Raw genomic sequence first — 144,179 nt, 5'->3', positions numbered from 1 at the left:
ATCCGCCTGCCAATGCAGGGGACATGGGTTCAATCCCTGGTCCGGGAAGATCCCACGTGCCACGAAGCAACGAAGCCCGTGCGCCACAACTACTGAGCCTGTGCTCTAGAGCCCACGAGCCACAGCTACTGAGCCCACGTGCCACAACTACTGAAGCCGACATGCCTAGAGCCCGTGCTCTGCAACGAGAAGCCACCGCAATGAGAAGCCCGAGCACTGCAAGGAAGGGTAGAGCCCGTGAGCCACAACTAGAGAAAACCCATGCACAGCAATGAAGACCCAACGCAGCCAAAAATAAATAAATTTATATAAAAAAAATTTCTGCTCTTCCTTAGACGCTTATGAGAATGAAAAGACAAGCCACAGACTCTGAAAAAATATTTGCAAATCAAATATCTGATAAAGGACTTGTATCCAGAATATAGAAAGAACTCTCAAAACTCAATTCAATAACTCATTTTTTTTTTAAAGGGCAGAATATTTAACTAGACACTTTACCAAAAGAAGATATATTGATGGAAAATAAGCACAAGAAGAGACGCTCAACATCATTCATTATTTGGAAAATGCAAATTAAAACTATGAGAGACCACTACACATCTATTAGAATGGAACAATTAAAAAGACAGACTGGGGCTTCCCTGGTGGCGCAGTGGTTGAGAGTCTGCCTGCTAATGCAGGGGACACGGGTTCGAGCCCTGGTCTGGGAAGATCCCACATGCCGCGGAGCAGCTGGGCCCGTGAGCCACAATTGCTGAGCCTGCGCGTCTGGAGCCTGTGCCCCGCGACGGGAGGGGCCGCGATAGAGAAAGGCCCGCGCACCGCGATGAAGAGCGGTCCCCGCACCGCGATGAAGAGTGGCCCCCGCTTGCCGCAACTGGAGAAAGCCCTCGCACGAACCGAAGACCCAACACAGCCAAAAATAAATAAATAAATAAATAAATAAATAAAATCAAGTAAAACTTAAAAAAAAAAAAAAAAAAAGACAGACTGGCCACACACACACACACACAGAGGTTTTTTTTGGTAACTGTGAGATGATGATGAATGTGTTAACTAATCTTATTGTAGTAATCATTTCACAATATTCACATATATCAAATCATCATGTCGTACACCTTAAACTTACACAATATTATATACCAATTACATATATCTCAATAAAGCTGTAAAAAAATTAAAAAGTTAAAAAGTTAAACAACAAAAAAAGACTGGCCATACCAAGTGCTGACAAGGATGTGGAGGAAGTGGAACTCTCACCCACCGCTGGTGGGAGTGTAAATGAGTACAATTACTTTGGAAAATAATTTGGCCGTTTCTTTAAAAATTAAGCATACACACGTCACGTGGTCCAGCCATTCCATTCCTAGCCGTTTTCTCTACCCAAGAGAAACAAAAACCTCTGTCCACATAAAAACCCATATGTGAATGTTCATAACAGCTTGGTATGTAATAGCCAAAAACCGGAGACAACCCCAAAAATGTCCACTAACAAGTGAATAGATTAAAAAAAACTGCAATATCCATGCAGTAGAACAGTGCTAGTAATAAAGAAGAATGGGCTGTTGATACAAGTTATGAGGCTGGAGAATTCTCAGAATAATTACTATGAGTGAAAGGAGCCAAACAAGAAAGAGTACAAACTGCATGATTCCATTTATATAAAATTCTAGAAAATGCAACAAATCGATAGTGACAGAAAGCAGATCTTTGTTGCCTGGGGGACAGGGCTGGGAGGTCAGGATAAATGTAGGATGTAAGGAAGCTTTTGATAGTGATGGTCATGTTTACTCTCTTGACCGTGGTGATGGTTTCGTGACTATACATTTACCTCTAAACTTGTCAAATTACGCCTTTAAATGTATACTGTTTATTATCTGTCAGTTGTACCCCCAAGAGAACTGTTTAAGAAAAACTAAGGGAGCTTCCCTGGTGGCGCAGTGGTTGAGAATCTGCCTGCCAATGCAGGGGACACGGGTTCGAGCCCTGGTCTGGGAAGACCCCACATGCCGCGGAGCAACTAGGCCCGTGAGCCACAATTACTGAGCCTGCGCGTCTGGAGCCTGTGCTCCGCAACAAAAGAGGCCGCGATAATGAGAGGCCCGCGCACCACGATGAAGAGTGGCCCCCACTTGCCACAACTAGAGAAAGCCCTTGCACAGAAACGAAGACCCAACACAGCCATAAATAAATAAATAAATAAATAAAAATTAAACTTAAGAAAAACTAAGAAACACCAGGAGCTAAAAGATGGCAGCAATGCCTTTGTGGGGTCAAAGAGCTATGCCGGTTGATGAGCTTTAGAGAGCTTGCCTGCAGTGTCCTCTGCATTTGTAAGCAGATGGCTCATCTTTGCTGGGTTCTGACTAAAGCTGAATTTCACTTTCACATTGTCCAGGAGAGTTGCCCCAGTGCTCTGGCTGTGCCCCACATCTCCCCAGGGGTCATGTGGGACACTGGCTAGCCAACTGACTCCGTCACCAACATAACTCAGATTCTCAGAAGTTGGGGGAAATGCGAACATAGTCTCAGGAAAATTAAACTTTAGGAAAGCCTTCAGAGCTGTGGGATCACAGCAGGCCAGCCAGCCACAACTGTGGATGGACGCCTCTGATGGAGTAATGGGTAGACTGGCCCGACTGGAGGTAAGTTATTAGGAGTGTTGCCTTAAACACACACACATACACACACACACACACAGATCATGGGATTACTATCTCCTGGAGAGTCCATGGTTGGTCTTTGGGGTCCCAAACCCCCAAATTATATGCAAGTTTTGGAAGTATGTGCATTCATGTATTTTTCAGAGGAGAGGGTTCGTAGCTTTCATCAGACCTTCAAAGAGCTCCGTGACTGTAACAAGATAAAGGCGCGCCAACGTGGATAAAGCCAGACCCATCTCTCCTTTCTCCTCCCTCTTGTCTAGCTCTCGGGACGAAAATCTACAACCTATGGGACACGCGTTCGAGTCTAACCGGGAAATGACATCTGTGCGACCTAAAGTTCTTCCCGAACACACCCAGCCATCCTCAACTTCGTTCTTCCCCGTTTGCCTGGGAGCGCGTACTCCGGGGCGCCCCCGCCCCCGCCCCCGCGCACTCTCTCGGTTTCCTAATGCTGAAGAATTTGGAGCTGTTGCCAGGTCCCCCAGGTGTGCAACCTGCCCGACACGTTTTCACTTCTCCGGGACGCACGCAGTCCGTACCCCGTCCTACCACCACCCACCCATATAACCTGCTTTGGTCGGAGGGTAGAGACCAGTCGTTTTCCCCGGACCGCCCCGCCCCCCGGGGGGACTGCCGGCGGATGAACGCGCGCACAGCTTTCCTCGCGGAGCTGATGCGTTTCTCGAAATCGCTGTAAAACTCCCAACTCCAAGCCCGCATTGCAAACCCCGGCTTCTTCCCTTTGCCTCGGAAATTGGGGAAAACGTAAAATGAAAAGCCCGGCCACTCGCTCCCTGCCTTGAGAGGCCAGGCAAGCCGGGGCGCGGGGCCCTGAGCCGACGGCCCCCGCGTCCCTCCACGTGTCCCCGGCGCGCTGGCGCACAGCTTTGTGCTGGGGGCCGCCCCCAGCCCGGCTTCCCGCTCCCCGCGCTCTCCCTACCCGGCGTCGCCGGCGGCCCGAGCAGCAGCAGCAGCAGCAGCGCGGGGAGGGCGCCGACCCCGCAGCCCCGGAGCCGCCCGGACATGGCCCGACCTCGGCCGCGCCCCCGCCGGCCTCCTCCCGGGCTCGCCCCCGCCGCGACGCCCCGCCGCTCGCGCGCTCAGATGCCCACTGCCCGGGAGCAGGCGGCGGGCGCAGCTCCGAGACCGGCCGCCCCGCGAGCCGCATTCGCTTTCGGTTTTGCTTTAGCCCCCGAGGGCTGGAGAGGTGAGAAGCGGTGACAGACCCGTGACTCAGCATCCCCACCCCCTCCCCTGGAAAAAGTCCCTATGACCCCCGCGCCACCGCCCGGTCCCCGCAGCGCCACCGGCAGCGCGGGACGGGGACCCGGACTGTGCCCTGAGGAGGCCCGGGGTCCTCCCCGGCTTTGCCCTCCTCGCCCCTGGTGACCCCAGCAGTCCGTTCCGTCTTGTGTCCCCGCGACGAGTGGGAGAAACTGTCGGGAAGCAGACTAGTTCCCGTAAACACGGCCGGTGGGCGTCACACCTGGTTTCGGCTCCACTCGGTCACCTCTCCTCGCTTGTCTCCGCCTGTTGCTCCGACTTCGAAGGTCCTGGAGCAGGAGCTGGCGAACGAGTGGCCGCGCGCCCCGCTGGTCCGGGCCGGTGACGCTGAGTGACAGCGGGGATATCGCCGCGGCGCGGCTGGCCCGGTCACCTGCCCGGTGCGCCCAGGCCCAGACCGGGAGCGAAGCCCAGGCCGCCTGCCCAAACCTTGCCTGGCTCCCGGCACCGCCACTTTTCTTACTCCTGCTGCATCTTTCTTCCCCAAGAACATTTAAACTCTCTGAAGCGGGCGTGGGAGGGAGGACCGACAGTTATTCACCTCTGTGCCTTAGACGATTCGGCTAGCCTACCATCCTGCTGCTTTGCAGGTGGCTTTTTTCTTTCTTTGCATCTCCAGTTAAGCCTGGCATTATTGAGAAGCGGGTGTGCAGTGAGAAAGCTCGGGACGCACAATCAGAAATCCCCAGTTCTGGGAGTGAAATTAGGCAGGATGGGTCGTCTCTGGGCTCGGGTCTCCATCTGTTCCCCCAGTGGTAACATCCTGAATAACTCCAGTACAACAGCACAAGCAGGGAATGTCATTGATGCAACCCCCAGACCTTACTCAGATTTAGTCCGTTTTCCATGCACTCAATGGAGCTTGTGTATTCAGTTCTGGGCACTACACATCACATATGTAGATGTCTGTGACCACCACTGTCAAGACGGGGAACAGTTATCAAAAGCATTCCTCCCACTACTACTGTTTTAGTCACAGCCACCTTCTACTCTCACCTTCTCCCTAAGCCCTAGCAACCACTGATCTTTTCTCCATCTCTATAATCTTGTCATTTGAATAATGTTATGTAAATGGAATCATACAGTTTGTAACCTGTAGAGGTCAGCTTTGTTCACTCAGTATAATTCCCTCGAGATCCATTCAAGTTGCTGTGTGTCAGTAGTTTGTTCCTTCTTATGAGCAGTACTGATGGTTTCTTCTTTTATTTATTTATTTATTTTTGGCTGTGTTGGGTCTTCATTTCTGTGCGAGGGCTTTCTCTCCTTGTGGCAAGTGGGGGCCACTCTTCATCGCGGTGCGCGGGCCTCTCACCATCGCGGCCTCTCTTGTTGCGGAGCACAGGCTCCAGATGCGCAGGCTCAGCAATTGTGGCTCACGGGCCTAGTTGCTCCGCGGCATGTGGGATCTTCCCAGACCAGGGCTCGAACCCGTGTCCCCTGCATTGGCAGGCAGATTCTCAACCACTGCGCCACCAGGGAAGCCCGGTTTCTTCTTTTAAAAACATGTGAATCTCTGCCATCCACACCCAAACAGCCCTGTGCTTTTGTATGTGTATTATTTTCCTAGGGCTGCCTTAACAAAGTACCAAGAACTAGGTGGCTTAATGACAGCAGGAATTGGTCCTCTGATCTTCTGGAGGCCAGGAGTCCAAGATGCAGGTGTCTGCAGGGCCATGCTCTCTTGGATGGCACCAGGGGAAGATCCTTCCTTGCTTCTCCTAGCTTCCGGTGTTTGTCGGCAATCCTTGGTGTTCCTGGGTGTGTAGGGCGTCACTGCAGTTACGTGGCTGGCTTCTCCCTGTGTGTCTTCACCTCGTCTTCCCTCTGTGCGTGTCTGTGTCCAAATTTCTCCTTTTTATACGGACACCAGTCGTATTGGATTAGGACCCACCCTAATCCTAATGACCTCATTTTCACTTGGTGATCTCTTAGAGACCCTATTTCCAATAAGGTGACATTCTGAGTTAGTGGGGGTTAGGACTTCAACATATCTTTTTGGGGTGACACACTTCCACCTATAACAATACGGTATCTTTATTTCTGAGAACAAAGTCCAAGACCTGTTTTCTCAGGCCAAAGGAACTGACCTGCCTGCAGAACAGTTGGATCCCTGAGGTACAGTGTCCACACCTCAAGGGTCACTCATGTGGGAGCTTGTTTGGGGCCTTCAAATAAGAGGGCCTCTTACAGGGCTGGGGGGCTTGGTCAGCAGCCACCACTCAGAGCAGAGCTGGAGTTGAGGACGGGGCTGTGGGGTCAGTAGAGATGATACCTGGGAGCTGGGTCTTCAGCCATCGGCTGTCCTCTGGAGGGGGGCAGGCAGTGAACCCTCAGGATAGGAGGGTAACATGTCACACTGGGCCACCAAGAAGGGGAGGCTATGGATCTAGGCTAATGGATTATTCCCCAACCCCTTCTCCTCTTCCTCCTTCTTGCTTTAGAATCTTAACTTTCTAAAGTAAGATATAATTCCTATAACAGTAAATTCACCACTTTATATAGAGTATAATTCAGTGGTTTTTATTCATGACATTGTATGACTATCACCACTATCGAATTCCAGAATAATTCCATCACCCCCAAAAGAAACCCAGGGCCTGTTAGGAGTTTCTCCCAATTTCACCTCTTCTTAGTCCCTGGTAACCTCAAATCTACTTTCTTTCCCCATGGATTTGCCTATTCTCAATATTTCACATGAATGGAATCATACAATATGTCCTTCTGTGTCTGGTTTCTTTCACTCTGTAATTTTTTCAAGGTTCATCCATGTTGTAGGGTGTATCAGTACTTTATTCCTTTTTATGACTGGATAATATTCCATTAAATAGATATTTCACATTTTGTTTATTCACTCACCAGTTCATGGATATTTGAGCTGTTTCCAACTTTTAGCTGTTAGGAATAATACTGCTATGAACATTGAAATACAAGCTTTTGTGTGAACATATGTTTTCAGTTCTCTCGGGTGTATGCCTAGGAGTGGGATTGTTGGGTCACATGGTAATTCTCAGATTCTTGAAGGACAACATGAAGACTCGGGGAGCCTTTTAGGAACCAGGCACAGCTGGTTCCCAGACTGGGGGTGATCATTCCACTGCTCACCAAAGGATAGTGTCCTTGGTTTTGGGAGATGCTGACTTAGGAGCTAAGGCAATATAAGTCTGTAGGCATCAGCACGTGGGCATCTAGCTGCTGCCGCCAACCTGGGGGCACCGAGGCAGTAAAATGAGGCAGCGGGACCCAGAGAAAACTAGTCCACTCACAGGAGGAGTTGTGCTGAAGAGCAGAAAGACAAATGTTGGCTGTAAGAGGGAGGAATTGCTTCTCAATCCTCAAAGTATACAAAATACCAGGTTTTCTTATTTTTGTAAATCTTCCTATCTGGCTCCAAGCTTCCACTTGCCAAGATCAACACAAATCCGATATCACTCTCCCCCCATCCTCCAAAGGCAAATGGCTGTCTTCCCTTCCCATGGATTTTGCCAGGAAAAATAGGGAGAGGCCTGCCACCTCTGTCTTCTTGGTTATTTCTGGGTGGTCGTTGTCCAGACCCACCCTCCGGCCTCTGGTCTCAGCAGACCTACCTGACCCCCTTTTTTGTACAGCCTCACAGACAATCTAGGCAGATTCTTTCAATTAGCCAAGGTCTTTGTCCAGAAAAGCCCTATTTGGGTCCACCTCCCTGTTACTCTGCAATCAAATAAACAAACACCAAACAAATACATAATCTGTAAACTGCATCCCTGGGATGGGAGAGCCCCGCACTGTAGAACACAAAATCTTGTCTGCTCTTGGGGAAAATCACCCCTTACTTTCTTCCCTGTGATAAGTAGAATCTCCAAGAGACCAATCCATTTCTTGATCACTCAGTTATATTCATTTGCAGCCTCATAGCCATAATTTAATCACTTTTGTAGTTGAAAAGTTAAGCGATGAAATGGATTTTGAATCTTAAAGATTTAAACATGTCAGAGTAGAGTGTGTTTAACAACTATTTAAAGTTTATTTTTTAACTCAAAGTTGTTTTGGAACTTTTTTTTTTTTAATTTTGGAACTTTTTTAAATTGAGGTAACATGACTTATAAGTTTCATTTGTAAAACATTATATTTCTACTTCTGTCTACCCTACAGCGTGCTCACCACCAAACATTTAGTTTCCCTCTGTCACCATATAGCTGATCCCCTTTACCCATTTTACCCTCCCCCCATCCCTTCCCCTGTGGTAGCCACTATTCTGTTCTCTGTATCTATGTGTTTGTTTTTGTTTGATTTGGCTTGGAACTTTTACTTTTTAATTGACTTTGAAACCACATTCTCTCCAGTTCTGCATATATGGGAATAACAGGACCCACACCACAGGGTGGTTGTGAAAATCAGACGAGTTAATAAAAGCATTTTGAACAGTGCCCCACATATAACAAATGCTCAATAAGTGTTACATATATGATACGCAATGTGTAATATATAATATATTGTCCTTTGTAAATTACTTCAGATGATTGTAGAGAAAGTTATCAGCTAAAAATGTTAAGTACAAGCTAGGGGTGGAGAAAGGGTTGGGAGAAATGTTATTTCTGATGCTAAGCCAAACCAGCTACCAAGGCGGGGACCAGACGTGTGGAGAAGCCGAGCTGGTGTAATGGATTAAGAATATGCAGGTTATGACCTGCTGAACGAGGCGGCACCAGTCACCCACAGGGGGTCGGCAGGCAGCTTTCTCAGCATCCCAGCTCCCGCTTTGGGGAAGCGAAACCCACGGGGGTCGTTTTGATTGAAGGTGAAGTTTCAATACACCCACACAAAGGAAGTAGAGTCATCGACTGATTATTACTTACAGATCCCAGAAGCGAGGGGGCACAGTGACCCTGGGGAAAAAATCAGTCCTCCGTCCCAGGTGGCGGCAAGCAGGAGATGGATAGCAGGGTAGCGAGCACCTGTTAACTTTCAAGGTGCTTGGGCGGAGGTCACTAACTTTTCACAGGCTTCACTGTAAAGCGTTATTTTAAAGGGTGCCCTAGGAAAAGCAAAGCGGGAACTTATGGCGGCATCCTCAATTCAAGTCTTTATCTAAATGTCCAGACTCTGGGTGTGAGTAAGGTTATCATAGTGTAAAATACCTCAGCAGCAACTCAGAAGACAAAGTTGTTTTTCTCACTAGTTTTTTTTTTTTTTTTTTTCTCATCACACCAAAGCACCAAGAAGATAGACAGGGAGGCCCCATGAACAGATGGTGAGGATAGAAACTCCACCCTGGGTGGAAGTTCCAACAGCTGGGACCAATATTCCCACTTGTGCTGTCACTTCCTACAGCAAGACAACAGCCAACTAAGATGATAAACTTGTAAAGCAAACCTCCCCGAGCTGAATCAGCTTTGTGTTCCACTTTCAATTACACCATGAGAATCCCCTACTGACCCCTGTTCACCCAAGAGCCCAATTTGGCCTGTCACCCTGGGGGCTCTTCCTTAAATCTGCCCCTCCTCTCCTGCCCCCAGCCCGGCCTCTTCTTCCTCCCTTATCTCATCTCCGGTGAGGAGGGCTTGAAGAAGAGGAACAGCTTTCATGAGCCTCCTGCTTTCTCCTTTGTTCTTTAGTTCATCTATAAATAACTCAGGATAAATCCAAGGAAGAAAGTGACAGAACCTTAGGGTTTTAAAAATGCAAACCCATGATTTATCCTGGAATCGGGTTGGTGGGCGTGAGAGGAAGTGAGCTGAAAGCTCTTGCAGACTACGGGAGTAGTGTGTGTCCAGGGCCACTAGAGTTTTAATTTTTGAAGAAACGTTGAAAATATAGGTCCTTGTGTGATATCTCCTGGTTTGCAAATAGTGACTATTGCTTTAGAAAAAAAACCCATGCAAGCCCAAGAAAGCCCGTTCGTAGGCTTTGTACCATCTAATGTGTAGTAATCTTTTTAGGCTGACAACTACTCAAAGTGTTTCGATTCCTCCACTATGCTAGAAATCAGAAATATTAATTTATTGGAATGAGTTTGGTTCACGAATTTTAAAATCTTAGATCTATGACCAATCACAGTAGGTGACTCATGACCTCTTGGAACATTTTGCAAAAGTTTTTTTGAGCATGTTCTTTTCTGCAGAAAAGACCCATAACTTTCATCAGTGTTTGTTTCAAAAGGGTCCTTGACCTAAAATATTAAGAATAAAATATCTACAAGTTATAATATTTTATAGACATTGTAATTTTTTTTTTATAATTCTTTATTTTATTTATTTATTTTTGGCTGTGTTGGGTCTTCGTTTCTGTGCGAGGGCTTTCTCCAGTTGCGACAAGCGGGGGCCGCTCTTCATCGCGGTGCGTGGGCCTCTCACTATCGCGGCCTCTCTTGTTGCGGAGCACAGGCTCCAGACGCGCAGGCTCAGTAGTTGAGGCTCACGGGCCTAGTTGCTCCGCGGCATGTGGGATCTTCCCAGATCAGGGCTCGAACCCGTGTCCCCTGCATTGGCAGACAGATTCTCAACCACTGCGCCACCAGGGAAGCCCCTGTAATTTTTTTAATGTAAGAACTTATAGCTTCTGAGTTGAAAGATAAGGTATTTATGAACCTAAAACTCTTACTGATTTCTTTGGGGTTAGAGTTATTGTTAGTGTCATTTCTTTCTCTCTCTTAATTTTTTTTTTGCAAAATGATTTCTCCAGATATGTTATAAAAAAATGTGTTAAGAAACATCTTAATAGTTGCGAAGATTAGAAATAACCCAAATGTCCATCAACAGGAAAGTGATTAGATAAACTATGTAACACGCATACAAGAGAATATAATACAGTTGTAAAAAAGTTAGTTCTCTTTCTACGAATGTAGAAAGATCTCCAAGATACATTGTTTAGAAGACAAATAACCAAACAATATGCAAAGCAATGTATAGTATGCTGCCTTTTATGTCAGAAGGGAGAAAAATAAGAATATATTTATATTTGCTTGTATTAGCACACATATTTGATAACACCCTGGAAAAGCACACAAGAAAGCAATAAATGTGCATTCCTATGGAGGTGGTAACTGAATAAATGGGACATGGGGATTAAGGGGGGATGCTTCAATGTATACATTTAGTTTTACCCTTTTTTCCATATTTTTGAAACATTTATTCTTTTTAAAATATGTATTATTAATTAATTTATTAATTAATTTATTGGCTGCGTCGGGTCTTAGTTGCAGCACATGGGATCTTCTTTGGGGCATGTGGAATCTGTCATTGTGGCGCACGGGCTCCTCTCTAGTTGTGCGCAGGCTGCAGAGCGCGTGGGCTCTGTATTTTGTGGCATGCGGGCTCTCTTGTTGAGGTGTGCGAGCTCGGTAGTTGTGGCGCACACGCTTAGTTGCCCCGCGACATGTGGGATCTTAGTTCCCCGACCAGGGGTGGAACCCGCGTCCCCTGCATTGGAAGGCGGATTCTTGACCACTGGACCACCAGGGAGGACCCATATTATTTATTCTAAAAATTAAATTTAAAAAGTCTCATGACAACCTTAAACACCTTGTTTTCAAACAGGAATTTTTAGCTCATGGGTAATTTTAAGAAATTGAAACAAGGCAAGCCAACAGCTTTGATATGGTTTTGCAGGTATACTTTCAAGTGAAAGTTTACTTTGGCCATTTTATTAGGGATACTTCTAGTGTAAAGTTTTGTATACTTCTAGTATAAAGTAGCCATTTTAAATAAGAATCCTGAAGTAAACAGTCTTCTAAAATGAGAATGTTTCCAAAATAACTAACCAATAAGAGATTTAAAATCTGGCATTCTGGTAGACCAGAGAGGCTCAATTAGGCAAGATTATTCATCCCTAAAAGATAGGTCATCTCTTCCAGACCATCTCTTTACACACTATTCCAAAACCAATAGACTTTTTTTTTTTTGTTTGCTGATGTAGTTGCAAAAAAAAAAAAAAAACCAACAAAAAACTGAAAACAGAGATGTGCTTTATATCTTGTCACTTGATTTAAATGGCCTTAAAAGGAAGGGATGTGTCATTCTTCACCCTTCCTCTTTCTTGCTGGCTGAAATGCAGACATAATGACTGGAGCTCCAGCAGTCATATTGAGCCATGAGGACTCTCAAAAATAGGAGCCACGAGCCACCCATAGAGTAGAGCTAAGATGGAAAGAACCTGGGTCCCTGACACCAGGAGGACCAAAGCAGCTTGGACTGTCTCCCGTTGAATTTGTTGAACCTGAAAGAGAAATAGACATCTACCTTGTTTGTCATTGCTACTTTTGGTTTTTTTCTAACAACTAAACTTATCCTAACAATACATCTAAAAAGAGAAACTATGTTCCAGATAGGCTTGGGTTTTTTCCCTTATAGATTTTCTTTTTATTAGCCCTGGTATTTTCATTTCCCTGATGCAAGTAAAAACATTTAGTATATTCTTTATTTTCATCAATTTTGAGATACTATTAAGCCTATTTTGACATCTTCATTACCCTTTTGTGATTTAAAATAAATTTTATTTAATTTCATTTATAAAAAACATAAAATTATGTTGTATTTTTAAAGAAAAAAGAGTCTGTTATTATTATACATTAACTTAATAATCCCATTTATAATATAACTAAAAGAACATTGATAAGGTTATAAGATGTGTAAGATTATTCTAATTATTCTATTATCATCTGAGCCTTCAACAAGTTGTAGTAGTAACATCAAAGATCACTGATCACAGATCACCGTAACAAATATAATAATAAGGAAAAGATTGAAATATTGTGAGAATTACCAAAATGTGACACAGAGACGTGAAGTGAGCAAATTGTTGGAAAATGGCACCAATAGACTTGCTCGATGCAGGGTTGCCACAAACCTTCAATTTGTAAAAAACACAGTATCTGCAAAATGCAATAAAATGAAGTGCAATCAATTGAGGTCTGCCTGTAGAGCTGATAGAAGAACATGCATGCTCATTTCTGGGTATAAATATTGTTTACCTCAGTCTCTACTATTCTTGTTCACACAAAATTTAACATTTAATCCAAATGACAAGAAATCCCCCCAAAACAAAATGAAATGAGATAAAATAGTCAACAGAGCCAGATACAGAGATGGTGCAGATGTTGAAACTATCAGAAACTTTAAAATAACTATAATTAATATATTAAGAGTGTATAGTGGAAAAAGTGGACAGCATGCATGATGGGGAATTTGACCAGATAGATGAAAACTCTAAAAAAGAGTTAAATAAAATTGCTGGAAATGAACACCATTTCTTTATGGACTAAATTGTGACCTTCCCTCCTTCCCCCCAAATTCATATGTTGTAGCCCTAACCCCCAATGTGGCTGCATTTGGAGATAAGGCCTGCCCTAGCAGACTAATAAGACCATGATATCAGACATGAAGAATTCCTTCAACAGGCTTATTAGCAGAGGGAAGAATCAGTTAACTTGAGGAAAGGACAATAGAAATTATCCACACTAAAACATGAGGAGTGAAAAGGGAGGACAAAAAAATACCAGCATCCAAGAACTTTGGGATGATATGAAATTATCTAACATATGTGTTACTGAGTCCTAGAAGGATGAGAGGAAGATAGAAGAGATAAAAGCTGAGATTTTCCCAAAGTGCATGAAAAACAACAAATTCCAGATTCAGGAATCTCAAAGCACCCTGGTCAAGATAAATACAAATAAAAACACAATTAGCACATCATTATCAGACTGCTGAAAATCAGTGATAAGTTGGAAAATCTTAAAGACAGCCAGAATGAAATAATGAAATAATCCATAAGGAAGATATTACATTCTGAAGACTTCACATCAGGCACTGTGCAAACCAGAAGATGATAGAGTGACATCATTAAAAAACTGAAAGAAGGGAATTCCCTGGCAGTACAGTTGTTAGGACACCGTGCTTCCACTGCAGGGGGCATGGGTTCAGTCCCTGGTGGGGGAACTAAGATCCCGCAAGACACGTGTCATGGCCAAAAAAAAAAAAAAAAAAAAAACTTGAAAGAAGAAAAAGTCAACCTAGAACTCTAGACTCAGTGAAAATATCTCACACAAATGAAAGAAAAATAGTGTTTTGCTTTTTTTTTTTTCGGCAAATAGATGCCAAGAGAATGTATCACCCATAGACCTTCACTACAGGAAATGTTAAAGTAAATTATTCAGGCAGAAAGAATATGAGACTAGAAAGAAGTCTGTATCTACACAAAGGAATGAAGAGTACTGGAAATGGTAAAAATGTGGGCAAATATTAGAAAGTTTTTTCTTATTTTTAATCTCTTAAATGGATAATTGACTCTCTAAAGCAAAAACAGTAACAGTGTTTTATGGGAATTATAACATATGTAGAAGTAAAATGCATTTCAACAATAGCACAAAGGATGGGAGAGAGGAACTGGGAATGTACTGCTGAAAGATTATTACACTTAAAGTGAAGTGCTAAATTATTATTTAAAGATAGACTATGACAAGTAGAAAATGTATATTCTTTAGAGCAACCACACACACAAAAAAGGTATAGATAGATCACAACTGGCTGCTGGACAATCATTGACAGGAAGACCCTGGACTTCACCAAGGAGGATACCCCACGTCCAAGGACAGAGGAGAAGCCACAGTGAGACGGTAGGAGGGGCGCAATCAGAGTAAAATCAAATCCCATAACTGCTGGGTGGGTGACTCACAGACTGGAGAACACTTATACCACAGAAGTCCACCCACTGGAGTGAAGGTTTTGAGCCCCACGTCAGGCTTCCCAACCTGGGGGTCCGGCAACGGGAGGAGGAATTCCTAGAGAATCAGACTTTGAAGTCTAGTGGGAATTGATTGCAGGACTGTGACAGGACTGGGGGAAACAGAGACCCCACTCTTGGAGGGCACACACAAAGTAATGTGTGCATCGGGACCCAGGGGAAGGAGCAGTGACCCTGGGGGAGACTGAACCAGACGTACCTGCTGGTGTTGGGGGGTGTCCTGCAGAGGCAAGTGGTGGCTCTGTTTCACCGTGGGGATAAGGACACTGGCAGCAGAGGTCCTGGGAAGTTCTCCTTGGTGTGAGCCCTCCCAGAGTCTGCCATTAACCCCACCAAAGAGCACGGGTAGGCTCCAGTGTCAGGTTGCCTCAGGCAAAACAACGCAACAGGGAGGGAACCCAGCCCCACCCATCAACAGTCCAGTGGATTAAGGTTTTACTGAGCTCTGACCGCCACAGCAACAGTCAGCTCTACCCACCACCAGAGCCTCCCATCAAGCCTCTTAGATAGCCTCAACCACCAGAGGGCAGACAACAGAAGCAAGAAAAACTACAATCCTGCAGCCTGTGGACCAAAAACCACAGTTACAGAAAGACAGAGAAGATGAAAAGGCAGAGGGCTGTGTACCAGATGAAGGAACAAGAAAAAACCCCAGAAAAACAACTAAATGAAGTGGAGATAGGCAACCTTCCAGAAAAAGAATTCAGAATAATGATAATGAAGATGATCCAGGACCTCGGAATAAGAATGGAGGCAAAGATTGAGAAGATGCAAGAAATGATTAACAAAGACCTAGAAGAATTAAAGAACAAACAAACAGAGATGACCAATACAATAACTGAAATGAAAACTACACTAGAAGGAATCAATAGCAGAATAACTGAGGCAGAAGAACGGTTAAGTGACCTGGAAGACAGAATGGTGGAATTCACTGCTGCGGAAGAGACTAAAGAAAAAAGAATGAAAAGAAATGAAGACAGCCTAAGAGACCTCTGGGACAACATTAAACGCAACAACATTCGCATTATAGGGGTCCCAGAAGGAGAAGAGAGAGAGAAAGGACCAGAGAAAATATTTGAAGAGATTATAGTCGAAAACTTCCCTAACATGGGAAAGGAAATAGCCACCCAAGTCCAGGAAGCGCAGAGAGTCCCATACAGAATAAACCCAAGGAGAAACACGCCGAGACACATAGTAATCAAAGTGGCAAAAATTAAAGACAAAGAAAAATTACTGAAAGCAGCAAGGGAAAAACGACAAATAACATACAAGGGAACTCCCATAAGGTTAACAGCTGATTTCTCAGCAGAAACTCTGCAAGCCAGAAGGGAGTGGCATGATATACTTAAAGTGATGAAAGGGAAGAACCTACAACCAAGATTACTCTACCCAGCAAGGATCTCATTTAGATTTGATGGAGAAATCAAAAGCTTTACAGACAAGCAAAAGCTAAGAGAATTCAGCACCACCAAACCAGCGCTACAACAAATGCTAAAGGAACTTCTCTAAGTGGGAAACACAAGAGAAGAAAAGGACCTACAAAAACAAACCCAAAACAATTAAGAAAATGGTCATAGGAACATACATATCGATAATTACCTTAAACGTGAATGGATTAAATGCCCCAACCAAAAGACACAGACTGGCTGAATGGATACAAAAACAAGACCCATATATATGCTGTCTACAAGAGACCCACTTCAGACCTAGGGACACATACAGACTGAAAGTGAGGGGATGGAAAAAGATATTCCATGCAAATGGAAATCAAAAGAAAGCTGGAGTAGCTATACTCATATCAGATAAAATAGACTTTAAAATAAAGAATGTTACAAGAGACAAGGAAGGACACTACATAATGATCCAGGGATCAATCCAAGAAGAAGATATAACAATTATAAATATATATGCACCCAACATAGGAGCACCTCAATACATAAGGCAACTGCTAACAGCTATAAAAGAGGAAATCGACAGTAACACAATAATAGTGGGGGACTTTAACACCTCACTTACACCAATGGACAGATCATCCAAAATGAAAATAAATAAGGAAACAGAAGCTTTAAATGACACAATAGACCAGATAGATTTAATTGATATATATTGGACATTCCATCCAAAAACGGCAGATTACACGTTCTTCTCAAGTGCGCACGGAACATTCTCCAGGATAGATCACATCTTGGGTCACAAATCAAGCCTCAGTAAATTTAAGAAAATTGAAATCATATCAAGCATCTTTTCTGACCACAACGCTATGAGATTAGAAATGAATTACAGGGAAAAAAACGTAAAAAAGACAAACACATGGAGGCTAAACAATACATTACTAAATAACCAAGAGATCACTGAAGAAATCAAACAGGAAATCAAAAAATACCTAGAGACAAATGACAATGAAAACACGACGACCCAAAACCTATGGGATGCAGCAAAAGCGGTTCTAAGAGGGAAGTTTATAGCTATACAAGCCTACCTAAAGAAACAAGAAAAATCTCAAGTAAACAATCTAACCTTACACCTAAAGAAACTAGAGAAAGAAGAACAAACAAAACCCAAAGTTAGCAGAAGGAAAGAAATCATAAAGATCAGAGCAGAAATAAATGAAATAGAAACAAAGAAAACAATAGCAAAGATCAATAAAACTGAAAGTTGGTTCTTTGAGAAGATAAACAAAATTGATAAGCCATTAGCCAGACTCATCAAGAAAAAGAGGGAGAGGACTCAAATCAATAAAATCAGAAATGAAAAAGGAGAAGTTACAACAGACACCGCAGAAATACAAAACATCCTAAGAGACTACTACAAGCAACTTTATGCCAATAAAATGGACAACCTGGAAGAAATGGACAAATTCTTAGAAAGGTATAACCTTCCAAGACTGAATCAGGAAGAAACAGAAAATATGAACAGACCAATCACAAGTAATGAAATTGAAACTGTGATTAAAAATCTTCCAACAAACAAAAGTCCAGGACCAGATGGCTTCACAGGTGAATTCTATCAAACATTTAGAGAAGAGCTAACACCCATCCTTCTCAAACTCTTCCAAAAAATTGCAGAGGAAGGAACTCTCCCAAACTCATTCTATGAGGCCACCATCACCCTGATACCAAAACCAGACAAAGACACTACAAAAAAAGAAAATTACAGACCAATATCACTGATGAATATAGATGCAAAAATCCTCAACAAAATACTAGCAAACAGAATCCAACAACACATTAAAAGGATCATACACCACGATCAAGTGGGATTTATCCCAGGGATGCAAGGATTCTTCAATATACGCAAATCAATCAATGTGATACACCATATTAACAAATTGAAGAATAAAAACCATATGATCATCTCAATAGATGCAGAAAAAGCTTTTGACAAAATTCAACACCCATTTCTGATAAAAACTCTCCAGAAAGTGGGCATAGAGGGAACCTACCTCAACATAATAAAGGCCATATATGACAAACCCACAGCAAACATCATTCTCAATGGTGAAAAACTGAAAGCATTTCCTCTAAGATCAGGAACAAGACAAGGATGTCCACTCTCACCACTATTATTCAACATAGTTCTGGAAGTCCTAGCCACGGCAATCAGAGAAGAAAAAGAAATTAAAGGAATACAAATTGGAAAAGAAGAAGTAAAACTGTCACTGTTTGCGGATGACATGATACTATACATAGAGAATCCTAAAACTGCCACCAGAAAACTGCTAGAGCTAATTAATGAATATGGTAAAGTTGCAGGTTACAAAATTAATGCACAGAAATCTCTTGCATTCCTATACACTAATGATGAAAAATCTGAAAGAGAAATTATGGAAACACTCCCATTTACCATTGCAACAAAAAGAATAAAATACCTAGGAATAAACCTACCTAGGGAGACAAAAGACCTGTATGCAGAAAACTATAAGACACTGATGAAAGAAATTAAAGATGATACCAACAGATGGAGAGATATACCATGTTCTTGGATTGGAAGAATCAACATTGTGAAAATGAGTATACTACCCAAAGCAATCTACAGATTCAATGCAATCCCTATCAAATTACCAATGGCATTTTTTACGGAGCTAGAACAAATCATCTTAAAATTTGTATGGAGACACAAAAGACCCCGAATAGCCAAAGCAGTCTTGAGGCAAAAAAATGGAGCTGGAGGAATCAGACTCCCTGACTTCAGACTATACTACAAAGCTACAGTAATCAAGACAATATGGTACTGGCACAAAAACAGAAACGTAGATCAATGGAATAAGATAGAAAGCCCAGAGATTAACCCACGCACCTATGGTCAACTAATCTATGACAAAGGAGGCAAAGATATACAATGGAGAAAAGACAGTCTCTTCAATAAGTGGTGCTGGGAAAACTGGACAGCTACATGTAAAAGAATGAAATTAGAATACTCCCTAACACCATACACAAAAATAAACTCAAAATGGATTAGAGACCTAAATATAAGACTGGACACTATAAAACTCTTAGAGGAAAACATAGGAAGAACACTCTTTGACATAAATCACAGCAAGATCTTTTTTGATCCACCTCCTAGAGTAATGGAAATAAAAACAAAAATAAACAAATGGGACCTAATGAAACTTCAAAGCTTTTGCACAGCAAAGGAAACCATAAACAAGACGAAAAGACAACCCTCAGAATGGGAGAAAATATTTGCAAATGAATCAACGGACAAAGGATTAATCTCCAAAATATATAAACAGCTCATTCAGCTCAATATCAAAGAAACAAACACCCCAATCCAAAAATGGGCAGAAGACCTAAATAGACATTTCTCCAAAGAAGACATACAGACGGCCACAAAGCACATGAAAAGATGCTCAACATCACTAATTATTAGAGAAATGCAAATCAAAACTACAATGAGGTATCACCTCACTCCTGTTAGAATGGGCATCATCAGAAAATCTAGAAACAACAAATGCTGGAGAGGGTGTGGAGAAAAGGGAACCCTCTTGCACTGTTGGTGGGAATGTAAATTGATACAGCCACTATGGAGAACAATATGGAGGTTCCTTAAAAAACTAAAAATAGAATTACCATATGACCCAGCAATCCCACTACTGGGCATATACCCAGAGAAAACCGTAATTCAAAAAGACACATGCACCCGAATGTTCATTGCAGCACTATTTACAATAGCCAGGTCATGGAAGCAACCTAAATGCCCATCAACAGACGAATGGATAAAGAAGGTGTGGTACATATATACAATGGAATATTACTCAGCCATAAAAAGGAACGAAATTGAGTCATTTGTTGAGACGTGGATGGATCTAGAGACTGTCATACAGAGTGAAGTAAGTCAGAAAGAGAATAACAAATATCATATATTAATGCATGTATGTGGAACCTAGAAAAATGGTACAGATGAGCCAGTTTGCAGGGCAGAAGTTGAGACACAGATGTAGAGAATGGACATATGGACACCAAGGGGGGAAAACTGCGGTGAGGTGGGGATGGTGGTGTGCTGAATTGGGCGATTGGGATTGACATGTATACACTGATGTGTATAAAACTGATGCCTAATAAGAACCTGCAGTATAAAAAAACAAACAAAACAACTAATACTAAACTTTCATTGGGTTATTTGTATGGAAATATGTTAATATAAATGTTTCAGACATTACATGAAATTTCTAAAAATCTTATATTTGTATTTGTATGGAAATATGTATGGAAATATGTTAATATAAATGTTTCAGACATTACATGAAATTTCTAAAAATCTTATATTTGTATTTGTATGGAAATATGTATGGAAATATGTTAATATAAATGTTTCAGACATTACAGGAAACTTCTAAAAATCTTATATGTTCTGGTATAATGTTATAAGTAATAATCCTAGTTATTACTTTAAAATGTATATCTCAGAAATAACTAATTTTCTTGTCAACTGCATTATTATGAACTTTCATCAAATCTTTAACCATGGTCATTTTTAAGTCTTTTGTCATTTACAGACAGTTCTGGGTGTACTCTGGTGATTTTGCAAATATGTTCCTATAAAAGGGTTTCATCTTCAAGAAATTCATGGAAAAGACTCTGACAAGTACAGGTTTCTGGTAACTGACTGTACTGCTGAACTGAATGAATAAGCATTTTCAGAACTCTAATGAAAAACTGATGAACTCATAAAAGTGCTAACAAAAGATCAAGATGAAAAAAAAAAATTAATTACATGGGACTGAGTGAACTGATGAGGATGAGTATAATTTTTGTGACTTTCTGTCTGAATTAAAAAAAAAAAAATCCCACAAGGACTCAGAGGCAAAGAATATACAAATCAATTTTCACTGCAAAGTAAAGGAGCTGTTACAGTAGAGGATTACTGGACTGAATGTCAATATTATGACATAGTATGAGTGTGTTTCATGTTTGGTAATTGCAATCATTGTTGCTTTTGTTGTGGTCATCCATGTACAATGCTTGGTGTCAGTCTATTTATCTCTTGTAAAAATAAAATACAGTGTGTGTGAAAAAAAAAGGTATAGATAATAAACAATAGTGGAATGGAATGGAATTTAAAAAAATGGAATCATAAAAAAATAATCAAAAAAACCCAGGAAATGAGAAAAAAAAGGTAACAAGGAATAAATGGGACAAATAGAAAACACATAGCAAGATGATAGATTTAAACTCAACCATATCAACAATTAAGTTAAATATAAATGGTTTAAGTAACCCAATAAATTAGAGAGATTGTCAGATTGGATTTAAAAAGCAAAACCAACTATATACCATAAGAAGCCCAGTTTAAATATAAAGAGAAATAGGGTAAAACAATGGAAAAAGATATGCTATGTTAATAGTAATCAAAAGAAAACTGGGGCGGTATTAATTCAAAGTACACTTTGAATAAAGAACAAAGAATATTACCAGGGGTAAAGAATATTAAATAAAGAATAATCCTAGGATAAAGAGGGACATCATATACTAACAGGATAAATTAATCAAGAAGACATTGCAGGGTTTCCCTGGTGGCACAGTGATTAAGAATCCACCTGCCAATGCAAGAAACACGGGTTCGAGTCCTGGTCCGGGAAGATCCCACATGCCGCGGAGCAACTAAGCCCGTGTGCCACAACTACTGAGCCTGCACTCTAGAGCCCGCGAGCCACAACTACTGAAGCCCGCGCGCCTAAAGCCCGTGCTCCACAACAAGAGAAGCCACCGCAATGAGAAGCCCGTGCACCGCAACGAAGAGTAGCCCCCGCTCACCGCAACTAGAGAAAAGCCCACGCCCAGCAACAAAGACCCAACGCAGCCAAAAATAAATAAATTTATATAAAAAAAAGAAGACATTGCAAAAAACTTTCAACAAAGTGAGTATAGAGGGAACATACCTCAACGCAATAAAGGCCATATATGACAAACACACAGCTAACATCATACTCAACTGTGAAAAGCTGAAAGCATTCCTCTAAGATCAGGAACACGACAAGGATGCCCACTCTCGCCACTTTTATTAAACATACTATTGGAAGCCCTAGCCACAGCAATCAGACAAAATAAAGATAGAAAAGGAATCCAAATTGGAAAGGAAGAAGTAAAACTGTCACTGTTTGCAGAAGATCAAAACAGATGAACAAGAGATGAAAAGATGAAGATTTGAATTTTAATATGATAAAATTTATCAATTAAAAATTTGTTTTCTTTATGGTTATGAGGATTTTTTTTTTTTTTTTTGTCTTTTAAAGAAATTCTTTCTTCAGGGACTTCCCTGGCGGTCCAATGGTTAAGACTCCATGCTTCCAATGCAGTGGGCGTGGGTTCAATCCCTGGTCAGGGAACTAAGATCCCGCATGCTTTGCAGTGTGGCCAAAAAATAAAAATAAAAAAAATAAGAAATTCCTTCCTCAAAGTCAGAAAGATATTCATCTTTATTTTCTTATAAAAAGTTTAAAGTTCAGCTTTTGACCACGAAGTCCTTACTTAATCCATCTGGAGTTAACTTATTTGCATGCTATGAAATAGAGATTGAATTTCATTTTCTTTTTATATGGAAAACCCACTTTTTCTAGCTGTTTATTGAATAGTCCCTCTGCCATGCTACCTCCTTCATCATTCCCAAGTTTAACTCTCCATAAATAAACTCTTCCAGGAAAGGTGTGTCTCCACGGGATCAAGAAGGGCAACATCTCTGGTGAAATATGCTGGGTGACTCAGATGAACACCGACTTTATTTCAAGTCATCCCAAACAAGAAAAAGCCAAAGTGTATGTATTTGTCAATAAATATATACACGCATTTATACTGGGGGTGAAATGATAAAGAAAATGTGATGACTGATAGGTGTCCATGAAATATAGAACTTTCTTGCGGTTTTGAAAAACTGCACCTTCATCTTTGATGAGAGGTCCAGGGATCCATGCAAACAAGAGCAATCTTGGCTTCCTTATGAGCCACGGAGAACAAGATTTAACCTTCCTTTCCACCTGAGAAAGTAGAGGGAACAAGGCTCAGATTCTGGCTGTGGGTAAAGAAATATACTCTCAACCAGGCGTGTTCTTTCCTGATGAATGTTCGGTTGCAATTCCTCAAATCAGTCTGTGAAATCAGAAAGATTGTTTCCAAGACCACCTGGAAGAACTAACAAGAATATATTTCTCTTTTCATTCACTTAGGATCCAGATTAATTGTAGAAAACTTAATCCAAATTGCAAGAATAGGAATTGAAATAATCATTAGGGCCCTGAGGAAACACTCCTATTATTGAAGTGGACTCCATGATGGTTCTGCTAGGGATCTGCTCCAGGGGAAGTGCTGGGTGTCGTATTGAGATGCCCTAGTGCTATGGTGCTCTGCGGAGCCTATAGGGCTTGAAGTCAGGCTGCTGGAGTTTGAGTTTTCCTGCACACGAGCCTCCCTCTGCCTCCCTTTTCTCATCTGCAAGGTGGGAACAGAAGTGGGGTTGTTTGGGATACAGTGAGATTCCAGGTAGGGTCCTAGCCTAGGGCCTGACATCTTTCAGCAGCTCATTGTTATTACTATTAGTCATCATTATTACTCTTAGTAATAATAGTAGTAATTATTATTTGGCATTTTAATGATGTCTAGCTGACTTGGGTTTTCATGGGCAAAGCTTATAAATAGGACATTTTCTGTGCCCAGTTAGGGTTCATGCCTATTTCCTTCATTTTAATCCACAGCAACATGCTGTTAACCTCTGATTTCTTGAGCCTGGACCTAATCTGGAAGGTCAGAGCCATATTTTAAGGTAATTTCATGCTAGTTATTATGGGACTCCTGAGTTTATGAAGGAAAGCATGCTTGGGTTTGTACTTGCATCAGATCCTACATGACTTCATGGGGAGATTTGGTTTGAAGGGTCATTGAGAGCAGATTGGGCCATAGCCTTTATCTCTTTTTTCAGGTATAAAAATGAAATAACGAGAAAATAAAACACAACAAATTACATACTTTTGAATAGTCTTCAGAAAACACAGCTGTCTCTTAAAACTTCAGTCCACAACTCCTCTCTTATTTATTGGCCAAAGCAAGTCACAGAGCCGTGCCTGAGTTTAAGAGGGTGGTCGAGGGAACCTTCTGCATGGTGGAGCGCTGAATATTTGTGAGCACTTGTACCCATTAGAGGCACAGTGTGACCCACTGTACTTGCAGTTTATTTATTTTCTAATATTTTTGTCTCTAAGGGTCCCAGCACATGGTTTGTCCATTTAAAATGACTGAGACATCTTTAGGGAGGGAACTATGGGAGAAGAGGAAAGGAAAAGCCCACAAACCCCACAGATGTACTTTTGGGGAGCAAAGATGCCATCTGATTCCTCCAGGTAGAGTGAGCAGACAGCTGCCCTCACAGGACTCGGGTGGCAGAAGCATTTTAGAGTAGAGACAATAATTTCTGATTCTAAACCTCTGACCTGCCAGGTGCATTCCGTCCTGTCTCACCCACTCCACGCTTTCCCTCTGTCCACTTCCGTAAGCTCTCAGGTCAATTATTAACTCAGAGTTTTGTTTCAAATTCTATCCCAGGATTCCATTACCCGCTTCTGTAAAGGGGGGACGTCTCTCTTCCGTTTCTGCCCCGATGTCTCCAGGTGGTAAGTGAGGGTGTCCTGTTCCAGGCCCTGAGGGTGACATCCTGCAGGTCCTTGGGTGCCATCAAGTCCTGGCAGGAGATCCGCTGACATTCTTGGCCTCAGCTCCCTCCCTGCACCCAGGCTTCTTCCTCGCTGAGACCTGGAGAGTGTGCGGTCCTGGCCCGCAGTCCCCTCTGGTCCCCACATGGGCACCTGGAGACATTTGGATTCTGTTCAGGCCACGTTCGCCCCGAGGGGAGCTCAGAGCTTAGACCACCTCTGGAAGCTCTCTCTGGCTTTTCACACTTCTAGGGGTGCAGGATTTGTGTTCCTGGCTACTCTCAAAACAGCCAGACTTCCCTAGGCTCTTTTTTTTTTTTTAAACAGCTTTATTGAGATATCTTTGACATATAAAAATTATATACACTTAGGATGTACAACTTGATGTTTGATCCATGTATACATTATGAAAATATCACCAGGATCACACTAACAAACGTCTCTGTCACTCTACGGTTGCCCCTAGGTTCGTGGGTGTCCCAATTTAATGGGGTGCCTGTGTCAGAACCTACCCCCCTCCGCAGAGCGCGGAGCAAGGGAAGGTGGAGGCGCTGAGCTAGACCTCACCCCTTCTCTTCCTTAATCTCGAGGAGGGCCGGGGAGAGTGGGCGTAGGGAAGGAAACCAGTTCTCCCGGTTGTCCCGCAATCCCCCGCCTGTTCTGTCCCACACCTGGTGGAGTGTTCTTTGAACAGCAGATTAACATCGGGTGGCTTTGTTTTCATGAGTCCGAGTGTAGGTGGTTGCAGGGGCACAGAGCAGAGTTCGGTGCCTTAATTTCTAGCTCTGCCAAAACATCATACTTTACGTATCACCCTCTCACACCGTCTATGCAGCCGTCTGTCCGCAGGTTTTCCCTAGAGAGTGGTGCTACGTATTTGTAAAACGAATATATGGGAAACTCAAAATCCAGGGGCCCTAACAGAGGTTTCAACACCGTCGTCTTGATCTACGTGGGCTGGATGTCCCGCTCACTGAAATTCACACATCTCTGGGTGTGTCTGGTGAACCTATAGGGACAGGATGCAGGAATCTATTTGCGGTTTTGGAGAAGTGAGCCCAGGGGACAAGCATAGGGAGGAAGGGAGGACATCCTTGTGTCTGTGTGAGACTGTCCCGTTGGTCTGGCCCCTTGGCCGTGAGTGAGAACCTGATGGCAGGAAAAGCTATAGGCATGAGCTGAGGGTACAGGATTCACGGAGGACTTGGTGAGACTCCAGGGCACATGGAACTTGTTTTAGAGCAAATACAGTCCTGACAAGCAGATCCCAAAGGTGTCTGAGTGAGACGGGGTGTGTGTGTGTGTGTGTGTGTGTGTATGAGACTGTGAGTGTTGTGCGTGTGCCCGTGAGTGTGTGCAGGGCTAAAGTCCTACACTAGCAGGTGGAGCAAGAGCAAGGAATTATGGGTTATCACCAACAGCCTGGCTTGGTCTGAACCTACTGGCTCGTGAGGCCAGAAGACATTTCAGTCAGAGACCAGTCCCCCACCCCAACCCCCCAAAAACCCTGAACCCTGCCAGGAATTTCAGACAGAGGTGAATTTTTTAGAAAGCGTTTTATTGGGGGGGGGGGGTTAATTGAAACTGCACATATTTGAAGCATACAATTTGATATGTTTTGACATGTCTGCACCTGTAAAACCACAATCACACAAATGCCCCTTTGTAGTCCTCACTGTGCCCCTCCCTGCCCCTCCCCTGACCATCTGCTTTCTGTCACTGTATATTAGTTTGCATTTTACAGAAATTTATATAAAATAAATGGAATCAAGCAGTAAATACTCTTTAAAAATTGTGGTTAAAAACATATAACACAAAATGCACCGTTTTACCCATTTTTAAGTGTACAGTTCGTAGCATTAAGTACATTCAGAATGTTCTGCGACCATCACCACCATCCATCTTCAGAACTCTTTTCATCTTGCAAAATTGAAATTTTGTACCCGTTGAACAGTAACTCACCGTTCCCTACTCCCTGCAGCCCTGACAACCCCCATTCTACTTCATGTCTCTGATTCTGACTAAGTACCTCATATTAGTGGAATCAGACAGTATTTGTGTTTTGTGATTGGCTTATTTCATTAGCACAATGCCCTCAAGATTCATCCATGTTGTTGCATATTGCAAAATTTTCTTCGTTTTTTAAGGCTGCATAATATTCCATCGTGTAGATAGACCACACCTTATTTATCCATTCATCTGTTGATGGACACTTAGGTTGCTTCCATGTTTTAGCTATTATGAATAACGCTGCCATGAACGCGGGTGTACAAATATCTTCTTGAGACCCTGCTTTCAGTTCTTTAGGGTATACACCCAGAAGTGGGATTACTGGATCATATGTAGTTCTATTTTTTAGTTTTTTGAAACTCCATACTGTTTTCTGTAGTGGCTGCACCATTTCACATTCCCACCAACAGTGCACAATTTCTCCACATTTTTGCCACCACTTGTTCTTTTTTTTTTTTTTAATTAAAAAATTTTTTTGCCTGCGTTGGGTCTTTGTCACTGCACGCAGGCTTTCTCTAGTTGCAGCGAGCTGGGACTACTCTTCATTGCAGTGCGTGGGCCTCTCATTGCCATGGCTTCTCTTGTTGTGGAGCACGGGCTCTAGGGCGCACACGGGCTTCAGTAGTTGTGGCGTGCATGCTCAGTAGTTGTGGCTCACAGGCTGTAGAGCGCAGGCACCATAGTTGTGGCGCACGGGCTTCGTTTCTCCACGGCATGTGGGATCTTCCCAGACCAGGGATTGAACCCATGTCCCTTGCAGTGGCAGGTGGATTCTTAACCACTGCACCACCAGGGAAGTCCCATTTTTCTGTTTTTTTGATAATAGCCATCCTGATGGGTATGAGGTGGCATCCCATTGTAGTGTTAATTTGCATTTCCTTAAGATAAGGGATGTTGAATATCCGGGACTATACTTATGGCTGATTCTGGAGGAAACTATTGCTGCTATAGAAATCAATGCTGTTGTAACTGCAAAACATTTTGGAGCCTATAGTGGCAGTCAACCACTGTTCCCTTTACCAAGGCTGCCAAAGGCTGCTGGAGCCTACAGCCATCTCTCGCTGATGGAGATGCTGCTAAAAGCAGAAAGGAATGCTTATGGCTTCTCTTTTTTCATCTGCCTTCCAAACTCTTCTTAGGACTTCCCACTGGCCACCTAGCCCATGGCTGGGGCAAGAGCATCTGGGAAGTGTAATTTGCAAAGACTCAGACCCTGACAGCCGGGAACAGGGCATGGAAGGACAGGAAGTCATCCACATATCTGCTGCTGCATCTTTTACTTCTTTGCTGATTAATGGTATTTACCTGCACAATTAATCACTTTGCTCTAAAGCATTTACTCCACTGAAGATTTCAAACCCTTTATACCTTCTCTTATTAGGGTCTATTCTGTCAAGGTAATCTGAAGAGCTTAAACCAGATTTTCTGTTCCGAGTCTGCTAATGGAAAACACCTAGCCACCCACCTTGCCTGACTGCTTGAAGGTAGTTATTAGCCTTTTTTTTTTTTTTTCCAGATGGAATATTCTCTTAACCTACCCTCGTATCAGTAGGATAACATCATATAACTAGGATAACATTGTAGAAGAAGAGGTCATGGGTTTTGCATGGCACTCCTTCAAAGGAGGAATGGAATAACAAAGGGATTGGCTTTGAAAATCTCAGCAGCTCTCTCTTTCTGATTCCTGACTAGCTGGAAAGTACCGTCTGCAAGGAACATCCCCATGTGAGCCCATATTTTTGGAAAGCCTTCAGGGACACCTTAAATTAACTACAGTCATTCTCTGAAGATCAGTAAGGGAGTAGTCAAATTAGTGCAGAGAATTGATGCCATTTTCTCTGATATACTTGTTCACCTCCTGGAGGGAGAATTTTTTTAGATAACATTTGTGGAACAGAAAACATGTACTTAACTTGAAAGTCTGCTTAAATGTCATATGCTTATGTATACGTATAGCTGATTCACTTTGTGATAGCAGCAGAAACCAACACACCATTGTAAGGCAATTATACTCCAATAAAGATGTTAAAAAAATAAAAAATAAAAGGAGAATATTAAAAAAAAGTCCTATGCTAATTCTTGTCCCATTTTCCACTGAAAATATTTTGATACCGATATGACTGTATAAGCCAAATTTGGGGGAGGTGCATGTAGGGTGGATGATTGTTATGGGATGTTGATACAGCTGCTCTAATGAGGGCAAAGGTCACAGTGGCCTAAAGGGGAGGGTATTTCTTTTTATTTTTTTTTTGGTAGTTATAACTGTTATAAATATCACATCTGCATTTTATTTTTTTAAAAAAACTTTTTATTTTATATTGGAGTATAGTTGATTAACAGTGTTGTGTTAGTTTCAGGTGTACAGCAAAGTGATTCAGTTATACATACACATATATCTATTCTTTTTCAAATTCTTTTCCCATTTGGGTTGTTACAGAATATTGAGCGGAGTTCCCTGTGCTGTACATCAGGTCCTTGTTGGTTATCTATTTTAATATAGTAGTGTGTGTACATGTCAATCCCAAACTCCCAACCTATCCCTAGAGGAGGGTATTTCTGTCTCATGTCCAGTGCAAGAGTAAACAGCTCTGGCATGGCCCCTCCATGTCAGACATCCAGGCTCCTTTGGTTTTATTTCCCTGTTAAACTTAATGTGTAGTTTTTAATTCCACTGCTTGTTCTAGCTCCCACCACCAAGACCACCTGCCAGCCAGTGGAAGAGGGGAGGAAGGGCAAGGCACACCTGTTCTCTTCAAGCGCACCTTAGAAACTGCTCACTTTACTGCACGAGTAAAGAACTCGTCTCATGAGTCAGAACTTGTCTCACGAGTCAGAACTTAGTCACGTGGCCCATTTAGCTGCTGGGGAGGCTGGCAAACGTAATCCTCAGCTGGGGGAGGGCTGTGTGCCACTAAAACCCGGGCTTTCATTACCAAGGGAAGACTGGATTTAGGGGTCATAGCAATCTCTGTCAGAATAATTTATTTTCCATAGTTGTTTTAAATTCCCAGTCTGACATCTCTGCCGTATCTGAATTTGGTTCTGATGCTGGCTTTGTCTCTTCAGACTGCATTTTATGCCTTTTAGCATGCCTTGTAATTTCTTTCTTTTTTTTTTTGGCTGGGCTGCGGGGCTTGAGGTATCTTAGTTCCCTGACCAGGGATTGAGCCCAGGCCCTTGGCAATGAAATCGCCGAGTCCTAACCACTGGACCACCAGGGAACTCCCTAGCATGCCTTGTAATTTTTTGTTGAAAGCTGGATGTGATGTACTAGGTAAAAGGAACTGAGGTAGGTAGGCCTTATGGTGTGAGGCTTTGTGTTTGTCTGCCTAGGAATTAGGCTGTGTTTAGCGTTTACTATACCTGTGGAGGCTGAAATTGCCTATGGTGTCATTGTTTTTATCTCCCTGGCTTTCCCTGGGTTTTCTCTGGCTTTCCCTAGAGACTTTTTCTTAAATAATGTCTAAGATGTGTGGGTCTTTGGGCTGTGTTTCCCTGTTATCATACAGGAGCCATACTGATGTGATGGTGAGGTGTGGGGGAGGGATTGTCTTACAATTATCTTACAATTGTCTTACAATTAGGGATTACCTCTCCTTAGTGAGCCTGGGGCTGTGCTTCTCCCCCAACCCCTCAGGTGGAATAGAAAGCCTGGATAGGAATCCAGGAGCCTGGAGTTGATATTTCCCTTCCCCCATGTGGAAGGTAGAGCAGGTCAGAGTTTGGCATTTCCCTTCCCTCTGGTGCGTTAGGCTTAGATAAAACCCAAGATAGTTAGGGAAGCAGTTTCTCCCAGGGACAGGCCTCCTTAAGGAGAGCAGAGTGTCTGGTATATTTCAAAATTGGTTCCTTTGCCCCCTCCCCCTGCTGCAAGCATGAGGGGGTTTTCTCTGACCATCACCATGAGGACCTGGTTCACCCCCGGGAGGTAAAACTCATGGAGACGTCGGGCCTCCTATGACTGGACCCCTGGAGTTTATACCTCCCAGAATTGTCCACACCGAGCCTCCAGCAGTCATGGGTTTAGGTTTCCCTGCCCCAGAGTCTGCTCCTGGCCTTCTGCTCCAGGAGGCCGTTGATTCTTTGCATTCACCTGTCTGTCACTTCACTTTGGGGGCAGAGCTTTGCCCTGTGACTGACGGATCTGAGAAGAGTCACTGCTGTTCAGTTTGTTCAGGGTTTTCTTCTTACCCCAGCCCCTGGAAACTGCTAATTTGCTTTCTGTCTCTTTGGAGCTGCCTATTCTGGACATTTCACATAAAAGGAATCATACAGCATGTGACCTTTTGTGTCTGGCTTCTTTCACTTGGTATAATGTTCTTTAGGCTCATCTATGCTGTAGCCTTTATCAGGACTTGATTCCTTTCTATGGCAGAGTCATATTGCAGTGTGTGGAGAGACCATGGTTTGCTTATCCATTCTTCCATTGGTAGGCCCTTTGGGTTGTTTCCATCTCTTGACTGTTTGGCTGTGATGCTGTTATGAGCAGTCGTATACAAGCTTCTGTGCAGACACGGGTTTTCTTCCTTCCTGCGGAACATGCCCAGGAGTGGAAGTGCAGGGCCATCTGGTAATTCTTTAACTTTTTGAGGAACAACCACCACAATGGCTGCACCATTTTACATTCCCTCCAGCAATGTATGAGGGTTCCTGTTTCTCCACATCCTTGTCAACATTTGTTATCTCCTCTTTTTTTTTCCCTTAAAGTTGTCTTAACAGTTATGAAGTGGTATCTCACCATGGTTTTGATTTGCATTTCTTTTTAAAAAAATTTTTATTGAAATATAGTTGATTTACAGTGTTGTGTGAGTTTCAGGTGTACAGCAAAGTGATTCAGTTATATATATATAATATATATTCTTTTTTTACATTCTCTTCCATTATAGGTTATTACAAGATATTGACGATAGTTTCTTGTTCTATACAGTAGGTCCTTGTTGGTTATCTATTTTATATATAGTAGTGTGTATATTTTAATCCCAAGCTCCTAATTTATTCCCCCCCCCCCCGTTTTGGTAACCATCAGTTTGTTTTCTATGTTTGTGAGTCCTTTTCTGTTTTGTAAATAAATTCATTTGTATCATATTTTTTTTTAGATTCCACATATAAGTGATATCATATGATATTTGTCTTTCTCTGTCTGGCTTACTTCACTCAGTATTATAATCTCTAGGTTCATCCATGTTGCTGCAAAGGGCATTATTTTATTCTTTTTTATGGCTGAGTAATATTCCATTATATATATATGTATATATGTATATATGTATATATATATCTATATATATATATATATATATATATCTGATTTGCATTTCTGAAATGACCAATGATGATGTGCTTGTTAGCCATCTGTCAGGACCTCTTCATATTATTAAAAAGTATTGAGGCTCCTCAAAACTTTTTGTTATGTAGTTACATCTAGTGATACTTAGACACTAAAACCAAGAAATTTAAAAAATATTATTTATTAATTCTTCTATAAACAGCAGTAATAAACTCATTATATGTTAACACCAGAGCGATGACATCATCACATATCATGTAGCTTCTGGAAAACTCCACCATACATTTGTAAGAGAATGAGAGTGAAAAAGGTAAATAACATCTTAATCACAGCTGACCCTTGAACAACACTGGAGTTGGGAGCAATGACCCTCTGTGCAGTAAAAAATCATGTGTAAGTTATAGTTGGCCTTCCGTATGTATCTGTGGTTCCTCTGTATCCCTGATTCTGCATCTGCGGATTCAACCAACCATGGATTGTGTAGCACTGTAGAATTTACTTTAAAAAAAAATCCACATGTAAGTGGACTCGTGCAGTTCAAACCCGTGTTGTTCAAGGGTCAACTGTATTATGGAAAAATTTTGATCTCATAGACCTCCCTCCCCCAAAATGAGTAATGATAATCCAATTTTATTCAAGTAAGATAAATAAGATTAAAAAAAATTTTTTTCTGGTCTTAAATTCCTCTTAACATTAGTTTCCCCAGAAAACATATACTTGGGGGATGTTGACGATGGAACCTGATGGTACTTGGTTGGTCATAGAAAGGACAGAAAATGGTTCTTTAATCTAGATATGGACCTGCTGACTCCTGCCCATTTTTTTCGTAACATTTTCCTGCCCTTTCAGAAATGAAAACTGGCTGCTGATTTAAATTTTTCATTAATCTTCATTATGTGATTTTGTTTAACCTGGACATCTAAGTCAAATGCTTGAGAATTGAGATTTTTGGCAAGAGTCTGAATCTGCACTGAAATCTCAGCCCCTGAGGCTGATTTTTCCAGTGAGAGTTGAGGGTGCAGGCATAAACCCCGTGCTTCTCAAAGTGTGGCCCTGGACCAGCATCATCAGCATCACCTGTAACCTGTTAGAAATGTAAATTCTCAGGCCCCACCCCAGACCTAGTAACTCAGAAACTCTGGAGGTGGGCCCAGCCTGCCGTGTTTTTTTTGTTTGTTTGTTTTGTTTTTTATTTTTGGCTGCGTTGGGTCTTCGTTGCTGCGCGCGGGCTTTCTCTAGTTTCAGAGAGCGGGGCTACTCTTCGTTGCAGTGCGTGAGCTTCTCATTGTGGTGGCTTCTCTTGTTGTGGAGCACGGGCTCTAGGTGTGCGGGCTTCAGTAGTTGTGGCATGCGGCCTCTGTAGTTGTGACTTGCGGGATCTAGAGCGCAGGCTCGGTAGTTGTGGTGCACGGGCTTAGTTGCTCTGCGGCATGTGGGATCATCCCGGACCAGGGATCAAACCCGTGTCCCCTGCATTGGCAGGCGGATTCTTAACCACTGCGCACAGGGAAGTCCCTCCTTCTATGTTTTAACAAGGCCTCCAGGTGATTTTGGTTTGCTCAACGTTGTGCTAACAGTTTGAGGATCACTGGTGTGACCTTGTGCATAATTACATGCTCTCCCTCCTCCGCCCCCAACTTCCTTCTTTCTTTCCTTCCATAAACATTGAATGTATTGCTCCCTTATCAGTGTTTTTATGACACTTCTTTGAAAATGTACACATTTGCACATTGTGTGTCTGTCTGTAAACATCAAATTTGTGCTGGCCAAACACAGAGTATCATTTATAGCAATCCGAGAGAAACTAACTCTTGAAGTGGCCCATCAGTCACATACAGCTGAAGCTTTTTGACTGGGATAATCCATTACCTAGGACCTAGCTTAGGCCCCTTCTCCCGACATAACTCCAGTGAAATCTTTTCAAATATTGAAGCTCTACAGTTCCAAGGGCTGGTTGCCCTCTTTTGGTATTACCCAAAGACTATTCCCCCATGGACTCTGTTCTTTAGAAACTCAGAATTGAAGGTTCAGTGGAGGGGGGCTAGTTTAGAGCACTGAGCTAAGGTCAAAAGGATTCCTAGTTACCAGTCCAGAGTTCTTAGGGGGCATTCATTAAAGGATGTGATCAGGAGAATGGGCTAGTCAACCAGAGGCTGGGAAAGGACCTACGTGGACCGAGGAACAAGGTCCAGTTACATAGGGTAGAGAGCGTGTGTGTCTATTTACATTAGTGCTAGGGTTTTCCTTGGGATTTCTAAACTGGGAAGTTGGGATGAACTTAGCATGAAGCTGCTCTTCTTTGTATTATACATGGTATGGAGAGAGTTCCATGCCGGTCATGCTTTAATGAACACATACACATGAAAATAGGACCAAGAGTTCTGGTTTTTCCTCCCCGTTCCTCCAGTGACCTTGGACTTGCTGCCTACACACAGGTCAAGCTCACTCGTTGATACTACAGAGCTGGCTTCACGATGGGGTTGCAGGTTCCTGGTGTCCTGTGATGTGACTTCAGAGCTTTCCAGAACCCATGGGATCAGGAGATGCCTCTTGGATGAGTGTTTAGCTGCCTTGATTTTGATTGTGGTCCATGACATCTGCGGGTTCTTCTTGGCTTCTTCTTGCCCTTGGTTTTCTAGATTGTCCTTCTATTCTTCTTCCTGTAGTGATATAACAAGTCATAGTCATGGGTGTAATACCGCACCAAGAAGAATGTGGTCTGCGCCCCAAACTGATGTGGATGGAGCATTCAATAGAGGCCCCCATTGACCGCTAACTTTAAATCCCACCCCAGGATACTGTGACTTTCCACATGCTGACCACCCCTCTAGAGGTCAAGACTGGCAGCCCCGTGGTCCTCAGTGTGATGATCCAATCACTGTGCGGTGAGTGGGGCTGAGAAAGAGCCTGAGACCCGGACCATTACAGGTGTGGAGGCTGGGTGGGTCTTAGGGAAGGGGCTACAGGAGGGGGTCTGCTCCAGGGCTACTCCCCACGGGGTACATGACCCTCACGTTACATGTCATCCTAGTGTGTAGTGACAACAGTCCCCCGTAACACTCTAACATCTGGTGTCATCCCCAAGTCAACCCTCTTCCTTAACCCTCACTTCTGATCAGCCACCAAATCCTGCTAACTTGACTCACGTATTTCTCGATATTTTTCCTCCTTTTTTTTTTTAGAGATTAGAGTTTATTTATTTATTTATTTATTTATTTATTTATTTTTGGCGGTGTTGGGTCTTCGTTTCTGTGCGGGGCTTTCTCTAGTTGCGGCGAGCGGGGACCACTCTTCATCGCGGTGCTCGGGCTTCTCACTATCGCGGCCTCTCTTGTTGCGGAGCACAGGCTCCAGACGCGCAGGCTCAGTAGTTGTGGCTCACGGGCCTAGTTGCCCCGCGGCATGTGGGATCTTCCCAGACCAGGGCTCGAACCCGTGTCCCCTGCATTGGCAGGCAGATTCTCAACCACTGCGCCACCAAGGAAGCCCCTTTTTTTTTTTTAATTTATTTTTAATTTATTTATTTTTGGCTGTGTTGGGTCTTCGTTGCTGTGCGTGGGCTTTCTCTAGTTGCGGTGAGCGGGGGCTACTCTTCATTGTGGTGCACGGGCTTCTCACTGCGGTGGCTTCTCTTGTTGTGGAGCACAGGCTCTAGGCGCGTGGGCTTCAGTAATTGTGGCTCGCGTGCTCTAGAGTGCAGACTCAGGAGTTGTGGCACACGGGCTTAGTTGCTCCGCGGCATGTGGGATCTTCCCAGACCAGGGCTCGAACCCATGTCCCCTGCATTGGCAGGATTCTTAACCACTGCGCCACCAGGGAAGTCCTTTTCCTCCTTTTTAACTTATGTCCACTGACCTAGTTTATGCTCTCCTCGTCCCCTGTGTGGATCTATTCCATCGTAACATAATCAAACTGCCACCACCATTACCCACCTTAAATCCAGCCTCTATTGTGGCCGGACTGTTCAGAGGGCCAGTGCTACCATTTATCGCATAATCAAGCTTCTGTGGCTCGCTGTAGTCCTCAGGATCGGGCCCAAGCTCCTCAGTCTGGCCTGATCTTCCAGGACTTGGTCCCTGGCCATCCCCACAGCACCACTGTCACCACTGCCCCGTGCACTTTACACCCCAGTGTTCAGAACTGCTAGATCCTCCCAGACGTCCTCATGCCCTTCAGGCTGCCTTACTTCTCCTCCTGCCCCTCTGCCTTGCAGCTTCTCCTGCCATTCTTTATCTGGCCGCTGGTATCAGCTCTGAAAGCCTTCTGGGTGTCCCCATATAGGATTAGGTGTCCTTTCTCTTCGTTCCTGTAACACGTCAATCTTAGGCTTTAACAAATTACATTTAAAGTCTCAATTTTTTTCCCCTTCTCCTCCACTGATCTGTAAGCTCCTGAGAGCAGGGGCCATTCTTATTCATCCTTAGGCCCCTGGCAAGTGCCTGGTACATAGGAGATATTCTCGTAGTCATTTTAAAATTGAGATATAATTGACATAGAACATCGTGGAAGTTTAAGGTGTACCGTGTGTTGATTTGATACATTTATATATTGAGATGTAATGAATACCGTGGTGTTAAAGCTAACACTTCCATCATATCACATAACTGTCATTTCTTCTTGGTGGTGAGAACATTTAAGATCTAGTCTCTTAGCAACTTTTAAGTATATAATACAGTGTTGTTGATTATGATCACCTCTGCTGTGCATTAGATTCCCCAGAACTTATTCATCTTCTAACTGCAAGTTTGTACCCTTTGACCAGCATCTACATAGGAGAGATATCCTATCAAATTTTTTTGGAAGTATACGGAAGACAATAGCTACATAAAAGGAATAATAAAACCAACTAGCTGTGCTAAGGGGTTTTCATGAATTGAAAACTCCTAGTTTTCTAGCTGGCGCTGTACCATAAGAACTTTCTGTGGTGATGGGAATGTTTTGTATCTATGTTGTCTAATAACGCGGCCACGTGTGACTATCAAACACCTGAAATGTGGCTAGTGCAACGCGTAGACCGAATTTTTAATTGTATTTAATTTATTTAAGTTTAAACTTAAATATCCACACGTGGCTAGTGGCGACCCTATCAGACAGTACAATCCTAGGCTTCCCCAGCCCTTCCTCAGCCCATGGGAACATCTGGTTACTTCCTAACTTGCTCAGAGCTCCCATGGGGCAAGGCTCCAAGAACTGGTGTGTTGGCAAATGTTTAACAACCAGCTCTCTGAAAAAGGCTGCCCGTTTCCATGGTGTGAAAACTCCCACCACTCCCAGTTTTAAGCTACCTTGAATACAGAGTTGGGAAGAGACGTGCAATATAAAACCATCATATAGATAGTATTTCCTCGATACAGATACACAGATGCAAATAACCCTGAGAATAAAGTAGTAAAATGCAGTAAAACAATTAGAAAGTGATTAATTTTGAGTACTTATTAACTTTGTTTTCTCTTTTAATAAATTTATTTATTTATTCATTTTTGGCTGCATTGTGTCTTCGTTGCTGTGCGCGGGCTTCTCATTGGCGGTGGTTTCTCTTGTTGTGGAGCACAGGCTCTAGGCTCATGGGTTCAGTAGCTGTGGCTCGTGGGCTCTAGAGAGCAGGCTCAGTAGTTGTGGCGCACGGGCTTAGTTGCTCCACAGCATGTGGGATTTTCCTGGACTGGGGATCGAACCCTTGTCCCCTGCATTGGCAGGTGGATTCTTAACCACTGCGCCACGAGGGAAGTCCCTGATTTTGTTTTTAATATAATTTATTTAACTGTAAGTTTGTATACTTTAATTTTTAATAATGGCTATGCTTAAAAGCAGTTCTCAAAATTCCAGAACATCTAGCTTTTGGCTCTCAGGAGCTGGTGTACGTCAGCTCCTAGTAATTGCTTTAAAAAATTTAAAAAATCAAATGTAGTATTTCTGTTTGGCCACAAGAGGGCACGAGAAGATGAAATTCAATTCTAGGAAGGCTTTGGGACCAGCTCTCTGGGTCAGTTTGAGGTGTCTGTTTAGGTCTCCTGGAAGACTGCAATTCTGGGAGATCTTGGAAACTCATATAGTTTCATGCAGCTCTTGGTTTCACAACATCAAGTCCAAACCTTTCCCACTCCCAAATAGCTTCATCCTTTTGTGTCCGAAGGTTTGGGTCTTTAAGCTACCAAATACAAAGATCCTTGATAGGTATTAGGTCCTGTCAGTGAGGGAAGGAGAGGATCTGTGTGTGGGGTAAAGATAACGTCTTGGGCAATTTACCTGCATCATCTCACGGAATCCTATAAAAACGCCTCAGGAATCAGCTAACACGTAGAGGGATTGGTAGGTTGCCGGGTATGCGAATAATTCCTAACACAACAACCCTAGAGGGTTTCTCCTTTGCGTTGCAATCATTTGTGCTTTTTAATTGACACAAGGAAAACCAGGAGTTTATCGTGGGCCTGTCGATCAAGATAAGAATGGAAGGAATCTGATGATTTCTCTCTGGCTAGGCAGGCTGTGGGGTCGGAGGGCTTTGGTTCTTGGCGGGGTGGGGGGTGACCCTCTGTCTTCTCAGGGTCTTCTGGGGGGTTTATATCAGGGTTGGCAGAGTGCACTCGGTGTGGAGGGGGTAGGGGATGCCCTGGGAGGTGGGGAGAGTGACAAGCTAGGTCTCCATAGTCCTCTGTCTAAAGGGAGGAAGAGACTGACTCTGTGTGTGTGTGTGTGTGTGTGTGTGTGTGTGTGTGTGTGAGAAATGATTTCACTCTCTTGATTCTTAACACTGTTAGTGCAGTGGGTCTCAAAGTTTGGTCCCTGGACCAGCAGCATTGGCATCACCGGGGCATTTGTTAGACATGTAAAATTTCAGGCCCCACCCCAGACCTGCTGAATCAGGGACTTTGGGGGTAGGCTTGGCAGGCTCTGCTTTAAGAAGCCCACAGGGAATTAGGAATTTGGGATTAACAGATACTATATATAGAATAGATAAACAATGAAAACCTACTGTATAGCACAGAGAATTATATTCAGTATCTTGTGATAACCTATAATGGAAAAGAATCTGAAAAAGTATATATACGTGTATTTATATGTATCTGAATCACTTTGCTGTAAACCTGAAACACTGTAAATCAACTGTACTTCAATTAAAAAAAACAAGCTCCCCTGGGAGATTCTGAGGCACTCACGTTTCAGAACCATGGGTCCAGCTCGGGGTTATCTAAACTGGATGTGTATGTATTAGATGCGACTGAGGAGCTTTTAAAAAGTACTAACGTCCCAGTAACAACAGGGCATACAGTACGTACATGGTCCCATTTACATGAACTGTCCAGAACGGGCAAATCCATAGAGATGGAACGTAGATCGGTGGTGGCCAGGGAATTGGGGGGGGGGGGGAATGGGGAATTGGGAAATGTGGGTTTTCTTTTTGGGGTGATGGAATGTTCTGGAATTAGATACTAGTGGTGTATCACAACAGTGCTGAAAACCACTGAATTACACACTTTAAAATGGTTAAAATGAAGAATTTTATCTCAATTAAAAAAAAAAAAGTACTGATGTCTGAGGCCCACCCAAGCATTGGTATTTTTAAAATCTCTCCAGGTTGTTCTCCTCTGCAGCCAGGGAGAGTTAACGCAAATAAGTCCACATGTGGGGTCGTGTGGGTCAGGTTCCCGGTCTAGGGGGCTCTGGTGTGAGCGTCTGCATTGGGGGGTGGGGAGCGCAGGAGAGGACCAGGGCGGACGCTGCCCTTGGTTCTCTGCTGCCGGGTGACAGGGGCAAAGAGGTCCTGGGCACTAGACAGAGGTTGCAGTTTGGGCCTCTGCTGTGCAACCTTGTCCACGTTGCTTAACCTGCCGGAGCTGCTGTAGCAAAGGTTTCAGGTTGCCATAATGTTCGCAAGATAAGCATGGACCCTGGCATACAGTAGGCGCTCAGTGGATGTTCGCTTCCTTGGCTTTCCCATTTCCCTGCGGCTGTAATTCTGTGGGTCGACTCTGGGAAGGCATGCACTGGCCAGTTCTCCCTCTGCTGCTCCCCAAACCCCTGGTCGTCAGGGAGGAAGTGGGTGGGCTGGGGGGAGGGGGTCCCTGCCCAGGTGCTTTCCTGCGCGGCGCTCCCCCTCCCCCCAGAGTGGGCGGGGCTTCCTCGCTCACCCGGGACTCACCATCTCTGCTGCCAGGTGAGGCCGCTCAGGAGGAGAATGCTGATGAGTAGCAGGATGCAGCCGGCCACTGTGGACGGAGAGGCAGGTCAGGGAAGGGGGCCCCGGGGCTGAGAGCCCGTCCCCTTGTATCCGTCCCCGCCCCCAGCAAAGGGCTCGCGGAGCGGTGAGCGCTGCGGTTTGTGCCGCCCCTTTTCAGAACGCGGCTCCCTCCCGGCAGAGTTTCCCTGGAGGCTCCAGGACCAGGGCCGGGGGTGTGGATTGGAAGGGCACAAGCCTTTCCGCAGGGGGCTGCACTCTTTCCGCGGGGAGCAGCTGACAGGCACCCTCTTCAGAAAGGTTCAGAGTCCCGGCCTCAGTTAAAGAGGCCCTGAGTGAGGCCCGCGATGGGTAAAAGAAATGTTGAAATATAAAGGTACATGATAAACACTTAGCATCTCCTGAAAGTGTTCTGTTTCCCAGATGCTGCTTTCCTGTGGTCCTGAAGCTGTCAAGTTATCCATACGTCCATCTGTCTATGTGTCTTAGACGTGCCTCAAAGCCTGCTTTTCTCCACTCACCCCCCGCCCCTTATGAGATATAATTGACGTGTAACATTGTCTAAGTTTAAGGTGTGCAATGTGTTGCTTTGATACACTTATACATTGCAAAATGTATTGTAATTACCATTTCTTTTTTGGGCCAAGAACATTTCAGATTTACTCTTAGCAACTTTCAAGTCTGCAATACAGCGTTGTTAGCTGTGAACACCACACTCTACGTTCGATCCCCAGACTTGCTCCTCTTCTCACTGGAAGTTTGTGCCCTCGGACACCCACCTCCCCATTTACCCCACCTCCAGCCCCTGGTCACCAGTATTCTGCTCTGTTTCTAAGAGCTCGGTTTTGGTCTTTGTTTTGTTTTTTTCTCAAAGCCCGTTTTTGCCTCCCACCAGGAAACACCTGGAGTGTTGATGGCATGCTTCTTCTCTCTTCCGCTGGTTCTACCACATCCCCGCACCCTGGCCTCCCCTCACACGCAGGTGCCGGGTATTTCGTCCTCTAGGATCTGGTCGGGAGGCACTGGCTGAGGCTGGTTTGAGACCTCACTCCTAACTCACTACAACCGGTGCCTGTGATTCCGAGTCATGTTACTATCTGGATTCGTCTTTGACTTTTATAAACATTATATAGTGTAAAGAGCTAGTTTATAGTAACTAACCAAGCAACTCACCAACCCACCAAGCAAACGTCCCCTGGTCTCTGTCTGGTGCACGTTTTGTCACTACCCACCTGCGATCTGATACTCGGTTGTAAATATGAACGTATCCATGGTCGCAGCCACTTCTGTGGGTGTTTGGAAATCTGTGCAAAAGAGAGAGAAGGGTGCTAGTCACTGCTGGTCGTGGGGCTGCACAGGGCTGGGAGAGTCCAGGCTTCTCGGGGCTGGGGGCTCAGAGGCTACTGGAGAGCTAGGAGAGACCAGGGGAGCCTGGGGCCAACATTTGAACATTTCGTTCTGCTGCCTCGAGGCGCCGCCCTCGTCCTGTTTCTCCTCCGACACTGGCGGTGTTTGAGGACTGGGAGGTTGCACGCAGGTGTGTGATCATCTCTAGCACCTACGGGCAGCTCCAGGCCAACTCCTCCCCTTATCCTGCATCATGGTTTAATAGCCAACCTTTTATCTTCCAAGAAACTCCAGCTGTACCTGTGGTACCTGCCATCCTCGTTGTTAAGGGAAAAGAAGTTTCACTGCCAGGGGGAGCATCTGTGCTCTCCTGAGGCTCTTCATCACCTGGAAGAGAGAGTAAGGATGCTTGTGGAACAGAAGGTGCGAGTGGAGGTCTCATGTCCACCCCCTCCCTGGCCCCCTCAGCTGACCCCAGATGCACTAGCTGAGGTGTGAGTCTCAGTTCTCGGTTCCCCATTAGGGTCACAACGAAGTGGCTCAGTGGCCGCAGCAGAGCAGGAGGGAGGGAATTTTGTGACCCTGACCCTGGTTTTCTACAGAACTCTGAGCAACTTTCTCCCCACGCTGCCTACTCAGCTCTGGTTTCCTTCTGTGGCTTGGAAACGGGTCATCATAATACAAATACCATCGAACCATTAAACGAGGTAGAAATGCACAAAAGGAGAGCTTTTCTCTGTGACAGGTTCCCCATTGATCGTGGACATGCCTGGCGTGCAGTGTGGCTCATGGGGGTCAGGCTATGGGAAAGAAACACAGCAGCCCCCCTAGAAGATCCAAGAGGGAGACGTGGGGTCTCGGAAACCGGGGTGAGCAAAGAAACCACTAACACTTAGGGTCAAATGGAAGTGACTTTTGATTGTAGAAATAGTAAGACGATTTCAGAATGAAAATAGCAGAAGACCTCAACGTAGGTGGCTTGTCTGCGTGTGTGAATGAGCGTGCATGTGTGTGCATGTGTGTTTGTGCTTGAAAAGCCCCTTCCCTGCACATTTGCACTTTGGCAAAGCTCAGGTGGAACTCACACAAGAGGAGGAGGCATGCTAATGGTGTGGCATGGCACAAATAATGGATTTCCATTATGTATCAGCAAGTTGGAAATGTGTGCATGGCATGTGGACTTTCCTTTTTGAATGAGGAAGTCTTGGTAGCTTAGAGGCAGAAGGAAAATTTCAGGATCAGCTAGAAAAGGGGGCAGCAGGATCGCCAGTGAGGTAGCACCCAGGGGGGCTTCAGAAGACCTTTGTTCCTCTTCCATCTCCTGCTATTTATCCCCATCAGGGTACAGGGAACCTCAGGTGATGAAGACCTTGGAGTTTATCTAGTCTATTTTCTAGAATGAGAAAAAACAGAGGCCCCAAGAGAGGAAGAGACTCGCCCAAGGTCACGTAGCGGGTGGGTCAGGGATTCCAGCCTGGTCCGCCCGACGGAAGCAGCAAGGTTGTGGACCTGGCGGGGGGCATCTCCATACCTGGAAACTGACTGTTCTCCCTTTCACTTATGCACTCAAGCTTGGGCTGGGTCCACCTCATCTTCCCATAGATCATCTTGCAGGTGCTCTTGGTAGGGCCTCCCTGTAGGGCCCTGAATCCCTGAGTGCACTGGTAGTAAACTGTCTGCCCCACCATGAAATGGTAAATTCTCTTCAAAGGTTCATGTTCATGTTCCCATGGTGGAGGCTCCTTGCAGTGACCTGGAAGAGGGAAAGGAAATTCCAAAGGCAAGTTGGGGAGACATTGTGAGTCCAGGTTGCCTCTTCCTAGAGACTGGACCATGGTTCTTACTCTTTTCTTTGTCCCCTTCCTCCCTCCCTTCCTTCCTTCCTTCCAGTAAGTATTGATAACATCTACGTGTTAGGACCTTTGCTAGACACGTTGTGAAAAGGCATAAAGACCCAGTCCCCCTGCAAGGAGCAGACAGTGGATCTGCTAAGGAAGCACATACAGGCAGAACGTGGTGAGGATGACAGCCAAGAGACAGACGCTTGCTCTCAGAATGCAGAGAAATGAGCAATTACTTCTGCTGATGGTGAGAGATTTGATAAGTAGACAGGCGTGCAAACGGTGGTCTCAGTTTAGGGCTAAAGGCAGGCTCAAGCCAATCTGGGCCAATGAAATGTGGAGACCTTCTGGATCCCCACCGCTAAGTGAGTTGCAGCTGGTGGTCATCTTGGGGCCGCGGTGGAAGGACTGGGGACAAATCCAAAGCCAGGAGGAGGGGAGCGCTGAGATGATCTTGGAGAAATGGAGCCTGATCCCTGATCAAGCCATGCCTGAAGCTTGACCCAGGTGGGCCCTTTTAAGAGCTCTGAAAACTCCCATGCCCAGTAACTTTCCACTCACCCAACTAAAACCCAAGCCTGGCTGACCTTTAACCTCAGAGATCATGTCCTGCTCTGATTTAATCCCAGAATCCAACCCCCGCCCCCGCCAAATCTGGACATATGGACCACAGGTCCCTCTAAGCCCAGAAGTGTGAAACTGCATATATGCTCTGACCTTCCACAACCCCAAGGACCCATATAACCTTTCCCAGCACCCTCTGTAACCCTCTGCAGCAGGAGGCGGAGTGGTCCCGTCCCAGGTGGTCTGCTCAGTGCAGCACCTTGCAAATCATGACTGAACGTGTGTTTCAGTCTCAGAATCAGATTGCCTTTACAGTCAGTAAAATTCATAACCGTCTGAACCCATTTGAATTGGGTTTGCTTCTTTCAAGTGAAAACCTCCACGTTAAGACAATCCGTGAAGTATCCCTTAGCCAGAGCCAGCTGGTTATCTCTTGAGTAAGGACAGTAAACTTTGACCTCTTGAGAAAGCTTTCAGTAATTGTGGAAGGTGATGCGGGAGAAACAGGGAGAAACACATAATTAAATGTGTTCGGAAACCTTGTTCCAGCACAAAGTCAGAGTGAAAAGGGCTGGAAACAGCATGTTGCAGCGTAGTCCTTGGATTAGTCATTGGGTTTTTATTTTTTTAATTAATAGAAGATGAAAATAAACTCAGACTAGTTTAAATAATCAGTAACAAGATCCCTGTTCTAATTCAGGAGACCCAAGGCCTTATTTCAGTCCTATTATGTGAGTTTAGCCAAGTCTTTAAATGTCTCTGTGTCTCAATTTATTCAGTGAATTTGAGTAATATTTCCTGCTCCTGACTCACTGGCTTCTGAGGTTCAAATGAGATTATATACAATGTCATAAAGTTCTTCGTAAGGTTATAAAATTAGCGTAGGACCACGGGGTCTTGTAAGGTCAGCTGGTCCCCCACAAGGCTCAGGTTTTCCTAATGGGCTTTCTTTCTTCCTGATGTTATGGCTTGACTTCAACATTATTAATTTTGGGAAGTTAGTTGGGGCAGCAACTCGCTGGGCCACAGCCTATTAGCTAGGAGGTGTTTGTCCGCAGCTTCCAGAGGCACCAGTGTGGCACTGCCCACTTCACAACCCTGTCCTGTAAGAAATGTCTGGAAGTAAATTGCTTGGCTTGGAGTTCACTGCCTTGTACTTAAGGGGAAAACACAGCATCTCTTTGAGGGCAGGGATGACCTTCTACTCAGGTTTGTATTGTCTGGCCGCAGTGCCTGGCACAGTTTGTCCCCAAACATGCTTTTTGAATTGAATTGAATTGAAGTGAGTTGAATTGAAGAGTTCTATTTGGCCAGTTCCCAAACCCGGAGGCAACCCAGAGCCCCGGTTGGCTGCTGTAAGAGTGGCTTGAAATGCTGAGCAAACAGCCTGCAGCCACTACACAATAGTTCTTGTCCACATGACATCCTTAGGAAAGAGGACAGCAGGACAGATCCTCCTCCTTTGGGGCACACATCCTGTACCTGCAAGAGAATGGGTCCCCTCTCACCTGGAAGGTTAGCTTGGTCTATGGGCTGCATTTGGCTCTGCATTTCTGTGGTTGTTTCTTCATTCTGTTCTTTGAGTCCAGGAGTAACTTGTTTTCCTGGGGTCTTAGGGGAGGCTAGAGAGTATGGATGGAATGAAGAAGAGAGCTTCACAAAAGTTGAAAAGACAACACGCTCTTCATGTATTCATTTGCTCAAGAAGAGCGTCTTTCTAGGGCCTGTGACGTGCCAGGCAATATCGGGGGATACTGGGGTTATAAAGATGAGCCCCACACACCCTGCCCCCGGGGGGCTCTCAGGGGCCTGTTCACGGCCAGTGCAGCACTGGCCTGTCAGTCAGGTTTCCTGTACGTGATGTCAATGGCCTACAACGTGTTTCTGAAGGAGCTGAGATTTTTCTGGTGGAATGGTTTGTGTCTGTGTGTCTCTCCAAAAGGGACTCCATTCTGGCCATCAACCCCATCAACACTGTACGTGGGGGTGAGTGTGGCAGCGAGAGGAGCTATTAATTCAACAGCCCGCCCACTCCTCTGTTTCCCAAGGCAGTTCATTTAAAAGCTGGAGAGAGGCCCTCCTAAAGCAATGACAATGGTGCAGCCACTATGGAGAACAGTATGGATGTCCTTAAAAAACTAAAAATAGAGCTACCATATGGTGCAGCAGTCCCACTCCTGGGTATATATCCAGAAAAGACGAAAATTCTAATTCGAAAAGATACATACACCCCAATGTTCATAGCAGCACTGTTCACAATAGCCAAGACATGGAAGCAACATGTCACTGACAGATGAATGGATAAAGAAGATGTAGTATATGTGTGTGTGTGTGTGTGTGTGTGTGTGTGTGTATGTATATATATGGTGGAATACTACTCAGCCATAAAAAAGAATGAAATAATGCCATTTGCAGCAACATGGATGGATCTAGAGATTATCATACTAAGTGAAATAAGTCAGTCAGAGAAGCACAAATATCATATGATATCTTTTATGTGAGGAATCTAATCAATAGTGCTAATGAACTTATTTACAAGACAGAAACAGACTCACAGACATAGAAAACAAACTTATGGTCACCAAAGGGAAAAAGTGGGGGAGGGATATATTAGGAGTATGGGATTAACAGATACACACTACTATATATAAAATAGATGAGTAACAAGGATTTACTGTAAAGCACAGGGAACTATATTCAATATCTTGTAATAACCTATAACGGAAAAGCATCTGAAAAAGTGTGTGTGTATACACAAAACTGAATCACTTTGCTGTACACCTGAAACTAACACAACATTGTAAATCAACTATACTTCAATAAAAAAATTGTGATAAAATATGCATAACATAAAATTTACCATAGTAACCATTTTTAAGTGTACAGTTCAGTGACACGAGCTACATTCACATCATTGTGAACTAGAATTATTTTTAGTTGTTTAGTCATTATTAGTGTAATGTCTGTCCTCCCTCCCTTCCCCCGAAGTATAGGTTCCTTGAGGGCTGGGTCTGTCATATCCCCAAGTACCTGGAACAGGTCTTGGAACTAGGAGACACTCATTCAATATCTGTTCAGTGAATGACTATTCTGGGAACCACCAACATTAGTTTTCACGTAGATGGGGCGGCCAGTTTTTGTCTGTAGGGCTGTGCGAATAATAGTTGAAGCCCTGCCTCCCTCTTTGCTACAGTTTTTCTCCTTCCCTCCGGGGTTACAAATGGAAACACTTACAGGTGCTGTCGCAGTGGCATCTGTTTTCCCAGGCAGAGTGGCTGGAGTTTCCCGTGCAGCGCATGAAGGGCGACCTTCTGCGGAAGCCTTTCTTGCAGTCACAGTTTATCATGGTGCCTACCTCGTACCTGAGGACCTTGAACGTGGCGTTTCTGAGACTCGGTGGGTCTTCAACACAAGCATCTGCCAAGACAAAAAGGCACCTTAGGAGTCCAGGAGCTTCCAAACGTGGGCATATGATCGAATCACACGTTCCTTCACTCGATTTAAGGGGTTTGTATGTACCCCACTGTTTCCTGGAGAGAAACTAAGGCTGTTGAAGTTTCTTTAGAAACCTTCATATCAGAGATGGTTCAAAATTTAACTTCAGCCAAGTTCATCTCCAAACTACAGTGTCTTTTAAACTAAATGAATGGAAACGAATGAGGTTTTATTCTGAATATGCCTCCTGCCGAGCAAGTATAGAATGAGGGGGCACAAGGAATATGAGGAAAGGGAGGGACGAACCACATGGATTTAATCGAGGGATGAAATGTGTCTGTGAGACATACTTTGAAGGAAATAAATATTGTCTGACTTTCTGTAATTAATGATTCTGTAAGGTTTTTTTTTGAAGAAATATTTGTAAAGTGCTTCACTCAATGTCTGGTGAGTAGGAAATGTGTGTTTCTCACCCACCAACCCACCTCTAAGTTTACCAAATTCCTTCTCACACCACGAAGACCTGACCCTCCCTCGCCCCCAAAAATGGTCTCTGGCTTCCCACGAAAGACCCTCGAAAAAGTGGCTGAACACCCAACTATTATGGGAGGAAAAGGTGCTGGTCTCATCAGAGCAATGATTCCATTGTATATCTCACGACAAACTCTCCTGCTTCAAGAGATGAGATTTTTCAGGAAAAAGTCACAGGCTGGATAAAGGAAGCAGACAGGAAGGACCACAGGAAACAGAAAAAAGGGAGGCAGCCGGGGCTCCCACAGCTGGCCTCGCCACCCAGCAAACGGGCACAGGGTCCGGGCAGGTTGCTCCACTCGCTGCTGGCAGAGGACCATCTGCCGATCGTCTGTTAATCACTCGGGGTGGAGTAGACCTTCTGTGAGCCCTCACAGTCTGCCCAGCATCTTGTCATCCTGGAAACCACCCCCATCCAAGATGCAGGACCCTCCTGACACCCTTAAGAAGGTGAGGTGAACCTGGACAGCTTGTCCCACCTCTAACCAAGAAGGGACTAAACAAAAGCAGTTTGAATGGCTCACTGGGCCAGCAGTTGTAGAGGAACATGTAACATAATGTAAATTCCAGGAATTATAATAATCATAATAAGGCAAGAAACACAGCATGGTGGAAAGGGGAGAAGGATGGGTTTCTAAATTGTAGTTCTACCAGCTTACTAGCTATACAGCTTTATTGTTTTTACTTATCTAAGACTTGGCTTCCTTTTTTGTAAAATGGGTATAATAATTATTTTACTGATTTCTTTTAAATATTACATGAAATAACATATTAAGGTAACTTGCAGAGCACCTGGCACATAATAGGCATAGAATAGATGCTAGTCAGTTGCAAACTATCATATATAGAATGGATAAACAACAAGGTCCTACTGTATGACACAGGGAACTATATTCAATATCCTGTGATAAACCATAATGGAAAAGAACATGAAAAAGAATGTATATATGTATGTATAACTGAACCACTTTCCTGTACAGTAGAAATGATCACAACACTGTAAATCAAGTGTACTTCAATAAAATTAATTTAAAAAGAAAAAGAAAATGAATAGGTACTAGTTCCGCTCCCTTTTTTTCCTGTCCAGAAAAAGAAAATGTCCAGATAGAAACTGGGCTGAGTTTTACCTTAACCCTTAACTCCTGCAAAAGTTCATCTCTCCCTACAGCCCATATCATCAGTACCATTCGCTGGCACTTATCATACGTCAATACCAACCAACAATTTAAGTATCGGAAGGTAAATTTGTTGCTAAAACAAGATGTGTGTGTAATAATCAGAAAAGCCAAATGAAGGAACAAGGCAAGGATGTTCCCTCTTACCACTGCTTTTCAACATCATATTGGAAGTCCTAGCTAATGCAGTTAGAAAAGAAAAGGAAATAAAAGGTATCCAGATTGGGATGGAAGAAACAAAACTGTCTTTGTTTGCAGAAGACATGTTATCTATGTAGAAAATCTGAAAGAATAGACCAAAAATAAAACCTCCTTGTACTATAATAAGTGATTACAGCAGGGTTACAAGATACAAAGCTAATATACAAAAGTCAACCTCTTTGCTAAATACCAGCAATGACCAAGAGGAAATTGAAATTAAAAGCACAATACCATTTACATTAGCACCCCAAAAATGAAGTACTTGGGTATAAGTAAAAAAAAAAAAAAAAAAATTATGTACAAGATCTACATGAGGAAAAACCATAAAACTCTGATGAAATAAATCAACGAAGAGCTAAATAAATGGAGAGATATTCCATGTTCATGGATAGGAAGATTCAATATTGTCAATATGTTAGTTCTTCCCAACTTGATCTATAGATTCAAGGCAATCCCAATAAAACGCCCAGCCACTTATTTGGTGGATGTCAACAAACTGAATCTAAGTTTATATGAAGAGACGAAAGACTCAGAATAGCTAACACAATATTGACTGAAAGGAGCAAAGTTGGAGGACATACTACCTGACTTCAAGACTCACTATAAAGTTACATTAATCAAGACAGTGTGGTATTGGTGAAAGGATAGACAGATAGATCAGTGGAACGGAATAGAGAGTCCAGAAATAGAACAACTGATCTTTGACAAAGGGACAAAGGCAATACAATGGAGCAAAGACAGTCTTTTCAACAAATGGTGCTAGAACAACTGGACATCCACATGCAAAAAACAAAACAAAACTAAACTAAACACACATCTTATGTCCCTCACAAAAATTAACTCAAAATGGATCACAGACCTAAAAGTAAAACACAAAACTATAAAACTCCTTGAAGATAATATAGGAGAAAGTCTAGATGACCTTGGGTTTGGTGACAACTTCTTAGATGCAACACCAAAGGCACAGTCCATGAAAAAAAGAATTGAGAATCTGGACCTCATTAAAATAAAAAAATTTCCAGAGATTGGCACAACATTGTAAATAAACTATACTTCAGTAAAAACAAGTAAAACAAAACAAACAAAAAAGAGGAGTAGGGTGTTTGTTTTTGTGTTATTTTCTTGTTACCATATGCTTTAAAAAAATAAATCCTGATTTAACGGAAAAAAAAAATTTTCTGCTCTTAGGAGACACTGTCAAGAGAATGGAAAGACAAGACACAGACTGGGAGAAAATATTTATATGATAAAGGGCTGTTATCCAAAATATACAAAGAACTCTTAAAACTCAACAATAAGAACCCTGATTGAAAAAAATGGGCCAAAGTCCTGAACAGACAGCTCACCAAAGAAGATATACGATGGCAAATAAGTATATGAAAAGATGTTCCACATCATGTCATCAGAGAAATGTAAATTAAAACAACAATAAGATGCCACTGCACACCTTTAGAATGACCAAAGTTCAGAACACCTAATGCTGGTGAGGATGTGGTGCAACAGAATCCCTCATACATTGCTGATGGGAAAGCAAAATGGTACAGACACTTAGGAAGACAGTTTTGGCAGTTTCTTACAAAACTAAACATACTCTTAATGTACCATCCCGCCATCATGCTTCTTGGTATTTACCCAAAGGAGTTGAAAAGCTGAGTCCACAAAAAAACCTGCACACGGATGTTTCTAGCAGCTTTATTAATAATTGTCAAAATTTGGAAGCAATCTTAGATGTCCCTCAGTAAATGAGTGGATAAATAAACTGTGGTACATTCAGACAATGGGATGTTACTCAGTGCTAAAAAGAAATGAACTCTCAAGCCATGAAAAGACATAGAGGAAACTTTAATGCATATTACTAAGTGAAAGAAGACAATCCTAAAAGGCTATACACTGTATGAGTCCAACTATATGACATTCTAGAAAAGGAAAAACTATGAAGGTCGTAAAAAGAATTGGTAGGTTGCCAGGGGTTAGGGAGGAGGAAGGGATGAATATGTGGAGCACAGAGGATTTTTAGGGCAGTGAAATTACTCTGTAGGACACCATAATAATGGATACCTATTAGTCCGAACCCATAGAATATACAACACCAAGAGTGAACCCTAATGTAAACTATGGACTTTGGGCAATGATGATGCATCAGTGTAGGTTTATCAATGGTGACAAATGTACAATCTGGTGGAGGATGTTGATAATGTGACAATGGGGGAGGCTGTGCATGTGTGATGTCAGGAGTATATGGGAAATCTCTGTACCTTCTGCTCAGTTTTACTGTGAACCTAAAACTGTTAAAAAAGAACAACTTACAAGCACACAATGGACATTCCCTGAGCTAGATAAAATAATTGAAGGGAAAAAGAAAAACAGCCCATGAGGACTTCTGTTTCCGACCATGACAAAATTTATCTTCCTGCTGAAAACAACTTTAAAACCAGACAAAATATGTGAAAAAGCATTTGCAGGCATTTAGCAACGGGCAGTGCAGCACAGCATTATTTGAGAGGAAGGAAGCACATGAAGTGAGCCCACCATTGCCATGGCTTTCCTCCTGGGGCACTTTCCTGCCAGGTAGCACCAAAGTGGAGCCAGCAGAGTGGTGGCCTCACTGACCTGAAGAGGGAAAAAATCAGAGCCCTAGGCTGCTGGCATGGGTGGAATTTGTGGGATGGAGCTCTAGAGAGGAGGGGGGCAGAAGTGTGTGTGAGGATACTCTTTGGGTTTTTAATCCAGCAGCTGGGCTGAATATGAACAGGGCAGGACCCTGTGACTTAGAACCAACTCCCTGCTGTGGAGACTGAGAGAAGAATAGTTATACCAAATTTTATTTACAAAAACAGGCATCTGTTGCCAGGTGTGGCTATATTTACATCAGAGAGTAGATTTCAAAGTAAGAAACATTAGTCATAGATGACTTGGTTGGTTACATGAAATTACTGAGAAATCTCCAAAATAACTATGAGAACTTAGCAAATTTAGCAATCTCAATATACAAAAATCACTTGTGGTTATACTGTGAGCCACCAACTAGAAAATTAAAAATTTTAAAACAATCCCATTTACAGTAGTATGAAAAGACATAACATACTCAGGAATAAATTTACTGAAAACTTGCAAGGCCTTTAAACTGAAAGTTCTGAAACACTGCTAACATAAAGAATTATGTAAATGGTGAAATGCACAATGTTTATGGATTGGGAGATTTTTTTTTTAAAGATGTCAACTTATCTTAAATTGATCAATAAACTCAATGCAATTACAATAAAAAAAATCCAACACACTTTTTGGTAGAAATTTGGCAAGACACAAAGACCTAGAATTTTAAGACAATCTTAAAATGATGTACAAATTTGGAGGATTCACATCATCTGATATCAAGACTTTCTATAAAGCTTCAATGACCAAGACAGTACATATTGATAAAAGATAGACAAATAGACTAATGGAACAGAATAGAAAATCCAGAAATAGACTGACATAGGTATATTCAGGTGATTTTTTACAAACACACCATGACAATTCAATGAGGGAAGGGAAAATCTCAACAAATTCTTCTGGAACAAATGATAATTGTATAGGGAAAAAAGAACTTCACTCCACATACAAAAATTAATTTTATTATATATTTAAACATAAAAGATCCATCCATACACCAAATCTATACATTATAGATGTAAACATAAAAGATAAAACTATTAAGTTTCTAAAAGAACATAAAGGCAAATAGCTTTGCAAGCTAGGGATAGGCAAAGATTTCCTAGGGAAGACACAAAAAGCACTAACCATAAAATAATAGTAAATTTAAAACTTCTGCTCTTCCTAAGGCATTAAGAAAATGAAAAAAATGAATGCTACAGGTAGACTGGGAGAAAAATCTTTGCAACACATATATCTGACAAAAAGACTTGTGTCCACATTATACAAAGAAATACAAATCAATACTAAAAGTCAAACAACCCAATAAGTAAATGGGCAAAGACTTGAATGGTCACTTCTCCAAAGAAGATATCTGATTATCAATAAGCACTTGAAAATGTGCTGAAGACATCATTAGATATCAAGAAAAAGCAAATTGGAAACCACCATGAAATAGTCCATTAGAATGGGTAAAATGGATAAAAGACTGACAACACCAAATGTTGGCAAGGAGCTACTGGAACTCACTTCCATTACTGTTGGGAGTGTAAAATAATGCCAAAACTCAAAGTTTTAAAAATGAAGTTAAATATATACCTGCCCTATGATCCAGCCGTTCCACTCCTTGATATTTATCTAGGAGGAGTGAAAGCACATGCCTACAAAAAGACTTAAGCAAAACATTTATAGTAGCTTTGAATAATCTCAAAAACATTATGTTGAACAAAAGAAGACAGACACAAAATACACACACTGTTTGATTCCATTTATATGAAGTTTATGAAAAGACAAAACTAGTATGCAGAAAGAAGTCAAAGTAGTGGTTGCTTGTGGTGGGTGGGGATTGATTGGAAGGAGACAGTAGGGGGATGGAAACATGAGTGTACATCTTTGCCCTGATGACAAATTGAAATTATAATGGACTTGTCACAGTTCAAGTTGGGGGGCCATTGAAGACCCGGTCTCAGACATGTCCCTGCACCACTGAGAACTTGAATTTTCTCTGAACTGCATCAAACTTAAGGACACCACCAGCCATTTTCAAAACAATATCTGCCAGCAGCTGCAACCTTATGGTCTCAAGGTCTCCCCTTGAAATTATGCAACCATTTCAGACCCCAACCAATTCTTACTCAATAAGCACCCTTACTGCTTGCCAGCTCCAATTATAATTCTTGATAAACAACTCATGTCACTAACTGTAACCTTGTGGGGTTTTGCCTTTATAAGTGTCCCCTATTTTGTAGTTGGAGGGAGGGGGTGGAGAAACAATTCAAGGTCTTCTTGAATCTGTGTCACTGGGGCATTCCTAACAAACCCCAATTAACACTTTTTTATTTCAGTCAGGTCTCCGTTTCTGAAATGTTGGTTAACAGCCCAGACTCATCAAATTGTACACTTCAGATCTGTGCATTTCACTACATGTAATTTTACTTCAAAAAAATCATTAAGAAGTATACTGAGCAATTCTCGTGATTATCCACTAGCACAAATAATCAAGGATTGACCTCAGACGCATTTGGAATCTGACGACTCAACCACAAACCAAGAGAGTTTCTAAACACAGAAATTTGAAAAGAAGGCAGACAGACAGATTGCCTTCGGGGCAACTTTGTGTCCTTAAAAACTATTTACATGATGATATGCTTTTCTAAATTAGGCCATGGAAATTTCCAGGATCATCATAAATTAGCCCAAGCATCTGAGGAGGTCATGCGGGGACAAGAGAAATTTCCAGAACTTCTTACTCCCACAGACTTTCCTTTTATAAAAGCATCTTTCCTGGAATCTAGAAGCACTGAAACTTCCCTGGTCTATAGCTAAGAACTAGTAAAGAACTTGACTATAACCCTTTTCCCTGGAACCATGTGAAGAGTGTTCCAAGTATCACCTGAAGAAAGTGTGTGTGTTGGGGGGCAGGGGAGTGTGCAGGAAAGGTAGACCCGGGGTGCGGGTGGTGTTTCTTTTAACAGGAATAAATCTGGGATTTTTAAAAGCCCTTCTCAGGGCGGTGTCGTAAAAGAAACAGCAGTACAACATCTTAAAAAAAAGGATGAAAACACTTTGTCTTTCCTGAAATCTTGCAGAGGAACATTGAAAGACAGTTCTGTTTATGTGACTCAGCAAAATGTCTTTACAGCCTCCTTCCCCATATTATCACTTACAAATTTTCACACAGCATGGCAGCTGCCCTCATTCTCTAGTTTTACTCCAAAAGCTCTAAAATTTCTCGAAATTCAGCAAACGGGTTTTTTCCGCCGTTACTCTTGCACCCACCTTTCCGCCTTTACTCTTGCACCCACCTTTCCAGATCTATTTCTTGCTTCCACCAGAGGCTCTGACTTTCTAACAGAAATTATTCTCTGCTCTCAGCTCTGACCCATTCTCCCAGCTCAGGAGGCAAATGCAGAATTTTTTTTGGAAGGTGGGAAATGTTTTTCTCTCTGTCATTTTTAAGTATTGGTGCATTTCCGGATTGGATGTCATTTTCTCTTCTGAGAGTTTTGAAAGTGTGTGCTGCCTGCAGATTGGAGGAAAAAGTTTAGACTACTAACCTCGTGTTGGGACTTGGGGCGAATGCTCAGAGCTGGGACACTGGGGCCCCTGGAGGGGTCCTACCATGGGCTCGGAGGAACATTGATGTGGTCTTGCCTCCTACCTTTTATGTAGGCAGAGGGGAAAGAGAGCCAGTAATTATTATTCATCCTGAAAAATCCCAAGGGATTTTCCCAAGGGACTTGCATTGAGAGTTAAACTGAGCTCTTCCAATGTTGAAGGTGTTTCACATCTTATTTCAAATTTTTGCTAAGAATGGTAACTGGAAAGACACAGGCAGGACCCCGTATGTCCCACCCCCTGTCCCCACCCAGCCTCCATCCCTGTCCCTGAAACACTGTCCCAGGTGCATCTTCCCTTGGGATATTTGTAGGCTTGTTGCCTCCAGGAATTCCCTGCTGAACTGAAATGCAGGAATTCATGGCTGCTTTTGGCTTCTTCAGCTGACATTAGCGACCGTAATTGAGAGCCACGTTGCTCTGGGCTGTGTCACCGCACAGGTCTGGGAGGAAGGTGGCTGAGGGTGAGGGACCCTGGGACACGCTTCGCCTTTTTTTCTGTGTTGCTTTGCCTTTTGTTTTCCCTCCACTGGATTGCTGGAGGCTCATCTCCTCCATCTCACCACGCCCATGCTAGGGAGGGAAAGATTAGGCATTCGTAGGTTACACAGCAACAGATTGAGGGATTCAGACCAGCTTTTCTGTCTCCCAGGCGTCTGCTCTCTCCTTTCCGCCACTGTTCCCAGAAGGACAGTCGTGCAGCTTCTACTGCTTGGGTGTCCAATAAAAGATGAGAAACTTGGTGAAACGAGGCACTCCCTTCTCTTCCTCTAAGTGGCCTGTCACTCACTAAGAGAGACAAGAGATGCAGACCAGGGCTTCCTGATTGGATCTGGATTCCTGACACCCTTTCTCTCATTTCGCATATGACCTCAACTCCACTCCCCTAAATAAAGCTACCCCTTGGTGTCTTGCTGTTTTGTTTTTAGAAGGGAATAGAACTAAGGTAAATTTTGTGCTGATATATTTTTGTGTTCCTCGAGTTAACCAGAAATAGCAACACCTGGAAGGCAGTCGGTCCTTTGAGCCGGGAAGTCGGTTTCCTACAGTTGGTAGGACTCTGCTTCACTTGTTCACAGCAGAGCTTCTCAAACTTTAATGTGTGTACACGTGGCTTGGGGGGCCTGTTAAATGCATATTTGGGCACAGTGGGGTGAGTGTGGAGGCTGAAACTATTTCTCTCGAGCGCCCCAATGCTGCTGGGGCTGTAGCCGCACCCAGCAGTGGCTGTCCCATCTTCCCCCCTATTCTACCCCCTCCGGAGGGCCCGCCTCCCCCAGGGGACCGAGAACGGCGCCCTCAGGCGGGGCTGAATCTGCTTACAGAACACGTCGTTCCCAGGCAAAGCATCTAAGAGGGTGCAGTGAGAACTCCCCTGGCAGGAAAGGTGGGTGGGTGAAAATGGCTGTGGGCAAGGTGATTTTTTAAAAAGAATTCTTTTCTGTTTTTGTTCAAAATGAGAGAGCACTCATCTGGCCCTTGTGGCCTGTGTAACGTGAAAGATAAGGAAAAGGAAGGGGCTTCAAAAGGATGTGGACAGGGTCTGAGATAAGATTCTTTGCTCTGTGGATGAATCAAGATCAAGTTATGTTTACCCGTACAGCCCAGCCAGCACTGAGTGCATGGCTTCATCTTTGTGTCCTTCTGCTTGGCCGTCTATACAATGGGGATCGGGGATGAACATTAGAATAACTCACTAAGCACAGAAACTTCTAGATGATGATTTACTAAGCTTTACGCAAGGGACATAGGTGTCCATCAAGAGTTTGGGGCATTGGATAAAGAAATTGTGTAGTTCTTGACCTAAAGACATTCATCTTCTGTGTCAGATCTGAGAAGAACCCCAAGATATACCTAATGTCAAAGACAGTCTCCAAATTCCTTGGGAAATCCACCCAGCAGTCTGAGCCTTATAGAAAGCAGGTGTTTTGGGTTCAAAATAAAATATTATAGGACATGTTGACTATTCCTCTCAATAGGATCCCAGGATCTGAGAGCTGGGAGAAACCCCAAAGATGATTTAGATTAATCTCCCCTTTTGTTGATAAGGAAACTGAGGCTGAGTGCCATTCCTCCAATTGTGGCAAACCTGGGAGTAGAACGGAGCCCTGACTCCCAGTTCAGTGCTTTCCCACCATTATCTTCAGGAATGAGTGTGCTTCTCACCCTGCTATGGAAGGTTCTCTCTAGCTAGGAGTTAGAGCTATGTCTAAAGTATCTGGGTTACTGGGAAGTGTTTGTGAGATGTTGTGGTTTAATTCAGATCATTATCTTTGAAGTCAGGGAGCTCAGGTCCTCCATTTGGGGCTATTTATAGAATAGTAACTGACATCTGAGCCCTGCCTGTGTGCTGCTTACTTGTAGAGATCACCTTCCATGCTCACTACAACCCTCAGAGGGACATATATTGTCACCCCACTTTGTACAGCAGGAGATTGAAGTTCAGAGAGATTCAGTCAATCGCCCAAGTCACACAGCTCAAGGTGATGGGATCAGAATCACAAGAAAGCCCACTATTGCTGCCCTCATGTATACCTTTTAAAAAAAATCTCACTTTTGCTTTCAGGAAATTCTTTCAAATAGCGAACATAAATGTCTCAGGAAGAAGCAAGGAAGAAGAGGACAGAGTGTGAAGAAAAGGTTTGCATGGACCTCAGGTCACCATAAAAGCTCAGAGGGCGATGCAGTTGGTTTCTCTGTAGGAGTGAGATTCAGAATGTTGAACAAGCAGGGTAGCAGGGTCAGGAACCAAGGATGCCAATGAGGATGAAGCCGAGGGTCCTGGAGCCCCGTCTGCCACACAGTAACCCTTCAGTGCTGATATGTGGGAGGAGCCAGGGGAATGAGTAAGGAGGGTCATTTGACAGGTTCAAAGCAGCAGATGTTTACCAACAAGTTTGGAAGTATTTCAATTTTTAACAACCAGTATGACGAAGGCAGTGATTCTCAAACCTTTTGGTATCAGGACCCCTTCACACTCTCAAAAATTACTGAGGAGCATCCCCCCCGCCAAAGCATTTGTTTCTGTGGATTATATCCATCGTTGTTTTTGCCATATTAGAAATTAAAACTGAGAAAGTCTGAGTACATGTTTATTAATTCATTTTTAAGTAACAATAACAAGCCCTCACACATATGAACTAATCTGATCCTGACAACTATACTATGAAGTAGACATTATCATGATTACTGCCATTTTACAAATGAGACATCAAGGCACAACGAGATTTGAAGAATTGCCTGAGGTCCCCCAGCGAGGTCACCCAGCTAGAGGACCCACAGTGATGGAGCTGGAGGCTCATCTAGGCTTCCGAGCCGTGGTCTTGACAGGATGCTGTGCTGCCTCTTCTAAATTCCTACCTCTAGCCCTGAGCTCTAGTCTAGACGGAATGCCTTCCGCCTTTCCATCTGGCCATCCTCTGGTACTTCAACTCTGTTCAAAACTTCTAGGTAAAGATACTATTTCTTCTTCTACTTAACATTGCCATTGGGGTTTTAGTCAATTCAATCAGATGAAAGAATGTAGGGGCATAAAAACTGGAAAGAAAAGAAATAAGGCTATCTCTGCTTGCAGATTATACGGTAGTGTGTCTAGTAAACCCAAGAGAATCAATGGTGGAAGTAATAAAATAATGAAATAATTTTAAAAGACAGCAATCAAGAGTGATACTAAAGAAGTGTGGCATGGGGTAGGTAGGGAAGAAACACTTTTCTTACAGGATAATGCCAGCTAAGGAATGCAGAAAGATGGATCACAAGGGAATTGTGTGCAGAAAGATGGATCGTAAGAGAATTGTGTGCAGAAAGGGAATTAGGTTGAGTGAAAAAAGCCAGTTTCAAAGGTTACATATTGTGTGATTCCATTTATTTTGCAGTCTTAAAAATGACAAAATAATAGAGATGGAGAGCAGCTTAGTGTCTGCCAGGGATTAGAGAAGAAGGAGGCCTGTGGCTGTGGCCATGTTAGGGCAGCAGGAGGGATACTTGTGATGAGAACTGCTGTGTATCTTGGCTCTGGTGATGGTCACATGAATCTACACATGTGGGACAGTTGTGTAGAACCAAAGACACACATGCACGGATGACAGCATATAAAATTGGTGAGATCTGAGTAAGACTGATGGATTGTAGCAAGGTCAATTTTCTGGTTGTGATATCATGCTATAATTTGGGGGGAAATTGAATGAAGGCTATATTGGATCTCTCGATATTATTATTTACAACTGCATGTGAGTCTATAATTATCTCAAAATAAAATGTTAAAAACATAGATTTACAGTAGCTGGTCCAAGATCAAGCAGAACTAGAATTTGAACCCAGCTCATTCTAAACTCCAAAGCCCAACATCTTAACCATTACAATACAGAGCTTCAATACATAGTTATCAAAATCTTCATAATCTTTTACCCATGCATCCTATACCTGGAAATGTATCCTGAGAAAATCACAAAATAAAAACTTCATACATAAAAAAAAGTTAAAATCAAGCACACACACAAACAATCCTCTGTTCCTCTTCTTGTCCTTGTTTCTCTTGGTGACCCTGGCATTCCTGTGATGTGACACTTCAGCATCTCCCTTAAATTCCACTCTCCTTTGCCATCAGGTCCAAACCCTTCTCAAAAGTCCTTGCTTGGACCTCTGCGGGAGCCTCGCGCACGCCCCCTCTCTTCTGTAACGTTCACCACTCTCCTGTAGCCCTCCCAACTGCAGACCCGCCAGAGCAGTAGCGTCTTATCATTTCCCTGCACCTCCCGTGTCTCCCAGCCTCCGATATGTCTTTAAAAATATCGTCTAGCCAAGCATCCTAGGGTCCCAGAGCACAGAGCTGATGCACTAGTGCCACAGTAAATGCCTGCAGGTGAGGTGTTCTCTGCCTCCATGATTCACCTCGGGGTACCACAACCACCCCTCCCTCTTTTTCCTTTAATCTGGGAAGTGGGTTTGTCAAACACTGGACTCCCGCCTGTCGGGAGGGATTGACAGCATTTCTTTGCTTTGCTTTGGGGACTGAGTCTGCCAATCAAATAGCAGATGGCAGATTCCTCAGAGCCATTAAGGAGCTTGTGACCATAGGAGCTTCTTAGATACTCCAGGTCACTGCCTTTGCCATGCTGATTGGTTTTCTGGGCCTCCTGGTGTGGTGCCCCTGATGGGGGGGTGGAATCCTTCCTGGCCTGTGAGCCAGGTAAGGAGGAAGGCTGCTCCTGACTGTACCTCGTTTGAAGGGTGAATGGGGTTCACCTGGTAGGTTCAGCAGAATAGGTCACCCTGGCAGGGGGAATGCCGGGTTCAGGGGACTATAGATGGAATGTTTGCTGGAGTGTGAATGGCAAGGGTGTGAATGACAGAAATGTATCTGGGAAATAATGTAAGTGAAAGGACCTTGATATCTGTAAAATGTCCCACAAGTCTTGATTGTTGCTATTATTATCTCTCGAGCAGTGTTGTTTTTAGGACCAAATGATAAAATATGTAAGGTTCCTTTGTGAGCTGGAAAAAAATTATCTAAAATGTTAATTACTTAAAGCTTGATTGTGTCAGAGCAAGGAAATGGAGTTTCTTTTGACTTCATCTTCTAAGAACTATTTATGAGAATTCTGCATTCGTTTCCTTCCTCTCACCTATATTCACAATGGCCTTAACATCTAATAAAACATGGTCAACTTCCTGATCACTGCCGACTAGCTCACCATGGTTTAGTTTGAAAACTTCTGGTCATTTCTGGTTGTTGTTGGCTGTCCATGTCACCTACTATTTATTTAAACTGTTTCTTCAACGTGGGCAGCCTTAGGCACTGAATGAATGCTTGAGTGTATTGGCAATTGCGTCAATATTATGGTCTATTAATCAATTAATTCAGACACATATCCATCTTCGTTCAGCATAAAGACTGAGGGGAACATGGCAGAGCCAAGTTTGTTTGTGCTCAGGGCTGGGGGGACGGGTAAAGGCAACTTAATGGCATCAAAGAAAAGGTGCCTGATTCCCCGGGTGGGAATAAGAGGGGGGGCTGTGTACTCTGAAGGGGAAGATCTCAGTGCAACTGGGCTCATTCTGCACTAATTAGCATCCTGCATCTGTGAGTTCTGTGTGTGTCTGACCCACAGTTTCTGAGACCCGGCTGGGCCTCCCAGGCCAAAGAGTCAGAATTTCCACGACCCAAGAATGAGTGACTCACAGGGTAAGATCCTTCTGGAGAACATCTTCTTCCTTAATCAACACTTATTACCAAGAAAAAAGAAGGTGGGGGAGATGGGTGGGAATCCAGTTATTTTCTCTTTCCCTTGGAAGGGAAAAAAGGAGACTGAGAACCAACAATATTCCTCCCAGAAGCTGTCCCTGAATCAAAGCTCTCATGTTTCGGGGTCTCAAACGCTTCTGTGAATGAAACTTTTGGGGTGGTTGTGTTTTGCGCCTGGGAGTCTTAGCTGATAACAAACTTCTGTACGTGAAAGGGTTAACCGCAAGTTTACCGCAGAATGTCAACCTGATGAAAATTAAAGGGTTGTCAGATAAGAAAAACAAGGGGGATAGAAATAGACCCGTGTTTTTTCTCTGAAATCGAAAAGCAGTTTTCCTTCAAATCTTTGAAACCCATTTCTTGGGACGAAATAATGTTTTTAGTAGAAATGTGCTACGTTGGCGAATCCCACCCACTGTCTTCCCCAAGGGGAGTCTTCTGAGAAATTAGACCATGGAGTCGAGGAGATTTTTCACCTGGATAACCATGGAATTTCCACTGGAATTCTGAAGAATGCCAGATGGGTTAGTGTGATGCCGGGTAGAAACTCAAGACCGAAAGGGAAACATGGGAAAGAAGGAAAAAGGAAAAGGTCACATGACATGATGGAGGCATCCAGACTAAGAGTTACTCGTCAGAGCCGTTGTCCCATTTGGGTGTCAAACAGCAGCTGGCCATGCTGACACGGACCCTAAGTGTGGCAGGCACCCCAAATCCACGTGTACAGAGCCTGGGAGGACCCGGGTCAGATGTTGCCATCAGAAACCCGCACCTGCCGCCCCACTCCACCTCCCGGGGATGCCCGCCATCCCCCTAACTCTGGGACACTCTTCTTCCCACCAGCTCTCAAGAATCACACTCAGTTTTAAACAAGACACACGTGTGTGCTGTTTGGATTCAATGTTTGAGGCCCCCGCCCCCCAAATTCGTATGCCGAATCCTTACTGCCCAACGTGATGGTGTTAGGAGGTGGGGCCTTGGGGTGAGGTGAGGCCATGAGGGTGGAGCCTCAGGGGTGAGTTTGTGCCCCTGTAGGGGTCACGAGAGAGCCGGCATCCTCTCTGCTCCCAGCCATGTGGGGACACAACGGCCCTCACCCAAACCCCACCACGCCGGCCCCCTGATCTCAGATCCCAGCCTCCAGGAATAAAGTGAGGAATGAAGTTCTGTTGTTCTGAGCCCCCCAGGCTTTGGTATTCTGTTAGACCAGCCTGCACGGACTAAGACATCACCATGCGTTTTGGATGGGGATCAGACCCTTGCATGGAGAATGTCAATCCAGACATGGAAATGGAGGCCACAGACTGCCCGGAGGGGAAGGTGCTGATTTAGGTTCTGGGGTTCTTGGTGCTTTGGGGGCAGCCCTGATCTGCTTGTCCACTGTGACTCGCTTAAGTCGGGTTTAGGGTAGACAAACAGCAGCCTGAACGTATTTCCCAAATCTGCATGTTGGCAGGCGCTGCCCCATAAATAGAAGGATGAGGATGTGTCAGAGTGGGCGGATGATGGGGTGGGTGACACAGGGTCGGGAGGAGGTTATGTTAAGATCGTCGATTAAATGAGACCCAAAGCCCTCCCTGGTACTCCAGGGACTGGCCTCAGAAAAGCAGCCTCAGCTGAAAGGCTTTTGATGAATTCAGTCTGTGGACTCAGCCTGGGCTGTCCTCCCTCAGCCAGCACTGAAGGAAACAGGCTCCGTGTTCCCCAGTGTTAAAGTGCCAGCTCTACACCATTCCTGTCTTCCCTAAATTCTTAGGTAGCACCGAAGTCCTGCCCTCTGCTCAGTGCCGTAGGTGGGTGCTGTCCCTTTCAACAGACACCTCAGGTTTTACAACCACAGGTGATGGTCCTGCAAGGGGCTTTTGTGTCGGGCTTCTTATAGAATTTAAACCCAAGGTGGCAGCACTTTCCAAGGACATGGGAACTTAAGACCTGTTACCATGATTCACTGGGAATTGCTTTGCGCTGAAAAGGACAGATGGGGCTCGCCAAGGATGTGGTAATTGTAGCGTGAACCAGATAGACTTCCTTCCGTAGTGTGAACTGATACCTTCAGTCCTGCTTACAAACGGACCGGATGCAGGTAGGGGAGCTTGCCGGCCGCTGGGGGGCTGAATGGCTCGGTCAGCACAGGGCTGAAGGGATGACTTTTCACTCCGCTATAGGGTGTTTATTAAGCCATACAATGTCGGGACCGAAAGGGGCTTAGAGACCCTCTCTATCCATCTCCTCGCATGCTTAGACAGTGCCCGCTCTGTCCAAGGTGTGTGAGACACTGCACACCGGGCACTGATCAGGGTACATATATGGACCTCTCTGGTCCTCACAGCCCCTTATGAAGTAGGCTGTTAGGAATATTCATGACAATTAATACAATGATTATTATATAGTACATTATTATAATTAAAATATTAAATGTATAATAAATTAAGATATACAAAGTACTACAGTATGATTAGTATAGTTATAAATAAGAAACATTTAAATATGATTAATTATTAGATAGTCGTTCTTACTGGCTCTGTGTCATACACGATGGCGGTGAGGCCCCGACAGGGTCAGTGACCTTTGCGGAGTCGCACAGCCAGTCGGTGTGAGGCCAGCGTTTGGACCCGCAGCCTCACAGGTGGAGGTGCTCGTGACCCCGTTCACCCACAGTTTCCTCCCTGTGTCTCAGCTGCATCCTGTTCGTGTGGCCACTGTAGCCTCTGACCGCCCACCCCGTCCCACATGTGTCCCACATGGTGGGAAGGCCATTGCGGGCATCTTTGGGTGGGGTGGGTGCTGGAGCTTGGAGAGCAGATGCTGGGTGCTAACGTACAGAGATCATTCAGGCTGGACTCTGCAGGGACTGGGGATTCGTAGGGAGTGCGGGGCCAGCCAAGGGAAAGGAACAAGGATTTTGCCCAGGGTTCCTGGGCAGCTGGGTGGATAGTAGTGTCTTTCACTAAAATGGGAAATAGAGGAGGAAGAGTAGGCCTGGGGCCACAGCTCTGGCTGTACTGAGTTTGAGAAGTCTGTGAGACAGCACTGTGGAGAGGTGCTCTGGGCCTTGGCTGTGCAGATTGGAAGCCCAGCAAGCCATGTTTACTGAGCGCCTACTATATCCTGGTTACTGTAGGCAGGCCGCCGCGTCCCACTTTATACCCACAGCAACTGAAACCCATGGAGGGTAGAAGAGCCTGCCCACCACCAGCTCCCCACTAGGTCACTCAGCGCCCTCCGGGGCTGCACCCCCTCCCCCTGTCCCGCCTGCCGTCATACGCACGGACGCCAGAGCCAACGCTCTAAAGCCCAGACCGCATCCTTCCCTTGCCCACTCCGCTCTGTGGTACCCATTCCTCCCAGGATACAGTCGAAGCCCCTGTACTTGGCAAGGCTCCATGACATAGCTCACAGCCCAGCCTCAACCACCTCCACCTCTGTCCCCCGCCTGAGCTCTCCGGCCTGGTGGACCATGCCCTGTCTTTTGTCGTTAACCTTGCTCACGACTTAGCTTCCACCTTCTCGACTTCTGCTTGTCCTGCAGGCCTCCCTCGTTGTCACTTTTCTCTGGGAAGCCTCCTGGACCCGTCTCTTTGGTTTCGGGCATTCCGCTGCACTCCCGAACCACCCGCCATTTCTTTACACAGTGCTTGCCACACTGTGTCCCTCAGATGCCCCCACCCTGCTGGAGCCTGCAGAGAATGGTACCCAGCGATTGTTTTAAAGGAAAGTAGAGTCACACAAGTTCAAACCAGAATCTGAATCCAAGCCTGCAGAATCCCAAGTTCATGAGCCCTTTCTGCTCTCCCAAGATGCTTTCCAGTTGGGAAGAATCCCAAATAGGCTGATGAGATGCGGAAGATTATGAGGGGAGGATGCCCCTAGGCTTTGAAGTCATAGGTGAGGAAGCTACGTTTGCAGAATAGGAGACCTGCGGGCTGGGGGGCCTGATGTGCAGAAGACATGCAGATGGTCCAGGTCAGAAAGAATATGGGATGCCAGGCAGAGGAAGTGTGCCCCACAGGCAGCGGGGAAGGATTTGAGCTCTTTGATCAGGGGAAAGGCATCACGAAAGTTGTTTTCAGGAGAATTAATTTGGGGATGGATCAAAGAGTGACTTAAAATGAGACCTGGAAGGCTTACCTAAGAAGCCCAGGGGAGTTAATGAGAGCTCTCAACTGTGTGCTTCCTTTGTACAGGGATGGAGCCGGTAGCCCGCCTCCATCACTTTCTTGGGCGCGGGAATGACTGCTTCACGACTTCAGTTTCCTCATCTGTAAAATGGGAATGATCATGGTGGTACCTGACTCACAGGGTCGTTGTGAGGCTTCTGTGAGGTAACAGGTGCAGCGCACGCAGTTACCCTCCCAGGAGGAGGAGGAGGAGGGCGGGAGGCTGAGGTGTCCTGACAGCTCTGTTCGCAGACCCTCTGCACAAGCCCACTGCAAACTCAGGCTAGGGGAGTGAGATTAACGAAGCCCTGGGAAGAGGGAAAGTGAAACTTGATGGCCTGGCCAGTGAAAGGCGTTGAAAGTCAAAAGTGAGATAAACAACGACCCGTTTGCACATCAGAGCCGAAATGCTCACCCTTTGCGGTCCCCGTGCTCTCCTGGGTGTCAGCAGGATGTCAGCGGAAACTGCCCTTTTATTTTTAAAAGGTTTTGGGGTTTGTCATTTTTTTTTGTAGTTGTTTGTTTTGCTTTCCACTTAAAATAAGGAGTTTTCTCTTCACAAAGATCCTTTTATTCTAAATCAGGCTCTGAACAGAGGTGTCACTACCACAGGGACCGGAAACGGATACCACACTCAGCTGGGTGCGCAGGCTCTGGCGGGTTTCATCAGCCGGGGACGCCGTGACAGCCCCAGCCGCAACCAGGAAAGATGCCAGATGCGCAGCCTCCCCCGAAACTCCCGGGAAACTCACAGAGCCCCGAAGCAGGAAGAAGCTGACGTCAACTTAGCCTTCGGGGATTTCAAGCAAAACTCTTAGAAATGAGTCCTCTGCCCTTTATTTGGTATCATGATCTTTCTCTGAGGAGATGGGCCAATTTGCTCCAAGGACCTCATTTCATGAAACTATGTATATGTAGTTATACACACACGCACACATATATATATATATATACACACACATATTATATACATGTGTGTGTATATATATAAACACACATATATGTACATATATACACATATATGTATATATACCTAGTATATATGTATGTTTGTGTATACATACACAAACATGTATACATATAAACACATACTCTCTCTCTCTCTCTCTCTCTCTCTCTCTCTCTCTATATATATATATATATATATGTTTTAAGGAAACACTGTTGCTTTGCTTTTAAGTATATAAGGTAACCGGACTGACTAGGTTCCCTTCATCCCTTCCTTGGAGGGGAAGGTCCTTCCTGGGCGTTTAGAATGGGGGAGTGGTTCACGCTCCGCTGAGGACATGCCATCGGTCAGCACTGTGTATAAATGGTACTTCTGCAATACCTGGGGCCTGTGGGAGCCATCAGTTTCTTCTTCAAGGAATGTAACTACTCCCACCTGAAATGTTCCCACTTTCTCGGTCAGGGACTTTCTCGAGCAAAAGAAAGCTTCTGCGCATCCTCTGACTATGTTGTTATAAATTCAGAATCTGCGGTGTTTGATTTCAATAACTTCAGTAGTTGATAATGACCAAGTAATGCTCTCAGCCCTCCTTTCTGTCCCAAATGTTAGTGTAAATGTGAGGCAATTCTTGATTCAAGAGGTACGGGGACTCGTATAAGAACAAACATTTGTCTGTGTGTTCCATCCACTCTTTCTTTGTATTTGCATTTTAGATCTCAGCTTGTGTTGGCATTATCTGTGCGATATATTTCTCTCCTGCTGGATGGTGTGTTCCTGGAGGCCAAGGACTGGGTTACATTCATCTCCTAACCCTGTATCTGACACATAGTAGTTGCTCAATAAATATTTGCCAAATGAATGAATCAACAAAGGAATGAAGCAGTGCCTGAAGGTGATGCCACAGGCAAGACTGTCCGCATCCACCCTCCTGCGTCCCTCCTCCACCTGTCACACCCATCCTGTCTGTCTACCTTGGCAGCAGTGTTTTCACTCTGAAAAACTTCACAGCAGAGAAGACTCCCACCACCATGCCTCAGAGACACACCTATCCTCGCCTTTGTTTTCTTATTGCTGAGGATACAAAAAGCAGCAAGACTTCTGAAGGAGGTAACTATTTTGGGCCCAAACAGAAAAGAGTGGGTGATTCTGTGGGCAGAGATTCCTGAACGTGGTGGGGTTGACTCATGCCCGGAGGTGCTCAGAATTTCCTCTGTTTCGTGGGCGTCTGGGGCAGACGTGGCTCGACTCGAGTGCTTTCTTTCAAGCACAGTCAAATGCAGGAAAGACACCCCGAGCTGCTGTTTGGGGCGTAGAAGGAGGGGGAGAGCGGGATTCAGAGAATTTAAGTCTGCAGGGGCTCTGTGCGCCTGAAGAGGTCAACTCCTAGAGGAGATGGAGGGATCACTGCTGGGCATCTGGGGTCGGAGTCTGTAGGAACAGGCTCGTTCATTTACGCACAACCACAGTAGCAGCAGGACCTCCTCAGAGCAGACTCTCTTCCACTTTTAAAAAAGTGAAAATAAACTTGTTTACTAACGTGGTTCAGGAGAAACGTCAAGAACGCGGGCTCTGCATCACTCCAGCCTGGTTCGCATCCTCGCTCCCCACCCCGGTTGTGTTCCATGGGCTCACTTACTCACTTCTGTGAGCCTCAGTTTACCAGGTGCAAAATGGGGGTGAGAACAAGGCCGACCTGATTTTGAGGATTATCCGAAGGAATACTACGTTTTCACATAATGCCTGTAAGAGAGCATGTAGGCTGTGAATATTAGCTCTTGTTATTATCATTCATGTTTAAAATGTTTCTTGGGGAGTTCCCTGGGGGTCCAGTGGTTAGGACTCGGCGCTTTCACTGCCGTGGCCCTGGGTTCAGTCCTTGGTCAGGGAACGAAGATTCCACAAGCCACGCGGTGTAGCCAAAAAAAAAAAGGTTTCCTGCAGCAAGGCTGAAGGCAAATAAGCCTCAAAGGAAAAAGTGGGTACTGGGATCAGGGTTTGTGCCAGGCCTGCCCCAGCCAGCCGTCTGTTCTCCAGTTCACAGCTTCGCCCACCACTTAGCTTTCTCTCTCAAGAGGGCTTTCCACGCTCTTTCTTTTAAAGGAACCAATCGCCTCCTTAGCACTTACTTTTTATTCTTTAGAAACCTGCATCTCTTTCTTCTTCTCTTGGGAAAAAAGTATTTAACTGTTCCTAGTCTCCTGATGCCAGCCTGCCCTTTCACTGCATCCAGAATGATTGGAAAAGGGGGGAAAGCAGCCCAGGAAGCAGGTCTCACTAGTCTGACCCAGGCTATCCACCTTACTTGGTCCCTTGTGAGCGTCGGGTCAACCCCAACCATGGCATCCACACTTTGGTGCCTTAGTGTTTCTGCTGCCTGAAATCCTCCTGGGTACCTGACCCTGGGTTCAGAGTGCAGGCACCATGGCTGATGGAAAGCCACATGGTCAGGGTGGATGGGGGCAAAGTGTCACGTGGGTGGTCAGGATGGAGGTCCCAGAGCTCTGGCCTTGTGGTGTGTCGTTGGCCAGGGCTAGGTCGGGACATAATTTGGATGTAGGGAAATAAGACCCTGGACTTCTTGACTGTTACCCAGAGGTGTCATGTGGCCCTGGTGATGCTGATTCAGTGACCCATTGTGGGAATGAAGTCTACCAGACCCCAACGAGGTGTGTAGACACTAGAGGATCAAAATGAGAGGAGGCGAACACAGGTGCTTCTTGTCAGAGCAAAAGTGCTAGTTTTTATCAGATCATTGCTAGCCATTTGAGCCTCATCTTGCTCAGCACGCAGCCAACACAAAATATGAAAAAGTTCGTTCGGGTTTTTCCGTACTGTCTTACGGAAAACCCCAAACAAACTTTTTGGTCAACCCAATATTTGAAATATGGGTCATTTGTTTCGTTGCTCTCATTAACACCTCAATTTTCAGTTGTTACTCAAGGAGCATGACCCACGTATACAACTGTAGCAACATCATTAGGAAACGCCACCCTCCAGCCATCTTCTGAGATTCAGAAGCACAAGCTTAGAGCCACCTTCTCCAAGAAGCCTTTCTGAACGTTCCGCGAAGCACCTTACCCCGCTTTGATCGCTGTGGCATGCATCAACTTTGCTACATACCACTTTGTAATATTTGATCTTGTGTCTTTCCCAGACTGGTTTTCCCATTTTACTTGCAAGTTCTGTGTGGGGTGGACACACCACATATTTCTTCTCTCCTGTGACAGCATTGCTACTCAAAATGGGTTTTGGGCATTAACAACATGGGCCTCACAGGGAGCCTGAACCAGAATCTCAGCCCCCATCCCTGACATCCTGAGTCAGAATCTGCCTCACAACAAGCCCCTAGGTGACCTGTAATAGATTAAACTTTGGGAAATACTGTGCTAGGGCACCTATTCCTAGTGAATAGAAATAAAACAATGGAATTGGACCAACCATGGAATCATTATTCTGTGGATTTCAATCCTAACCGCATCTTGAATCATTTGAGGAGCTTAAAAATAATGTTATCCTTATGTCCAATTCTCATCCCCAGAGAGTCTGACCTAAGTGGTCTTAATTGGTCTTGGGTGAGGCTCGGGCATCATTTGTTAAAGTTTCCCAGACGCACACTTAATGTGCAGTTCGTGCTAGAAACCACTGCTCTAAATACATTTCCCAGTTGGACTTGTGTTTTCTCCCTGATGGAGGCGAATCCCAGAGTAACCTCCAAACAAGTCAAACAGCCAAAAACTTCCTGAGTAATCTTAGAGTGGAAAATACCTGAAATACCTAGAGATGATTCTATTATTGTTTTCCCCTAAATGGGTGACTTATTTGAAAGCCTGAGAGAGGGAGGGATTCAGTGATGGCTGTTGACTCATTGGCAAACACTGCTGCCTCCCTTGGCAAGTCTTCAAGGTGGGAGTTGCTCAGCAGATGTTTTATCTCCAGTCTTAGGCCAGAAGCAGTTTGAGAGCAAAGACCTTTTCCATCTTGGTAATCCTAACACAGGGATGGATGGATGGATGGATGGATGGAAAGATGGATGGATCAATGGATGGAAAGATGGATGGATGGATGTCACTGAGAGTCGACGTGAAGACCTAAGGGGAATATTGGACTGGAATTTGGGAAGCCTGGATTCTAGTCCTGGCTCTCCACTTTTCTTGCTTGCCTGGTGTCCTTGGTACCTTTTTCTTACTATCTTGTCTAGGCACTCAGGCCTTTTAGGTTGCTTTTGCCAAGCCAACTATAGCTCCCTTACCAGGGAGCATATCTTCCTGTGTCTCATCCTCTGTGCTCACAACAATAGCTGTTCAGATATTAAAGAACCTCATTGGAGGTCCTTCCTGGAGACCCTGGTTGATAGGGAGGCTACAACCCCAAATATTATCCACAAAATTTTGTGCATATGTACAGTTTTCTAAGGAGACAGTTAACAGCACTCGTCAAATTTGCTCAAGGACTCACCACTCAAGAAAGGTTAAGCCAGATGGAGTCTTGCTATCACTTTGTTCTTCCTGTTGGGAGATTCAGGATGTATGTATAGGAGTGATAAATGAGGTCTGTCTTTATGTGGTGAGGTTCTATGGACCATTTTTTTTCCCCCTTGATAATACTTGGGGCAGCGGCTGACTCCACCTAAGCAGAACTTCCTGAAGAAATTACTAGAAAGGGTGGCCAAAGAGGGAATGAGGGAGCTCGTTAAGGGTCTCCAATCTCTCTTCCCCTGATACCTGCCTGGATGAAGAACAGGGACCCCCAGTGGCTTCAGAGGGCACCTGGGTGGGCTATGACTGGTACCAAGGTGACACACATTGTTAGCCTGGAGAGAAGGAATCCTAGATTCTAAGTCCAAAAGGATCAGAGGTCATTCCTTCAGCCTCCTGCCTGGCTTGGGAAATCTCTACACCACTTTTGACAAATTTTCATTTAGGCTCTGCTTAAACACTTGCAGAGAAAGGGAGCCCAGGAGTTAATGGAGAGGAAAAGGATAGAGGAACTCTTTATGCTGTTTGGCTGTTGGACGCTCACCAGACACAAATAAACCCACAGTTCAAAGTTTTACCATTTTTTTGGCTTTGCCACGCAGCATGTGGGATCCTAGTTCCCTGACTAGGGATCGAACCTGCGACCCCTGCATTGGAAGTGCAGAGTCTTAACCACTGGACCTCCAGGGAAGTGCCCAAAGTTTTACCTTTTCAGCGGCATTCCCCACCCAGCCTCTGTCACCTTTCCACCCAAGTCTCCTTCCTTTTCTGATTCTCACTGCCGCCTAAAGTCTGGGGCAGGGGAGCAGATGATGAACAAAAGCCAAGATCCTCTCCTAAAGCCAAGAATCTACTGGTTTGCCATCTGGATGCTCTTACATTTGAAAAGTATGAAAGGCACATATCCCTAATTTCACTTTCTAGGAGGGGAAGTTAAAACATAGAGATTGGAGGGCAGCAGAGAAGAACTGGAATTCCGCCCCGTCCATCTTCCCAGCCAGCATACGCGCCCCTCTGTGGCTCCCCGACGTGGCTGGAAAGCCTTGACCACTTTCAGGGATGCAGCGCTTATAGCTTTTTGAAACAATCGATTGAATTAAGGTCCTCTTTCCTTTTCTCATAGGGAATGGCCTCAGATAAAGAGAAGAGAAGGAGGTTCCCACTCATGTAAGACCTCCCCTGTGAGAAGCAAGGAAATCATTTGAGGGCAAAAATGCCCAAAAAGCAAATAGCAGAAGCCTCACCCAGCAGTGAGAAGTGTTTTTGCCTTGACGTTTACAACCTCGCCTGAGTGCTGCGCGGTACCTTCCAGGAGTTGGAAATAACCTACAATGATACGTCAGCCTCGGCACTTGGGCCCGCAAAGGTCTCTTAACCCAGACCCTGCTGTGTATGTCTTCGGTTTGGAAACTTTTTCATCCAAAAGTACGCCGGCTTGAAAAGGCCTTTCGACAGAGCTTATTTTATTTCCTGTTCAGAATTCTTGACATAGAGCGATAGAGCTAGAAGTCAGTCTTAGGATCAGCTCCATCAACCTTTTCATTTTGCAGAGAAACTGAGGCCCAGGGAGGTATAGCAATTTGCCAAAAATCATGCCCTTCACCTCCTCTGACGATGGTCGTTCGGAGGTGCCTTGGACCACTTTCTGTTCCCTGCAAAGTTCAGTATCCCTGACTCTTCTCTCCACTGACCTCAGGTGACATGGCCCCCCTTCCCAAAGGAACTCTGTTTATTTTTATGGTTTCTGCTGATCATTGGAAATGAAGGGAGCGGGAAGTGAACTTGAATGACCACGTTGAGGGCTAGCCTGACTTAAGGGTGACTGTCGCTATGATAGGAATGACTTTAACAAGAAACAACACAGAAGCCTCCAGACTACTCAGGGCTTTAGCCAAAGAAGCCAAGAAGTCTTCTCTTCGGATGAGTGGAGTTGAGTGCAGGAGCTGTAGAGCTCATCAGCCGTCCTCTATAGCATCTCTAGCTGACTGTCCATCAGTGAAGTCAACTCTTTTTGGTGCCTTAATTCTCTCAGATCTCAAAAGGAGCAGATGTACGGGTGATAAACAGCACTGCCTATTTAAGACATGCTGTTTTTAAAGAAAGTAGCAACTGTTTCATGAGGTACTTCCTCAGTTTACCAAAGCCCCATATATATATACATCTTCTCCAAAGTACATCTTAAAGGTGAGCAAGGAAACAGTGGTAATAACACCTTGGGATCTAGAGAAATTGAATGATTAAATATGAAGAGTTAAACATTTTGTGTTTTAATGACAACTGTGAAGATGGAAATTCCAGTGTGGGCAGTCATCTTTACAAGAAGGGATAATTAGACAAAAATATCATCTTAATGGGTTTCCGCATTGTGTTTTTTTTTTTTTTTTTTGAGTCTAGGGCATGAAGATTTGATCACAGAATTCCTAGAATGAAAGAAAGATGATCAAGGCATAGATAAACTCTCAGAATTTCCACAATGCTGAGAAAGGCACCTTCAATAACGTGCCTGTTGGCAACATCAGGAGAATTCTCTTTTCAACCACATCCCAGGACCCAGTAATACAGAGACTCAAAACACTCACGTTGACTAATACATCCCCTGTCACCCATCACAATTTTAAATGGTGGCTTTGGAAATTTTCAGACTGAAAATCTGCCTTATGAATCAGCTAGAAATTGCATCTGTTGACAGTCTGATTGATTTCGTTAGCAACCTCTCCCTTCTGAGGAATAAAAAGATTTGTTTATTTGAAGACTGGGTTCCCCTGGGAGGAAAAAGTCTGAGATGAGATTATTTCTTACCCTGGAGTGGTTCCTAAGCCATATGTGGATCCCAGAAACTCAGCCCGTGTCATTCTCTTTAGCTACCAAGTCCTCACTTGCCTCTGGATGGGACAATTTCACGCCCTGTCTGTGCACCTACTCTCTCTACGGAATCATCTCTGTAGAGCTCGGACCCTGTCTGCAGGGAACAGAAGGAGCACATGGCTGAGAAAACTGGGTTTGAGTCCTGGCTCTGTCACTGCCTGTGTGATCTCTGAGTTTTGAGGTCTTCTTCATCTCATGGGTTGGTGACGTCCACCTTGCAAAGGGGCTATGAAGAGTAAAAGAAGACTTATACGTCTGGCACATAGAAGGTACTCTATAAATGGTCATTTTTACTTTCTAGTAGTCTTTTATTGACTCCCAAATGAAGTTTAAATTTTTAAACTTGCTACGAAGGCCTTGGGTCATTCATTTGACGCCATCCTACATTTTCAGTCTTAATCCGCAGCAACCCCACATCCCCGTCCAAGGCTGGGGGCTGTTCCCTGATGCTCTGCTGTGTCTTTGCTCCTGTGGGCCTCTCTATCTGTAATCTCCACTCAGGGAAATTCACTGCCCCCTCAGGGCACTTTTTGCTGCTGCTTTCACGAAGCTTTCCCTGATACACCCCCGCTCCCCTAGAACTTATCCCATTCCACCCATACTGCTGTTATTATATCTATGCCTTTCTTCCCCTTACTAGGTTATATCTCTCTTAAGGAGTGAGGCTATGTCTTGTTCATTTTAGTATTTCCTACAGTGTTGAAAAGGGGAACAAGACGTATTAGATAGATTTTTGAAGATGTGAGTGTATGAAGCAGTCCTCACTGCTACAAGACCATTCACATCTTCAGATAAGTCATCATCGGCCGGCAATAACACGCGTTTACTTGAAATGTGTTTCCCAGAGATGGGGCATGATTAACTGTAAAGACTTTTCTGTTCTGGCTTGGCTTGACCTCCCACTTTGCAAAAACCCTGTGGAGGTAGAAATCTCATTATAAGCCTTCCTAAAATCACGCCCACTTTTCACTTCAAAGTAAAGAAGATCCTGCACCTGGGTCAGTTCACAGCCCAGTGACTTGGTCATTTCCCCTAAGCAAGCAAAAAAGACTCCTTATGCATCATCCTGTTTCACTTCTTAACATATCTTTCTGTGGCCACTTAGCGTCATTATATATCTAGAAACGAAGGATATAAAATCATAGACTCTGATATCTTACCTGTTTTCCTGCATAAGCAAGGGAAGACATTATTAGAAAGTTCACACTCAGTTAGGAAGGAGGTTTGAGGTAGAAGTTGGTGGTTTCTTATTGCTTAAAAAAAAAACCTGACAAACCCTTTTGAAAGGATGAAAGGAATTCAAAACTTTCATATATATATATATATATATACCCACGTACATACATACATGCATATATACACATAAGAACATAGGAAGAATTGATGTTCTGAAAGTCATATGCTTATTTTTTTTAAACTTCTATAAAGTTACACATATAAGAAACTTCCTAGGTATTATTTCCTGAGGCAGTAAAAAACAAAGTATACATCCTTGAGGCTTAACTTTTCTGAGCTCTTAAATGATCCCAATGTTTCATATATGAGTTAGTGATATCTGCCGCACATTCACCTGGTCTTAAAGAGACTCCTAGTAGATTTTTAGTATTGTCTTACAACTTGGTGGGTGCAGTGGAAAACTGAATTCAGTGGAAAATCCAATTTCTTGAGGACTCTGCTCATTAGTATCTGCTAACATTCAAATATCACATCACCCTCTTCTTCCCAGAATCAGCCGTCAAAGACTTTGAGCGACAGAAGAGCCCACCGTTCCAAGTTCTCTTTATAGGTCGGCGATAATTGAGGCATAAAAAGGGCCCCCCGGTGGGCTGTGAACATAGGGGTAGAACCCAGGATTCAACCCCCTTCCCCGTACTTTCTACTTAGGTGCCTCTCGGATTCTGTGGCTGGGGAGAGTCGACATCCTTAGCCTTCCCAGGACTCCGAGGGCACCAGTGACCCCTTACCTGTCACGCAGCCAGGTGCAACGATGAATACGAAGAATCCCCACATCAGCAAACCTGGCTCCATCCTCCGGGTCCCTGGGATCAGCTGCCGATGTGGGGGCCAGGAAGAAAAGGTACTTCTCTGCAGAATGCTGGGTTTCCTTTCAGCCTCTTGCTGGCATCGCGCTGGGAGGCTGGGGTAGGATCAGTCCGCCCAGGTTGTCATCCTCGCTGGTCCATCCGTCTCTAGGACAGTCAGCACTTGCTCTATATAAGTATTAGCCTGGTTTGTTCAGTCAGGAAATCGTGCCTACCACTCTCTTCTCTAGTCTCAAATATAGGAAGTGGTTTTAACCAGCTTTTTTTTTTTTCAAGTTCAGTTGCTGGGAGGTGTGGGCCGGGGTTGGTGAGAAGGATTGGGGTTCGTGTATGAATCCTTTCTTCAGCTTCCCCCTGAAAAGGAGAGGGAGATTCCCCCTGCCGTTGATGGAGGGTGAGCAAGCACTTCTTGGCAGTGGTCTCAGCTAGAGTTTCATAAACTGACGTCACTGTGAAACTGAGGTCCTTCCCCAGACTTGCAGCTCCCCGAGGAGTGGGCAGGTGCCACACAAGATGGGGGGCAAGGTCATGCCAGGAGTGTGGGAGAGCAGTCTTGGTCCTGGACGGGAGTTTCCTAAAGCTGTCTGACCACGGATCCCTTTAAAAAGTCTAGTGGGCATCCAGGTGGGGTCTCCATACTCAGAACTCAGGAATACTCTCCCAAGATTTATAATCAGTACTAGCCATAATTATTTCACCACGATGCTCTGGGTTCCTGCATGTGAGTTGTCATTTTATAAGATGTTTTGCCACCAGATGTGTCTTTCTCTTAAAAGATCATTACTGGGGACTTCCCTGGTGGTGCAGTGGTTAAGAATCCGCCTGCCAATGCAGGGGACACGGGTTCGAGCCCTGGTCCAGGAAGATCCCACATGCCACAGAGCAACTAAGCCCGTGCACCACAACTACTGAAGCCCGTGTGCCTAGAGTACGTGCTCCGCAACAAGAGAAGCCACCAGAGTGAGAAGCCCGCGCACCACAATGAAGAGTAGCCCCTGCTCGCCACAACTAGAGAAAGCCTGCATGCAGCAATGAAGACCCAATGCAGCCAAAAATAAATAAATAAATTTGTAAAAAAACCCCAAAAAACAAGGATCATTACTAAAATGTGGACTTTGGTTTTCGATGTTGGGATGCTCAGGATTTTTGCTGCCATGTGTGGGATCTTTAGTTGCAGCATTCAAACTCTTAGTTGCAGCATGTGGGATGTAGTTCCCCGACCAGGGATCGAACCTAGGCCCCCTGCATTGGGAGCGCAGAGTCTTAGCCACTGGACCGCCAGGGAAATCCCTTCCCTGTTAGAGATCAGAGCTATCTTCTGATTTTCACGAAATGGTTGACTGTGTTTTGCTAAGTGGAAATTCATGTAATCACGTAGTTATAGTAAAATACAATTTAAAAAATATTAGAAAGCAAGTGAAAATATTGACAAAAGGAAGAACCATCCAGGCAAGCCAAAGCAGTTCATGGTTCCAATATGTGTTGTTGATAATTCTCCAAGAATATTCTGATATTCTCTAAGAAAGGCAATTACGATCTCTGAAAAGGGCCTTGAAAGGCTGCACATGAACTAAGAGTGGTTTCCAGGGTAAGTACCAGAGTTTGCAGAGAAAAGCATGAACTGATCTCTTTCCGGGAGTGAAATACTTTATCGAAATGTGACAGGATCATCTTCTACGGTTCCAGAGCAGGCTTATGCTCATTGCTGAGTACTTGCTCCGCAACAAGAGAAGCCACCAGAGTGAGAAGCCCGCGCACCACAATGAAGAGTAGCCCCTGCTCGCCACAACTAGAGAAAGTGCTTGCTCACTCTCCATTTCAAACTTTCAACATTTCAACCGTGTGGATGAGTGCGGCAGTTCCTGTTACCTGCCGGGCTGTCCCTGTTATTTAGCTGGAGATTTTGCCTGGCTATGGTTATCATCATATAGTTTTGAAATAAACTTACAGAAAAATTGGAAGTATAATATAAATAACTCCCCCCCCCCCAAAACCATGGAAGAGTAGCTGCCACTGTGATGTTCCAAATACAGAATTGACGATGTTCACTTTGATCCCTTGATGCAAGCGGTGTCTCCCAGGGGCCCCCACTTTACAGTCACTATAACCCTGACCCTAACCCTCTTTGTAATAAATAAGGACTTGGTGATAAGATGTAAATATCATGTTACACATCAAACTTTCAATTTATTCATTTATTTATGTGTACAGGCTCAGGATTTTCTATTTTATTTACTGGGTTATAATCTATTGCTGTCATTTATTTCAGTGCTCAAACTGTCTCCTGTTTGTCCCTGCGAGTCCATTCAAGGTGGCTTCTGTGTCCTTTTGACACATCTCCATCATTCTTTCTGTACTTCTTTGCTTTGGGAGCATAAGGAGATTTTTCCAGGCTCATCTTGTACTTCCTCTGTCCCAGCCCTGGAATCAGCCATTAATCCAAAGAGTCCGGGTTCCTTCAGAGGGAAATAGTGTTTTGATGCCAAGATATGCTCATTGCTATTGGGGTGGCACTACTCCTAGGCTCTCCCAATGAACAGAGCTAGGGACAGAGCTAAGGAATACATGCATGTACACACACACACACACACACACACACACACACACCCTTTACATCTATATTTATTTCTGTATCCATCTACACATATTGGAAACCATGAATTCACACTGATACATCCCAACATCCCAATTCCAACTGAGCACCACAGGATTGAATTCTAGTTTTTTTCCTTTTCTGTATGTGTTGGTAACTCTCTTCCCTGATGGTGGGAAATCGGCTTCGTTAGCCCTTGTCTGTTTACATTTGATCAGCCCCACTGTATGTTACCAGTCTCTCATCTCTGCCGCCACCCCCTTCCGCACACAGGTACCCTATTCTCCCTACTCAGGCTCTGAATCCCTGTTCTGAGCCCACCCCCAGACTGAGGGAATGGCCCCCTCGCCCTGATCAGGCTCTGACAGCTCTTACCAGGTCACCCCCCACCCCGGCCCCCATGGATGTCCTTCTGACCCTGCTTGGGTGCTGCACCCCCATCCCAAGTCATTCCCCTTGGGGATGACTTCCTCCCCTTGTGTGAGGTCTGACACCCTTGCCACCAGCACTAGGTGTCAGCCCCCTCCCCCCATGTGGGGGGCTCTGATAACACTAGTGTATCTGCCTGTCTTTGTGAACCCCCCTCACCCTGATCAGGTTCTGACTCCCCCCGCTGGGCTGCTCCCTGTGGGGACCCCTGCTCCACTCTGCTTGGACCCTGACTCCTCATCTTGGATGGTCTCCCCATAAAGACACCCTCCTCACCCCCTTTGGGCTGTGACTGCCCCCCAACTCTGAGCTACTCTGTCACCTCCCACCTGACACACAGTTGTCTCCCCTCCTTTGCTCCACCAGAAAGCTTTAGCTGAATTATTCAGAAAGGGAAGGAGAAGTGGACGGTTAGTGCCCACCCTTCAAGAGTAAAGCAGTAAAAGGAAAAGGAGGCCAAATGTGCAATCCAGACAAGCTCAGAGAATGAGCACACATGCAGTGAAGAAGCAAACCAACCATAATGACCTCCAAGCTTTTAAGGTGATTCATATGTTTTTAAACTCTAGAGAGTCTTAGGAATTAATATTTCTTCTTGGAAAGTAACAGTTACCTAAAGTTTACTAAAACCTTCAGTTTTATTTTTATTTTTTTATTATTTTTTTAAAATTTATTTATTTTTGTCTGTGTTGGGTCTTTATTGCTGCGTGCCGGCTTTCTCTAGTTGTGGTGAGCGGGGGCTACTCTTTGTTGCGGTGCACAGGCTTCTCATTGCGGTGGCTTTTCTTGTTGCGGAGCACGGGCTCTAGGCGCACAGGCTTCAGTAGTTGTGGTGCATGGGCTTCAGTAGTTGTGGCTCACGGGCTCTAGAGTGCAGGCTCAGTAGTTGTGGTGCACGGGCTTAGTTGCTCCGCAGCATGTGGGATCTTCCTGGACCAGGGCTCACACCCATGTCCCCTGCATTGGCAGGTGGATTCTTAACCACTGTGCCACCAGGGAAGTCCTCAAAACCTTCAGTTTTATATCAGTTTCTTTTTCTTCTATGAAGTTAAAGTAAAATTAAATTTAACGATATATATTTACAAATTTTTGAGGATCAAAGAAATATTAACCAGGACTTATAAGGTACATTTGGACTGAAGTAAGTAGCAAACATTAATCTCACAGATTAATTCACTGCTATGTAAAATAATCAAAACTTGAATTTTTTTTGCTTTACAACAGAACCTCCCTCAACCCCTCCTTACAATAATTAGAAGAGTTAAATCCATTTTATTTTATTAGTAACAAAATAATAGCAAAATAGATTAAACATCTTTTATTTTACATTTTTATTATTAAAAATAATATACAAACTATGAAAACAAAAATAGTGATTTGGGGGGTCTTTTTAATAATTTAGAAGCTTTATTCCCACCCCTCACTGCCAATGAGCAGATGGATTTCATATTAGTTCAACTGGAGGTTTTCTTCCTATAGTTGTCTGGGAGGTCTTTTTAGTCAAATAACTATAATTTTTATGAGTGGTGTTGCTGAATTAAAGCCTCATATCAGAGGCTTGCATTTGACATCTTATCCTGCACTGGAATGCTGAGGAAAAAGGAGGAATGTAGAAATTGCACACTGCTCAAAAAAATGATCAGTTGTTTTATCTTGGGAAGCTCACTTCTCCATTTTTAAGAAATTTCAGGTTGGAGTTTTTCATTTTCACTTTGAAATGTTAGGATGTGTTGTTTAAGTCAGTCCCATGAGGAGAACCATGTTAAAACTCTTTTAGTCACAGAGCCAAGTCAACATGATATAAATGTGGGGATTCGTTAAACTGAATAATATCATAAACACATGATGAAATTAAAACCCCAGTTACAGAACAGAGACTAGAGACCAATAAATTGACAACCACACCATGACAGTTGGTGGGATGGAGACGGCCAGCAGTCCCCCAAATCATCCTTCCCTTCTTCTTGGGCGAATGATTAGAACACATTCCCTGGCCTCCTTGAGCTAAGTGTGGTTCTGTGGTGATGTTCTTGCCAGGAGACGTTAGCAGAAGTGATGTTTAGCACCTCTGCCTGTCTTCCCTTCTTTCCAGCTGGCTGGAATGCTGTGACCAGAGTAATCGTGGAAGTTGGGTGCTCCACCTGGGTTGCTGAATGCCTGGAGCACAGCTACCTATGGCCCAGAACATGTACCTCAAATTGCTATATAGGAAAGTGGTAGATTTTTTTGTACATCAAGTCACATTCTTGTTGGGTCTTTTGTTACAACAGCTTAGCTTACCCTGACTAATATTATTGGTCCCAACAGACCGATCAAACATCACGTGCTCCTGTATCGGTGATTTCCTTGGGGCAGCAGGCTTGCTTAGGAAGGACTCAGGCATTCTCAAATCCCGTAAGAACAACCATCATAATAGCCTCAGTCTGACTCATCATAAATGGAAAAAAAACCCAGCATTTTGTGAGCTTCTAACCAAAAATGTTTTACCTTACCTTTTCAAAATGTAGGGCTCTAAACACAAAATCTAGCTAAATGATTCAATTGTTTGACATGTTATTCAATCCAGGTTTCTTCTTAATATTATTTTAAAGTTTCACAGAAACGTCTTGACCTCTGAACCAAGACGTTGCTGAAGTTCAAGTAGCTAAGCAACACCTAGTCCACTAGTACAGCAGCAGAAAAAATATCTTTAAGTATTTAATGGATTGCAATGATGAAATATTTACATTTACATTCATATTAATGAAAAGCTTTAAAAATATATCCCCTGAATTTTTCTAACAAAATAAGAAGACCAGCTCTCTCTCGGCACTAAGATGGACTCATGTAAGACAGATAACTTGGTTATCTTTTACAGTTTGCACTGAGCTGAACTTTCAGTCTTGTCTCCTGACCTTGACAGCACAGTGTCGAGGCAGAGATGGGAGGAGAGGAGGAGAAAGCAGATCCGTTTTGTCGTGAATTGTGTATAATCTCATACTGAGTCTCCATGGAGCAAAGCTGCTGCCCTTAGTGAATTTACGATTAAGAAGGAAAGACACTTGACTGTCACTTTCTAATCCTTTATCCTCGAAACCCTGGGTTAAATCCATTTCACCCATCTTCACTCATCAAGGTCATTTTAAGACTTGCATGTCCTTGAAGTGGCATGTAGCCTAAATAATAAGATATTTGCCCAAATTGTCTTTTAGGAGTTTGGAGTCGGCTGTGTCTATTTCAAGCTGAGCTGGTTATGACTAGACAGGACCACTAACCCTTCAACTGGGCAGGTGCACGTGTCCACGTGGTGACCTTTCGAACGTGCAGAGGCCTGTAGCTTAGTTACGCCTGCGCAGAACGACCATCATCACACCTTTTCCCAATCAGCTTTCCCTACGCCTCAGACCACCCTGCTTCTTTAGTCTCCATCCCATAAATGCCCCCGCCCCTTGCCTTAGGGAAGCTGGATTTGAGACTTGTTTTTCCGTCTCCTTGCCTGGCTGCCTTGTGAATAATCCCTCTCTGCTTCAAACCTCAGCGTCCCAGCGTTTTTGTCTTGCTGTGTTGGGTAAGATGAACCTGGTTCCGTAACAGACTGACTCTATCATCCACTATTCATACGCCTTTTTTTCCTCTAGTCTGGTGGTTAATCTTTGGTGGGGGGAGGGGCGTTAGGCTTTTGAGAATCTGATGGAATCTCTGATTTCTTCCCTTGGAAAAAATGTACATCAGCAAATCCCCAGGAATTTGGCAGGCTGTTTCAGGAGACTCTCGGTCACTTTGAGGACCTCAGATTAAAGATCTTCATGCCAAGTTATGGGCCTCTAGGAAGCTGAACTCATATGACCCAACACACTGTGTAACACACATGGGTATCCAACTGCTATTTTTTAAGATACATACCCATGAAAATATAACTGGCATCTATTCAAGCAATTTCAGACAAATTCTTTGTGAGCATGTGTCGAAGGTTTGTTTCAAGCCTACTGCAAGGAGGTAATTTCCAATCAATCCAGGTCGAAGTTTTCTTTCCTGGGAGAGATTCTTTATGGAAGAAAAGGTGGCTAGATAACATTGATTATGTTCAAGAAAGGAACATTTGGTGAAAGGTAACTAAGCTCCTCCCAGGAGAGATGGTTAACTGTGCAAGTTGAATCTCAATTTTTCAGGAAATTGCTCAATTCTATTATCAGAAACACTTGGTACTTCCCAGAAGACACTGTTCATTGCATCAGACAACACATTTCTAACCCACACTGCCTTATCTGAGGTTTGTGACAATTTTGTAGCAGTAAAAGGTGACAAACAGTAACGATCATGTTAAGAGCAATAATAATTCAAGAAGGGAAAACTACTGGGTTGATATGATCGGGACCTGCTAAGAATTGTCCTTGAAACATGGCTGTCACCTTGGTAGGTGGATACTGAGGTGGGAAGGCATGGTACTGAGGTGGGAAGGCGTGGTCTATGGCCAAACAGAAACAGAGATAGTAGACAGGTGGTGGGAGCCAAGGGTAGAAATGTCAGTTGGATTAAGACTGAGGTGGACCTCAAAGGACAGAATGAGATGTTTGGACTTCAGCCACTGATAATATCTAAAGAGGGGTGGGACATAATTCAAGTGACATAATTAGCCTGGTGCAGGAGAGATTTAAGTTGCAGGGGAGATTAGAGGGACAGAGATGCTGAGATGCTCTTCGGGCATGAAATAATTAGGACCTGAATGAGGTGATGATGCAAATTGGAATGGCAGAAGGATTGATGTCAGAATATCTTGCAAAGGAAAACTGCAATTTTTAATACCTGGTATTTGGAAACAAGAGGTAGAGGATGGAAGTTGTGACCTTTGGCAGAAGTGAAATTCATTGATTTGAGTTTCATCTTTTCCTTCCCTTGAACACTCCCAGGCAGAGTTGCTAGTAAATGTGAAATAAAGAGGGCAGCGGGTTGGGGCGTGGGGCATGGGGTGGGGGGGAGGTGGAAGAAGATGGCAGATGATTCAATCCAGGTGTGTGAGGCTGAGGTTAAGTGAGTGGCAAAAAGCTGGATTAATGGATAGACATTAGTTGTTCACTCTTGGTTGTTCTCTCATTCCCACTCTCTTGTTTGGTCTTTGAAGACAGGAACTTTGTCTTTGTTGTTTATCACCCAGAGCATCCTAAGCCTTGGCTCTCCAATCTCTCCCTCCATCCCACTAATGAAGAGCTTATAACAAACTGTTTCTATTTATCAGAATCTAGATTGGGGAGGAGGGGGTAAAGGAGTAGCAGGTGAAAGAGGAAGAGGCGGTGAGAAATCAATCACCTTCTTTCACTTTTCCTTCACTTACCATTATGGCTTGTCAATGGTCATCTCAACAATGCCCCTAGTCCCAAGTGGCACAGATTCTCCTATGAAAGAAAGATTTAAAAAGTGGGTTGTGAAAGAATGAATGCAGAAATTAAAAAGGATGAAATAAGAGAAGGCTGGGGTAAGGAAGAAAGAGATAAGTGACCACAGTGAGCGATGGTGAGTCCCACCTGGTGATGCTAGCCCCTGATCATCGTGGGAGGGGGTCATCCTGGAGACTAAAGTTTGCTAGGGTGAGCTCTCTACTGAATCCACGTATTACTGTTTTCGGGTATTAAAACACTAGTTCTCCAAGGCATCCTTGCAAGGATGGGTATGAGTATGCACATTAGAGAAGCCAAGGGCGAGAAAAATTGCTCCACAGAAAAAAGAAATGGTGGATGAATGAGGGGGAAGGAGGGTTGAGAGAAAGTGGCAGAGAGGGGATTAGGATAGAGTGAAAAATTAAGGGAAACTTTGGGGGGATAATAGAGAGCTCAGAAGAGATTTAAAAAATCACTGGAGGATAACACTTCGCAATTTGCTTTGCAATGTTCACCATTTACTCCAACATTCCACAAAAATCTTGAGTCAAATGCCCATTTCTTGTTCATGCCGTTTGGAGTTGCATTCGCTTTGAGGATGTGTTCAAAGGCTGAGCACAGCTTTCTCTGTGAGATTGGGAAAGAGGGAAGCCTATTTAGCTCAGAATCACATGATTTCTCTCCTTTCTTTCCTGCTTCTGCCCTTTTTACCATTTCATTTTTTCTAACATCTTCAAGGGAAGTCCAAGAAAGAGAGAAGGTGAGACTTGGATAAAAGGATTCACTGCTGTCAAGTCATCCATCTACAGATGTTGACTGAGCACCTATAGTTAAACAAATGCTGTGATAGGACCTGGGGAATCCAAGAAATTAGGGCACATCCCTGCTCAGAGGGTGCTCACGATCTACTCAAAGAGGAAGAGAGGTGGGCCCTTGACAAGGGAAATGACTGATGGGTTTGCAGGGATGCTTAGCCGCCCAGGCCTGCCCTGCCTCACCCAGCTGCACCACATGAAAGCAGCCTTGCTCTCTCATCTCACACCCTGCTTTCTCTAGCAGAGCGATGTGCTGAGCTGTGGTCTCAGAGTCAGAATCCAAGAGAAGAGAACCTTTGCTTTCTTGGATAGTGGCAGTGTGATGACCACAAGTGGTGCGGGGAGCCTGTTGTTTACATAGTGGGTATGCCTTATGCGGTTCCATAAGAGGTGGTTTTCTCAGGCCTGTGGTGCCCCAGGCCTTTCTGCCCCTTATCTCTTAGCTGTGGACCTGAAATCTCCACTGGCGGTCCCGCAAGTTACTTTATTCCATAGTTCCTGCACTCTGGGGGAGCATTCTTTAGTATAATTCAATTCAGCGAGTACTGGGAGATGCACAAAGGAATTTAAAAGTGTTCCTGCTCGCAAAGAGCCCACCATCTAATTTTGGGGGTTGGGAATCAGAAAAGCTCCCAGCTAACTGCAAACATATCTGTCAGATTGATAATCCCTCAAGTAGAGAATCAATCAATGCAAGAGAGGCCTGAGCGCAGAGGTCTTCAGTCCGTGTTTGTTAGATGGTGGACCGTATCTGCTGTGATTGATGCCTGCCATCATTGAGAGGATGAGCAGTATTGATGTAATACTGCTTCAGATTTGGCCCCAGTTGGTTCTGTGAAAACAGTCTTATTTCTCTCAAACTGGTGTCAAGAGAATGCTGCTGCAAATTCTACGAAATCTACAGGTACATCCTGTTATTGAGACGCTGAGTTGAATTTCTACAATTTGTAATTTCCACCAGATCTTACTAGTAGAAGGGTGCTGTGGAAAATCAAAATCCACTTTGAATCAAACACCTCTTCCCCTACTCACACGTCTAGTTTCTAAGGAACTGTTTGACTGCTGTGAATTGCCCTGCCCATAAAATCCTGGGAGCAAACAGTTGGTTTGTATGAATCAAAAACCAAGTCCTCCGTCTCTAATGGTTAAAAATTGACTTTGCTATCATTTTGTAGCTTATGAAGACTATTCCTATTGGATGCCACAGAGGTTGTCAAAAAGTGAGGATCCTTTTCTCCCTTTCTGTTTGAGAGCAGGATATGTTTGCTAGATGGAAATCAGCAAAACCCCCTCACCTCTTCCACTGTGGCTCTAGTTCAGGGATGGGTAGTAATGCATTTTATCTCTCAAGCCAGTGCTGATCAATTACCAATAGTTGCCTGGAGCAGATTCTGGGCTCCATCTGAGCTCAGTGGCTGTGGGTATTTGGAGGGGGTATGTAGGAATACCTGTATCATTTTTTGTCTAGACCTCTACCTAGGTTCCCAAGTGGCCTCCCTGGCTCAAATGTATTAATACCTCTTACTCCTCCATAATTCTTACCCATTATGTTCAGCTTAATCTTTCTGAAGAGCACGGTAATTTTCCCCCTTCTTTTATCCAAAACTTAGAATCTTAGAAATGTCCTTAACGTCCTTGAAATTAAGCCCAGATTCCTTAGCCTGGCATTCAAGATCCTTCATCATCTGCCCTAGCCTATCTCTCCAACATGAATTCTACACCCCCACCCCATTCTCCTTCATGCTGTCTCTGCTACAGAAAAAACAAACAAAATGAAAATCATCAACTGCTCACTAATCCCCTAGCATGGCCCCCTCTGTTCTTGGTTCTGTCTGCCAAATCCTTAAGTCCAAATCTAACTCACTCTTTAAGATCCAGCTCAAACACTACATCTGTCCTAAAGGGAATCTCACCTAATCCCTCTGTCTGGACGTGCCCTCTCTTCCCCGTGTCTCAGTAATACCAATAATAATCACTGACGTTGATGAAGTGCATGCTACAGGGCAGGCACTGTGCTAAGCTTTTCACATGTATTGTCTCACCTACTTCTCACAGAAATTGGATGAGGTCCCTGTACTATCAGGATTTCCATTTTACAAATGAAGACAGACTCTCCTTGTGGTTGTGAAATGCCCACACTTACAATTAGCTGGGAGTGGTGTCATGTCTGGGTCCCCAGGTCTCCCGCCACATCCCATCACTCTCAGGGCACTTCCCAATTTACAGCTGTGTCCAGGAGACACGTCTGATCATTCCTACTTGACTCTCTGTGTCTTAGAGGCTGGAAATGCCTCCACGTACCCTTTCATTCCCAGAGCAGTACCTGGCACAGAACAGAAACTCACTAAGAATCTGTTGAATGAAGATTGCGTGGGGAACCCATTCAGAGCTCTGCTTTTGAGAGACAAGAGTAATATGGTATCAGTCTTCACTGGTTTTCATCAGGCTTTTACTTTATGAAATTGGGTTTCGGGAGAAATCATTTGATTGTGGCATATCTGAGTCCACACTTACACCAAGAGTTTGGTTTATACTCACACCTTCAGTTTTAGGAGGCAGGATGGTCAGTATTTTCAACCAAGAATCCAGAGAATTGGCTGCAATCAACCAGCTGATGTAAGGAGCTGAGTGTGTTCTCTTAAGCTCTGGACTCACCTCTTCTTAAGAGCAGATGGGCCTCCAGGAACTCAGCTGGGCAGGCCAAGCAGGGGGAGGGGCCTGGAGGGAGAAGTATATAACATTTTGCTTCTTTAGGTTCTGAGCAACTTTGATCCTCTGTTTAAAAACTTGCAGTTTTTCCACAATTCTTTCTGCCAACTTCTAGTTTCAGAGCTTGAGAAAACAAAATGAAACAAAACAAAAATAAAAACAAAGCAGGGACTTTTGGGGGTAATGAAGCCAGAAGATTATTTCATAATTGGCAAATTTTTTTTATGACACCTGGAGGACGAATACAGAACAAAGGAGCTCATTTGAAGAATCTAGAAGTGACGTTAGCAAGTGGTTAAATTCCTGGAATCCAAATATCTGTCTCATCAGTCATGGCTAGATGGGGTATTAACAATACCTTGAATTGATGACATTATTTCTTTCTGAGAAGTTCAAAACTTTTTGAGTAAGCTCATATTTTTCCTCCCCAAACTACTGTGACATATTCTGTTTCTTGTTTGCAAAATGACAAGATTGAGAGCTGTTGAGACTAGGTTAATTTCATCCTGGCTGGAGACAGGACTAATTTCTAGTTTACTCATCTGTCTTTTTCTGAAAAATCCCTATCTTGCCTATCATTACCTGTATTTCCTACCTTGGTGACTTGGCTGTTTTATACAAAGAAGGGAATTCTTCATTTTCTGCTGAACTCATTTTTGAGCTCATTTGCTGTTACCACTGCTATTTATTGATACCTACTGTTTGCCAGGCACATTGCACTGGCATTATAGTGAGAATAAAACAGACAAAAATCCTTGCCATTATTATGGTGCTTAAGTTCTGGTGAGGCAGACAATAAACAAATAAACACATGAACCTACAGTATAGTGTTCCATGGTGATAAGCGTTACAAAGAAAAACAATACAGGTAGGTAAAGCAGGCCGGGGATGGGGATGGAGAGGATGCTTCTTTAGGTGAAGAGGTCAAGAAAGGCCCTTCAAGGACTTCTCCAGCGGTCCAGTGGTTAAGACTCTGTGCTTCCACTGCAGGGGGCGCGGGTTCCGTCTCTGGTAGGGGAACTAAGATCCCGCATGCTGTGTGGCACAGCCAAAAAATTAAAAAAAAAATTTTTTTTAAAGCCCCTTGGAGGAGCTGACACTTGGCCAGAGACTTGGGTGAAGTGAGGGAACAAGGCATGTAACTATTTGGGGGGAAATCAGGAATGAGCTCAACATTTAGGAACAGAAAGCAGGATGGTGTGAGTGGATGAGCCAGAGGACAGAGGTAAGATGCATTTGGAAATGTTAAGAGGGGTGGCTTGTTTCAGGGTCTATAGACCAGGTCAGGAGTTTGGGGTTTTATTCTGAGTCGATGGGAAGCCACGGGAAAGTTGAAAGCAGAGGAGTAAAGTGACCAGGTTATCACCATTGTCCAAGCGAGATGATGGTGGCTTGGTCTGGAGGCGGTGAGAAGTGCCCACTTTGGGGATACATTTAAAAAGTAGAGCCCATAGGGAACAGGTACCACAGATCCACAGGTGGCCCAGATTGCTAGTGACCAAACCCACAATCAGTCAGAAAAGACCCTGCTCCTTGAAAATAATCAAGGGGAACTGAGAGTTATGTTCTGGGTCCAGGGCAGGAACAAGGAAGTTAGCAAAGGAAGGAGAGAAAGAGGACAGAAAGCATGCTGGGCAAATCTTTCAGTCTCTCTCTGCCTCAACTGCCTCATCTGTAAAATGGGAGATACAAGTTCTCTCTCCCAGGGTAGTTAGTGAAATCATGAACACATTTAAGGAGTCTGAGCTATAGACTGCTAGTTATCCTCCAATATCCATTGTCCCCTCCCTCTGATCTTTAGCTGGGCCCATGGCTTCCTGGAATCAAGACTCAGTTCTCAACCTCCCTTGCCGCCATCTTGCCTATCTGATGACTAAATTCTGACCCTAACACTGTAAACACAGGTATGGTGTGCAGTTCCGGAGAGTGTCTGTAAAGGGAGGACATGCACTTCTTTGTCCCTTTCTCCTCCTGGGGGCTGAAACCAAGCAGCCATCTTGGGCCATGAAGCAGAAGTCATTGGAAGAAGACGGCTGAGCAGCAAGAAAGAATGATTGATGCCGACTTTGAGAAACCTCTCTTCCAGCCTCTAGGCTCTTGATTGTTTGAGACAGAAATAAATTTCTATCATTTTGGCAAAAAAAAGTAGAGCCCATAGGACTTGCTTGATTGATTGGATGAAGACGTCAGGAAAATAGAAGAATCAAGAATGACTCAAAACTTTGGCTTGAGTACTTGTGAAAGAGGTCGCCATTGACTGAGATTGGGAAGATGAGTAGGAGTTGGTTTAGGGTTCTGAGGGAGAACTGGAATCAAGAGTTCTGTTTTGGCCATGCTATTTGGCATCCAGGAGGAGATGTGGTGTAGTTGGTTCATGAACAACTCATTTGAGAGGCTGTGTCCTAAAGGGGAGCAGAGGATGTAAGGCAGTAGCTGGAGGGAGTTGTGGGGCTGTTGAGGAGGGGCTTTTGGGGGGAGAAAAGACGTTGTTAGAGCAGTTTTAGGTTCACAGAAAACTTGAGCGGTAGGTACAGAGATTTGCCATTGACCCCCTGCCCTCACACATGCACTAGCAACACGCCACCAAAGTGGGACTTTTGTTACAACTGATGCCGCTGAATGGACACGTCGTCATCACCCAGAGTCCACAGTTGACATCAGGATTCACTCTTGGGGTTGTACATTCTATGGGTTTGGACAAATGTATAATGACGTGTATCCACCATGATAGTATCACACAGAGTAGTTTCACTGCCATAAAAGTCCTCTGTGCTCCACCTGTTCATCCCTCCCCCACTAACCCCGGCAATTAGCGAGCTTTTTCAAAAGATTATTTTGTTTTCTAAGAAGGAGTTATTACAGTATAGTGGTATGCTGATTAAAATGCTGAAGGGAGGGGAAGAGAGAGAGAGAGAAAGAGAAGATTGCAGGCACAAAGTTTGAGTAAGAGAAAAGTCAGAGGATCTGGTGCAGAGATGAAGGGACCAGCCTGAGATAGCAGCACAGACAGTCCTTCCACTGTAACAGGGGGAAGAGAGTGAATCATGGGTCAGAGGTAGGTCTGCTGGTAAATGTGGTGGTGGGAGGTGAGATGAATCTCTTCTGTTGCTTTTGTTCTCAGTGAAATGAGAAGCAAGGTCCTTACCTAAGAGAGAGGGGAGGACAGAGGTATTAGAGAAGACATCTCATTTAACAAGTTTTATTGAGCAACTATTATGGACCAGTCATCATTTTTGGACCCAGGGAAATAGCCATGAACAAAATCATGCCCCTGCTTTTCATGGAATTGACATTCTAGTAGATTTGAGAAGGAGTGAGAGGTAGGAGTGGGTATTAGTTTTGCTATGGTAATGAATGACCCCAATGTTTCAATGGCTAACAACAAAAGTTTCTCATTCTTGCTGCATGTCAACTGAGGGTCATCTACAGCCCTGCCATGGGCTGTGGCTCTCCTCCAGGATGAGGTTAGACTAACACTGTGCTCTGTCCTCATTTTTTCATGCTCAGATCTCAGCTAGAAAATCAACCCCTGTTTGGCACGTGCCAGCCTTGTGACACAAGAGAGCTTGCAGGAACACGCTATAGCTCTTAGGGCTTTTTGGGTGCAGTGTACATCACATACCCCTGGCCAAAGCAAGTTGCGTGGCCCCGGCATGACACCAGTGGATGGGGAGCTAAATTCCTTCGACAAGAGGCATTGCAACTCGCAAGAAAGAGAGCAGGCAGGGACACAGAATCCTCCAACAAGAAGGGGAGTACTTTTCTATTCTCACTTTGTCTAGCCACAGCTTTAATTATTTTGATCACTTGTAAATCTATACATTCAGCCCAGATTTTCCCTCTCAGCTACAGCGCAATACATCAGGCTGCCTCTGAGAGATTTACCCAGGTGCCCGTCATCTCTCAAACTCAACATTTCCCAAACTGAACTTATTATCTTTTCCCCCAAGTCTTTCTCCCGGACTCCGTGACCTTTGTCACCTTCAAAGGTCATCCGGCCTAGCAACTGGGACTCTAGTACTCATCCGTTTCCTCTTCTACTTCCTCCGCATTCCGTTGATGGTCAAAGTCCTTTGGATTTTAACTCTTCTACATTCATCACCTCTTTTCCCCACTCAGTGGATTTATTTCAGGTCCTCAGCATCCTTCCCCTTGACCCGAGCTCCTCCATCATCTGCACCTCCACCTAAAATAGGAATCAGATTATATCATGATCTATGTTACATGGAAGTAAATTCCAAAATCCTTATCAGGGCCTACAGGGCATTTGTAATCTAGCCTCTTTTCTTTCCTCTGAGCAACTAACTATGCCAACTACTACTCCCCAAAGTTCTCTAAGTGTGTCAGGCCACACTTCATACCTCCTTGGCTTTTCTCAAGCTTCTTCTGCCTGGAAAGTCCCTCCACCCCTCATCTGTCAAAGTCAGCCCATCTTTCTCCTTTTCTGAATTTTTATGGCCTTCACCCACAAGTAGAGTAGACCATTCTCTTCGGTACCTGTTGTAAATGTGCTGTGATCACTGACAAAACATTTTGCACTTGTTTGTTTGTCTGTCTCCCTGTTTTGGGAGGTGGGTAGTCCAGCCCTTCACTTGGCCTCATGTTTGTTTGTTTGTTTGAAATTAATTTATTTTATTTATTTTATTTTTGGCTGCATTGGGTCTTCGTTGTGGTGCGTGGGCTTCTCATTACGGTGGCTTCTCTTGTTGCAGAGCACGGGCTCTAGGCACGTGGGCTTCAGTAGTTGTGGCTCACAGGCTTAGTAGTTGTGGCTTGCGGGCTCTAGAGCACAGGCTCAGTAGTTGTGGTGCATGGGCTTAGTTGCTCCACGGCATGTGTGATCTTCCCGGACCAGGGCTCGAACCCGTGTCCCCTGCATTGGCAGGTGGATTCTTAACCACTGTGCCACCAGGGAAGCCCCTGGCCTCATGTTTTCATGGGAGGGTCTCCTGCTGGAGCAAGCAGCCGGCTCTCGTCCCACCCCCAACTTCCTCCTCTCCATGGAGAACTGACCCACTTGATGGATGGGTGACATCGATTTGACCTCTGCTCCTCAGTTGGGTGGAGCGAATCTACTGGAAATTCAAGACCACTAAAGATTCACTTTTGTTTTCTTCTATTACCATTCCCTGAGCCAGCAATCTTCAGAAGTGGGTCTACTCTGCGTCAATCTTAAGCCAGAAATCCTTTCCCCCCAGCTTTATTAAAATATAACTTGTATATACATTGTGTAAGTTTAAGGTATACAATGTGTTGATTTGATACACTAATATATTGCAAAATAGTCACCACCTTAGCATTAGCTAACACCCTCAATCACACATAGTTACCATTCTTTTTTCGAAATGGTCACATAGTTACCGTTTCTTTTTTTTGCGGGAAGAATGTTTAAGATTTACTCAACAACTTTCAAGTGTATGATGCAGTACTATTAACTGTAATCACCACGCTATTCACTGGATCCCCAGAACTTATTCAGCTTATGACTGGAAGTTTGTACCCTTTTACCAACATCTTCCCATTTTCCTCACCAACCCCCAGCCCTGGTAACGACCACTTTGCTCTGTTTCTATGAGTTCCGTTTTTTTAGAGGCCACGTGTAAGTGAGATCACATTGTATTTGTCTTTCTCTGTCTGACTTATTTCACTTAGCATAATGCCCTCAAGGTCCACCCATTGTTGTCACCAATGTCAGGATGAGAAGCTAGCAGTCTTGGAAAGTAGGTCTTGTCTGCAGACCCAGCCTCCTTGGATGGACTCTTGAGAGCCCACGGTCTGCCAAATCACGCCTAGATTTGGGTGATAAATCTAAAGCCATGTTCTCCAATCCTTACTCAGTAATAATGCTGATATTCTGATACCTGGAAGTCCCTTTGCTTTTTAAAAAAATTATTAGTTTTCATTGTAAACCAAGGAGGGAAAGAGAATGTATTATCTATTATTTATGCATTGTCTAAAGCTTCAACAGCTCCCTTCTAGATGGAAATTTCCTTGAGATCTTATTCATCTTTGAATCCAAAGTGTCTGGCACAGGTCATGGCACATAGCAGTGACTCTGTAAATATTTATTAAATACATTTTTACTGAAGTATAATTTTAGCATCTGTGACACTAACATGCACAAATCTTAAATGTACAGGCTGATGAATTTTAACTCACATATGCACCCTTGTAACCACGATCCCAACCAAATTACAGAACATTTCCACCCCCTAGGAAGTGTCCCCAATCAATATCCCCTTCCTGCCAGAGATAACCACTTTTCTAATTTCTATCGCCATAGACTAGTTTTGCTTGTTCTTTTGCTTCATATAATGGGAATCCATACAGTGTGTATTTTTTTTTCAGGGGGTTTGTTTCTTTTACTCAGCATAATGCTTTTGAGATTTATTCATGTCATTCCATATATCAGTAAGCTATTCTCTTTTTTCTATTACTGTATAGTATTCCACCATATAAATATACCAAAATTGTTCATCCATTTTTCTATTGATGGACATTTGCAGTTTTTGACTATTATGAATGTCTCCTGTGAAGATTCTTTATTTTATTTTTTTAATTGACATATAGTTAGTTTACAATGTGGTGCCAATCTCTGCTGTACAGCAAAATGACTCAGTTATACACATATAGACATTCTTGTTTTATATTCTTTCCCATTATGGTTTATCACAGGATATTGAATATAGTTCCCTGTGCTATATGGTAGGACCTTGTTTTTTATCCATCCTGTATATAATAGTTTACATCTACTAATCCCAAACTCGCTGTCCTTCCCTCCCCCAATCCCCCTCCCCTTGGCAACCACAAGTTTGTTCTCTATGTCTGTGAGTCTGTTTCATAGGTAGGTTCATTTGTGCCATATTTTAGATTCCACATATAAGTGATATCATATGATATTTGTCTTTCTCTTTCTGACTTACTTCACTTAGTATGATAATCTCTACTTGCATCCATGTTGCTTCAAATGGCATTATTTCATTCTTTTCTATGGCTGAGTAATATTCCATTGTATATATGTACCACATCTTCTTTATCCATTCATCTGTCGAGGGACATTTAGGTTGTTTCTGTGTTTTGGCTCTTGTGAATATTGCTGCTATGAACATAGGGGTACACATATCTTTTTGAATTATAGTTTTGTCTGGGTATATGTCCAGGAGCGGGATCCCTGGATCATATGGTAGTTCTATTTTCAGTTTTTTGAGGAACATCCACACTGTTTTCCATAGTGGCTGCACCAACTGACATTCCCACCAACAGTGTAGGCGTGTTCCCCTGTGAACATTCTTGTACAACTTTTTTTGTAGACATACATTCTCAAGTCTATTGGGTATATGTAGGAGTGGAATTCCTGAGTCATATGGTGTGTTGACTATAAAACTGCCAACCAGTTGAATACTGCCAACGAATAAAGCTCCTGAGAGCATCTTTGTGGATACAGACAGTCAATTCTCTTGGGCATATACATGCAAGTGGGAAAAGTGGGTCATTGAGTAGGTGTATGTTGCCCTTATGAGAAACTGCCAAAGAGTTTTCCAAAGTGGTTTTACTATTTTATACTCCTACCAGCAACGATGTATAGATTCTAATTGTAGTTGCTTTACATTTTCACCACACCTGGTATTGTCCATCTTTTTAATTTTAGATATTCTGTTGGATGTGTAGTGGTATCTCACTGTAGCTTTAATTTGCATTTTCCTAATGAAATAATAATGTTGAGGACATTTTCATATATTTATTGGCTATTTGGATATCTTCTTTTGTCAGGTGCCTCTTTAAGTCTTTTACCCATTTTTGAAAAATTGCGTTTGTCTTCTTTAATAAATCGATTATTAGGAATTCTTTGTATATTCTGAGTCCTTTATATTAATGAATCCCTTGTCTGCTATAGGTAACACAAATATTTTTCCTAGTCTGTAGCTTGACTTTTCACTTTCTTAATTGCTGCTGAATCAATCAAAGCATATTTTTTAATCAACAGGGAATGTTTATTTAAGAAAAGTTAAAAAAATCATTTTGGAAGGCAAGAAAAGATTTCCTTTTAAAGAGGAAGTATTACTTGTTGATTTTTCTGTTTTGAAAGAAAATGGATGTTCCTATGTCTGATTTTCTTAAAGTAGAAATCATCGTTAGACAAAGCTTATGGTGAATGTGAACTGCACCACAGGCTAGATACGCTGGCAGAATGTGTGGTTTTTGCCACATTCCAATGGTTTGCAGCCTTGGCTGATTCTTAGAATTATCTGGAGAGACTTTAAATCATTTTGATGTTAAGTCTCTGCACCTGGAGTTTGACTCAATCAGTGTGGGATGTGGCTGGGGCCTTGGCAGTTTTGAGAAAACTTCCTGGTAATTTTCTGTTGTAGGCTTAGGTTGAGAAGCATGGCTTAAATGGTTACTAAGATGTGAGATTAAGAGTTTGGGAGTAGGGGAGGCATATGGTTTGATTTTTTTCAGAGTAACAGTTGGGGCTAATAAATAAACCTTCTCAAAGACAGAGTGTCTTAAGGAACATTTAATTGCAGTTAACAGAAATCCACTCAACGTAAACAGAAAGAGGAGAGTGAACAGGAAGAGAGAGAATTATGGAAAGATATGGGGTATATCACAGAATCCAAGGAAAGCTGAACAACCAGGCCTCAAGAAGTCAGAACTCAGAGTGGAGAGAGGTGAAATTAATTAGCACCCTGAAATCCCAACATTGTGGGTATACTATCAATAGAAAAGATTTACGCATTGAATAAGGTGATGGGGCCTATAGTCCCTTTCAACTCTAAGATTATATGATCCTATAATGATTGTTCAATTCCATCCCCTTCTCTCACTCAAAGCATAGAGGCATGCAGGCGAGTCCCTTTATGGCCTTTGACAAGAGGATGACCCAAATCAGATTTCAAGAAGGTGTTTCAGATTTGCTTTCTCTTCTGGGATGATGTTCAGACAAACATCAAAATGTCTCTTCTTAGAGCAGTGAAAACCAACTATCATAGAAGAGGAAAACAAATGGATGGAAACAAATTATGTTTTTCAACTTTTTTGTAATAGAGAGAAACTATGTTTTTGCTTAAGGAAGAGGTCTTAGCTTTAAAGGAAATGAAGGAAGGATACTTGTGAAAAAACAATTCACTAGCACTTCTTGTTCTGCTTCTTTGAAGGTCACAATTACAGGTATTTTGATAAAGACATCCTCTTTAATGCTTGTGGGCTTTTCACTTGATGGGGGAGATACAGTTGGTACTGTTTAGTAACAGAGCTGCCACCTTACCTTGAAATATGGTAGAAGAGATGAGGTGGGGAAAACAGAGGAAAAGTTTTTTTCATTTTCTCCAAAGTCATTTTATCATTTTCTAACCATATACGTGTACTCCACACTTTTCATTTTGATTCCCATGCTCCCTGTTAGGAAACAATCCTCTGGTTTAAAAATGTGTGTTGTGGAATATGAGAGTGTGTGGGGAATCATTATTTGGAATTATAAAACTAGAAAAAGAATTTGAAATGCATCCTGCATTCAAGTAGGGTCATAAATAAACCATTGAATAAATCAACAATCCATCATTGAGTTGTAATTAAATTAAGAAATGGTAAGAGACATGGCCCCCCAGCTGAGGTGCAGGGGCAGCCATTTTGTACCAGGAACTCTGGTCTGAAGGGCCGGGGGCGAGGCCCCTGCACACACAGCAGCCTGTGAGCCAGTAAAACCAGATGAAGAACAACGGGGAAAAAAAGGAAAGAGATCTTCACATAAACAGATTCTTACTGGCTGGTGTGAAGAGTCATTCCAAGCTGTGTGGCTGACAGGGTCTTGGTGCTCCTGCCAGGTGTCAGGCCTGAGCCACTGAGGTGGGAGAGCCAAGTTCAGGACACTGGTCCACCAGAGACCTCCTGGCTCCACGTAATATCAAACGGCAAAAGCTCTCCCAGAGATCTCCATCTCAATGCTAAGACCCAGCTCCACTCAACGACCAGCAAGCTACAGTGTTGGACACCCTATGCCAAACAACTAGCAGGACAGGAACAAAACCACACCCATTAGCAGAGAGGCTGCCTAAAATCATAATAAGGTCACAGACATCCCAAAACACACCACCAGATGCAGTCCTGCCCACCGGAAAGACAAGATCCAGCCTCATCAACCAGAACACAGGCACCAGTCCCATCCACCAGGAAACCTACACAAGCCACTGAAACAACCTTAGCCACTGAGGGCAGACACCAAAAACAATGGGAACTATGAATCTGCAGCCTACGAAATGGAGACCCCAAACACAGTAAGTTAAGCAAAATGAGAAGACAGAGGAAACACACAGCAGATGAAGGAGCAAAGTAAAAACCCACCAGACCAAAGAAATAAAGAGGAAATAGGCAGTCTACCTGAAAAAGAATTCAGAGTAATGATAGTAAAGATGATCCAAAATCTTGGAAATAGAATAGAGAAAATACAAGAAACGTTTAACAAGGACCTAGAAGAACTAAAGAGCAAACAAACGATGAACAACCCAATAAATGAAATTAAATATTCCCTAGAAGCAATCAATAGCAGAATAACTGAGGCAGAAGAACGGATAAGTGACCTGGAAGATAAAATAGTGGAAATAACTACTGCAGAGCAGAATAAAGAAAAAAGAATGAAAAGAATTGAGGACAGTCTCAGAGACCTCTGGGACAATATTAAACTCACCAACATTCGAATTATAGAGGTCCCAGAAGAAGAAGAGAAAAAGAAAGGGACTGAGAAAATATTTGAAGAGATTATAGTTGAAAACTTCCCTAATATGGGTAAGGAAATAGGAAATAGTCAATCAAGTCCAGGAAGCACAGAGAGTCCCATACAGGATAATTCCAAGGAGAAACACACCAAGACACATAGTAATCAAACTATCAAAAATTAAATACAAAGAAAAAAATTTTAAAGCAGCAAGGGAAAAACAACAAATAATATACAAGGGAATCCCCATCAGGTTAACAGCTGATCTTTCAGCAGAAACTCTGCAAGCCAGAAGGGAGTGGCAGGACATATTTAAAGTGATGAAAGGGAAGAACCTACAACCAAGATTACTCTACCCAGCAAGAATCTCATTCAGATTTGACCGAGAAATGAAAACCTTTACAGACAAGCAAAACCTAAGAGAATTCAGCACCACCAAACCAGCTTTACAACAAATGCTAAACGAACTTCTCTAGGCAGGAAACACAAGAGAAGCAAAACACCTACAATAACAAACCCAAAACAATTAAGAAAATGGTACTAGGAACATACATATCAATAACTGCCTTAAATGTAAATGGATTAAATGCTCCAACCAAAAGACATAGACTGGCTGAATGGATACAGAAACAAGACCCATATATATGCTGTCTACAAGAGACCCACTTCAGACCTAGGGACACATACAGACTGAAAGTGAGGGGATGGAAAAAGATATTCCATGTAAATGGAAATCAAAAGAAAGCTGGAGTAGCAATTCTCATATCAGACAAAATAGGCGTTAAAATAAAGACTTACAAGAGACAAGGAAGGACACTACATAATGATCAAGGGATCAATCCAAGAAGAAGATATAGCAATTGTAAATATTTATGCACCTAACATAGGAGCACCTCAATACATAAGGCAAATGTTAACAGCTATAAAAGGGGAAATCGACAGTAACACAATCATAGTAGGGGACTTTAACACCCCACATTCACCAATGGACAGATCATCCAAAATGAAAATAAATAAGGAAACACAAACTTTAAATGATACACTAAACAAGATGGAGTTAATTGATACTTATAGGACATTCCATCCAAGAACAACAGAATACACTTTCTTCTCAAGTGCTCATGGAACATTCTCCAGGATAGATCACATCTTGGGTCACAAATCAAGCCTTGGTAAATTTAAGAAAATTGAAATCGTATCAAGTATCTTTTCTGACCACGACACTATGAGACTAGATATCAGTTACAGGAAAAAAACTGTAAAAAATACAAACACATGGAGGCTAAACAATACACTACTTAATAATCAAGAGATCACTGAAGAAGTCAAAAAATACCTAGAAACAAATGACAATGTAAACACGATGACCCAAAACCTATGGGATGCAGCAAAAGCAGTTGTAAGAGGGAATTTTATAGCAATACAATCCTACATCAAGAAACAAGAAACCTCTCAAATAAACAACCTAACCTTACACCTAAAGCAATTAGAGAAAGAAGAACAAAAAACCCCCAAAGTGAGAAGGAAAGAATCATAAAGATCAGATCAGAAATAAATGAAAAAGAAATGAAGGAAACAATAGCAAAGATCAATAAAACTAAAAGCTGGTTCTTTGAGAAGATAAACAAAATTGATAAACCATTAGCCAGACTCATCAGGAAAAAAAGGGAGAAGACTCAGATCAACAGAATTAGAAATGAAAAAGGAGAAGTAACAACTGACACTGCAGAAATACAAAGGATCATGAGAGATTACTACAAGCAACTATATGCCAATAAAATGGACAACCTGGAAGAAATGGACAAGTTCTTAGAAAAGTACAACCTTCTGAGACTGAATCAGGAAGAAAGAGAAAATATAAACAGACCAATCACAAGCACTGAAATTGAGACTGTGATTAAAAAACTTCCAACAAACAAAAGCCCAGGACCAGATGGGTTCACAGGTGAATTCTATCAAACATTTAGAGAAGAGCTAACACCCATACTTCTCAAACTCTTCCAAAAAATTGCAGAGGAAGGAACACTCCCAAACTCATTCTATGAGGCCACCATCACCCTGATACCAAAACCAGACAAAGCTGTCACAAAGAAAGAAAACTAGAGGACAATATCACTGATGAACATAGATGCAAAAATCCTCAACAAAATACTTGCAAACAGAATCCAAAGCACATTAAAAGGATCATACACCATGATCAAGTGGAGTTTATCCCAGGAATGCAAGGATTCTTCAATATATGCAAATCAATCAATGTGATAAACCATATTAACAAATTGAAGGAGAAAAACCATATGATCATCTCAATAGATGCAGAAAAAGCTTTCAACAAGATTCAACACCCATTTATGATAAAAACCCTCCAGAAAGTAGGCATAGAGGGAACTTACCTCAACATAATAAAGGCCATATATGACAAATCCACAGCCAACATCATTCTCAATGGTGAAAAACTGAAACCATTTCCTCTAAGATCAGGAACAAGACAAGGATGTCCACTCTCACCACTATTATTCAACATAGTTTTGGAAGTTTTAGTCACAGCAATCAGACAAGGAAAAGAAATAAAAGGAATCCAAATCAGAAAAGAAGAAGTAAAGCTGTCATCATTTGCAGATGACATGATGCTATACATACAGAATCCTAAAGATTCTACCAGAAAACTACTAGAGCTAATCAATGAATCTGGTAAAGTAGTAGGATACAAAATTAAAGCACAGAAATCTCTTGCATTCCTATACACTAATGATGAAAAATCTGAAAGAGAAATTAAGGAAACACTCCCATTTACCATTGCAACAAAAAGAATAAAATACCTAGGAATAAACCTACCTAAGGAGACAAAAGACCTGTATGCAGAAAACTATAAGACACTGATGAAAGAAATTAAAGATGATACCAACAGATGGAGAGATATCCCATGTTCTTGGATTGGAAGAATCAACATTGTGAAAATGACTATACTACCCAAAGCAATCTACAGATTCAGTGCAATCCCTATCAAACTACCAATGGCATTTTTCACAGAACTAGAACAAAAAATTGCACAATTTGTATGGAAACACAAAGGACCCCGAATAGCCACAGCAATCTTGAGAAAGAAAAATGGAGCTGGAGGAATCAGGCTCCCAGACTTCAGACTGTACTACAAAGGTACAGTAATCAAGACAGTATGGTACTGGCACTAAAACAGAAATATAGATCAATGGAACAGGATAGAAAGCCCAGAGATAAACCCACGCACCTATGGTCACCTTATTTTTGATAAAGGAGGCAAGAATGTACAATGGAGAAAAGACAGCCTCTTCAATAAGTGGTGCTGGAAAAACTGGACAGCTACATGTAAAAGAATGAAATTAGAACACTCCCTAACACCATACACAAAAATAAACTCAAAATGGATTAAAGACCTAAATGTAAGGCCAGACACTATAAAACTCTTAGAGGAAAACATAGGCAGAACACTCTATGACATAAACCACAGCAAGATCCTTTTTAACCCACATCCTAGAGAAATGGAAATAAAAAGAAAAATAAACAAATGGGACCTAATGAAACTTAAAAGCTTTTGCACAGCAAAGGAAACCATAAACAAGACAAAAAGACAACCCTCAGAATGGGAGAAAATATTTGCAAATGAAGCAACTGACAAAGGATTAATCTCCAAAATTTACAAGCAGCTCATGCAGCTCAATATCAAAAAACAAACAACCCAATTCAAAAATGGGCAGAAAACCTAAACAGACATTTCTCCAAGGAAGATATACAGATTGCCAGCAAACACATGAAAGGGTGCTCAACATCACTAATCATTAGAGAAATGCAAGTCAAAACTACAATGAGGTATCACCTCAAACCAGTCAGAATGGCCATCATCAAAAAATCTACAAACAATAAAGGCTGGAGAGGGTGTGGAGAAAAGGGAACCCTCTTGCAACTGTTGGTAGGAATGTAAATTGATACAGCCACTATGGAGAACAGTATGGAGGTTCATTAAACAACTAAAAATAGAACTACCGTACAACCCAGCAATCCTACTACTAGGCATATACCCTGAGAAAACCATAATTCAAAAAGAGTCATGTACCACAATGTTCATTGCAGCACTATTTACAATAGCCAGGACATGGAAGCCACCTAAGTGTCCATCGACAGATGAATGGATAAAGAAGATGTGGCACATATATACAAAGGAATATTACTCAGCCATAAAAAGAAACGAAACTGAGTTATTTGTAGTGAGATGGATGGATCTAGAGTCTGTCATGCAGAGTGAAATAAGTCAGAAAGAGAAAAACAAATACCGTATGCTAACACATATATATGGAATCTAAAAAAAAAAAAAAAAGGTTCTGAAGAACCTAGGGGCAGGACAGGAATAAAGACGCAGACGTAGAGAATGGACTTGAGGACACAGGGAGGGGGAAGGGTAAGCTGGGACGAAGTGAGAGAGTGGCATGGACATATAGACACTACCAAATGTAAAACAGATAGCTAGTGGGAAGTAGCCGCATGGCACAGGGAGATTAGCTCAGTGCTTTGTGTCCGCCTAGAGGTGTGGGATAGGGAAGGTGGGAGGGAGACGCAAGAGGGAGGAGATATGAGGATATATGTATATGTATAGCTGATTCACTTTGTTATAAAGCAGAAACTAACACACCATTGTAAAGCAGTTATACTCCAGTAAAGATGTTAAAAAAAAAAAGAAATGGTAAGAGATATTTTCTTAAAATTTTTATTACAGAGGACATTCTTATATGAGATACTAAATAGTATGCATGTGGTCAGTACACAAAAGCCTAGAGCTTGGAAATAAATTCCCTTCTGAAATAAAAGTTAGCAAGGGAGTGTAAGCCCCCATGAAGTAAAATCAGAAATTATTGCCATGAATGTCTGGGAAAATCTGGGAACACATGTCCATTGAAGATAATGTGTGTAAGAAGTGGGCAGAGCTGGAATAGGAATGTAATTTTTATTTTCATTTAATTTTTATTGAAATATAGTTGATTTACAATGTTGTGTTAGTTTCAGGTATACAGTAAAGTGATTCAGTTATACATATACATAAATATATATATTCTTTTTTATATTCTCTTCCATTATAGGTTATTACAAAATATTGAGTATAGTACCCTGTGCTATGCAGTAGGTCCTTGTTGATTATCTATGTTGTATATAGCCGTGTATATATTTTAATCCCAGACCTCTAATTTATCCCTCCCTCCCTCTCCTTTGGTAACATAAGTTTGTTTTCTATGTCTGTGAGTTCTATATCTGTTCTGAAATAAGTCCATTTGTATCAATTTTTTTTTTTAGATTCCATGTATAAGCGATATCATATGTTTGTCTTTCTCTGACTTAGTTCACTAAGTACGATAATCTCTAGGTCCATCCATGTTGCCGCAAATGGCATTATTTCATTCTTTTTTATGGCTGAGTAATATTCCATTCTATATATGTACCACATCTTCTTTATCCATTCATCTGTCGATGGACATTTAGGTTGTTTCCATGTCCTGGCTATTGTAAATAGTGCTGCAGTGAACATTGTGGTGCATGTATCTTTTCAAATCAGGGTTTTGTCTGGATGTATGCCCAGGAGTGGGATTGCAGGATCATGTGGTAGTTCTATGCTTTAAGGAACCTCCATACTGTTCTCCATAGTGGCTGCACTAATTTACATTCCCACCAACAGTGTAGGAGGGTTCCCTTTTCTCTCCACACTCTCCCTCATTTATTATTTGTAGACTTTTTTTTTTTTTTAGTGGTTTGAGAGATGCCAATTTTATTTATTTATTTATTGGCTGTGTTGGGTCTTCATTGCTGCACACCGGCTTTCTCTAGTTGTGGTGAGCGGGGGCTATTCTTCATTGCGGTGCACGGGCTTCTCATTGCGGTGGCTTCTCTTGTTGCTGAGCATGGGCTCTGGGCACACGGGCTTCAGTAGTTGTGGCATGCAGGCTCAGTAGTTGTGGTGCATGGGCTTAGTTGCTCCACGGCCTGTGGGATCTTCCCGGACCAGGGATCAAACCCATGTCCCCTGCATTGGCAGGCGGGTTCTTAACCACTGCGCCACCAGGGAAGCCTTGTAGACTTTTTGATGATGGCCATTCTGACCGGTGTGAGGTGATACCTTGATATGAATGTAATTTTTAAATACTTAAATCGAATACATTTTTAGTTGCCTGTTGAAAGCATGTGCTAACAGGAGGAAGGTTGTTTAAAGAGTGTTTCTGAAAAGAGCCCAAAGAGCAAGACTTTGTTGTCCAAGAGGGGAGCACTCCATCTGTGCAATGTGCACGCTTCCTTTGTGGATGAGGGTGGACACAGGTGATATTGTAGGAGTCAGCTTGCGATAACTTGGCCAATGACTGGCCTTACCTTATCCTCCTAGGTTTCAAATGTCTCTGTTCTAGACCGTCCTCTCATTTCCTGTCCCTTAAAAGGACATTAGATGTAGAGCCTCAGAAGTAGAAGAGGTCTTAAGGTCATCTAGTCGATGATTTGAAATAGTGGTATCCTGACACACTGGTGGGTCTTTATCTGTGGCGAGGAATGTGACAAGTATCAGTACTTAGTTACAAAATCCCAGCCTTCACCAGGTTCCTAAATTAGCCTACAGATATCCTTAGAGCTTCCTTCTGACTGACCTGTGTATGGCTAGTCTCTTGAGAGAAAGTGAGTGAAATGGCAACTGGTACCCATTCCTGAAAATGTGTCTGGGTATATTTTGGTGTATTACATGTGTGCCGTGACATATCCATTTCAGTGACCCAAATGATGCACTTGGGGTTCCTCCACCCCATAGGCCCCTTTGTGCACCCCATACCCCTTTGTAATTCCTTCTCTGTACTCAGCCCAGAACTGAGTCATATGCACAGTGCAAATAAGTTACTACTGATGATGATGAAACCCTGGAAATTTGGAATATGCACACACGTGTCATAAAATGGCTGTAGCAGTATAGACCATTTTAATAGCCCCAGGAGCAATTTAAAGAACCACCACCTGCCCACCAGGAGAGCGCAAAGGTGAGGGTCCTCAGCTCTCTTCTACTTGTTCCTAAATATTTCCTACACCTCAACCTTTCAAGTTTTTAAAATTAAATCAAGTCTTCCAACTCTATGTTGCCTATAAGAAACCCACTTTAAATATAAAGATACATATAGGTTAAAAGTAAATGGATGGGGCTTCCCTGGTGGTGCAGTGGTTGGGAGTCTGCCTGCCAGTGCAGGGGACACGGGTTCGAGCCCTGGTCTGGGAAGATCCCACATGCCGCGGAGCAACTGGGTCCGTGAGCCACAATTACTGAGCCTGCACGTCTGGAGCCTGTGCTCCGCAACAAGAGAGGCCGCAATAGCAAGAGGCCCACGCGCCGCGATGAAGAGTGGCCCCCACTTGCCGCAACTGGAGAAAGCCCTCGCACAGAAACGAAGACCCAACACAGCCGTAAATAAATAAATGAATAAATTTTTTTAGAAAAAGTAAATGGATGAAGAAAAACACACCATACTAACACTAATCAAAAGAAAGCAGAAGTAGCTGTATTAATTTCAGACAGAGCAGACTTCAAAGCAAGGAAAGTTACCAGGGATACAGAAAGGCATTACATAATGATAAAGGGGGTCAATTCTTCAAGAAAATATAACATGTATGTACCTAACGACAGTATCAAACCACGTGAGGCAAAAACTGATAGAACTGCAAGGAAAAATAGATGAATCCACTATTGTAGTTGGAGACCTAACACCCCTCTCTCGGAAATGGACAGATTCAGCAGACAGAAAACCAGTAAGGACATCGCTGAGCTTAACAACACCTTCAATCAACTGGATATAATACATTCATAGACCACTTCATCCAACAACAGCACAATACACATTAAACTCACATGAAACATTCACCAATGTAGACTACATTCTGGGCCATAAAACAGAGCTTAACAAATTTAAAAGGAATAGAAATCATACAATGTCTGCTCTCAGACTGCAATGGAATTAAACTAGAAATCAATAACAAAAATATAATTGGAAATGCCCCAAATATGTGGAGATTAAACAACAGACTTTTAAATAGCACCCGGTCAAAAAAATCTCAAGAGAATTTTTAAAATATTTTGAGCTAAATGAAAATGAAAACACAATTGGTGGGATGAAAATTTGTGGTATGTAGGAAAAGCAGTGCTTGGAGGGAAGTTTATAGCATTGCATGAGTATATTAGAAAAGAAGAAAGATCTGGAATCAATCTTGATTCTATGATTCCAGCTATATGACATTCTGGAAAAGGCAAAACTATGAAGACAATAAAAAGACCAGTGGTTGGCAGGGGTGGGGGATGAATAGGTGGAGCACAGAGAATTTTTAGGGCAGTGAAACTACTCTGTATGGAACTATGGTGATGGATACATGTCATTACACATTTGTCCAAACCCACAGAATGCTCCAGGATATTTTTAGGGTTTATCTCCCACTCTGTGGCTCATATGTCTTACGAAGGCTTCCAGCAGGCCAGCCATTTCTTGATCAAGCGGCCTGATTGCAAAGTATCAATGTGCTGCTCTGTGGGATGTCTGGACCCTCCAGATCTCTTCAAGTGTATGACAGGGTAGGAGAGTCAACATGGCCCTGGGGCAAAACCGTAAACGTAGATTGTTGTCTCCTGCAACTAGTTATGACTGAAATAAAAGGGAACTCATTGCCAAACTATAATTCCACATGTTCTGTGCCTGAGGCTGCATTCATCTGCTCTGGCAAAACCCCCATATTTGCTATGGGAGCTGCAATTGAGGCTTCTACTTGGTTGACTTATGGTAGTCTACTGTTATTTTTCAGGATCCGTCTGATGTTTTCCAAGGTCAGACTGGTGCATTTAATGGAAGTGTGATGGAGACTATCACCCTACATCATTTAGATCTCTCAGGGGTCCACAAACTATGGCCCATGGGCCAAATCCAACCCACTGCCTATTTTTGTACAAGCTGTGAGCTATCAGTTGGGAAAAATCAAAAGAATAATAGTTTGTGATATATGGAAATTATGTGAAACTGAAATTTCAGTATCCATATGTTTTATTCAAACTCAGCAATGTTACTTCATTTACATATTGTTGATAGCTGCTTTTGTGCGACTATAGCAAAACTAAATGGCTGTACTTGAGACCACGGCCTGCAAAGCCTAAAAGATTTGCCAACTCCTGCTTTAGGTACTTCAGGGTGGCACTAATCTCTGCCATTCTTCCCATTCATTGGGGCATGGTATTGTTTTTGATTTTCTATCTTGACTCAGGAGGAGGGAGCTTCAGAAATGTCCCCTTGGCCTTTTCCACTATAACAGCCCTCACCCATAGGCCAAGGAACCAAGTATGTCCATCTCAATTACACATTCAGAAACTGGGAAAATGCACCACTGGGTAGGTGCATGTAAGGTGGACTTTGGCCAGGACTCAATTTATTATCTGTCCTCTTGTACCCCAGCTTGGACAAGGGGGCCATGATTGCCCATCAGGTCTCCAGGTATCAGTGTCAACAGTAATCCTCAAAATCTTTTGTTATTTCTCTCTCCCCAGTACGGTTGCCCTAGTAAAAGACCTCAGGTCCCCTGGTGGAAGGCCTGGGGGAATTATTAGTATGTATACTTGCAGCGGTGTTGCAGGAAGAACCAGCCTCCTCTTTGGTCAATGGATTCTGGATCTGATAACTGGCTCAGATCAGGAAATTGGGCAAGAGATCATGATTTTTCATTGGGATGACTTCTCTCAGCCTCCTGGTCAACCATCCATCATTTCTGAGGGTACCAACTGAGTAGTACCCGGGTTAGCTTCCCAGCTAGGGTCACTGATAAGAATGGAGGTGACACCCCTATAATAGTGGCCAGGTGCCAGCTCTTAATCACCAGAAGACAGGGTAGGGAGTGGAATGAGGGGGGTGCAAAGACCACAATGAACAGCAGGGTTATTGGAGTGGCAACCAGGCAGGCCTGACCTGCAGAGTGATGGAGACGCATGTTGGAATATGCATTCCTCGGGGCAAAAACCCTGGCCGGGTTATGCTGGTTCTCAACGCTAGCTCGAGTCTAGTGGCCTAGGAGGAAGTAGGGAGATGGTTCTGTCTTGTGGAAAAGAGGTCTTTGCATTTTCTTAAAACAAGAGGGATGCTGGCTGGGCATGGTTTTCAGTGTGCTCCGCCCTCCCGCTTACTCAGGATATGAGAGGCCCTTTATAAGCATCTAGGGAATTCCTCTGGCTTTCAAACTTGGCTTTCAGTTGCTTGCTAAACACCCACAGCTTTTCATTTCCTTTTTGTAAGGCATCAGAACATGGAACCTAGTGATAGCCATCTGCTATAGTGTATCTGCTATGTTTGTGCTCCCCCATTTGTATGTTAGAATCCTAACCCCCAAAATCATGGTGTCAGGAGGTGGAGCGTTTGGGAGGATATGAGGTCATGAGAGTGGAGCTCCCTTGATGGGATTTGTCCCCTTATAAGAGACCCCGGAGAGCAAACTTGCCCCTTCCACCATGTGAGGACACAGCGAGAAGATGGCTGTCCACGAACCAGGAGGAGGGTCCTCGCCTGCCACTGAATTAGCCACCAGCTTGATCTTGGACTTACCAGCCTCCAGAACTGTGAGAAGTAGTTTCTGTTGTTTATGACCCTCCCAGTCTCTGGTGTTTTGTTATAGTAGCACACTAACCTCAGACAGAGTCAAACAGATCTGGGTTCTCATCGTGGTTCAGCCACTTACTAACTGTGTAACTTCAGCAAATTACTCGGTCTCTCTGAGCCTCAGTTCCTGTTCATAATAACACCTGTCTCACTGGGTTTTTAGGGATAAATGAGATGATTTACGTTAAAGTGCCCAGTACACGGTCAGCACTAGTTCTCCTCTACTCTTCTATGAATGTTTTAACCTTTGTACTAAATTGTCATCACTACTCTCTGCAATGCTTTTGCTCCACAGAGGCAGAAAGTATAACTTGAAAGGGTTACTAATCCCTCGAAACCCTCTGATCACAGATAAACTCATTTCCCGATCCTGCCACGTAAGCCACCAATCTGGCTTTGATGACCCGATCACACAGTGAGGACCACATGAAGGTTGCCACTCAAAGCCGTACTCAAGATCAAAGTTCTGGAGCAAGGCTTGCTTCTGCCCACGCACTCTGCGGATGGCACCCAACGACACGATGGAAAAGATAAGACCCCCACGAGTCATGGCTCACAGCTCAAGCTCTTGGTCTCACTGCTCAAAGAGTGGGAACCTCACTGCTGGAAAGTGATAAAGCCATTTTATAACTCATTGGCCGATTTAGGTGTGTGCATGTGTAAACTCAACTTCTAAAAAATATCCACATTAAAATCATAAAACATGCACAAAAATCATGGTTTTAAAAAGGTAAATTTCTGGGCTTCGCTGGTGGCGCAGTGGTTGAGAATCTGCCTGCCAGTGCAGGGGACACGGGTTCGAGCCCTGGTCTGGGAAGGTCCCACATACCGCGGAGCAACTAGGCCCATGAGCCACAACTACTGAGCCTGCGCGTCTGGAGCCTGTGCTCCGCAACAAGAGAGGCCGCAACAGTGAGAGGCCCGCGCACAGCGATGAAGAGTGGCCCCCGTTTGCCGCAACTAGAGAAAGCCCTCGCACAGAAACGAAGACCCAGCACAGCCAAAAATAAATAAATAAATAAATAAAATTTTAAAAATATATGTATATATTTGAAAAATAATATTTAAAAAAAGGTAAATTTCTTATTGGAAGGATTAGTTTTCAACCAAAGCAATTTAAAAGTTATGGAAAACCTTGTCCAACAAGCAGAACAGACATCGATTGGTAGAAGATGAATTAAAACTTTTAAAAAAATTCAGAAAGTTCTACACATTTAAAAAAATTTTTTTTAACTGGGAATAAATACAAACAAAATAAATAAATAAAGAGCGGCTATAATCCCACTTATCTGGAGAAAAACATATTGGTAAATATCCATTAAATACCATCTCTGTATATATTTCCGTATTTTTAAGACAAAACTGGGATCCTTCCATATAAATTGCCACCCCACATAACTGAATTTCCCGAAGTCTTTATTATTGGACTAGTTTGTTTCTAAATGTTTTCTATTATCAACATTACAGAGCGGGGATAACTGTAGAGAATGACTTAGAAAGGAAAAACCTGAAGGGAAAAAAGCCAAAAAAATTTTTCTGAAAAACGGACAAAACTGCTTAGAGATACATTAAACAAAAATCATCCTCCATGGAATATCAAAAGTATCACTACACACGGGGTCCCTGGGAATTAATTTCTGATCAAATTATAATTTTGGTCCAACTATCACCTTAACTAACGTTTCCTCTCCGCGCATCCATCCCTTTATTTCTCTCCTCCAGGCCCCCTCCAGGCTCTGTCGTCCCAGATGCTACCTCCCGAGCCTCCTCTCTTTCTAGAACATCTGCCCTGCTAATTTCTAGTTTTCTTTATTAATTCTGCCATCTAATTTCTGCCCTCCTCCCTCCATGCTGCTGAGCACTGCTGGAGAAAAATCCTACAACTTGTTTCGCTAGGTGTCACTAGATAAGTTTTCTCTCCTTGCTGGACCGGCCCTCCCTCACCCCTGGCCCCCACCCCCTCGTGCCTCTTGTCTGGCCCCAGTCTCCACAATTGGCTTATCCTGCCTGCTAATTGCAAAGCCTGGGTTATATACCTCCATCTCATTAAGCCCCAGATTTTCAGTTTGTAAAATAAATGGAATACTGGTTACAACTGACAGGAAGTAGATTCAAGAATGATGTTTCTAATAAACTCAGAGATGAGGAGAAAAAAAGATTTTCTCCTGAGGATTAAGCTAGAAAATTCCCAACAGAGGTGACTGCATCTACAGTCTGTAAACCAAAAAGCTGTCTATAAAGGTGTAACTTGGACTTCTTTGGTGGCGCAGTGGTTAAGAATCTGCCTGCCAATGCAGGGCACACGGGTTCGAGCCCTGGTCCGGGAAGATCCCACATGCCGTGGAGCAACTAAGCCCGTGCGCCACAACTACTGAGCCTGTGCTCTAGATCCTGCAAGCCACAACTTCTGAGCCTGCGTGCCACAACTACTGAAGCCTGAGCGCCTAGAGCCCACGCGCGCTCCGCAACAAGAGAAGCCACCGCAGTGAGAAGCCCGTGCACCACAACGAAGAGTAGCCCCCGCTCGCCACAACTAGAGAAAGCCTGCGTGCAGCAACGAAGACCCAACACAGCCAATAATAAATAAATAAAATAAATAAATTTATTTTAAAAAATGTGAGACAATGATTTGGAAATGCACAAAACTCCAACTGGAAAGGGAGGTGGAGAGAGTAGTAAACAGCTTTCAAATTGGAGATGTCCAGCCGATGAGGGAGGCCCCAGGGGACAATTGATTCCACCTGGAGAGTCCCCCCCGCAGGCTCTGGGCCTCAGAAGTGGGGACTTTGCACACCCCCTGTGCCTCCATCACGGGGTGGGGACACCCAGGCTGGACACCTTCTGTCCTCTCTCTGGGCCCTTTCTCCTGCAGAGCTTGGTGGAGAGGAGGCACTCAGCAAATTCATTTCATCTCTTTTTTTAAAAAATTTATTTATTTATTTATTTATGCCTGTGTTGGGTCTTCGTTTCTGTGCGAGGGCTTTCTCTAGTTGCGGCAAGCGGGGGCCACTCTTCATCGCGGTGCGCGGGCCTCTCACTATCGCGGCCTCTCTTGTAGCGGAGCACAGGCTCCAGATGCGCAGGCTCAGTAGTTGTGGCTCACGGGGCCGAGTTGCTCCGCGGCCTGTGGGATCTTCCCAGACCAGGGCTCGAACCCGTGTCCCCTGCATTGGCAGGCAGATTCTCAACCACTGCGCCACCAGGGAAGCCCCATTTCATCTCTTAAATGTTCGAGGGGCACATCCTATTGCAAGAATGACTTCCCCACTCCTTTTCCCCTAAGTCAGCCTGAACGCTCAGTCTGAGCCGCCTTCCTGTCTGGCCTCAGCTGAGACAGAGTACTCCCTGGTGCTCAGGTGTGTGTTCACCTCCTGGCTGCGCCCGTGAGAAAGTCATTTCACTTCACGAGGCATCATCTGTAAAATGGGGATAATACTGCAACCATGCAGAATTGTTCAATGTGACCCAAATAAAGGCTCCTCCTCCCCTGCCCGGTCTCTGTGTGAGGTAACAGGGCCAAAGGACCCTACTCTGGAAACTCTGACCAAAAAAAGAAAAAGTAGGTCATTAGCATACCTTCCTTTTAAGGACACAGTGCAGCATTTTACACTGTTTCACGTGTTAAGTTTCCTCAGCCCCCAGTATGGACATCTCTCCCCGCCCTCAGTGTTTCCAGAAAGCGAAAAGGCTAAAATCTTTTCTTCTGTCACTGCCGTGCTGCTCTGGGCCCTGTCCCCTTTCTGGAAGCCTCCCAGAGCCCACATCCTGGCCCCACCTGACTTCGGACAGAGAGAAGGGCCCAGGCATCCCATGCTTCCTCCTCCCCGCTCAGTCCCCTCAAAAGGAAGCATCCAGAAGCATCCAGAGCCCCTGAGAAGTGTGGCTCTTTTCTCTCTCTCATGGGGTACATGTTTGTGTCCCCCCGAGAACTCACCTGTTGGAGCTGTCACCCCCAATGTGATGGCATTGGAAGGTGGTGTCTTTGGGAGGTGATTAGGTTTAGATGAGGTTGTGAGGACGGGGTCCCCAAGATGGGGTTAGTGTCCTTATACGAAGACAGAGACCAGAGCTGTCTCTCTCCACCGTGTGAGTGCACAATGATATGGTGGCCGCCTACAGGCCAGGAAGCCGCCCTCACCAAGAACGAAATCCACCGGCACTTCGCTCAGACTTCCAGCCTCAAGAACCCGGAGAACATCAGTGTGCGTTGTTTAAGCCTCACAGTCTGTGATATTTTGTTATAGCAGCTGGGGCTGACTAAGACAGTCTCACTGCTTTTTTCTCAAACAATTTCTATGGGGAATTTCTGATGAATGTAGGTCTCCACCGTATTACATGAGGATTAAGGTGAGGTAATGTAAGTCAAATGCCAGTAATATAAGCAAATTGTAAGGTTCAGAACCTACGTGACCAGGGTTCTGAATCACCCGTTTAGTGCTCGTCAAAAGATTGGTAATATTGCCTAACCAGAGTGGCTAAGAGAATACTCTGTTTCCCAGCAGAAATCTGCCTCTCTTGGGTGAGGTGGATCCTCGCTTGGTGCCAGTCTTGTAGGATGTGGAGTGGAAAGATTCACTTCCTTATGTCCAGGCCCTGAGCGGCAGATCACTCCCATTCTCTGTTTCCCTTTGAGCACTAGGTCTTTATCAAATGATTTCTACAGGATTTGCTCCTTCTCACATACTCTGCAAAATACCAGGCGCTAGAGACTGAATGTCTTTGTCCTTCCCAAAATGCATATGTTGAATCCTAATTCCCAGTGTGATGGTGTTAGGAGGTGGGGCTTTTGGGAGGTGATGAGGTCATGAGGGTGAAGCCCTGACAAATGGTATTAGTGCCCCTATAAAAGAGACCCCAGAGAGCTCCCTCACCCCTTTTGACATAAGAGGACAGACTAAAAGATCAGGCAGTGCTTGCTTATCCAGCTGCCTCCTGCATGGTCCTGCAGCTGCATTCAAATAAATAACAGATTGGAAAATAAAAAACAAGAAGAAAAGAAGCACTGTGAGAACGGCTGGCCGGCTGATGGGCTGCATGGATAGGTGTGCAGACCATCATGGGCCCAGTTTGGGTTCTTTTCCCAAAATTCACCCAGTGCCTGGACAAACACATTTGTTCACATCTATTTCATCTGTTCACCAGTCTGCGGCCCCCAGGGATGAGTGCCATCTCTTGTGATCTGGTCTACTCACCTCCTGCCACAGATTGGGTGAAGAGGCAGCCAGGGATTTACCTAGTCGGTCTCTCTCCATAGATATTCCTATTTTTTCTTCACTGTAAATTATGGTTATAAAATGCCCTTCTTAACCTCATTTAATGCTTTTTGCCCTGAAATCAACCCTGAGTAATAATAAGTTTGTTATCCCTGATTTCTTCATGTTTGCATATTCCTGGTATATCTTTTCCATTCTTGTATTTTCAAACTGTCAGAATCACTCTATTTTATGCATTTTCTTGTATACAGCATAGAGTTGTGTTATGGTTTGTGCTCCAGTCTGAAGTTGCATTTTTTTAAGTAGGTAAGTTTGACACATTTATGTTTATTCCCATAAGATGTGTGGTCTTAGTTCTGTCATGTTGTTTTGTGATGGTTTCTGTTTTGCAACTTTTTCAAATATTTCACTGAGTGATTTTGTTTGATTAGCTGTAGTTGTGTGCCTGTGTTTTGAAAATTTGAAAGGTTTATATTTTAGTTCTGGGTTAATGATAATTAGAATGTTACATGATGTCCTTAACCATCTATTTCTTTAGATTGTCTACTGACTCCCTATGATATTGCTCTCTTTTGTCCCTTTTCCTACCTTTTCTTTATCAGCAGATTTTAATTAATTATATTCTTTCTTCATATGTTCCTTTGTACTAAGATGTACATTTAAATGTTGACTATTTGATTTATTAGCTTGAAATGTTTTTACCCTCAAATATTTTACCAAACCAAACTTGGGTCCACTTGCCCACGTGCAGTAAAGCCAATCTACTGTACCAGGTTGTGGTGAAGGAAAGTACAGCATTTACTGCAGGGCACCAAGCAAGGAGAACTAGCAGCTCATGCTCAAAAGACCCGAATTCTCTGATGGCTTTCAGGGAAGGGGTTTTAAAGATAGTGTGAGGTAGGGGGCTGCAGGGTACCTGATCAGCTTGTGCACAATTCTCGGATTGGTTGGAATCAAGGGGAAGTTTCCAGTATTATCAACCTTCCGGTTTCAAGGTCTAAGTGCTTGCAGTCAGCAGTTTTCATCTGGTGGAGGTCTGCTTCCTGTAAAAACAACTTAGGAATGTGTGTCAGATCTTTTTCTTTCAGGGAACTGGGAGTTGGTGATTCCGCTCTGTGGCGGATTTATAGTCTAAATTGTTACCTGTTTTCTGACCCAATAGCTATTCTTTATTTCTACATCTTCACATTCCTAATCATTATCTCTTGAGCCAGCCTTCTGAGACTCAGGGGAGCCTGGGAGACTAAGGCAAAAGCCTTTTACTTCAAAGGACAGGGACACAGGAGTTGTATATGGTTTCAAATATAGATGTGAAAATCATATTGACACGGAATCCCATTTTCTCCTTCCTCCCAACTTTTCTCATATCATTCTTGAATTGTGAGGCTTTATATCAGGTACGTCTTTCCTGTAACCCTAACTTCATATCCATGGTTTCCTTAGTCCTACACTTAATTCAGCGCTCCTGGCCGTTTCTTCTGCAGCCGTTTCCCCATTCATCTCTCCTATTGTGATTTATCTTCAGCTTTGTGCACACTGATGAATGGTTCTGAAGTGGACCTTTGCAGCCCTGCACCAGTCCTCCTCCTCCCCATCTGCGGTCACTGCTAGGCTTCCCCGAGTCTGAAATGTCGCAACCTTGCGCCACCGCGACACCTGTTGGCGGGAGAGAAGGACGCGGGCGCAGGGGCGGTGCGGGCGCGGGGGCGGTGCAGGCGCGGTCCTCCGGCCGGCAGGGGGCGCGCAACAGCGGGGCGTCCTCGGCGCAGGAGCAACGCGCCTCTCTCCCGGCCGCACGCGCCGTGATTCCGCGCCGCCGCGCGCCCCGCGGGCTCTGCGTAGGGGTTGGCGCCGGAGAGGTCCGGCCGTCGGGGGCTGAAGCCGAGCGCCCAGCCCGCCGAGTCCGCGGCGCCTCGGACCCTGTGCGCCGCCGCGGCCCGGGAGCGTCGGCCGGGCGGGCCGGGTAAGAGGCGCCCTGGGCGGGCCGGAAGGGTGGGTGGGCGGGCGGGGACCGGGGCGGGTGCGCCTCCCCGGGCGGCGCTGGACGCGACGCCGCGGCTTTAGGCCGCGCCGCTAGGGGCTGGTGTCCCGGGCCGTCCCCGAGCCGCCGGTGCCTTCGCATCAGGCGGCCCGGCCCCGGCCGACCCTCCGTGTCTCCCTTCGCGCCTCGCCGCTCCTTTATTTGCCTCGGGTCGCCGGGCCTTCGCATTCCTAGTCTTCCATTCTTCTTTCCCGTTTGTCCACATCTCTTCTGGACCCGAGGGCGGCTTTTCCTCCCCACCGTCGGTAGTGTTTTGGGAAAAGTTGCTGGGCCTTTGGACCCCGTAGGCATGCCTGGGTCACCTGTGGCTGGGGGTGCAAAGGAAGGAATCTTTTCCTTCCTAGGCTGCAGAACGGGGAATCAGGTGTGGACTTCTGTCAGGGACGGGGATTTACCTGGAAGGGTGGAGGAAGACGTGACTCTGGCACTACCTCGGTCCTTGTCCTTTTAAAGCGGTATTTTAGCTTCGATGTTCAATCACCCAGCATTTTTTTTTTTTGGGGGGGGCATCTCTTTTCGCCCAGACCATGTGTTAGTAACAGCGGATGCAAGATTCATAAGATTCTGTCCCCACGCTCTGTGAGTTTAGTTTCCGGGGAAACAGCATAAAAAGCCACGCCTGGGTTGATCCGATTGACCGGAGTGGGGTCTGGAAAGCCTTCCAAAAAGGAGTGAGGCTTGAAACTGAGTCTTGGGGGTGTTTTGTTAGATGTGCAAGATGAGGGAAATGTTTCCTGCAGAAGAAGGAAATAAATGTAAAGATACCAGAGGTGAGGCACCTTAGTGCATTCTGGAAACTGCAGGAAAGGCAGAGGTGTGAAGAGGGGTAGTCAGGTCAGATCAATAAGGTTCTTTGAGAAGTCAGTAAAGGAGAAACATGGGAGGTACTTATTGCTAGGGGCAGGCAGATGGGTGGAAAGTAGGATATTCTGGATGAGGGCAAAATTCCGCACATTCTCATGTAGGTGAGGACTGTGTGTCCTTGCAACAGGTGGAGTCTTTAAAGGCTGCAACTCAGTTTCCACAGTTTTATGGGGTAAATGCCACAGACGTTTTGACTATAGTACGGATATTTAGGGAATATAGGGTATTACATTAGTAACTTAAACTGAGAGTTCTATTTTTAGAACTTTATTAAGAAGTGTGCTGTCTGCTGTACAGTTTACAATAGAGAGTAGGTTGTGAGTTAGAAATACAACAAGGTATCACAGAGGTGTTGGCCCTCTGAGCTGTTCTGATCGTGGAGTTCTGTGACAGATAAAGATAGCCTTTATGGAAAATAGGAATCTGGAGAATTGTGCGTTCCCAAAAGTAACTTTATAAGGTGGATTTTTTTTTTACCTGGCTTGTTTTAAATTACCTGTAAGGAGCAGATGATCCAGGGCTGGTATTCATTCCCCAAGTCTTTCATAATAGGAAATAGTGAAGGGCGTTCTCTGATACATTTAAGTTACAGGTGACTCGTGGACTTTGTTTGCAATACCCTCCAGCCTATGGTGCTTCGGTAATGATAGACTCTATGAGAATGGATGGGAATACTGATCTATGACAAGGGTGTCAGAGGTGGAGGTACAGGGAAACATTTTAAAAATTCTTTAAAAAGTCATAAATCTTACACACAAAGCAGATGCCTTTTATTACCTGTGTTTTTTGTGGACATCAACAGGCACTGCCCCTTATAGTTCCCTTCCTGTTCCTTTCTGTCTGTATGTACAGTACTTCGCGTATTCTTTAAGCTTCATTTTTAATTTGTGATACACAAATATCTATTTAGTGATAAAAAGGTCTTTTCTTACCAAGCCTGCTTCTTTAGGTGTTCAGAGCTCAGACCTTGACTCATTATTAGTTGTATGGTGGGAGTAGTTTTTCTCCCATTAGTTATGGTGTACAATTTACCATGCTTATCTCATATCCTGCTTACCACAAGTTATGTCCTTAAAGGGCTGATCTTACTGTTTCATAATAATATGATTTCAGTAGGTGCATTAACATCTTCTGTCCACTCTGATATATTTAGAAAATATTTGTAAGTCACTTATAATGTTCCAAACATGGTGCTCAGTTAGAGATATAAAGATGAAAACAGAAACAGCCCTTACCTTTAAGGGATTTATGATATAGTAAGAGATAGATGTTTTAACCAGTGGACAGCATAACATGATCTGAGTGTGTTCGGGGGGTAGTTGGTTTTATGTGGGGGTCGTAGTCACCAAAGGCTTGAGATGCACTTGAAAGACGAGTAGGTGGGATGCTTCTGAGACGACGTCTTCCATGTTCTTTTTCTGCCAGTTGCACGTGTTTTAAAAAATACTTTGCCAGCTTAGGTAGAATCTTGAAAAGTCATCATTCTGGCAGACTGTGTTTACCATGTTTCTTTTTAAGAAAAAAAAAAAGCATACATGGAAGATTTGTTGATCAAAGGATGGTGTTACCATGATAAAGAAGTAAATAGTGAGAAGGTATTTTAAAGAAGTTATAAAAATCACCTGTTTGTATTTGCATTTGATCCTGGCTTCTTAAGGTATATCCAAATGTTAGAAAGTGCTACGTTTTTATTACTTGGCACCATACTTCATGAAATAAATGTGTTATATCATCTGAAAGGCATCTCAGCATTAATGAGGTTAAGTTCAGGTCCTAACAGAGTCTTGTTAGTGCACTTGTTACATTTCAGTGTTTGCAGTGGAGAGAATGAATGAATCCACTGTGATATATTTACAAGTGCTTAAGGCAACTAAAATAAAGATATACACACCTTTTAAGGAATAGATGGAATAAGCTGTGTCAATAAGATTATATAAAAGGAGGAAAGCATGAAAGTAATCAGAATGGGGTTCAGGTTGCTGCTCACCCCTGGGCCCGGGAGATCACTTGGGTGGAATGGGATGGGGGCCATGTGGGTTGAGTGTGGTTTCTTGTCCAGATCCTGTCTCTTGTTTTGGGTAGTGAATTCACTGGTGCTTGTAGCATTATAGTAATTAATTGAAGCAGGCCACAGAAGTGTGTCGTTGCTGTGGTTAATCCACTTCTGTGAATTTGAAGATCAGTGAGAAGGAGAAAAGTGAAGAAAGCTCTTCTGCATTTACTGGGATGCGGAGATCTGATTTATAAGCTCCCAGTTAAAGAAAACTAGCAGATGCTGGTGAGATGACATCAGTTTCTAATATTTAAAGTGTGTTTTCGAAGGTTTTGAGACCAGAAACAAGGAACTTTTAAGGAACATGAGATTTTGCTGCACAATGACTTCCAAAGCTTGCAGAGTGAGGAGAATCAGGTGGAATTGTCAACAGCCACCTTCAGTGTAGACTGGAGTCGGAGGAAGTGCAGTCTCGTGAAACCTCACCAGCACCGATGACATTGTTAAGTACTGGGTTCTTAGCCAGAAGGACTCTGCTGGAGGTAGAGAGCCTCTGCGCTGCTTGATTTTGTAACCCTGAAATTGGGAAAATGTTTCCATCAATGTTTACTCTTCTGGCAGGAATATGTCCAGCAGCCTGTTACCTCACACCTCCTCCCCCAGTGCTGCTTCTCCCCTCCCTTTTACCTATTCTTTTTTTTCTTTTAATTTTTATTGTGGTAAAATATACATAACATAAGATTTGCCATTTTTAAGTGCATGGTACCATTGTGCAACTATTGCCACCATCCACCTCCAGAACCTTTTGCCTGCTCTTTACTTTCTCGTGGAGCCTGTGGGCATTGTGTAGTTTCACTGCTGATTCATGTGGCCAAATAGAATTTACTTAATTATTAATATTTCAAAAGTGTTTATTAAATGCCTTCTCTGTGCCAGAAATTGGAGCTGCAAAAGTGAATAAGCTGGTCTTTACCATTCATAGTTCAGTGGGCATTTGGGTACTCTGTTTCCATTGGCACCAATGTTATTTGTAAATACTTTTTTTAATGAATTTCTCAAATTTCTTATTAAGCGATATTGGGAGAATTGAAGTGGAGTTAGATTTGCAAACAAATTTTGATAATTTAGCTTTATGATTTCCCAGAATGCGTTGTTTATATTTGTTTCCCAGAATGTGTCAGTCTTACCTTGCTTTTATAAGATTAAAGAAAGATAAATGAACCCATAGTTTGTTTACTAGGCTTTGGTTTGGTGACCAATTGAATGAAGAGGTCTCAAAAAATTAAACTAGGTTAGATGAAAGATGTATGGTCATTTCTGAAGTAGTGTTTTGAGAGCCACATTACAGTTGACCCCTGAGCAACGTAGGGGTCAGGGACACCCACCCTCTGCTCAGTCGATAATCCAAATATAACTGTACAGTTGGCCCTCTGTATCCACGGTTCCACATCCGTGGATTCAACCAACCGCGGACGGTGTGGTACTGTAGTATTTACTATGGAAAAAAAGCCGCATGTAAGTGGACTTGTGCGGTTCAAACCTGCGTCATTCACGGGCCCACTGTACTAAGCTGGACACTCAGCGTTGTTTTTCTTTGCTGTTGCTCTGAGTTTTTCAGGTTAAACTGAAACTTTAAGGATGTGTTACCTAGAGAGGAAGGATTAGTTTTGAATACCAGGTAGGCTGGGAGAAAAGCACATGACAGCCTCTAAAGCTTTTTGGTGCAGTTGTCTTCCACAGTCATTGTGGGCAAGGAATTTCTGAAGCCATGGCCTGGGAGGGGGTTGCAGATAGAGTGTTACCTCTGCAGTCGGCCTAACTGCCTGTTCAGCTCTGGGGTGGACATTGGTCTTAGTCCAGGGGTAGAGCAGTGACCTCCACAGACTGATGTAGGTTTTCATGGAGTTCACACTGACTGTGGATTAAAATAGTGGGTTCTGAAGTGGACCCCGGGGGCATGCCCTACAAAACTTAGGAGACATGGTCAAATTTCAGCCATACTTAGTTAAGAAATGGAAGTCATTAATTTTCCTCCATTTAGCCTCCGTGACTTGAACTTGTCTCAAGCTTAACATGACAAGGTGTTGCCAAGTTCACTTTGTCTGGCACTGAAGACAGTGAGCATTTCCCGGTGGGATGTGCTCTCTAGGAAGTTCTCTGTCCGTGCTGCCGTCACCTGAGCCGGTGAGTTGTCACAGGAGCCTTGAGGAGGAGAAAGTATAGGCATTCCTTGATTTTTTGGGGGGTGACTCATTGGAGCAATCAGCCACCAGTACCCTGGGCTCTGCTTTTATTCACCCTACTTCTGTGCTGCCTTGGGGCCTTTCACTTAGAAATCAAAACTGAGAGCTTTCAGGTAGTCTGCGGTTCAGATATTAAGAAGGGAAGACACTGTGGAAGGCGACTGCAGTTGCCCGGGGCTGACTTCTTCCCAGGACCGGAACGGCTATACTGAGGGAGGGAGGCGGCATCCACCCTCACCCCCGCCCCAAGCACAGTGGAAGCGGGTCGGCCAAGGTGTTGGGGGTCTTAGAATCCATGCACAGAAGGGTGGAGACATGAGCAGACAGACCGAAGTTTTGCCCGGGGTCAGACGTGACCCGCGGGGAAATTAAATATTTCCCTTCCTGTCTATATCACCTTCTCTTCCTGAGACACAGACACAGGCAAAACAGGATTTGTATAACACAGTTTCAATGGTAAAATGCTGTCTGAGCCTGGGAACTGACAGACTTTTGGAATGTGTCCATATGTTAGCAACTACCCATGTTAAGCATTTCTTTGCAGTTTAGGGATTTTAATCAAATTTTTTTTCCTCTTTCCATCTGTGAAAAAGAGATTGATTTCTTATTTTGAGAAGTGAGCCATTTTGTGGGTTTCAGAACGTTGAGGTGTTTTAAAGGTGGCAGTAAGGATTTACCAGCATGAGCTGTGGAGTTCTGACTGCGTTTGAGATGGGTCTTCCCACTGTGACCTGGGCAGATTTCTCTCTGGACGTCCCCATTTCCCTCCTGGACTGCTCTTGGTGTGTGATAAGGCTCTTAATGAGTGTTAACTATTGCTGTTTTTGTTGTTGTCATCCTCTTGTGTTCCTCTATTCTGCCAGGGGTAGTATATATTGATCATTCACATGTAGATTGTTGATTCTGTCTTTGTAATCAGTGTCATTAAAGATTACAGATTTCTTCTAGATCAATGGAATAGAATTGAGAGTCCAGAGATAAACCTTCACATTTAAGGTCAATTGATTTCTTACAAGGGTACCCAGACAATTGAATAGGGAAAGAAAGTCTTTTCAACAAATGATGCTGGACAACAGTATTTCCACACACAAAAGAATGAAATTGGACCACTACCTCACATCATATGTTAAATTAACAAAAAAAAAGATTGTAGACCTAAATGTAAGTGTATAATACTATAAAAACCTTAGAAAAAACCAGTAAATTAAAAAAAAAAAAGATTACAGATTTCTACTTGGTGGGATATGAGGAAACCTGGTTATTAATAAGATCTAACCCTCTACCTTCCTGTCACATCTGTGAGGTCATTTCTGGTTTTTTCCCCTTAATTGGCGGCGTATATTACGGTTTTTTCTTTATAAGAGGATAACGGCCCACCACCACCAAAAAAAAAAAAGGTAGTTAATTGTGCTAAATCAGCCTTGTAATAGGTGTTTTTGCAAGGCTTCTACTTTTTGCTGTTGACACAAAATAGAGTTTTTTAAAAATTGAATATATGTAATTAATAATGCCCTGAATCTAGAACTTCCATCTTATCTCATTCTATAGAACAGAAGGATTTCACTCGTGAATTACTTGACCACATGATCTTATATATAGGAAAATTCATTCTAGAAGATTATTTTAAAAATAGTACATGGATGTAGCTTTTTGTGTCAGGGTGCTGACTGGTGATATCAGGCATGTTGGCTTCTGTCACTGAATGTTCCTGGACCGGGTGATCTCTTCAGATACCTCTTACCTCTGAAGTTCCATGATACTGCGTTATTTTAACATGGGGAGACTGGAAATCTTCACTACATTTTTGCATTCTTTAACCCCTACCCCTATTGCCTTTCAGCATTAAACTGAGAAGATGTCCCTGTACGACGACCTGGGAGTGGAGACCAGTGACTCAAAAACGGAAGGCTGGTCCAAAAACTTCAAACTTCTGCAGTCTCAGCTCCAGGTGAAGAAGGCAGCTCTCACTCAGGCAAAGGTAAGAGAAGCTAAGCCCAGCTGTGAGAGCAGAGGTGTACCGGCAGGTGCCTCCTATGGACTAAGAGTAGCCTGCCCCTCTGCCTCTTTGTTGAATATGTAGGGTTCAACATTTGTAAGGGGAGAGGCTGGGTGGGGGGAGGGAGAGGAATAGGAGTTGAAGGTCATTTCGCTTCTCCTGGGAATAGAACTGTTTCAGGGAATCAGAATGAGGAAAAACATACTCTTGGTTTCCAGCAATGATGCTGGTTGTCAAACTTCAGTATGCAGGTTGTCAATCTTGGTTGTCCAAGATTGAGAATTTGGTTAAAAGGCTATATAACACCTGATACTCTGGTAAATCCTGATTCTGGGTTGGGGCCTGGGGAGTCTGCATTTTTAGGGGGCAGTCCTGCTGTTTGTTATAGGTGGTTTGGAAGCAGCACTTTGAGAACGAAGCTCTGCGGTAACGACTGAGCTGTGATAATGTGTGTGTTACTGAAGGCTGGGGTTGGTTGTGAACGTATCAGGGTTTGTAGTCTGGGGTAATTGTTTTTGTTTCTGTTGTGTAATGTAGGGCGTTGGCAACATCCTTGAAATCATTCACCAGGTAAAACATTAAAAAAAAAAAAAAGTAGTTGTCTACTGGATATTCGATATTAAAATGTTCCTATCAAATGCGTTTAGGAATGAGAATGGTCTTATGGTTTGCTTGTTGTTTTAGAATATGATTCCCAGTGGAGGCTGTATCCCCTCCAGATGGGGCAAATATTGGTTCTAAGGGGTGAAAAAAATCCTGCTCTTCTCATGTATAAAGGCCAGATATACACAGAATACATAAACTCGTGTGTAGTGTATCTGTGGTATTAAAATTTCATAGGTGGAGAAGAAAATGTATTAAAAGGTTCCTTGAAGGAGGAGGCAATAATAAAAAAGAAGTTGAGAAGAACTGCTTTAGAGATACATATTTACCAATAAGATGAAGTATTTACTGATAAGATGATATCATTTCTGGGATTTACTTTAAAATACTCCAGTCTCTGGCAGGGGAGGCAGGGATACATGAAACAAGATTTGCCACGAGTTGGTAGTTGTTGAAGCCAGGTTAAAGAGACATGAGTTCATTAATCATTCTCCTTAATGTTTGAAAATTCACACAATAAATTTTTTTAAAGTTGGAATTATTTTTCTTTTCCTTCACTACATACATCATTAATATTAAAATGTTTACATTTGATTTCTCAGTATTGTAAAAGGTTTTTAGGATTAGGATACCCACAAGTAGAGAAAACACTGTCTTAAAATTTAAATTGGTTTTGTCAGTTCTGTTGATTAGAGTTTTTGTCTTTTTCATATATCATTACCAGATTTAAATTTTTTATGCCAGTACTATTTCTTTTTAAAGAGATAGAATTCCGTCTTTTTAAAACAAACTTTCATCTCACATGAAAAGATTAACAGAACAAGTCTTTTTTTTTTTTTAATTAATTTATTTATTTTTGGCTGTGTTGGGTCTTCCTTGATGTACGTGGGCTTTCTCTAGTTGTGGCGAGCGGGGGCTTCTCTTTGTTGTGGTGCGCGGGCTTCTCATTGCAGTGGCTTCTCTTGTTGCGGAGCACGGGCTCTAGGCGTGTGGGCTTAAGTAGTTGTGGCACACAGGCTCAGTAGTTGTGGCTCGTGGGCTCTAGAGCGCAGGCTCAGTAGTTGTGGTGCACAGGTTTAGTTGCTCCGCAGCATGTGGGATCTTCCCAGACCAGGGCTCAAACCCGTGTCCCCTGCATTGGCAGGCGGATTCTTAACCACTGTGCCACTAGGGAAGCCCAAGTCTTGTTTTTTGTTTTAATTTTTTTTAAGTTGGTCTAATTTTTAAAATCTTCGTTTCATGCAACTTTTGCTTTGGACATAAGATGTATAAATAAGGTTTTACATTCTAATGTTAATGCTATTTCATATATTCTGTTCTTGAAGGCCTCAGTCTTCTCTTTTGTAAAGTGACTGACTCCTAGGAACAATTCTCATACTTAATAACATAAACTCAATTAGACTATAAGTGGACATAATTAGTGAGCAATCTTGGTTCAATGGAAGATAAAATAGAAAAGCAGAAGTCGAAATATAGTAGAGATATACAGGTTAGATATACTAATCCACAAGTGTATGCCCAAGATATAAAAACATACCCATTCCTTGTGAAAGATCCACACTAGTTGAAGTGTAATGCGGAGAATCTAATGTAGAGCTTTTTTCTTATATTATTTCATATGCAAATTTAAATAAAAGCGACCAAACTTTCTGTAAAGCTTTTACAAAAATGGAGGAAATTTGTGTTGTAAAAAAAAAAAGGGCTAAAAAACTAGTATATGATTATTGTAATAACTGAATTAAAAGGCTGTTAAGATTGTTTTTCTCATATCTGAAAGGTTTGTTGCACAGACCAAAAAAAGCTTTGTTACAAACAGTATGATTTTTAATTTGAAGCCTCAGTACACTTTTCTTATTTTTTGATGATTTTAGAGCCAGAGGACAAAACAAAGTACGGTCCTTGCCCCAGTAATCGACCTGAAGCGAGGTGGCTCTTCAGATGAGCGGCAGATCGTGGACACTCCGCCGCACGTGGCGGCGGGCCTCAAGGTACACTCCCCACCCCCAGCTGGGTGGGCCTCCTGCTTTCCACAGGCTGCGCTTTACACGTCACTCTGAACACACCTCAGTAGGCCTTGCACTCTAGGCAGTATCATTTTCAATTTAATGTTTACTTTCGTTTTATCAAGTTTAAAACATTCATCTGTTTAAAACACAGTAGTTAATTATAGAAAAATCAGAAACTGGAGGTAGGCAAAAAGGAAAATAAATGACTTCGGTCCTACCCTCCAGAATTTAAAAACTTTGTATTTTGGAATAGCTTTCCATCCTTCGCCTTCTCCACCTTCTGTTCTCTGACTTGCTTTTCTCACTTAATATATTGTGAGTGTCCATCTGTGTCAAAAAGTATAGGACCATATCATCATTTTATTGACTTCACAGTATTCCCCTGTGTGGGTTTGCCGTGAAGCTCTTGGTGGGGTTTCTTGACCAGAGGAACTGGTCCTGCTCCTGCCGGCTGATAGTCTGTCAAGAGGGAAAGGCACCCACCCCACAGTGGAAATTTTCTGAGGATTCTTAGTCATTCAACATTTTTTCCCACAAATTCTCTGCCTAATTTTTTCTTGCTGCATCTAATGAAAAACTGGTTAATCATCTTCTGTTATTGTGTATTGGCTCTAGAACCTATAATATCACCCCCAAATTTAATCAGTAAGCATTTTCCTTCTTGCTGCATAGCCAATTTTTAATTGTAAAGCATTCCCATCAGGTGAATGTATGATGATTTACACACCTATTTCCTAACTGTAGAACCAGTAGACCTCTAGTGAACACCTCTGCAGAGTGCTTTCTATGCATTTAAAATTATTTTCTTAGGATAGATTTCCTGAGGTGACATTAGGAGATCAGTCACTTTTATGGGCAATTTATTTAGCGCCAACTTGTTTCCGGCAGAGTTGTATCAGTAAATAGTATCACTTGTAACATGTGAGCGTTTGGGTTTTTCCTACCCTCCCCAGCATTGGGTATTAACATTCAAGCTTTTAAAATCAAGCAAGCTGCTTTATTCTTTATAGCATTTAAAGAAGGATGCCTCATTGTTGAACTTAAGCAGGGTTTATACAGTAAAAGTTGTTTGCTGTCACATATTGAAATGAAAAAAAACTAACGTTCATGCTGACAGTCTGGTCTCTGAGTTAGAAACTTTGTGATGGCGGTGTTCTGTAGATCGAGGGGCTCGTTGTTAGCTTCTTCCATCTTAATAACCGAAAGGAAATGTCGTTCATGTGCTTTTGTGTTTTTAAAATGTCTTTTATGTGAACACAAATGAATAACCGCCCTTTGGGAGCCGTGCATTAAATAGATTTTTGTAAGATTTCCAGTGATAGGGCCTGGGAGGTGATTACAGTTACTTTTCTAATTTCTTTTATTCATCAAATCAAAGTGTTTTTTGAGTTTTAGGTGTAAGGAAACCATGGAGTGTTTGTTTTATGATGAAAAAACATCAAACTGCACAGTGTAATCCAGGAATTGTTGGATTTAGATCCATTGATGATGAGCATAAGCTCTCTTTATCATGCCCGTTTTGTGTTCATATATAAAGTACATTTTACAAACAACCTTCCTGCCTTTGGCGGTGCTGGCATGCTCCTCCTGAAAGAGGTACAGAGTGGGCGCTCGGGGACACTGACCTGTGCTCATTTGGGGCATCTGCGGAGACCAGGGAAGGCATCTTACTTTTACAGACAATAAGGAGGCGTCGTGCTAGGAAAACTAACAGAAGAAAGTACGGAGGTTTAGGAACGTGAGACCACGCAGTAGGTCAGGGCTTACGAGAACCATGGAGATAAAGACCATGAGCCTAGGGCAAAGCCCCCTTCTCATTGTGTGTTTCTAGTTTACTGTGTGCTGTCTGCCTTTTGTTTTTACGATTTCTTTGTTAAGGCTACTACCTCTTTTTCTCTCATAGAGTAGCCCCAGTTTCTAAATGTACAGAAGAGAAATGCAAAATGTTGTCATCTGAACCTGACTTAGTGGACCTTAAAAAATGAATGAGGATGTGAAGGGAGTTACCTCCACCTGTGCAGACTCAGGCCTGAGATGCAGATGCCTGGGGAGGGTGTGCAGTCCAGAGGATTTCACAAAGCCCAAGAGGATGCTTTTTACCTTTTTTTTCTTTTTTTTTTTTAAATCTTAATATGTCATGTCTCCATGTAATCAGAATCTAAAGTTATTCTATTAAATGACTATAAGAATGTGTTATTCATGAGTTGTTTCGTATTTTAAGTTTTCACAGATATATATATATATATAGAAGTATTCTGTGTTTGCTATAAATAATCAAATTTATTGCTTAAAATTTTAGGTGGTGGCAGCTTGTTTAAGACTTCCAGGAAAGTGCTGTAGGGTGTTTATGGAATTAATACTGAACTGAGAGGTGAAATTCTTTGTCATGTCTGCTGCTCCCAGGCTAGGTGTGTGGCCACGTCAAGTCACTGAACCTCCTCAGGCATCTGCTCCCTCATCTGTAAAGCAGAGGCAGACAGGTGGTCTTCAGGGCCCCTCCTAGCCCTTGTATTTTTTTGACCTTAATTCTGTGAATAAAATTCCAGGACAGAGGATGATACTTACTTTGGCATTTTTCCCTTCCTCAGGACCCGGTTCCCAGTGGGTTTTCTGCAGGAGAAGTTTTGATTCCCCTAGCTGATGAATATGATCCCATGTTTCCTAACGATTATGAGAAAGTAGTGAAGCGCCAAAGAGAGGAGCGACAGAGACAGCGGGAGCTGGAAAGACAGAAGGAAATAGAAGAGAGAGAAAAGTAAGGCCTCGCGCGGATGTGGAGGTGCTCTGCGTTTGAAATGGTCGTTCAGATGTTGGTGAATGAACTTTAGTGCTGTCTGTAAGGCTGAGTGAGTTTCCTGGTTGGTCTGAGCAGTTGTCAGGAGGAGTCAGGTTGTTGTTAAGAACGTGTGGTCATTACATCCCAGCACGAAAACAAACTCCAGAGTAAATTTCATATATAGTTGCAGAAAACTTAGAGTATATGTTTTGGGTGAGTTCTTGGAGAAGTAACTTACAAAGTGATGTTGAATAATAGGGTTTTTTCCTATGCTGTGACTCTGCTAGAGTCATAACTACTTAAAGTATTTAAAATGTTATTCTTAACTTTTACTGTTTTTGAGCCAGATGGAGTTTTTAAAAACTCATATACATCTTTTATGTTTTTTGAAAGTATGGGCAACAAGGATTTATTTGCATTTCTTCTTTTAAAAATAGTATTAATTGTTAAATAGTTATATAAAATATTAATATACTATTATTTATTGAATCACTTCATGAAGTGAAAACATGTTCTAGAGAATCAAAATTATTTAATTAACTATTGCCTATTGTTGATATGCTTTAAAATTGAAAGAGGTAAATATCAAGGAAACTTTTTTCTTGCTATTTATATTCATATACCTCTTAAATTTGTTCAGTTTATCTTCTGGATTTTTCTCACTTCTCATACTTTTGCTACTTTAGTCTTTAACCAGTTTGCATGCCCCCCACCCCCCCACCCCCAAAAAAAAGTCAAGGTGACGTCCTTGAGTTCACATCTCTGAATTGGTTCATCCATGGTGAACGTTTGTTTCCTCTTATCACAGGAGGCGTAAGGACAGACATGAAGCTAGTGGGTTTTCCAGGCGACCAGATCCAGATTCCGATGAAGATGAAGATTATGAGCGAGAGAGGAGGAAGAGAAGTAAGGCATGAACACAGATACTATGTTTCAAACATGGTGCAGTTCCACCATTTCATATTCAATTTCGTAAATGGTTCATCTGACACTGATTTGGGTAATTTTCTCTCCAGAATCTCAGCAACCCGCATGTGCATGACAGCGTAAATTTACATTGTGTTTTCACATATAGTCTTTCTAACATTTACTTGTTGGACACTTGGAGCATTCCTTAAAATACATGGCCACTCTCGCCTTTACCCTCAGCACAGTCGCACCAGCCTGTTCTCTGTATCCAGCTACATTTCTGTTAAGAACAGCACTGAATGGAGAGTCAAGGCACTCATTTCCAGAACCTTTGCCACTAACACGCATGACTGAGCTTCCCTGGATGCTGGTTTCTTTCAGTGTCGTACGGGGAGCAGGGAGAAAAGCATTGAACTAGGTGCTTCATAAGACCTCTTCCATCTCTAAGAGGTCTCTAAGAGCAGCACTGTAGTTGTGTTAGAGCCAAATTCTTAGTGATCACTAGATAGCTAAGCAGTGTTCATTCTTGAGAGAATGGAATGCTACTTATTTTCCCTTCATCATGTTTGATTGCTGGGATTTCCTGGATTTAGATCACCACTTTGGTTGACAGATTGAGATTTAAATGAGAAATTGAAATCTTCTTCTTGTCTCCTAGATACCAGGCACTGTTCTAAGCAGTCTGATGGATTACCTCCTTTACACCACACAACTTTATGCCACACAACTCAGATAACTGTGATAATCCCTGTTATAGTGGATTAGTGGGAATAGCGTTGTGTATGAAACGGGTCCATTGTGCATCTAACCAAGATCTTTCTTTACCTGAAAACCTCATTGCAATGTGGTCACCTTTAACATGAGACCTAAGAAGAATGTTATCATGAAGCTGGAGTGTATTTCCACATACATGAACTCTGTTTTATGACCAGCAGTTTGGCAAGCTTGGTCTTCCCAGTGTACAGCCAAGGTTTTTCAGGGCTTAGTTTAAACTTTAAAATACTAAATGAGTTGGAAAGGAGTGGGTCTGTACTAATTTAGAATTCTTACTCTTTCAATGCAGATATGAATTATACAGATTTATAGAATACTTATTGCACCACAACAGAGAACCAAGCTCATAGATACAGAAAACAGATTGGTGGTTACCAGAGGGGCAGGGGTTGTGGGGAGCTGGGAGAAATGGGTGAAGAGGGTCAAAAGGTACAAACTTCCAGTTACAAAATGAATCATGAGATTGTAGTGTACAGCATGGTCACTATGTTAATAATACAAATAATTGCATAGTTTTGGGTTTTTTTTAGATAATGTTTATTGTTTTAGGCCATTACATTTTGGGGATAAAATAATTGCATATTTGAAAGTTGGCTAAGAGAGTAGATCCTAAAAGTTCTCAACACAAGAAAAACTTTTTGTAACTGTATGTGGTGACAGATGTTAACTAGACTTTTTGTTGTGATCATCTCACAATATATACAAATACCAAATCATTATGTTGTACACCTGAAACTAATATAACATTACATGTCAATTATACCTCAACTGAAAAAAGGCTTCCTGCGTGCTGAGCACACTCAGGCACTGCATTGTTTTTCTAAGGAGGAATAGAGTTAACATTTGAGTGTGCTCTGTGTGTCAGGCATTATGTTAACATTTCAGACTCATTATCTTCCTAATCAACAAATGCCTGATTTATTAACTTGTTTTAGAATCCAATACATAGGTTGAGTATTTCTTGGTTTCATCTTTCCAGCTTACAAATCAGCTGCCCTTTTTTGTGAGGAGGTGTGCCTTCAATACTGAGGACATTTTTTTTTTTTTTTGTAACATTAGCAGGAACGATATAATCTAATATTAGGGAAGTGATGGTGTTAATATCCGTTATGTGTACTGCTGTTAACATATTGATGGTCATATTTTAACGTGATTAGTAGCAAATTTTCAGTAAACCCTGAATTTTGTATACTAAACTCATTGGAGCTGATCTTTTCAGAATCAGTTAATAATCACTTAGGTCTTAGTGGCAAGGTGAAAAATGATAATAGGTATTTCAAAAGACATAGAAGTTTTATTAAGGCTCATATTTCTCCAGTGAAAAATGATAACAGGTATTTCAGAAGACATAGAAGTTTTATTAAGGCTCATATTTCTCCGTAAGTATTTTTTCTAGTCTAGGCCTGTTAATCATTATGCATATACACTGGCTTTGGGGGATTTCTTTTGTGAAACATTGTGTGCTGGTGCAGCATGGTTTTGTAATTGGTTTCTTTAATTTACATTGTATCAATTTTTTTGGAGTGTTTCATTGATGATTAAGTTATAATACACATGTTAGCACTTCTCCCTAGTGAAAAATTCCTTATGTTCTCTGCTTATGTTTTCCCTCTGGTTGTCTGGTAGAAAATGGAGTCTACTTTGGTTTGTTCGTGTCCACCATTTTCTGTCCAGGAAACATGAGCAGGAATGGTGACAACACAAAACAGATTGTAACCAGAAGTACTGACACTTCCAACTAGGTGTTCAGTCCCAGTGGTCTGCATCCTGGAAAGAAGGGTGCTGTCTTGTGGGGGATGCTCTGGCCTCACAAGGAGCTGGGTTTCATTCTGTCTCTGCCTGTTCACTCTCCCGTGATCATTTTCTCATCTGGAAAATGGAAGCAGTGATACCTACTTCTGTATTTTTAATCCTGGATTCAGATACTGAGGTCTTCAGATGTTAGTGGGAGGGATGGAGTAGCATCCCTTCCTGCTTCTTTCTTTGGAGGGTGGTGTGATGTGGCAGGTGGCGTGTGTCACATTCCTGAGGATCCGGCATCTGAAACGCTTTCCCTCCTTTAATTGGTGGAATTTCTGTTTCTGCAGGTATGGGCGGAGCTGCCATTGCACCACCCACTTCTCTTGTAGAGAAAGACAAAGAGTGTACGTACCTGTTTCTTCCCCTCTCTGTTCAGATACACATCTTTAACCCAGTTGTGGGAAGTCTTAGCTGGAATCAGCCAGGTGTCCTGAGTGCAGGGAAATGGCTGGAAACCCGTCCTTGCTCTAACCCTCAGCCAAGTGCTCCCTTCCACCCCTTAAGTTTTATACCAGGCTCTGAGGCATGGGTTTTTCTCTTGTGAGATGCTTTTTTTGTTTGTTTTTAAAAATAATTCATTTTGTCTTCTCCAACATTTCGTTATTTGGAGTTAGGTAAAAACAAATAGTAGCTGAGTTTTTGTGCTCGGTGGTCTAGGGGCTGTTCAATTTGTGACCCTCCACAAGGTGGCAGCACCTTCCTGGGTTAGGTCCGTGCACAGGTTGTGTGCATTTACTCAGATTGCCAAGACAGTCTTCTCCCAGTGATCTGTTCTAGAATTTGGGGTTGGAGTTGGACTTTGAGGAGTCATGAAGCTCATCTTCCTACCCTCTGGGTTGGACCATACCTAAACTATCCCAAGAAAATGTAGTCATCCCTAGTGCTTTTTAATACCTGTTGCACCATGAATGTTACCTTTTTATAAAGAAGGTAATTAAAAAATTGTTAAATACCTTTTGTGTGAAAATACCTGACGAACCATAAACCCCAGTTGAAACCAGTCTCTGGGAGTGGGACCCAATCAACAAGCTTCCTTGTTGATTCTAATGTGTAGCTAGGGTTACAAATCACTGAACTGGCATATGGTCCCTAACCTCAAAGACCTTTATTGTCTGCCAGGGTAATAAGGTAGATGAGCGTCTTAAGACAGGTACACAGGATGCTATGGGAGTCAAAAGAGGGGTTGATCAGATCTACTGGAACATACAGAAGGTCCAAGTGCAGTTCAGAATTGTTTTGTTGCATTTTGGTAAACCTATTTTATTTTCATCCAACAGTACCCCGAGACTTTCCTTATGAAGAGGATTCACGACCTCGCTCACAGTCTTCCAAAGCTGCTATCCCTCCCCCAGTGTACGAGGAACAAGACAGACCCAGATCCCCGACTGGCCCCGGCAACTCCTTCCTCGCCAACATGGGGTAATGGTCCGGGTGCTCTCACCTCGGCAGGTGCAGGGAGGGCGGGGCCGAACGGGAGGCACTGTCAGCCCTTCCAGTAGGTGCAGCATGTTTTGGGATGGGGCCTTTTTTGGGTTTATGGGGAGATGCTCAGTGTGCTCGGTCACGCAGCCTCCTTCTTGAGGATCAGGGTTCAAGTCACATGGAGGGTATCCCGGCATGTACTGTTAGGTTTTGTACAAAACATAAAGCTGTCTCATGGAAATTTTGAAAGATTTAGATGCTGAACATTATATTCTCTAGTTAGGAATAGTTTGTGATCATTATATTTGTTTTCATAACATTTGCAAATAGGTCATATGAATTAGAGCTGACTTACGCTGTGTCCAAAAGATGAATGACATCTTTTTTTTTTTTTGATAAAATGACCTTTGCTTTAAGGTCATGGTTCTATACCTTTGGTCTAAAGACTCTCAGTCGTTCTAACTATAATTAGAAATTTGTTGGCGTATGAAAATCAGTTTTAAGGTTGACTTTCAGGTGGGGCTTGTGGATTTTAAGTCTCACTGGATTTGGCATGCGTTTTGGTTAAAAGAGTGTTTTATGTGGTTTACTCTGTTCCTCGTGCTCTGAGGGGTTGTCAGATGAAGCAGCGTTGCACTAAGGCCTTTGTTCTGTGTCCTCTAGAAGGACTGCCTCTGGTGGCAGTGCTGTGACTGTAGTAGTGACACTTGTCTGCCCTCACCTGTGTGTGTGTGCTTTGATTCTTAGCGTCCTCGGAGCTGGGCTAGTCAGAGTTGGAGATGGGTCTTCCACCGTAGGGTTTGCACACCGCAGGAGGATTTGGAGTTTCTCATCTTGTGTCCATCTTCTAGACCTGTGCTGTTCTCTGTGGTAGCTAATAGCCACACGTGGCTGTTAAATTAATTGAAAGTGAATAGAATTTAACATGTATTTCTTTAGTCACACTAGTCTCAAGTGCTCACCAGGCTAACAGCTACCGTACTGGGCAGTGCAGATGGAGAACATTTCCCTCATTGCAGAAAGGCTGCCCTAGAGTGTATGCTGGAGGGGGACAGATGTGAAGCCATTGGGGTGGTTTTGTTTGGTTTTTTCTGCTAATGAAAAAATTGACCTTTTGCTGGTAAGAATTGACTTTTTGCTGAATCCCCTTTAAACAGGAATTAAATCTTTATGCCTAAGGAAGATACAGTGTAGTACAGTTCATCAGTTTTCAGTCTTTTCTTTTTAGCCCTAGAACAGCTTGTTCAAATGAAATATTTAAGGAAATTACATACATGAAATACTGTAGGTACAGTTCTGGTTGAAGCAGGGTTTTGTGATTTAAGCCCTAAGTAGCAGTGGTCAATGGGGGGCACCCTTGAGACCCATGAGGCTCCTCACGGTGCAGTTTGAAAACTGTCATGGGATTAGAGAAAGAGCAGTGGACTGAGAATCCAGAGTGGTGGGTTACACTTTCAATCCTGCCATTAACTCCTACAGAAATAATTCTCATGTGGTGTCTTGCTTTGCTTTCAATTAGGCTTAAGCTCGTCAGCCCATCTGGGCCTCAGTTTCTTCATTTCTAGCTCTGAAATAGATGGTCCCTAAGTGTCCTTTCATGTATGAAGTCAGTCATTGGAAACTGCTGTACTATTTAGAAAAATGCAATCATCTTCATTATGTGAAACCATATTTATTTTTTGACAGGCTCACTTTAAAATAAACTGGTTATGAGCCCTGTAGCAGAGCAGATACTGGAGCATACAGGAAGTCTAGTGTTTTCTAACAGGCCCTGGGGAAATCTCACTAGGGGAACTAGTGTTTCCCTTATCTCAGGGGTAATCTCAGGATGCCCAGGATTTCAGCATTCACTTTTCATCTTTCTCCTGAACATTCCACGGCTTCCATCTCATGGCCCGTTGGTAATTATATGTGGCCTCATGGAAGCCCTTGTGGAATTTACACTCTCTCTTTCCAGAAGGAGATTACTGTGATGTAAAATCCAATTTATGCTGTAGCTGATGACGTTGAGTGCAAGGACCTTTCTCTTTTTCCTCCCCACAGTGGCACAGTAGCACATAAAATCATGCAGAAGTACGGCTTCCGGGAAGGCCAGGGTCTTGGGAAGCACGAGCAGGGCTTGAGCACAGCGCTGTCAGTGGAGAAGACCAGCAAGCGGGGAGGCAAGATCATCGTGGGCGATGCCACTGAGAAAGGTGGGCCTCCCCTTGAGCGGGTCCCTGGGGGTGAGCAGGGTGGAGGCAGGCCATCCTGATTGTGATGCATTCCAGCTCTGCGTTGTGGAAACTGAATCCTGAGGCCCGTTTTTACAAATAGTTCAGAACAGACAGAGAGATAGGAATGCCCATGGAAGAAAAAGAAGACAAGAGACTTTGGCAGAAATGAATAGGACTCCAGAAAATCATGTCATGCCTGCTTCTACTAGCAAAGAGCCTTGTTACATTGATAAAACCATAGCTATGTTTTTATAGCAAGACAGAGCCATACACAGTATATCGGTGATTCTGTCTGCTACATCTCTATCCTGTAAGGGTTCTCTGCTCTTTTCTTTTTTCTGCCCTTTCATCCCAGTTTTCTTACTGACTGATCGCTCTGTGAGACTAATGTTATTTTGCAGTCTACTGGTAGGTGATGCCTCCTTGGTGTTTTATTTTCATTTGATTGTTACAGTCTGTTCTGTAGTGAGGGCGTATCGGAATGAGTCAAACATGACTTAGCATTTTAAGGAGAACTGAGTGGTTTTGAGTCAGCTTAGCTGAACACCTTTTCCTAAAGAAGGGAGAGAACTTTTCTGGGAGCCCTGTTGATGCACAGCTTTAGGAAGCAGCAGTGAGCCTCACAGGCTAGAACCAAAAACCAGCAGTCGCCCAGCTTTGTGGGAGTGTCTGAAATTGGTCAGCTAGGGGCTGGCTAGTTAACAGCTCGTTACACTGGGCTGGGGACCTTCGGCCACCGCCTGAGCCAAGACTCACCTCTGAGGGTCGTGACCACTGTGCTCTGTGAGCCCTTTAGGAAGTGAGCTGAGCAAAAATGCAGGTAGTTGGGGATATTAAAAAGTTCTAGAAATTATGGTAAAAATTATACCAAAGCGAAGTGATGCTTTCTGCTAGATAAGGCTGCATTTTTGCTGAGAGACTCTGTGGATGCTTATAGATGGCTCTAGGACATAGATAGTGGGGATTGCTATTGAAATTAAATTATTCATTATAACTTGGACTCAGTGCTGTAACATGTCTATGTCTGATGATGTTTTCTTACAGATGCAGCCAAGAAGTCGGATTCAAATCCATTAACTGAAATACTTAAGTGTCCTACTAAAGTGGTCCTACTAAGGGTAAGACGCAGAAGGAGGAAACCTGTTTGCTGTCTTTGAATTGTGTCACTCCACCTTGACCTGTCCCTGCATGCTTGCAGCCCCCCTGATGACAGAACAGTTAAAGCAAACTGAAAATGACACTTTTGGATAGATTCCATATAAGACTGATTTTTAGATTCCTTTTTCACTAATGCTTCTTCGCTAAACACAGTATTTAAGACTACAGTGAGTAATTACTTTAAAATATTTGAAATTGTTAGAAGTTCAACTTGGTTTATATATTTTGATGCTTGCACAGTTGCTCTTATAACTTTATGAAGCTTAATGTATATTTTTATTTTTTATATATTTTTTAATACCAACTTTGGGGTATTTCAGGGATGAAAATTTTCTTCGTGTCATTTGGGATTAGGAACGTTTGCCATCGTGGAAAGAAGTTATTTATACATCCCTTTTACATATTTGTAAATTATACTTTACAATGGAATTTATGTATTTATTTTTGTTTATAGAACATGGTTGGTGCAGGAGAGGTAGATGAAGACTTGGAAGTTGAAACCAAGGAAGAGTGTGAAAAATATGGCAAAGTTGGAAAATGTGTGATATTTGAAGTAAGAGGGGTTTCTTTTGATGTTTATAAACCCAAGTTATAATTGATAGACTACAAAACATTTTCTATAGAGACAGAGTGCTGTAAGTAACATATTGTCATACTATAGAAGGTGACAGATGTTGGTTAGTTACACTGCTTTTACTCAGTTATTACAATTTCAAACATAAACACAAGAAGGACTTCAAATTTTATTTGGTGAAGAAACAGTTCATTTTGTGACTGAGGTTTAGACTTGATGACCGTGTGCTCAGTAGTTTAGTGACTTGGACGTGCCTCTGGTCTCACTCATTTGGCAGGTGTTTTCTTAGTGCCTCCCACATACCCAGTACTGCACTGAGAGCCTTGTGGGTGGGGAAACACATTCTGTGCTCTTGGTGATAACGTTCAGTTGAAGAAACAACAAAACAAACACGTGAAATTAGAGAACATTCAGTTGCTAGATTCTGTAATGTTGACTTATAAGTACAGGAGGTGAGAGAAGGATTAGATCCACACAAAATAGTTAGAGGAGGCTTTGTGAACAGTATCAGATGTGAGCGAAGCTTTGGAATGAGTGGGTAGGATTTGGGAGGAGAGAACGGGTGTTCAGACTAGGGTCGCGGCTTCTGGGAGACTGAGGAGGGCTGCAAAATGGAGTGGTTGGGCGTGGTGGGGGTTAGCAGGAGCTGCGCTTATACAGTGGCAGTGGGGCTATGTAAGCGGGGCCTAGAAAGCTCCACCAAGGAGCTTAGCCTCATACGAGAGACGGTTAGCATACAGATCTTTTTACCTTAACTTCTGCTCACTTCAGCTTCTCCTCCATATCATGTTGCTGTCTGTTGACTACGTAATTATTTGTTTATGTGTCAGATGGCATAGGACCTCCAAAGGTCCTGCTTGGCTGTGTGTTCCAGCACTTAACACAAGACCTGCCATAAACGGACCTTCAGCAGATTTTGATGATGAATGAATTATACTTATTTCCTTGGTATTTGATCATTGCTTATCTGTATATGATGATAATTGGAATACTTACTCTGATAAAAATCATTTATGGGAGAAAACTCACATTCAGTGTTATCTCCGATGACATCTTTACCTACTATACTTTCATTTCTTTTCCAGATTCCTGGTGCCCCTGATGATGAAGCAGTACGAATATTTTTAGAATTTGAGAGGGTTGAATCAGCAATTAAAGGTAAGTTGTACAGCTAACTATAAAGAATTAAAAAGTTGAATTTGTGATCTTAATCTGTGTAATTAAAACATGTTCTTTGTAATGTCTACTGGAGTACCTGCCTTAACTGACTGTCTTTTTGTTTGCCTTTTAGCTGTTGTTGATCTGAATGGGAGGTATTTTGGTGGACGGGTGGTCAAAGCATGTTTCTACAATTTGGATAAATTCAGGGTCTTGGATTTGGCAGAACAAGTGTGATTGTAAGAACTAGAGCCTGAGTCATCTCCAACGATCCTTCAACAAGCCGCAGACTGAGCAGAGGAGAGCAAGGCGACAGGCAGCCTGCGTGGCTGTGGGTACAAAGACTCTGGAAAGACTTCTAAGATATATGTTGACTGATCCCTTTTTTATTTTGTGGTTTTTTAATATAGTATAAAAATCCTTTAAAAAAAACAAACAAAAAAACAATCTGTGTGCCTCTCTGGTTGTTTCTCTTTTTTATTACCACTTCTGAGGTGATTACACTTTTTGCTAGGATTTCATGATAATTCTCAAGTGCTTCAGTGATATGGCATTTCTTGCACTAAAAAAATCTAGAAAGTTTTGGGATATGGGGTTGTGTTACCCTTTGCTTTTCTTTTTTTTTCTTTTTGATTCATTTTAATAAAACCTGCAAGTTACTAAACTGTAGCTTCATAAATTCTATAATAAAGTATCATCTTGGCAGTCTGCCAAAGGTGAAAATTTCTGCTTTCTCTAACAGAGAAATTCTTCTTATTGACTCCAATCGTAGAAAAAACTCTTTATGACCTAAACTAAGGTTGAAGAATTGTGAGCCTACCATGACCTGTTTGGATGAATCATTTTCGGTTAAGCTAAGTCAGACTATAGAGTTTGTGATGGATTTAGGGGTATTTGGGTATAGAACTCATGAATATAGCCTTTGTTTTCGCATATTCAAGCCTAGTCTTTAGCGTAGATCAGAAGTGACCGGTTAATTCAAAACCTCGCAGGTACATTGTAAATGTGTGCCCAATTATGTTTTGGAAATGGTGGTTCCCTGGGGTCACGTTTCTACTGGCAAAATTTGCAGTAGTGTTAGTTCTCATACATAATTTTAAAATGTATAAAATTCAGCCACATCAGCTACTTAAACTGTACTGGCGATTAATATAATTATGGAATTGTGAAAAATTGTATCATTGAAGTGCAGTGGTGTATGTGGCTCAAACATTTAGCAGGGCCCAAAACAAAACAGATAAAAATGTTTGGCACTACGGCTCATTGGCCAGAGCAGGAAGTGTTTCCAGAATATACTTGTGCCTGTGTTCTGTTCCTTGCTTGCCCAAATGTTGCATGTGACTTACCTAAAGCGGCAGCTGTGGGACGTGCGCCTGTGTTGTCTCTTTAGGTCTTTACGACATGAGAGCGTCTTGTGACCCTGCGGGGGAGGAAAGTACTCAGCATTTCTTTGCATCCATGGACTTGGTTTGGAGACATAAGGAATATTCTGACCCTTTTTAAAAAAGGATTTTCTCATGTTTTTATTTAACATAAATAAAAGAATAACATTTTCTCTTTTGTGGTATTATTTTACTGAGTAAAAGTGAATTAAGACTCTGCTTTTGAAATAAAAGTGCACATACCCTGAAATAAATTTGGGTTAAAGAATATAAGGTAAAAGAATTACATAATTGGACAGAATTTTGTAGGACGTGAGAAATCAACAGCCAGCCTGAAACTAGAACAGGTCTACCTGCGGACTTAGCTCCAGAATACCAGTGATGGCGCCTGGCTTGGGCTTACCAGTACCTAAATGTGCTCACGCTAAGTATTTATTATGATGGCTTAGTTTAATTTGTATAAACCCTAATGTTTTAAACTGTAAGTTCCAACCCCTTTGATACCTGCATTATTATTGTTATGCTTTATAATAACATTGTTTATTTGCATTTAGGTGGATTTTCCCAACATTCTCATGATCAACCACAGAAATGCAAGTGACTGCACTACTTTGATTTTTATTAGCATGGGTACAACTTAGTGAATATCTTTCTCCCCAATCTCTCTAATAATTAAATTATCCATGATTGCAGTAATTACTTTTTAGTACATTACTTGCAGTGTATTTCCAACATTAGAATAATTTTAAATCTGCAATGTAGTGCTTGAGAAATTTGAAATTAATTTTCAGTATTCACTAAAATTCAAAGTAACTTCAATGGAAAATTTTCAACGTAAATTGAAAATTAATGAAGCTACAGTATAACTAGAAAGGTTCTGTGTAATAGACATTTGTCATTCTGGGCCCGCCTGTGATCTGAAAGCCCTTCCTGTGTTTGGGGTTCCCCCGCATTCTACCGCCTCCCTGAGGTAGAGACTCTGAACTTGCTTTCCCAGCCTGTCTGGCAGCAGGGGCAGGGGTTCAGCCCTGGGCCCTTCCCGTCAGCTATCCTCACACTGGCGAGAGTAGGCCCAGCGTTGTCTAGCCTTTGGGACGGTGGTGGCAGAGACCTTATCCCACAGTGGCATGTCTTGAGGCAGCGCCACTTGTGTGGCAGGGTAGTCTTTGGAGCAATTTCTAGGTGTGATGTGGGAGTTTTCTTTATGTAAAGCCTCCAAACTTGACTGGGGCCTTCCTGTCTGGAGATTCCATTTGCTACCTAGGTTTTGTTTTTGTTTGTAAAATCTTTTTACAAACAAGCCAGAGTGAATTCTCTCATTTGCAACCAAGAACTGATATAAAAAAGTTGATATCTGGAATTGCAAACGACAAATCCTAAAAGATGGAGAATGGAGGACCTACTGTCTTAGGTTAGTTGGTGAAAAATTGATGAACCTAGTTATTTGGTGGCAAAACATTTTGCCAAACTGTTACTGTACTTTAGGGTCCAGACAGGACTGACGTTGAGGGGAAGGATAGGGAAATCTGCAGGGAGTTGGCCTGGGCTGGTCATCTCTTAGGCAGCTGTGGTATTGGCGCCAGGTCGCGTGGCGTCAAACCCTGGTTCTGCTCACTCGCTGTGTGACCAGGTGCCTCTGCTGAAAATGGAAGTGATAATCATACCCACTTCTTAGGGTTGTCAGGAGGATTAAACAAGCCATACGTGGGAAGCAGCATCACAGGACGGGGGACACACGCAAGCTGTGAAGTCCTGCGGGAAAACCATCAAATCAGACTAAAGGGAGCTGGTTCGAAAGCAGAGTGAAGAAGAAATACGGCCTCACCCGGAGAAGCTTTCTCTGCCTGCGGCCTGCAGTCCGAGCCAGTCGAGAGTTCCACAGTTAGAGTCCTGCTGGCTTGGGAAAACCTACCAGAACTAAGACTCAACCAGTGGGTCCAGCAGCAGCCTCAGCAGTTTAGACTGGAGATTGTGGTCTTGCAAAACGAGGTTAAAGGTGTTGCTTTCCCACTTCAAGTGATGGTTTGAATTGCCCCAAGATAGTAGCCACTGAGGTATGGGAGGGACTGGACAGCCCGAGACCCGCTGCTATAAGACAAAGCGCTCAGATCAAAGACCGTCCAGGTAAGGTCTTCGTTCGTTCAGGCCTGGCACGTGCTGGTGTCCTGGTCCTTTCCAGCCTTGCTGTGTTGGGTCCTGTGTCCAGGGCAGATGGCCTGGCTTTCTAGCTATAGCTGCACAGCATGGAGAGCCACATTTGACCTGATGGAGAAAACAGCTCACCCAGAGACTGGACTGGAGTCCACAGCAAGAGACCGGAGTCTTCCTCAGGACGGGGTGAGTGCTTTTAAAGTGTATGTACGGGATGATCAATGTATACTTTGTGGGGAGCCAGAAAGGTTGGCTGTGGCAGACACTGCATAGCCCAGCACCTATTCCCAAGCTCCTCCTTTCATTCCTAGGCCTCTATTTTAAAGGCCGGAAAAAATGAACCTCTAATGTGGAACTAGGGGTGGCCATGTGTCCGACCAACGAGCTGTAAGTGGCAATTGAAGTAGTTTTAGAAATCCTTTTCACTTTTCCAAGTAAGCCAAGGCAACCATTTGGTGAACTTGAGGCCAACGTGCCAAGCATGGTGGGAAGGGGGGTCCTGGTCACGGGCAGTGAGGGGCTGCCGCAGCCCTGGGTGCAGCTCTTGTGGGGGAAAACCATGTGAGCCCCTGGACCCGTGGTTTCTCTGTTGCTTGTAGGTACATTCACCTCTTGCTGATTGTCTGCTTTCCACAATGTGTGTAATATATTCAAAAGCTGGGGGGAGATTATTTTGCGGACAATTAAAAAATCACCTAGGAGTATAAAACCTTGCAGACTGTTATTTTCTCATAGTTTGCTTTTCCTCTAAGTCATCCGTATCTAAACTGAAGGAGAATTCAGTTCTTCATTTAGTTTCAACAAGCATTTCTTTGTGAATTGCTGTGTATATATTGGTATTGTTTTTAGCACTGACAGTGAAAAAAATGAACAAGGTAGTAATCCTTGCTTTCAAAGAGTTCATAGTTTATTTCAGAGAGAGAGAGAGAAGCAAAAGCAGTGCAAGGTGAAACAGGCTAGCTTAAGAGATGCCCCTTGACTGAGCTCTTTGTGGTTAATGGCACTTATCTCTAGTCCCAGCATCTAGCACGTGTCTGGTATACAATAAATTGGCAGTAAATTTGCTGACTGTGTGTGAAGTACTGAGGTCATAGATAACTGAGCAGATCTGTTAGGTGTGGCAAAGGCCAAGATGGCAATAAACGAGAGGGGATGTGTGCTGGGGCTTGAAGGAAGAAGAGGCATTGCCCTCTGGAAAGGCAACAGGGGGGCTTCCAGACAGAACTGCAGGGGAAGGATGGAGGAGTGACAGCGTGACCCCGTCTGTCTCACTGCTGCCTTCT

At 43.3% G+C, this 144,179-nt stretch overlaps 3 protein-coding genes across 5 annotated transcripts in view; 1 reads left to right on the top strand and 2 right to left on the bottom strand.

The window, feature by feature from the left end:
• Positions 1-3,828, bottom strand: part of IL15RA (interleukin 15 receptor subunit alpha) — a 56,445-nt gene extending 52,617 nt beyond the window's left edge. For all 3 annotated transcript variants that reach the window (XM_057542465.1, XM_057542464.1, XM_057542466.1), the window contains exon 1: positions 3,607-3,828. In XM_057542465.1, the coding sequence (XP_057398448.1) occupies positions 3,607-3,691 (85 nt within the window). In that variant the 5' untranslated portion in view covers positions 3,692-3,828. The remainder of the gene's footprint in view (positions 1-3,606) is intronic.
• A 30,667-nt stretch (positions 3,829-34,495) lies between these two features.
• Positions 34,496-76,453, bottom strand: IL2RA (interleukin 2 receptor subunit alpha). The gene is made up of 8 exons (XM_007167442.2): positions 76,268-76,453; positions 47,258-47,440; positions 45,532-45,645; positions 43,150-43,371; positions 41,919-42,005; positions 41,504-41,575; positions 40,236-40,302; positions 34,496-34,755 (listed from the first exon to the last, which is right to left on the bottom strand). Exons 1-8 carry the CDS (start codon positions 76,329-76,331, stop codon positions 34,731-34,733), a joined length of 834 nt encoding a protein of 277 aa, XP_007167504.2. The 5' UTR covers positions 76,332-76,453; the 3' UTR covers positions 34,496-34,730.
• Positions 76,454-116,633: 40,180 nt separating this feature from the next.
• RBM17 (RNA binding motif protein 17) lies at positions 116,634-140,916 on the top strand. The gene is made up of 12 exons (XM_057544238.1): positions 116,634-116,793; positions 123,812-123,949; positions 126,442-126,558; positions 129,165-129,331; positions 130,161-130,258; positions 133,123-133,179; positions 134,113-134,254; positions 136,301-136,452; positions 137,518-137,591; positions 138,086-138,184; positions 139,291-139,363; positions 139,497-140,916. The coding sequence occupies exons 2-12, from the start codon at positions 123,827-123,829 to the stop codon at positions 139,598-139,600; spliced, it is 1,206 nt and encodes a 401-aa protein (XP_057400221.1). The 5' UTR covers positions 116,634-116,793; positions 123,812-123,826; the 3' UTR covers positions 139,601-140,916.
• The last annotated feature ends 3,263 nt before the right edge of the window (positions 140,917-144,179 follow it).

Source organism: Balaenoptera acutorostrata, chromosome 3 (genome assembly GCF_949987535.1).
Source record: "Balaenoptera acutorostrata chromosome 3, mBalAcu1.1, whole genome shotgun sequence".
Lineage (NCBI taxonomy): Eukaryota > Metazoa > Chordata > Mammalia > Artiodactyla > Balaenopteridae > Balaenoptera > Balaenoptera acutorostrata.
This window is presented reverse-complemented; position numbering and strand designations above follow the sequence as displayed.

What these genes read in the sequence shown, in the direction of transcription:
- IL2RA (XM_007167442.2), bottom strand. Translation starts at nt 76,331, where the DNA reads ATGGAGCCAGGTTTGCTGATGTGGGGATTCTTCGTATTCATCGTTGCA. An exon ending in TGCACCTGGCTGCGTGACAG is followed by an intron (nt 47,441 to 76,267) that starts GTAAGGGGTCAC and finishes TTGTCTTGGCAG; the next exon opens with ATGCTTGTGTTGAAGACCCA. An exon ending in AGACCAAGCTAACCTTCCAG is followed by an intron (nt 43,372 to 45,531) that starts GTGAGAGGGGAC and finishes TCCCTCTTCCAG; the next exon opens with GTCACTGCAAGGAGCCTCCA.
- RBM17 (XM_057544238.1), top strand. Translation starts at nt 123,827, where the DNA reads ATGTCCCTGTACGACGACCTGGGAGTGGAGACCAGTGACTCAAAAACG. An exon ending in ACGTGGCGGCGGGCCTCAAG is followed by an intron (nt 126,559 to 129,164) that starts GTACACTCCCCA and finishes TCCCTTCCTCAG; the next exon opens with GACCCGGTTCCCAGTGGGTT. An exon ending in GGTTGAATCAGCAATTAAAG is followed by an intron (nt 139,364 to 139,496) that starts GTAAGTTGTACA and finishes TTTGCCTTTTAG; the next exon opens with CTGTTGTTGATCTGAATGGG.